The sequence below is a fragment of the Medicago truncatula genome, chromosome 8 (assembly GCF_003473485.1).
Source record: "Medicago truncatula cultivar Jemalong A17 chromosome 8, MtrunA17r5.0-ANR, whole genome shotgun sequence".
Lineage (NCBI taxonomy): Eukaryota > Viridiplantae > Streptophyta > Magnoliopsida > Fabales > Fabaceae > Medicago > Medicago truncatula.
The window spans coordinates 6949415-7093593 of NC_053049.1; the positions used below are offsets into that span (position 1 = coordinate 6949415).

Consider the following 144179-nt stretch of genomic DNA (forward strand, 5'->3'; position numbering starts at 1 on the left):
AACATTTTTGGTTTGAATAAAAATGGGTTAAGTCCACTAGAAACTAAGTTAAGCCCATTAAGGGGAATATACCATACTCCCTCCGGTCTCGAATGTAAGAAACAAAACAAAAAAATTGTTGGTCTCAAATGTAAGCAAAAGTATACAAAAGTCATCATATTAAATGTTACTATTCCAATTTTAACCTCATTTACTTTATCCAATTTGTTTCACATTCCCATGTTTAACGCATTCCAAAGATTTTTCATTGGTGGAGTTCAAAAGTCATGTTTCCAAGACAAGGGCATAACAGGAAAAATGGTCTTTTTTACAATGACTCAATCCACTTTCTTAATATGTGTGATTTTTTTTTTGTTTCTTACATTCAAGACCGGAGGGAGTATGAGTTTGTCTTAGGAAATATCATTCATTTTCATTTCACAAGATATTTCTAGAGAGAGGTAGAGAGAGAAAGTGGTGAAGAGAAGAAAAAGGGTTAGAAGAGGAGAACTTGTAGAATCAAGAATTGGGGTGAGCTTAGGAGCTAAATTGAAGCCTAAGTTTGGGTTAATCCTTATCTAAAGTAAGGGGGTTAGTTTTCATCATAATCACTTTTTTAATTTTCAATTATTTGTATGATAAGTGCTTAATAGGATGAATTGATTAATTGTTCATATGTGATGATTTTTTTTATTTTTTTTGACTTTTTTTTAAATTAAAGTCATTATAAATTGGTACATTATCAAATCAATCTCTAAATTATTCCTTAAAAATCAAGTTGGTCCTTGAATTATGTCACTTAATATCAAATCGATCTCTGAATTATTTATCATATCTATCAATTTGATCTCTGATACCGTCAAATAAATGCTAAAAACTAAAAGAACGTGAAGAACACACAAGAAAGAAGTTAGGAATAACAATTAAACATTATTGTTTCAATACCTTCTAATAAATAATAGTTAAACTTATTGTTTAATCCTTTCGGTAGTTAAAATTGATTCTACATATCGTATCTTTTCAAAGTTTTTGCTATTCCTAATTCAATATCACATGCTTTTAGTGTTTAACATTTATTTGACAATATCAAGGATCAAATTGATAGATATAATAAATAATTTAGGATCCATTTGAAATTGAGTGACATAATTCATGGACCCACTTGATTTTTAAGGAATAATTTCGTGATCGATTTGACAGCGTAACAATTTGTAATGACTTTCATTTTCAAAAAAGTAAAAAAAAAAAAAATTCATCAAATTCATCCTTGTACACGTGGAAGTTGACTTGGAACTCCACATCAGCGCTTAACGTGACACATTAACACTCTTAACGGTGGGACTTGATGAAGAGACTAAATTGATTAACATTTATAAAATTCAGGAACGTATTTGCTAATTCAAAAAATTTAGGGATCAAATTGACTGATGCATACAAATTTGAAGACCAAAATGCCTATTCACTCCAAGAAAATTTGATGTATAAAGAATAAATTTTTAACGATACACATTGTTCTTTTAAATTTTTAACTATCATTTTCACATATAAAAGCTATTCTCATGTGATATACCCCATATATATATAACATGTCTTGCCAATAATTAAATAAGCAATACAGGAGATACATGTGTCATTATTGTAATGATTGCATTTAGTTCGTTTTAAAATTGTTGGATTTCGGATTTCCAAATTGTTATATCTGGATTTTCAAATTATATTTTGAAAAAAGAATTGTCATCTAGCTAAGTTGTTACTAGATAGAGTCACAACCATGTTGTCTTTAAGACATTTTGTGATACTGCTCAAAATTGTGCAAGGTAAAAAATCAATCAATCACGTCATCTGCAGGATAAAACAAGTTAATCAAGTTAATTGTGCAAGCGGCATGCAATCAATCATGTTGTCTCTAATATAGTACAAAGACCACTCTTTTAATACTGAAATCACTCTAATATGATGATGTGACCACTCTATTATAGTTTTGAGACCACTCAAATATGATGATACGACCATTCTGACTTTTAATTTCTTGAAATGTAGGAAATTATTGAATATATATATATATATATATATATATATATATATATATATATATATATATATATATATATATATATATATATATATTGTTAAGATCATTCTTAATTATGGGACATTGTTATTCCAAAAAAAAAAGGACTATGATCTTAAAAATATTTTTTATTCCAAAGGGACATAAATTATCAAAGGGACTATGCCCTTAAGATCATTCTTGATTCCGAAGGAACGTTATATCGAAAAAAGAACTATGGTCTTTAGAACACTATCAATTCTGAAGGTACAGAAAAAGGAGATGAGGAGTAGAATAACACGTTAACATAAGCTGGAGGGAGAACAGAGAAAGAGTTCTCGACAACTCAATAGAACTCTTTTGTATATTTTTTGAACTAGGTGAGCTCTCCTTTTATAGAGATAGTTTGTAAATAATTTGGAGAAACTTAATAATTAAGTAAACTTAAAAATTACGCAACCCACAAATCAGCTCAAGTAACAAACGAATCAGATAAGTTTAAAAAGAAAGAAACCCACAAAAGTGGAATGAATAGATTAATTTGATATGAATGAAGAAAAGATAGAAAACTGAGTTGGATTCAAAATCTTAACACAACCAACACAAACTAAAATTATGGAAAGTGATGTCTATGAATACAATTCATAATTATTATTTTTATCTTTATCGGGTATTTAGAAAATTAAATACCACAATTTAAACACTACTAATGTATGTATTCTATTTTATGTGAGATCCCCACACTCTATTTTTTCAATTCACACAATACTAGATCAAAGTCTAATTACTTGGTGTTTAATCTTTCAATTTTCTTTAAACTTCACACCAATGTTCCAACAATCCCCACTTGAATTTTAAAAATAGTTTCATAAATAATGTGAAAACGTTTCTATAAGGTTGATAATAAACAAGGGTGTCGACAATGTAACGCCCTAGTTGTTATATTTAAATTATTTTGATTTATGTGGAGTCTATATATATATATATATATATATATATATATATATATATATATATATATGATTTTTGGGTGATTTATGTGGTGTATTATTTTATTATATGGTTTATTTAATAATCATTAAAATGAGTATGAAATAATAATTATTTTGGTGTTTGGGGAATAGAAATTATGGGGAGTTAAGTGTAAATAGAAGGAAGTTACAAGTAAGTGGGAAGTTAAGACAGAGAAGTTAGAAAACCAGTTTCACGTAGAACAAGTTTTGGGAGAAAAGCAAGAGAGAACCCAAGGAAGAACCAAGAGTTGATTTTGTTGTGCATTTATTCTGCAAATTTAAGGTAAGGGTGAGGTTTACTTCAATAGTGTAGTCATTGAATTCTGATTTTGAGTTTAACAGGTTTTGGTGAAAATTGGGGATTTTGGATTTTATGTTGAATTGTTGATTTTGGGAGTTGGAAGTGTGAATTTGATGCTAGAAATAGGTTCTAAGTACATACAGAAAGTTGTTTTATATCTGTAAACTGATTTGGGGAGTGATTGGAAGAAAAATGGGATTTTTGGGAAAAACCAGTTTTCTGCCCGTACAGAAGTTCATCGCTCGCCTCGCGAGTAGCTGTGCTTGCCATGGCGAGTGAGCAACTTCATAGCTCACCTCGCGAGCAGATCAACTCGCCGTGGCGAGCAAGCCAGTTCAAAACTTGATTTTTGAAATGTTGTTATAGGCTGTTTTGGGGATGGTTTAAGGTACCTAGATGATATTAATGAAGACTGGAACAAGTTTTAGGTTAAAAAGATGAATAGGGAGCTTAGAATTGAGGTTTGAGTGAGAAAATGTCATTTTTTCCCGAGAGCACCTAATTTTCACTCGCCTCGAGTTCGCCTTGAACTCGCCATGGCGAGCAAGTGTTTTTGTGAACTCGCCATAGCGAGCAGATGTGCTCGCGAGGCGAGCTGTGCATTGTTGAGTGCTGTTTTGCTAACATGAATGGTAGTGATTGAGTGTTGTTGTTTAAGCATAGTTATATTTAATTATGCATAATTCTGGATGGTTGAATCTCTATTGGTTGTTGATTGTTGTTGATGACTGAAATGTATGCTAACTATTGAATAATACATGTTGTTTAAGTGGTGTCACATGGAGTTTGCATTGCATGGTCAGTTGTATGTAGATATACACAAGTAGGTCCATTGCATATGCATAAAACAGCGGAGAGGACTCATGTCCTGGAGTACTAGTTGCTCAACAGCGGTGAGGGCTTCGGTCCTGATGAATGCTTTAACCATTCAAAAGCGGTGAGGGCTTCGGTCCTGTTTGGTACCACATGCATATTTGCATATTTGAGGAGTCTAAGGTGTTGTCTTAGCAGTGTTGTCATGTCATTTGCATGAGTCTTAGTTGTTGATTGTAATTGTTACATTGATGATGATGATGTTGTTGGTAAATATGTACATTGTATACATACTTGATAAGTGGATTCTGATGATGTTGTTGTTGCTTGTGAATTAATTATGTATATTTGCAAGATGATGTATTTGATGTTATAGGGTGTTAGATTCAATTGAAGATTTAATATCTATATTTATTGTTGTGAATCTCACCCCTTCTGCTTGAAAACGTTGCCCTTCCTATGGGTAACTTACAGGTGATCCTGAGTAGTTAGTGGTGGCTCAATGTCGTGTCTAGGGCTCTGATACGTGGGATGTGAATTATTATCTATATTTATTGTTGTTTTTCCTTCCCATGTATCAAATTTTGGAACTTGTTGATATGGCCCTTGTCGGTTGACTTATTGATGATTAGGCTTAATGTCAAGATGTTGTTGGAGACTTAAACTGTTGATGTTTATTAAATGCAAACTTTCCGCTGCATAATTTTTGAGATTATGAATGATGTCGATTTAAATAGTTTTATTTTCTATTTAAGGAATTTTGAATTTGCAATGTAGCATGCCCGTTTGGTGCTTAACTCTGATGAATAATTGTTATTTAATTACTTTTGGGTAACGGGGTGTTACAGACAACAACTTGAACCTTTGCATAGCGAGTAAAATTCCAATTAATAAGAGTTACTCGTGGCATTGAACTCAATCTCAGACATAGAACCTGCACACAACCTTTTTATGGTGTATTCTAAAATCTCGCGTGTTGATGGTCCTGCATGTTTATACTAGTTTTAACGAACGTTCTAGGTATTCTACCTCAAAATCACATAGAAACTGACCTTAGTTCCACATTCGTATAGGTGAATCTATCAAGAATATCTTATAGCTCTATACTCCACTTCATATAGAGTATAAATCTTCATTAAGAGATTTTATCATTTCAACCTCATGTTGCTTTAGGAATCATAACATGTTTTATCACTCCATGACTTGTTATTACTCATTGAACCAATTTCTTGGGATCTCTAGTCATTTAGGTCGGGTTACCATCACTCGTGATCTTTAGGCATTAGTCTTATCCTATTGGATGTGTTTGCTAATTTTTATCAGTATGTACATACTAGATCTACTTTAACCATTCTTTTAGAGTGTTGCTAGCTCTCCAGTTATTATGTGTTCGTGCCTCAGTTATCGTCTTTTATTATTGTAGTAACGATTCTCAATTTTGTAATAGTTGCAGTACTATCACAAAGAATTAACACACATGACAATAGTTTTTCCCACAAGGGGAGCTCGACTAGCAAGAATCTTATCAACTTGTTTCGTCATTAGTTTTCTTTAGCGATCTCTTATCAGATTCCATTTTGGACTGAGTCAATATGTTATGTTTCATATTTTCAAGAAGCAGATCCTCCAGTGATACTCAATGTGTAGCCGCTGTCCGCTTAGGAATCATATGAAAGGATGTTCCATTTTGTGTCATTGTACCATTCAAGTACAATATGATACTTCTCAGAAAGTAATCCTAAAGTCATCATTTTTTTTAAGACACCTCATGACAATAGCATGTCAATGCTTCTCACCTAGTCTATTGATAAACTTGAACAAGAATCTCATGACATAAGCAATGTCAAGTCTAATACATTTAGTGGCATAACCAAGAGTTGCCAATGATGCTCGTATATTCTATTTTGTCTAACATCGTCTCAAGCGTTCTTAAAGAGTTTTACACTTGGATCATAAGGTGTGCCCTTATCCGTTTTTGTAATAGCTCTTTAAGACCTAAATTTTTTTCTACCTTAGAGTAACTCACTTTCCTTCACACTAAATTATTCACAATAAATAGTCATTTTCATCTTTAAATATTAACAGATAGTTACAATAATCTTTTAATGTGTTCAAATTCTAAAATAGTCCTTAATTATACATTTCGTAATAATGTTATTATTTAATTTAATTTAATTTAATTAAAATTAATATAAAGTGACTATTACCTTAGTTTTTCTCTAAAAAAACAAACCTTAGTTTTGATGGTAGAGAAAAAAATAAATTAAAATGGGTAATTTTTAACTTAGGTAGGTAGTTCCTTAAAAAAAAAAAAAACTTAGGTGGTTGATTAATTGTAACCTTAGTTTGGATTATAGTTCATTATTATTTGAGTGAGAAGTAGCATAGAGTTTTTTTATTTTTTTGAGGGAAAGTAGCATAGAGTTATTCCAAACAAAATTGGAATTGCATAGTAGAGCATAGGAGCGAAGCATTCAATATGAGTTTTCTGTTCGGCAGTAGAAAGACTCCCGCAGGTAATTCTTCAAATTTTCACTTTTAATCAATTGGTTTTTTTTTATTTTTTTTATTTTCTCGTTGTGATTATGATTGTGTTGATTGAATTGTGAAAAAAACAATAATTTAATACTGGGTTGTTTTTTATTTGTTTTTCTAGTTTAGAAAAATTGTGACTTTGATTAGGAACTGAGTTTTTTTGGTTAATGGGTAGTTTTGGTTTTTTTGATTTTGTTAACAGAGCTTTTGAGGGAAAATAAAAGGATGCTTGATAAGTCTATTAGAGAAATTGAAAGGGAAAGACAAGGATTGCAGTCTCAAGAAAAGAAATTGATTGGAGAGATTAAGAAGAATGCCAAACAAGGACAAATGGTATTTTCTATTACTAGCAGATTATCCACTTTTCTATTGCATTTAGTTCGGTTAGTTGTATATTTTGATGTAGGTTGAATTATGTTTTATTCCCTGCAATTATTGTGCTTTTTGGTTTTAATCCTTGTAAGTTCTTTTGTTTGAGTTTAGTCCCTGCAAATTCAAAAACTATTATTTTTAGTCTATGATGTCATATGCGGCCCAATATAATACGCCATGTAGGCCGATTAAGTGATGTTAGAGACTAAAAGCAGTTGTTTTTTAATTTGCACGGACTGAAAATAAAAAACACTGATTGTAGGGACTATTTAAACTTTTATTGTATTATATCCGCTTTGGTTTAATTTGAACGTTTTAGTTTCATAATATCAGTGTTATTTGAACTTAATTAAATTTCAGTTTCAATATTCACTAACGGTGTTACTAAGGAGAATTTGTTAGGAACTGTGTTGTTAAGGGTAAATTTGTTAAGAAAAAATGTCTGAACAAAATTGATAATTACTTTTAGGGTTATATTATACAAGTATAGATTATTTGGAATTCTTAAGTAGTCTATGTCTGATGAGAAGTTTATTGCTTTTAAGGATTGTGGTTTTTAATATAGTAGGGTGTTGTTATTTGGACAGGTATGTAATATGTTTGGTCTGGTTTGAGTAGTTTCTGAGTTTGGTTTCAATTTGTTAGGGTGCTGTGAGGGTTATGGCCAAGGATCTTATCAGAACTCGCCATCAGATTGAAAAGTTTTACAAGCTTAAATCGCAACTTCAGGGTGTGGCTTTGAGAATTCAGGTTTGTTTTGCATAGCATGTTGTGTTTTCTTTGTCTGTAGCTCAACTTTGAAAATTTCTTCATGCTTATTGTGCTCCTAGGATTTTAGCAGATAAGTTGAGGTTATGTACTACTTTGATGCATACATATTATGTAGCACTGACACTTATGATCGAAGGCGTTACAAGTGTCTAACATGTGTCGGTATTGGGCACTGACATACGTGATTACATTCAATTAATTCATTTTCTTTAATTATTGTTGTTTCGACGTGCAAGTAACGTGTACGGTATCCATGTCTCTGTCGGTGCCTCATTGCAGATATATAATGAGCCTTGTGTATATACTTTCATTCTCATTCATACTATGGCAGTATCATATACATACTGCAAGAATTCTGTTAATTTATAATTTTTAATCTGTAATCTGTAGGATTGATTGATTTATTATAGCTTTTAAAAATGACTTCCTGAGATTAATTGTAGACACTTAAATCTACTCAAGCGATGGGGGACGCTATGAAAGGAGTTACTAAAGCAATGGGTCAAATGAATAGGCAGATGAATCTACCTTCTTTACAGAAGATAATGCAAGAGTTTGAAAGGCAGAATGAGAAGATGGAACTTGTTTCTGAGGTAATGGGAGATGCAATTGATGATGCTTTAGAAGGTGATGAAGAAGAGGAAGAGACAGAAGATCTTGTGAATCAGGTTCTTGATGAGATCGGAATTGATATCAACTCTGAGGTAAGTTATTATCATTCTTATTATTGTAAGAAAAAAGTTATTAATAATAGACTAGCCCTTTTTTGGATAAACAACTTAATTAAGCGCTTATAGCATAAGCGTTTATCATAAAAGATTTTGTATAATCTATTTCTATAACAATGGATAAAATAAAGTCAAATTTCATATAAGCTGTTTTCGCTTATGAAAATAAGCTAAAAATATCTTAAGGACATGTCATAGGTTGTTTCTATAAGCTCTCTCTAACGTCTCACAAGTGCTTATGCCAGTAGATAAACTCAAATAAGTCAATTCAAACAGGCTCTAAAATGAATGATTGTTCCCCTAGCTTAGAAAGAAGCTGTAACAATAATAACGGAGTGATGATGAATATGTCTTTTGTTCTACGTGCAGCTTTTGAATGCACCTGCATCAACCTCAGCCGCTGCACCAGCGGCAAAGAACAGGATTGCTCAGGCCGAACCAACGGGCAATGATGATGGTGGAATAGATGATGATCTACAGGCTAGGTTAGATAACCTAAGGAAAATGTGATGCGTAGGAATATTTGGAGAAACGTTTCAAAGAAGCATGAAAATAATAATTGTATATGAAATCAGTACGTGTTTTAGTCCGTTTTATTTTCAGGTTTGGAGCTATCTTACTTATGTATAGAGCAAAGCTAAATGTTACACGTTTTCCATGATATATATCAATTTTAAAATTGTGAATCTCTTCTTGATGATTGATATACCTCTTTTATCACATCAAACATTTGATTTTGCATCAATGTTATAGTTTCTATGATCATGTAATTACTAGAAATTCTTTGTGATACATAGATCTTATTAGAATTGGTTACATTTGCTGATCTGACTGGTTTGTTAGAAAAGGAAACGTAGATATATGCAGAGGGTATGGTACGGTAAGGTGAAGGCATTCAGAACGATTTTCTGTTATAATCTAAGTGGTTTGGGTAGAGAGAGAATTATCTCTTCTCTGGAATCACAGAGGGTTTTCTTTTCTATAAAACATTTCCTTTTCAATTAATAATATAAATTTGTTCTTTTCTTTATTTTTGTGTTCCTATCAGATTTATTCATATGTACTTCATAGTAGATAGCTACTGCATGCATCACAGGTTAGTTTTATACGACTTCTATGGTCCAGAAGGAACAAATAGCTAATCATAAATGAGGTTCATTGTAGAAAATTTTAATTAAATTTTTAAATTCAGAAACCATATGTGAGGAACAAGGAGAAAAGTTTTAGTTCAAGAGAAAAAAAACTAGCTATGTCATTGTCACTAGTAGGTTGCTATGAACCAGAATATTCTCAATCCTAGAGTCAACAATTTCCATAGTCCGATGATCATTATTTGTCAATGATCCATTTGGCGAAGTTACTTGATCAATCTGAGAGCGACACAACGGACATCCCAAATGAGAGGCAAGCCACTTATCAATGCAAGATGTATGAAACATGTGCTTGCAAGTGTGAAGCTTCCGAACGCTTTCGTCTTCTTGGAAGATTGTTAAACAGATAACACATTCAGTCTGGTTTATGCCTTTTGCAGCATCAGCTTCATTGTACAGAAATGTGATTGAATGCGACTCTAAACTCATGCAAGCCGAAAATTTGTCATTAGAAGATATGACTGTTGTAGGAAGACGTGATTCATGATTGGTAACCCTGCACCATCCTAACATAGTGAGAATGAAAAATGTAAAAGCAATTACTAGTGCTCCAGTGATTATGATCCCAGGGAGAATATACATTTCCTCATATGCTGAAAAAGCCATGAAAAGGAAAAGGGTATCTATAAATATATTTATAGAACCGTTTCATGATAGAGTTGACAGTTTCTATGAGCATACAGCAACAACCCATTCGGTCACAACAAAGCTGGAGATGATTAAAGGCATAATAATAATCTAATAAAGTGATATATACTTTTGGAATTTATATGTTTTGGAAAGAAAAAGAATGTAACTGGTATTTTGTGATGGATTAGGATAGAGCAATTGTAATTTTGTATTTTTTAGAATTACTTCTGGCTGATGACTACTTCTGGCTGTGTTGGCTGCCGTATAGGAGGTATCATTGTGTGTGAAGGGGATTCTGCCTTTCCTTTTTTGGTGATGATTCCTAAAATTCCATTGATTACATTGGTGGCATCTAATGAATGTTAGAAAGAAAAAATACTTGCATCTTTTCATTTTACTGTCTTTTCACATCTTAGTGCTCTTTTAATAGAGAAATGATATTTGTACAATCATTTTTTGACAATTTTCTCTCTCATACTCACATGTTATTCTTATCGTTTCTCTTCCCTTTTCTCTCTCCATTGTTTTGACCAAAAGAAGAGAGAAAAACATGGTTGTCACCAAAGTTGTCATTTACAAAAATGCTAAACTGCACGGCATTGTCGTGCTACCCACACGACTTTGTTTTCCACTGGGGCGCAATTTCATATTGTTTTCATTTATTTTAGGTTTAATAGCAGTTTTAACCCTCTAAGTTTCAAGAAGTTGCGATTCTGACCCCCTAAGAAAAAAAAAACAACAGAACCGCCCCCTAAGTTTTGCCCTTGTGGCAGTCAAAGCCCCCAAGACCAATTTTGACTTGGTCAACGCACACATGGATGCCACGTGTATTTTTTTTATTTTAATTATTTAAAAAATAATTTTTTATTTTTGTAATTAAAAAAGAATTATTTTTTATTTTTTAATTATTTAAAAAAAATATTTTTTTAAAAAAAATAAATAAATAAATTTAATTTATTTTTTAATTTAAAAAAAAACGTTGACCGAGTCAAAATTGGCCTAGGGGGCCAAAACTGCCACATGGTAAGCCTTTATTTTAATTAAATTTTATATAAATTTCAGGGGCGGATCTCTTTGGAGACCCCAAGTTGCCACTACATCCCTAGTTTTTATATAAATTTCATATTATACTTCCTGGTGGGTTTTGAACCAAAATCCCCATGTATCGGTCAAGCAATATTACCAACACACCCGTTTACAATGTTGCACATTTTTTAAAATTGTTTAAAATATATTCTTCAATATTTAGCATCCAAAAAAAAAATAATTCAAGATCCACCACCGCAAATATCATTTGCTACCTCATTTTAGTAAATGCATAAGGAATACACTTTCAAAACAAATTTATACAAGTGTCAATCAACAAAGTCATTGCCACATCAATTTAAAATTAAAATATCATTTAATTTTAACTATTCATGTCTATACTTACCCCGACCACCTTAACTAAAGACATCATTTTTGTTTCTTGAAACCATGCACGTCTTTCCTTATCCTAGGTGACTTTCCATCTTCTTCTCTGCGATACCGTGTACTCCCTCCGTTTCAAAATATAAGCAAAATAACTTTTTTAGGTTCATTTATTTAATAATGTATGTGGTTCATAATATAGACCACATACATCATTAAATGAATGAACCTAAAAAGTGAATTTTGCTTATATTTTGAAACGGAAGGAGTACTACGAAGATCTTGAAGTATTTTTTTTCAGTCAAACCATGCAATAAGGAACAACTTATTTGATTCACAATGCACATCATGTTTAAATCATTCAATGAAGAGTATTTTGTTTTGAGAGCTTCTTCTTTTTTTGTCAGGTGTTTTGAAAGCTTTATTCGGGCTTTAAATGGAGTTCCGCTAGTGAACAGTGGAATTAGATTGAATATCTGAGTTTGTTTTTTTCTTTTTAAAAGAGTACTACCTCCGGTCCTATTTATAAGAGAAATTTAGATCAACAAAAGTGAATATATTTGGACTGAATTTTTAACTAGATACATCAACTTTTGTTGATCCAAAATTCTCTTATAAATAGGACCGGAGGAAGTATTTTGTTTTCTTCATAGAGAGACCACCATACCATACAGTGGCGGAGCCCTTCATGGGCTGGGGTGGGCCACGGCTCACTCGGAAAAATTAAAAAATCAATGATTATAGGTCTATTTTGCGATATCTTATGCAATTTTGTATCGGTTTTATGTTTTGGTTGATCCAAATTCCTGCAAAGTGGTGTAGTGGTCCACCCGAAAATTTAAATAATTCAATTATAGGTCTATTTTGCGAGATTTTATACAATTTTATGTCGGTTTTAGGTTTCAGTTGATCCAAATTCCCGCAAATTGGAGTAGTGGTCCACCCGAAAAATTTAAATAATTCAATTATAGGTCTAATTTGTGAGACTTTAAACAATTTTTCAATAGTAATTTTAGTGGTCCACCCTCACATTTTTTTCTGGCTCCACCACTGATACCATACAAATCATTAAAAATCGAAATATCTTAACTTTTTTTTCGATGAATAGTGTGCATCACTTGGAAGTTAATATCTTCCGCTTTGTTATTATGACAATGACGAATGAAAAAGGCATGGAGATATGTATTTAAAGAAGAAAGCTCTTTTATCTACTCGGGAACAATATTTAAAAACTGATACACCACATGGATTGCCCTATTTTGTTGAGAGAAGGCTTTGTCGTATGAAGGTTCTTGTTGTTCTTGACGATGTCAATGATCAACAACAACCGGAAATTTTAATTAGAACACTTGAGATAAGCAAGTACTTTTAGATGTAGCACTTTTAGTTGTTATATTTCTAACGACAGAATTACAATTTTTTTTTTTTTTTTTGTAGGAACTAACTTACATTGATGCTTGAAATTTTTTCTTAACTTCATTGGCAAGGGAGTTAGGCCATTAGAAGCTTAGCTACCGACTAGTCGATTGCAGTTAAATCCAAAGGTGTTTGCTAAAATGGATATCTACAATACCTGGAAATTTATAGTGAAGGTTTGAATATTTGCAAAATAAGCTTTTTACTTGTCATATCATCAATATTTGGTCTCAAATATACATGAGAAAAGGTTAGACATTTTAAAAAGGCTTAATTGCACTTTTAGATCCCTATCTTTTCAAAAGTTGCGGTTTTGGACCCCTAACTATTTTAAATACAAAACAGCCCCCTATGTTTTGATTCTTTGGCAGTTTTGGACCCTCAAGGCAAATAAAAAATAAAAAATTTGACATGTGGCACCTCATTTAGGGTGCCACGTCAGCGTTGACCGAGTCAACAATGGACTGAGGGTCCAAAACTGCCAAAGAATCAAAACATAGGGGGCTGTTTTGTATTTAAATTAGTTAGGGGTCTATAACCGCAACTTTTGAAAAGATAGAGATCCAAAAGTGCAATTAAGCCTTTTAAAAACGGAGGTTTGAATGTAGTTCATACTGCATAGTGACATTGTGGGAAGAACATTGGTGGAGTTTCATTTTATGATCAATTCAGGTTCTTGTATTTTATTTGGATTTTGTTAGCTGAAAATAATTATGTACAGAACATTTTACTATATGTTGTTGAATAAAAATTAGAGGACTTTTCAGTTAAAGTAAAGTTGATTTTATACACCAATATAAAAGAATGTACATATGTTTTACATTTTTTTTTTTTTGAGTAAACGTATGGACATTTTACATGAAAGCACATAAGAAAAATTTAAATATTTTGATTCATCCTTCGGTAAAATATATATTTTGACACAAAAACTAAAACAATAAAATGAGAAAGTAAATTATAATTTCTCTTCTAATAAATGCACTTCTCGTTTTCCATGAAAGAACAAAAATATGTCTTGTTGTCGCATAGGGCCACAAAAGTGTTTTTTTTTTTTTTAAATAAATAAATGATATTCATTCATTCAAATTGATAGAGTTATGAATGAAAATTCGCTAAAAATAAAAATGATGAATCTGTGAATAAACTCACAACAACTATGTTAATAACATAAAACAACAAAGTACTAAAACCTACACATATGACTATAATTAAGTATCTGAAATATCCATGTCTCCGAATCTGCAACGTTGACGGCTTCAAAGTCATTGATTTGATATGCACTAGACCAAAGCTGATCTGACAACCTATTCTCATCATGCGTGACGTGCAGGCTCCTCCTGCATGATGTGGTTTCTTCAATTTTCTTCATTTCTTGACCCATTTCTCTTCTCTAAAATGTTTGCAGTGCATATACCTCAAGAGGTCATTTGACACATTTTGTAAAAAAGTAAAGCACGACTAAATGCCACCCGACAAAGTGGTCTAATTTTGGTGATTTAACAAGGTTTCAAAGTCTTTTTCACAGTTTCCGCTTTTTAGAGAGAATTCTTCACTTTGTTACAAAAGTCAACTAAAACAAGCATAAACTTCCCTAAAAGCTCACAAAATGACTAAGAAAATGATTCGTGACAAACTGTCCTCAATTATTAAATTAGATGATCTATGAGTCATATTAGTATTATCATAAGGTGTTGGATCCTATGTCCAAGCTAATTGACTATTCATTAATAAAGATAAATCCTATAATTTTACCATTTTGCCTCTAAGAGGGGCATTTTAGTAATTTCCTATTGATGGGGTGTGGTTAGTGTCACCTCATCATTTTTAGGGTGCATTTCCCATTTTACCCCTCACCATTTTTTTAAATTATTTTACAATTTTTATATTTTTAATAACTTTTAACTATTTTTCAATTTTTATTTTTTTAACTATTTTTCAATTTTTCACCCAAATTTAGTTGCTTCTACATTGCCTTTAAGGGAGATTAAGATATGGTTTGACCCGATTTTTTTTTTACTTCACTACATTATTAAGGAAAAGTAGATCAAACACAATATCAATTAAGTACTTACTAGAAAGAGAATTTTTTTTAATGTATAAAATTGAATGGAATGAGCTTTTGTCAAAAGTTGTTGAATGCTACTTTAAAAAACTATTTCTCGACAATATATTTCACAAGCACCTCTTTTCAACTCACACTGTGAACCTTTTCTTTTATTTTTTAATATTATATTTCAATATGTTTTCTTTTCATTTAACTTTTTTTTTTGTTTGAACCTTCCATTTAATTTTATTATCTTTTTTTCAAAAGAATTTTATTATCTTTTTATCACTTATATATTTAATTTCAATATTGTTTAATCATCACAACCTCACATATTTTTATTCACGCTATCATTTAATGATACAAAATATTTTTATTTACTTTAATCCTAGACTAAATTATCTTCACTCACTGATGCTTCTTTGCTTGATTTCATTTGATGTAAATATGGGTATCAATCATTTTTTGATAACTCTATAACAACAACACTCTTTTTTATAATTTTGGATAATATGTAAATTCACACATCATTGGTTCCAATTGTTTTCATCTTAAATATTATGTCAATTCCTAATCATAGACTGATTATATGCTCACTTAATCAGCTCATACATATTTTATGATGAATCACAATGTTCCGTCGTTTTAACATCTCTTCTTTCGAAGAATTTTTTTTATTGAACCCGTGCGAAGCATGGGTTTGTAACTAATTTTAAAATAAAAAGGTTGTTCACATTATGGTCAAAAATTTAACAATAAAAAAATTAAACAACCTAAACAATCAAGTTGTTGACATTTAACCGAGCCCTAATTTTTTTTATTTTCTTTGGGAGTCTAGCCTGATATGTGCATGTGCGCACACAAATCTATATCATTATATAAACTACTTTATGGTCGATTTTTTTTAGTGGCAAACGCACACATTTTAAATATAGATTGTTTGGAGTTCGAACCTCAACCTTTATATATATTATACATTTGTACTTACCACCTGAGCTAAGTTCAAGGGGATACTCCTTCGGTTTATTTCTCAGGGTCCTCTGAAAATAGTATATTCAAAATAAGTTGGTGGATTTTTGGTGTTTTTTTTTTACTATTATACTTTCATTTTAACGAATCAATAAATTTATATTTTTTTGCACACTCTTTCTATCAAAACAACAATCAAATAGAAATATAAAAGAAGGTGCAGCCCGTCCTGTGTTTGTGTCGCTTGGTGCCTCCTTCTCTGTATATTATTTCAAACTTTTTCTAGTTATCTAATATATATGGATAATGGTTCACTCTATATGGATAATGATTAAGAGCACGACATAATTTTTCGTGCATGTTGCACGACGACATATTTTCTCTTTTATTTTAGAGTTAAATATGTTTTTAATCCCTGTAAATATATCAACTTTTCGTTTTAGTCCCTCTAAAAATTTTCTTCAACTTTTAGTCCCTATAAATTTTTTTAATTTTCACTTTTGGTCCCTCTTTTAAAGTAAACTCATATGTAGAATTCATATTTTTTAATAAAATTTTCCAGAAAAATTCAAAATATTATAAGAATCACTACAATTTTTTTTTAGAATTTTTTAACAAAAAATGAATTTAATATGAATTTATATATTTTTTACGGTTAAAAATTCATATTTAATTTGTACTTTGTTAAAAAATTCTAATTTTTTTTAAAAATGTTTTTTAGAATATTTTACACATTTCTGCACAATTTTATTAAAAAATAAAAAAAATAAATTAAAAATAGGGACCAAAAGTAGTGATTGAAAATTTTATAGGGACTAAAAATTGAAGGAAAATTTTAGAGGGACTAAAACGAAAAACTGACATATTTATAGGGACCAAAAACATATTTAACCCTTAATTTTATGACAGTGTTGTGCTAGTGTTATACCAACATATATATATATATATATATATATATATCTTTGTGAAGTTGTGAAAGTGTTGTGCCAGTCCATGCATATCAATCAATCCTATGATATAATATATGTTTATATAAACTTTCTGCTAGTTTTGACTCAAATGCCAAAAATTCCACTTTTCACTAAGAGGTGAGCCATGTACCTCTATCTAAGGACTAAGTGTTGTTTTATTCATTTAAGATATAAAAAGCAAAAGCACATTTATGATGGAATTGGAAGCAAATTAAGAAAAAAAAACATTGTCGTGCACCTTTCGTGTAATTATAGGGTCGTGCCATATAGCACCACTCAATATATATATTTTGCCATTAAAAAAAAAATAGAAACACAAAATCTATATTCTAACGACATGAAGGAAAAAAAAAACTAAGGGAGTATTAAATTAGATGGTAGCGTTAAAATAACGTGTTGGATCCTTTTTTGACGCAAGCGTGTTGGATCCTAATTTCAAGTTCATGAATATTTTTTTGTACTAAAAGAGTTGTTTACATTATGGTCAGAAATATAACATAAAAAATTAAACACCTTAAACAATCAACGTTTTTTATTGACAACCTAAACAATTAACTTGTTGTCATTGAAGTAAGGAAAATGCTAGATATCAAGAATGATTTATCAAGAAATATTTAAGAATGACATGATATAATAATCACCCTTAGATTTCAGTCTCATTTATTCCTTTCATAAAAAAATAAAAAAATAAATACATAACACCCACCACCCCATGATTTCCGGCCCGACAGAGATTTTATTGGCTAACATTAATTTTAGTACAATTTCTTGATAAAATCTAAGGATGATTATTCTGCCATGTCATTCTTGAATTTTTCTTAAGAAAATCTTTCATGATATATAGCATTGCTCTTAATGTAATATATATTTTTTAGGGGAATATCATATGTAAACTCTGTTGGAACAGAATGTATTTCACAAAAAAAACTTTAATAAATTTTGATGATAACAAGATATTAAAAATTGTCAATTGGTTATTGCTAATAATTGTTCAAGTGTACAGGACCATAGGCAAAGTTAATCAATTTCAATAGGTCTTGGAAGAACAATAGAAAGCAAAAGAATCTAAAGCATCTGAAGAAAACTGCGTCTGAAGCTATGAAGTTTTTCTGAAGTCTCAAGTGCCTCTGAAGTAATGACGTCATCAGAAGCAGAAGTCATCAGAAGCTATATCATCACCAGAATCTACAGTTGATCAGAAGATTCAACCTGAAGACTCTAAGAGTTGTCTCCTGGATTTAAACCCGTCTAAGAGAGCGAAAGAGAAAGAGGGAGGTGCCAACGTTCATTTGAAAAGCACTGGGTGTTTGTCCTTCATTGAAGAGTTGACAAAGTACAAGTGTACAACCACTACCTCCACTACTCTGTTTGTGTCTACGCTACAAGACAAGACAACAGCTTTGCCTGCAGAAATGTTCCTTCAAGATAGGAATGGATTTGAACTTGATCCTTCATAGGACTACACCCAAATCAGGCAAAAGATTATTGGTGGATGATCAAAGGAACTCAACGACTCTTTAGACGTGCTAAAAATCTCAACGTCTCTCTATTCACCTCTATATAAAGGAGTGAAGACTTGAAGATTGGTAGAGACATCAACACAAGTTAAAAGCGCCAAAACTCTGCCAAATTTGATTCTAAAAAGCAATTTGAATTTCTGCTCTGATTTGATGTATCTTAGAAATTCTTAAGTCTAGAGTTTTTATTGCATTGTATTGTAAACACCACTGATTGTATATCAAGTGTTCAAAGTCAAACAATTTTCTGTGTAATTATGTTTGATTAGAAGTCTCTCGATCGCCTGCGTGCTTGAGCATTAGAAGACTCTTGCTTTAGTGCTTGAGCATTGGAAGTCTCTCGCCTGCGTGCTTGAGCATTTGAGAAGTCTCATACTAGAGAGTATTGAGCATTTGTAATCTGTGTGATTATTTCTTAGTGGAAATCTCCTTGGAAGTGCAAGGGGGACTGGACTACTTCCGGTTTGTGGAAGGAACCAGTATAATTGCTTGTGTCTCTCTTTCTTTTCTCTGCTCTGTTTTTATTCCGCTGCATATCTGATGCTGAACATCACATCAGAAGCATTCCTAACCAGCTTCTGAAGTGATACCAGAAGAAGAATTTTTAGAGAAAAAGAAAACACAATTCAACCCCCCTTCTTATGTTTTTCTCACCTTCACACTCCTTAAAAAAACAGAAATGATAATTAAACACATATTTTTAGACACAATACAGACATCATAAGTAATTTGGACTTTTTAATATTAAAGCAGGGGCATTGCCTAAATGCCTAAATTAAGAAACATAAGTAGAATATATTTATTGGAAAAATCTATACTAATTAATCTCTAAAAAAATATGTGTAGATGTTATTGAAACAAATCATGCTTATCTTTTTTAATTACACAACATTATTGCAAATAATATAATAAAATTGGAATAATGAAACCAAAATTTCATATTTCATATTTTTAAGATAATGTTGTTCCTATTGTAGTGGGGTATTTTATGGAGATTTATCTATTTAATTTAATTAATTTATTAAAATTTTGTTATAAAAAATTAAATCTATACTATATATATATATATATATATATATATATATATATATATATATATATATATATATATATAAAGAAAACTATCCTTTCATATCCTTTGGGCTAGATTTTTCTATCAAAAAATGTCCTTGATTTATAAATAACACATGTAACAAATAGATAAAAATAAATTTAAATATATTAAAATAAAAGTGTAACAAACACAAATGTCCAGTTTGTTCTTTTATCATTTAAAAAGTGTAACAAACTAGATGATTGTATCTATATTTACTTTTTCATCATCTCAATTATATCCTTAAACAACAACTTTTTTATAATAAAGATTGTTGTTGGTGTCATTAAAAAAAAAATTAGATTTTTTTTTTTTATATTGTTGGTTTCATTGAAATAGATAATCATGGTTAGTTTGATTTTTTATAATTTGAAAACAAAAAACAATTACATTTTTACTTTTAATCGAAATTAAAATTTCATAAAACAACACCGTTCGTAATTTTCAAACGTTAACGTAATAAAAATAGCGGAAAAATGGGGACAGAGTGCCCGTCTTTTCGCTAGTAGTAAATAAGATACTTTTAAATGAAGGATAAAATTGAAAAGGAAAAAGTTCAGCACAACACGTCTATTTTTTTTTATATGTAGCATATATAATTAAGTATTGAAAAAAAGATTGATTATTGCGAATTGATTAAATGAAGAAAAAATGATTAAAACATAATACACTTTATCCGATCATCCTTTTTCTCACGATTTTTTTTTTGTTAACCCTCCGTTTTTTGGTGGAACAACCACTTGAACTCAATTGCTTCTAAATCTTATTAATCATAACAAAATTGTAAATTTGACCTTAGTGCTAATCGATGTGGTATAATAAACTATTACAAACTTGAACTAATTTTGACAAAAAGAGGGAGTTATAATAAAAGAAAGACTGATTACCATTTACCAAGTCAACGCAAGGCTTAATTTGAAATCATGCTAAATTGCTAATAAAAAGGATCCTATCTGATTGATACTTGAGCTTGATGACTGCAGCTATAATTCAAAGTCAGTTCTGTTTGGTTTTTCTTTAACTTCATAACTCCAAAATGAAAAATTGTGAATCTAGTAGTAGCATAAGTTTATTAGTTTTTCTCACATTTTTGGTTATTTCAGAACCGAGGGGGGTAGGTTCAAGTTCAAGCATAATTCCAAAACCAATTTCAAACAAGTATTACTATCCTACATGTCCTGTGGCATTTTCACATCCTAGTTCTAACTCTATTCCAGAGATAAAACATGATGTCTTTGTTAGCTTCAGGGGTGAGGATACCCGCAGAAATTTCCTTAGCCATGTCCTTGTGGCTTTTTCGCGAAAGCAAATAAATGTATTTTCTGACAAGAAACTTGAAGAAGGAGATGAAATATCACCAAAACTTAATGAAGCAATTGAAAAATCATTCATTCATTTGGTCATATTCTCTCCAAACTTTTCATATTCACATTGGTGTTTGGATGAGCTTGTGAAAATAGTTGATTGCAGAGCAAAATATGATAGGATTCTATTGCCAGTTTTCTACCAAGTAGATCCTACAGAAGTACGACATCAAACTGGTGCTTATAAAGATGCTTTTGTTCAACTTGGACAAAATTTTAGTTCCGACAAGGTGGAAAAGTGGAGACATGCTTTGACAAAATCTGCCAATATTTCTGGATTTCATTCAATACATTTTCCGTAAGTCTTCTTTTTTTAATTCATAACATATAAATTTTTAGATCATTTGGACACTTACACTTTTAATAGCTCTTTTTTTTTTTTACACTTCATTTCATCAAATACTAGAATAGCAACAGGATTGAGACCTTCCCCATTCACTTCTAATGACTCTTTGTAAACGGAAAATTAAACAACAATTGAAAGTTTTCGTTAAGTAGATCAAATCTATATATATTAATAGAATTTCAAAAACTATATGATATTTTATTCCATCATCTTATTTTAACGTACAATATGCTATTTAAAACATATGTAAACATATACCAACAACCATCTAAACTGTTTGAAGTTTTGTATGCGATCAACTATATTCCAATAAATATTTAAATTGTTTGAAGCTTTGTATACATGATCATCAATAGTATAATATAAGTTGATTCAATTGATGGATTGATTTGATTCGCTTTTTGTAAAGAGTTATTGAAAGTTATTGATCTATTACACTATTTGATTCGCCTTTTGTCGAACCTAACGGCGACTGTACATGGCGACTGTACATGTCATATACGTAACGCACGTTATTGTCTTCTTTTGTTTGTTTGAAAAACAAAAAATAGATTTCATTAAATATATCAAGAAAGATTTTCTCAAGAAAAATTCAAGAATGATATGGCAGAATAATCACCCTTAGATTTTATCAAGAAATTGTACCGAAATTAATGTTAGCCAATAAAATCTATGTCGGGCCGGAAATCATGGGGTGGTGGGTGTTATGTATTTTTTTTTTTTTATGAAAGGAATAAATGAGACTGAAATCTAAGGGCGATTATTGTGACTTGTCATTCTTGAATCTTTCTTGATAAATCATTGTTGATATCTAGCATTTTCCTTTCATTAAATATGCAATTTCCTAATTAAACTTTGATTTATTTTATGGATGATTAATACTAAGATTTCAACATTAAAGATGTCATTTTGTCAAAAAAAAATAAAAAAATACTCCCTCTATCCCAAATTATAAGCAAAAAAACAAAAATCACATTTATTAAGAAAACTAAAACATAAAAATTTGGAGTATAGTTTTTTGTGTTTTCTTTGAAAAAAGTTTTATAGGAAGATATAAAAATAATTTTCATTGGCTATTGGTTATGGAAAAAATGAAAGAAAGAGAAAATTGAATGTAATTTGCATTTAATTTTATGAGAATAACAAAAAAAAATCTTGAAAAAGATAAAAGTTTGTCTTTTTTGCTTATATTTTGGGACAAAGAAAATGTGTTTTTTTTTGCTTATATTATGGGACGGAGTGAGTATATATTTAAGATGTCATTATTGCTCAAAACTGAAGTCTTCTGGGACCATAAACGGAAGTCAAAGGTTTGAAGAAGTATGCTCCTTGTAGACTTGGAGGTTCAAATTTAAACTGATCCAAAATTAAAACTGCAAATGGAGCAAAAAAAAAACCGAAAACCACACAAAACTAAATGTTATTGGATGTTTTTAATCTTAATAACAAAGCTAAAGATACTTGAATGGATAAATGCATAAATAATGTTTTTTACAAAATTCTTCTTTATAATTTTACATTCAAAGGATGGTATTGTTTAAATAAATATGAATTTGATTGAAGCTTATACATTTTCTCTTTTCTTTGTTGTGCAGGGATGATGCTAAGCTTGTAGAAAAAACAGTTGAAAGTGTGTTGATGAAGTTGAAACAAGTTGAAGGTAAGTTAAAAGGACTTGTAGGAATTGAAAAGCAAATTTCACTTATAGAATCATCGTTACATTTAGAGTTACAAGATGTTCGTGTTCTTCGAATTTGGGGTAGGGCTGGTATTGGTAAAACAACTCTTGCTGAAGAAGTTTACCGTAGACTACATTCTAAATACGACAGTTTTTGTTTCATGGCTAATGTAAGAGAAGAATCAGAAAGATCTGGCACAAACAATTTGTCATTAAGAAAAAAGCTTTTATCCACTCTGTTAGAGGAAGAAAATACGAAAGATGATCTGATAAATGAATTACAACCTTTATTTAATAAAAGGCTTCGCCGCATGAAGGTTCTTATTGTTCTTGATGATGTCAAAGATGCAGAGCAATTAGAAGTTTTGGTTGGAACACTTGATTGGTTTGGACCAGGAAGTCGAATCATAATAACTACGGGAGTTACGGAAGTACTTGTTGGAAAAACAAATGATACATACAAGGTTCAACCATTGGACTCTGTTGAATCACTTCTGCTTTTCAATTTGCATGCCTTTGCTAAACATAAGCATAATGAAATGGAGTACCGTGAGCTATCGGAGAGGATGGTCGATCTTGCTGAAGGTGTTCCACAAGTTCTTACAACTTTAGGTAAGTATCTTTGTGGGAAAGATAAAGCCATATGGGAAAGCCTAGCAAGGAATATCAAAATAGGGCAGACTAGAACTGTCCATGATGTATCTAGATTGATGTACACTAATCTTGATTATCATGAAAAGAATATATTTTTGGATATTGCTTGCTTTTTTGACGGAATGAAGATGAAACTTGACATCATAAAACTTCTATTGAAAGATCCCCATTATTCGGTGAGCAATAAATTAGACAAGCTAAAAAACGAAGGTCTTGTAACTATTTCTCAACAAAGTATTGTATCAATGGATGACATAACACAAGAAACTGCTTGGGAGATTGTTCGCAATGAATCTTTTGAAGAACCTGGAAATCGAAGCCGGCTCTCGGATCCTAATGACATTTATAATGTATTAAAAGATGACAAGGTAATTATTTTTCATTGAAGATTTGCTTATATTTGTTTTGTTTTGTATTGTTGGAAACGTTGCTTATATTGATCGATGTTTGAAATTGTTTTACTACTGTTTTAGCAGGGAGGTGAGTCCATCAGAAGTATGGCAATCAGATTATCTGAAATTAAGGAGCTGCAGTTAAGCCCTCAAGTATTTGCCAAGACGAGCAAATTGAAATTTTTGGATATTTACACCAAGAGGTCTCAAAATGAAGGGAGTTTGTCTCTTCCTGGAGGGCTTGAGTTCTTGCCTAATGAATTGAGATATCTTCGTTGGGAGTACTACCCTTTGAAATCCTTGCCATCCATGTTTTCTGCTGAAAACCTTATTACATTGTGCTTGCCATATAGCCGATTGAATAAACTTTGGCATGGAGAGAAGGTAAGTAATAAATATATTTTTAGTCTAGGCACTTTTGGTTCCCAAAAAATTTGTCACATTTTGATCCTTAATTAATTTTATTTTTTTTATAGAATATTTTGATCCTTTATATCTAACAATATGTCGTTGGTCAGAGAGCCTGTGTAAAAGCTATTAAATTTTAGTTGCAAGTTTTTTTTTCTTTTTTTGGGACCAAGGTTGTAAGTTAAATGTGGTTGAATGGTTGAAAGAAATGATTTCTACCTCCAAGATTCAGTAGCTTTTTCATATGCTCTCTGACTGGCGTAGTTGGCTATAAACAAAGACTAAAGTTGACTCATATTTAGAAATAAAGGACCAATATGAGACCAAAAATGATATTTCGAACGACTAAAAACATATTTAAACTATATATATTCCAGCATTAGCATGCAATTAAATTTAGATTCAATTGGTTCACATGTTTTGTGTTGGCTAATTCTAAATGGAACAGGATCTTGTGAATTTGAATGACCTTATACTCCATTCATCCACACTTTTAACAGAGCTACCAGATCTTTCAAAGGCCACAAGTCTTGCAGTAATGGACCTCCAATTCTGTGTAGGGTTGACTAGTGTCCATCCATCTGTTTTCTCTCTGAAAAAGCTTAAGAAACTGGATCTGAGTGGATGCATTTCCCTTACAAGCCTTCAAAGCAATACCCAATTAATCTCCCTTAGTGATCTCTCCCTCTACAATTGTACATCACTGAAGGAATTCTCAGTGACCTCAAAGAATATGAAGAAATTGAATTTAGAACGCACGAGTATCAAACAAGTGCCCTCATCAATTGGACTTCAAACCAAACTTGAAAAGTTACATCTAGGACACACTCACATTGAGAGCTTGCCTAAAAGCATCAAGAACCTTACAAGGCTGAGACATCTAGACTTACACCATTGCAGAAAGCTTCAAACATTACCAGAGCTTCCTCCGTCGATTGAAACACTAGATGCTGGTGGTTGTGTGTCACTAGAGAATGTAGAGTTCCGTTCAACTGCTAGTGAACAACTTCAGGAAAAGAGGAAAAGGGTTACCTTCTGGAATTGCCTTAAAATAAACGAGCCTTCTCTCAAGGCTATTGAGTTGAATGCTAAAATCAACATGATGAACTTTTCACACCAACATATATCCACATGCGACCTTGATCATGATCACGATCGCAACCAAGGCATGTACGTGTATCCAGGTAGCGAAATTCCTGAGTGGTTGGAATACAGTGCAAGTGCAACTAGACATGATTACATAGCCATTGATCTTTCTTCTTCTCCTTATTTCTCAAAGTTGGGATTCATTTTTGGCTTCATCATTCCTACCATCTCGTCTGAGGGTTCAATTCTGAAATTTAAAATCAGTGATGGTGAAGATGAAGGTATCAAAGTGTATTTGGACAGACCACATCATGGAATTGAATCAGATCATGTGTATCTACTGTATGACCCAAGATGTTCTCATTACCTGGCTAGGCGAGTCAATAATCAGTTGAAGATTAAAATTCAGGTCAGCGCATTCTCAAGAACACTGACATCACGTTATATGCCAGTGCAGTTAAGAGGTTTTGGAGTTAGCCTAGTAACACCTTCCGATTATGACAAGTTTAAACAGAAATTGGAGTTTGGTGATGGCAGTGTTGTTCCAGAAAATAGTATGTGTTCGGTGGAAGAGAGATCAATGCTTCTATGAATTAAAAACAGTTCAGTTATTTCTGTTGCCTGTTTTACTTGCATGCTTTAAATGTGTTAAGGTAAATTGGAACATGAATTTGATTGAATAATAGCCCTTGTGGCAGCTTGTATTGCTATGAAGTAAGTTTATGTGGCTTTTGTAAACTTTTTTTCCATCCTTATTGTTTTGTCTCAGAATTCAGAAAATTTCTAGAGATGCATGACTCGTTTATCAGTAGTCAGTATACATCAATTTCTAAAAAGTATGAGGCACCGTGTTGTATTAGTGGTTTTTGCAAAAAAATATATACCCACCTACCTCAATATAACTTCCTAACTTAGTTGGTTTATCCTTCAGCAGTAACTTATTTCACAATCAACGACAATACGACCCTGTTTGGATAAACAACTTAATTAAGCATTTACAGCATAAACATTTATCATATAAGTGCTTATGCATAAGCTACTGTTATAACAAAAGATAAAATAAAGTAAAATTGTTTTCATATAAGGTATAAGCTAGTATTTTCATAAACTATCATAGAGAGCTTATTTGAATATATCTACTAGTAGATATATTCAAATAGTAGATATATTCAAATAAGTCAATCTAAATAGAATCATATCTACACGGAGGTTATGAATACACCACAATAGCCTATTATTGAAATTTGGAGGAAATTATTGACAAGGAAGATATGAAAAAAGTTATAACTTAGTGTACGAGACTGTATAGCTTAATATCATACAGTGTAGAAATACCCACCTTCTTTTTTGGCATAACTAAGGTCTTATGTAGGAAATTCATACTATGGCATATGCCAAACCTACTTGATAGTTGGAATTGGTTGTTGGACACCTTTCCTAAGTCCTTGTAGGCTTCCATCAGCGTTTTTTAAGGCCATAAGGTATAAAACTACATCTCTAATGACCATGGCAGTACCATAGGTCAAAGTTCCACGTTTATATGACGGAGTTTTGGCCATCGGCAATTGACAACTTTACATATGATCTTATCTTCACACTGTCAGTTCAGTTAATTTGAGTCAAATATCTCAGTTGCTACGAGATCCTCATGATGATGCATATTTATTAATCAAAGAGAGATTTTACTGTGCCTTATCTTGTTGTTTGTGATCGCCATAGATCCCAAGTTACCTCACCTTCATAGACTTTGACATGTTTGGCGTTCGTGTATAATGTGCAGGCTCAACTTCTACTAGTATAGTTAAATCGTTCTGCAACATATACCATTGAAGCTTCACTCTCTGGAGGCGATATTATCTTTACGGATGATGTTAGCTTTGAGGTCTTTCTGGATCATTTATTTGTACAGAGGACATGATGAAATGAAAACATGACTAAGTTGAGGATACTCCTGCGAAATCTTCCGGAAGACATCGAAGATAGCACATGTTTTGGCTAACTAATGTGCATACTCAATTGTATATAGATATAAACTAATATTATTGCAAGGACTTTTCTTGACAAAATTATTGCAAAGACTTTTTTTTTTTTTTTTTTTTTACGTTAAAGACAATTTCATTAATGAAAATCTGGCAACAAATCAAATGCCAGAAATACAAGGCCTGAGTTTCTTCGATCCATATGCAATCTGAATTCTTAAGAGCATATTTAGCTAAATTATTGCAAAGACTTAGTCCACGCAAATAGTAATTTTTGTTTTTTTCATTGTGGAAAAATAGAAGATAAAAGATGAGAAGTCATCACAGAGTAAGTTTTCCTGACAATTATTGCAAAGACTTCATCCACCAAAGTCTTATTAAATACTTTAATAAAAAAAAAAGTAGTAAACGTTATGGTCAGAAATATAAGATGATTTAAACAACTTCTTAAACAATTACACCTAATATTTGTCCCCATTACATACAGTTCATATGTATACACAGAAAATAATATTAAATTAATCTTGTTAAATATTGACAAAGTAAGTATTCAATTCAATCATGAGACAAAACTAGCTTCAAAACTTCATTATTTATAACAAAAGAGTAGTAAACATTATGGTCACAAGATAGCAACATACCTGTAATATTGACAGTATCAAGTCATTACTCATTAGGCAATTATAATATACAGTCCAATATCAAGTAGTAAACTTCGTTGCCTTTTTCTTCCTACTATTCTTTTCATTTTGCAGATATCTTGAGGCTCCCTCCAAAATGAAAATTTGTGAATCCAGTAGTAGCATAAGTTTGTTTCTTTATCTCACTCTCTTGCTTATTTTAAAACCGAGGGGTGTAGTTCCAAATCCAATTTCAAACAAGATATTTTCTCCTTCTACTTCTATCCCTGCACCTCAGATAAAATATGATGTCTTTGTTAGCTTTAGAGGTAGTGACATTCGCAAAAATTTCCTTAGCCATGTCCTCGACGCTTTGTCGCGAAAGGGAATCATTGTTTTTTCTGACAAAAAGCTAATAACAGGAGACGAATTATCAGCAATTCAAAGAGCAATTGAAAAATCATTGATTTCATTGGTCATATTTTCTCCAAACTTTGCATCTTCACATTGGTGTTTGGACGAGCTTGTGAAAATAGTCGAGTGCAGAGCAAATTATGGTAGGGTTCTAATGCCAGTTTTCTACCAAGTATATCCCTCAGATGTACGGCATCAAAATGGGACTTATAGAGATGCTTTTGCTCAACATGAACAAAAGTATAGTTCCTACAAGGTGCTAAGCTGGAGATCTGCTTTGAAGCAATCTGCTAATATGTCTGGATTTGATTCATCACTTTTTTCGTAAGTGTCCTTTCACAAATAAATTTTCATATGTTATCACTATTTATTTATTTCATATCCACTACATGTATGTTATAGTAAAGTGAGGACAGAGTCCACTAAATATTTTAATTTTGTACTTTGCCCATACAACACGCAGAACAAAACACTAAATTGGATTTATGTGGTAAATGTATTTTACAGATGGATAGTGTGGTCTTAAGTGCCTTATGATGTCGGTGACCAAGTCTATAATGCCGCAATGTATATACAAAGGGACCTAGTGTTGTGGCAGTGTGATTATTGAGAGCAACATTAGATGAAACTGAATTAATATATGGACTATAACTTGTTTTGGGATTAGCAGTTATGAGTAAAAGCAGGTCGATATTTATATGAATAGAATCCCTTTAACTGATTCGTGCTTAGTCTAGCTTGTTAGTTACAATGTAAACAATCTAAATAACAGTTTGAGAACTGTTATTCCATAGGCTATACATAGTAGGGTACAATAGGATATTTATGTACTCTAATAAAACCCTAACTTGAGCCTATAGAAGGGGATAGATATTGATTGTAAACCAAACAAGCAAAGCAAGAAACTAAAGCATTCTCTCAAGCAATAGATGTTACCCTTCTCTCAAATATTCTATCTACCTCAATTCCCCTTAAAAGCTTAACATAACTTTCTCCATTCAACAAAGTGGAACAAGAGCTTAGGTTTCTATAAGAAATCCTTCTACAAAAACAGCGAGCAATGGAATGACATTTTTCCAAGTTCCATTTCTAAAGGAGAGCACCTACGATAATTCGAGTACCAAAATGAAGGCTCTTCTCGAGGAACATGGTGTTTAGGTGATTGTTGTAAAAGGCTATAAGGAATCACAAGATGAAGATTCACCAACTCAAACACAAAAATATTTTGAAGGATTCAAGAAAGAGAGGCAAGAAAGCTCCCTTCCTCTTCTACCAAGCATTGTATGAAGATGAGTTTGAGAAACATAGAAAAACCTCAAATGAGAGATTATTAGTAGTTAATCATATACATAAATTAATATTTAATAGTCAAGTTTGGAGTAACTCTTACTCTAAAGAGTTATTATTCAAGTTGTGAATATTAGTCATGTCGCGGTATCCATGTTGTGTCATGTGTCAAAGTTTGTGCTCCATAGGATTTGAGTATTCCTTTTTTTCTGAAATGTAGGTATAAAAGCAAGTACTATAGTACATGTATCCTACTCATTTTGTTGGAACTCAAATCATACTCATTGTCATCCCTAGTTGTAATAGTAAATCTTAGTAACAAAGTTGAAGACATTTGAAAGGATAAATACATAAATAATATGTTCTAAAAAATTCTTCTTTGTAATTTTACATTCAAATGTATTGTTAAAATAAATAAAATTTGATTGAAATTTACACATTTTCTCTTTACTTTATTGTACAGGGATGATGCTAAGCTTGTTGAAGAAATAGTTCAAAATGTGTTGATCAAGTTGAATCAAGTGGACCAAGGCAAGTCAAAAGGACTTGTAGGAATTGAAAAGAAAATTTCACCTATAGAATCATTGTTACATTTAGAGTCAGAAGATGTTCGTGTCCTTGGAATTTGGGGTATGCCTGGGATTGGTAAAACAACTATTGCTGAAGAAGTATTTCGTAGACTACGTTCTAAGTACGAAAGTTGTTATTTTATGGCTAATGTAAGAGAAGAATCAGAAAGATGTGGAACAAACAGTTTGAGGTTAAGAAAAATTATTTTATCCACCCTATTAAAGGAAGAAAATTTGAAAGATGAACTGATAAATGGGTTACCTCCTTTGGTTAAGAAAAGGCTTCACCGTATGAAGGTTCTTATTGTTCTTGACGATATCAAAGATGCAGAGCAACTAGAAGTTTTGATTGGAACAGTTGATTGGTTAGGACCAAGAAGTAGAATCATCATAACTACTAGAGATAAGCAAGTACTTGCTGGAAAAGTTGATGATATATACGAGGTTGAGCCATTGGACTCTGCTGAATCTTTTCAGCTTTTCAATTTGCACGCCTTTACTAAACATGAGCATCTCGAAATGGAGTACTATGAGCTATCAAAGAAGATGGTCGATTATACCGCAGGTGTTCCACTAGTTCTTAAAGCTTTAGCTAACCTTCTTTGTGGGAAAGATAAGGACATATGGGAAAGCCAGGCAAAGATTCTGAAAATAGAGCAGATTGAAAATGTCCATGTTGTATTTAGATTGATATACACTAATCTTGATTCTCATGAAAAGAATATATTATTGGATATTGCCTGCTTTTTTGATGGATTGAAGTTGAAACTTGACCTCATAAAACTTCTATTGAAAGATCGCCATTATTCGGTAAGCACTAAATTAGACAGGCTAAAAGATAAAGCTCTTGTAACTATTTCTCAACAAAGTATAGTATCAATGCATGACATTATACAAGAAACAGCTTGGGAAATTGTTCGCCAAGAATCTGTTGAAGAACCTGGAAGCCGAAGCCGACTATTGAATCCCGATGATATTTATCATGTGTTGAAAGATGACAAGGTAAATATTTTTCATAGAAGATTTGATTATTTTTGTTTTGTATTGTTGGAACTGTTGCTTATATTGATTGATGTTTGAAATATTTCTACAACTCTTTTAACAGGGAGGTGAGGCCATCAGAAGTATGGCCATCAGATTATCTGAAATTAAGGAGCTGCACTTAAGCCCTCGTGTATTTGCGAAGATGAGCAAATTGAAATTTTTGGATATTTACACCAACGGATCTCAGAATGAAGGAAGGTTGTCTCTTCCTCGAGGGCTTGAATTTTTGCCTAACGAACTGAGATATCTTCGTTGGGAGTATTACCCTTTGGAATCCTTACCATCCAAGTTTTCTGCAGAAAACCTTGTTAGATTGAGCTTGCCTTATAGCCGATTGAAAAAACTTTGGAATGGAGTGAAGGTAAGTAATATATATAGTCTAAAATATATTTTTAGTCTAGTCACTTTTGGTTCCCCAAAAACTTGTCACATTCGGATCCTTTAAATCTAAAAACGTGTAAACTTCAGTCTGTAGCTAACTTGGTGGGTCAAAGAGCCAGTGTAAAACCTATCAAATTTTAGTTCCAAGTTAAATGTGCTTGAATGATTGAAAGCAATTATTTCTATCACCAAAATTCAATTGCTTTTTTATATCCTCTCTGACTCACGTAGTTTGCAGTTCGCTAGAAATAAAGACCAAAGCTTGACACACATTTAGAAATGAAAGACCGATATAGGACTCGAAAAAATTAGGGATTAAAAGCAAAAATGATATTTTTAAGTACCAAAGACATGTTTAAACAATATATATATTCCAGCATAAGCATTCTGTTAATTCAGATTCAATTGGCTCACAAATCTTGTCTTGGTTGGTTCTAAATGTAACAGGATATTGTGAATTTGAATGTCCTTATACTCTCGTCATCCACATTCCTAACAGAACTACCAGACTTTTCAAAGGCCGCAAGTCTTGAAGTTATAAACCTCCGACTCTGTGTAGGGTTGACTAGTGTCCATCCATCTGTTTTGTCTCAAAAAGCTCAAGGAACTGGATCTGAGTGGATGCATTTCCCTTACGAGCCTTCAAAGCAATGACACCCATTTAAGTTCCCTTAGGTATCTCTCCCTCTACAACTGCACATCAGTGAAGGAATTCTCAGTGACCTCAAAACATATGAACATATTGGATTTAGAAGGCACGAGTATCAAAAATCTACCCTCATCAATTGGACTTCAAACCAAACTTGAAAAGTTATATCTAGCGCACACTCACATTCAGAGCTTGCCTAAAAGCATCAGGAATCTTACAAGGCTGAGACATCTGGACTTGCACCTTTGCAGTGAGCTTCAAACTCTACCAGAGCTTGCTCAATCACTAGAAATACTAGATGCTTGTGGTTGTCTATCACTAGAGAATGTAGCGTTCCGTTCAACGGCTAGTGAACAACTTAAGGAAAAGAGGAAAAGGGTTATCTTCTGGAATTGCCTTAAACTAAATGAACCTTCTCTCAAGGCTATTGAGTTGAATGCTCAAATTAACATGATGAGCTTTTCATACCAACATATATCCACATGGGACCGTGACCATGATCACAATCACAATCACAATCACAGCATATATGTATATCCAGGTAGCGAAATTCCAGAGTGGTTGGAATATAGTACAACTACACATGATTACATAACTATTGATCTTTCTTCCGCTCCTTATTTCTCTAAGTTGGGATTCATTTTTGGCTTCATCATTCCAACCAACTCATCAGAGGGTCAGATTGTGAAATTAAAAATAAGTGATGGTCAAGATAAAGGTATCAAAATGTATTTAAGCAGACCACGTCGTGGAATTGAATCAGATCATGTGTATTTAATGTATGACCGAAGATGTTCTCATTACCTAGCTAGCAGAGTGAATGATCAGTCGAAGATTAAAATTCAGGTTAGAGCATCATTAAAAACACCGACATTACAGTATGTGCCAGTGCAGTTAAGAGGGTTTGGGGTTAGCCTAGTAACCCCTTCAAAATATGACAAGTTTAAACAGCAATTGGAATTTCGTGATCGTAGTGTTGTTCCGATTAATATGTGTCCAGTGGAAGAGATATCAAAGTTTCTAGGAATTTAAAATGCTAAATGGTTCAGTTATTTCAATTGCCTGTTTTACTTGTGTTAAGGTAAATTGGAACATGAAATCAGACGTTGGTTGAATAATATCATTTGTGGCAGCTTGTATTGTTATGAAGTAGGCCTATGTGGGTTTTGTTAACTTTTTTACAATCCTTTGCTCCAAAAAAAATAAAAAATAAAATAACTTTTTTACAATCCTTATTGTTTTGTTTCAGAGCTTATAAAAGTTCTAGAGATGCATGCATTCAGTATAAATAAAGCTTTTTTGAAAGGGAGACAACGAATATGTAAATCATTCATTCATGCTTATATAATTATTTGGTTTAATCGGATAAAGGTATTCTTAATATGACATTTAGTACGCAATAAACAACCCTTTGTTTTCAGCATTATCCAAATCCATGTTCAATGGAAATTTGCTCTTTAGCACCAACGCAATTGCTCTTTTATGCAAGTGTCATTGGTTAAGCGGCACTTAAATGTTGTTCACTTAACCAGCAGCAGTTAAGTGCGCTAGCTTCGACACTTTTTAGATTGGTTCAATCACTTTTTTAAATATGTCTAACAAATTTAAAAAATAGCCCGAAAGTCAACTGTCGATCGAAAAAATGGGTGATTCCCTGGTGCAATTTTAGAGGCCTGAAGAGCGATCTTCGTCTTCAATAGTGAGTAAATAGGTGTTACCATGGAAATGAAAACCACAGTGTGATGCCACAGCCCGTACTAGAACCGTCGCTTCTGGTCCTATCATAAGGAGAATCGGAATTTGAATCTTGAAACAATCCTTAGTTAGATTTTAATTATCTCTCCTATCTAACTTTAATTACCATGTTTCTTCTACTGCTTTCATTTTTGTCAGCAAAAGAAGAAGAAAAAAACTAGAAACCTTGAAAAGAAATACAAGTTGAATCTCTCAAAATGGGCAAGATAGGAAATCTGAGACCAAATTAAACATCTTTAAATAAATAGATTGATTAAGACCCTATTTAGCAAAACTACCAATCATTTGTTTAGCTTCACAATAATCATATTGTAAACGAGATGAGTGAGAATTGGGAATTAGTGAGGATAATTAATTCAGTCAAAAAGAAAAAGTGGTGATAAAGTATTGATTCATATATTCAAATAGTAGATACTCACATTGTCATTTTATAATTGTCCCACTACACAATAGTTTTGGGCACACACAAATAATAATAAATTAATGTTGTAAAATGTTGACAAAGTATTGATTCATATATTCAATTCAATCATGAGAAAAATCAGCTTCAAAACCATAAGGTGTTGAATCAAAAGTCCAATGGAATAGTACTATTATAATTATAACAAAAGAGTACAAACATTATGGTCAAGAAGAAGAAGAAGAAGATAGCAACATAACTGTAATATTGACTGGACTAAGTCGGTACTCATTAGTCAAGTCATCAACAGGGCTTAATCTGATATCTAGCTTGTTGAATGCAGCTATAATTTAAAGTCTAGTTTTGTTTGGACTAACTTCATAGCTTTTTTTCTTCTATTTTTTCTTTATGCAGATATCCTGTAGTAGCATAAGTTTATTTGTTTATCTCACTCTCTTTATGCTGATATTTTCTCCTACTAGTTCCAGCCCTGTTCCTCAGATAAAATATGATGTCTTTGTTAGCTTCAGGGGTAGTGATATTCGCAAAAATTTCCTTAGCCATGTTCTTGAGGCTTTTTCGCGAAAGAAAATTGTAGTCTTTTCTGACAAGAAGCTTCGAGGAGGAGACGAAATATCAGAACTTCATACAGCAATTGAAAAATCATTGATTTCATTGGTCATATTTTCACCAAACTTTGCATCTTCACATTGGTGTTTGGATGAGCTTGTGAAAATAGTCGAGTGCAGAGCAAATTATGGCAGGATTCTATTGCCAGTTTTCTACCAAGTAGAGCCCTCAGATGTACGGCATCAAAATGGGAGTTATAGAGATGCTTTTGCTCAACATGAACAAAAGTATAATTTGAATAAGGTGCTAAGTTGGAGATATGCTTTGAAGCAATCTGCCAATATGTCTGGATTTGATTCATCACATTTTCCGTAAGTGTTCTTTCACAAATAAATTTTGATAGGTAACTAGTCTAAAGAAAATTCAAGAGAGGTAGAAGTACTACAGATGTAAATTATTACATGCAAATAGTTGAGAAGTATGTAGAATCATCTCTTGATGTGGATAAAACCTAAGCTATCTTAGAGAAGAAGTGAAGAGAAAATCTAAATATACCAGGTTGGTCAAAAGTTGTGAATAAGAATCTCTCTCTCTCTCTCTCTCTCTCAGACATACACACTCAATATTTTGGGCCGTTCATCATTTAAGCCCACTAGGACTTTGTCCCATATTGCATCCTTTCAGGATAAATAATAAATAATCTGTATTGAAAAATTCTTCAATTTTACATTCAAAGTAAGGTATTGTTAAAATAAATAAAACGTGGTTGAAATTTACACATTTTCTCTCTTCTTTGTTGTACAGGGATGATGCTAAGCTTGTAGAAGAAATAGTTCAAAATGTGTTGACGAAGTTAAATCAAGTCGATCAAGGCAAGTCAAAAGGACTTATAGGAATTGAAAAGCAAATTTTGCCTATAGAATCATTGTTACATTTAGAGTCAGAAGATGTTCGTGTTCTTGGAATTTGGGGTATGCCTGGTATTGGTAAAACAACTATTGCTGAAGAAGTATTTCGTAGACTACGTTCTAAATACGAAAGTTGTTATTTTATGGCTAATGTAAGAGAAGAATCAGAAGGATGTAGAACAAACAGTTTGAGGCTAAGAAAAAATCTTTTATCCACTCTATTAGAGGAAGAAGATTTGAAAGATGACATGATAAATGGATTACCTCCTTTGGTTAAGAAAAGGCTAAGCCGCATGAAGGTTCTTATTGTTCTTGATGATGTTAAAGATGCAGAGCAACTAGAAGTTTTGATTGGAATAGTTGATTGGTTAGGACCAGGAAGTAGAATCATCATAACTACTAGAGATAAACAAGTACTTGCTGGAAAAATTGATGATATATACGAGGTTGAGCCATTGGACTCTGCTGAATCTTTTCAGCTTTTCAATTTAAACGCCTTTACTAAACATGAGCATCTCGAAATGGAGTACTATGAGCTATCAAAGAAAATGGTGGATTATACCGCAGGTGTTCCACTGGTTCTTAAAGCTTTAGCTAACCTTCTTCGTGGGAAAGATAAAGCCATATGGGAAACCCAATCAAGGAATCTTAAAATAGAGCAGATTGAAAATGTCCATGATGTTTTTAGATTGATATACACTAATCTTGATTATTATGAAAAGATTATATTCTTAGACATTGCCTGCTTTTTTGATGGATTGAAGTTGAAACTTGAACTCATAAATCTTCTATTGAAAGATCGCCATTATTCGGTGAGCACTAAATTAGACAGGCTAAAAGATAAAGCTCTTGTAACTATTTCTCAAGAAAATATTGTATCAATGCATGACATTATACAAGAAACGGCTTGGGAGATTGTTCACCAAGAATCTGTGGAAGAACCTGGAAGCCGAAGCCGACTATTGGATCCTGATGATATTTATCATATATTGAATGATGACAAGGTAATTATTTTTCATAGAAGATTTGATTATTTTTGCTTTGTATTGTTGGAAACATTGCTTATATTGATTGATGTTTGAAATTTTTTTACTACTCTTTTAGCAGGGAGGTGAGTCCATCAGAAGTATGGCAATCAGATTATCTGAAATTAAGGAGCTGCAGTTAAGCCCTCGTGTATTTGCCAAGATGAGCAAATTGAAATTTTTGGATATTTACACTAAGGAGTCTAAAAATGAAGGACGTTTGTCTCTTCCTCGAGGGCTTGAATTTTTGCCTAACGAACTGAGATATCTTCGTTGGGAGTATTACCCTTTGGAATCCTTACCATCCAAGTTTTCTGCAGAAAACCTTGTTAGATTGAGCTTGCCTTATAGCCGATTGAAGAAACTTTGGCATGGAGTGAAGGTAAGTAACACTATATATAGTCTAAAGTATATTTTTAGTCTAGTGACTTATGGTTCCCGAAAAACTTGTCGCATTTTGATCCTTTATTATAACTAAAAACGTGTCAACATCATTCTAAAGCCAACTCTGTCGGTCAGAGAGCCTCTGTATGAACTTTTAGTTGCAAGTTAAATGTGCTTCAATAGTTGAAAGCAATTATTCCTACTCCCAAAATTCAAGAGTTTCTTTATATGCTCTCTGACTCGTGTAGTTCGCTACAAATAAAGATCAAAGGTGACACGTATTTAGAAATGAAGGATCAATATAAGACCCATAAAAGGGATTCAAAGCAAAAATGATATTTTGAAGGACCTAAGACATATTTAAACAATATATATTCCAACATAAGCACTTAGTTAAATCCAGATTCAATTGGCTGACAAGTCTTGTCTTGATTGGTTCTAAATGAAACAGGATCTTGTGAATTTGAATGTCCTTATACTCCATTCATCCACACTCCTAACAGAGCTACCAGACTTTTCAAAGGCCACAAGTCTCGCAGTCTTGGACCTCCAATTCTGTGTAGGGTTGACTAGTGTTCATCCATCTGTTTTCTCTCTCAAAAATCTTGAGAAACTGGATTTGAGTGGATGCATTTCCCTTACAAGCCTTCAAAGCAATACTCATTTAAGTTCCCTTAGTTATCTCTCCCTCTACAACTGCACAGCACTGAAGGAATTCTCAGTGACTTCAAAGCATATGAGCGTATTGAATTTAGATGGCACGAGTATCAAAGAACTACCCTCATCAATTGGACTTCAAAGCAAACTTACATTTTTAAATCTTGGACGCACTCACATTGAGAGCTTGCCTAAGAGCATCAAGAATCTTACAAGGCTGAGACAACTAGGTTTCTTTTATTGCAGGGAGCTTAAAACCCTACCAGAGCTTCCTCAATCGCTAGAAATGCTAGCTGTTGTTGGTTGTGTATCACTACAGAATGTAGAGTTCCGTTCAACTGCCAGTGAACAACTTAAGGAAAAGAGGAAAAAGGTTGCCTTCTGGAATTGCCTTAAACTAAATGAGCCTTCTCTCAAGGCTATTGAGTTAAATGCTCAAATTAACATGATAAGCTTTTCATACCGACATATATCAGAATTGGACCATGACAACCGTGATCAAGATCACGACCAAAATCTGAATCATAGCATGTATCTCTATCCAGGTAGCAAAATTCCAGAGTGGTTGGAATATAGTACAACTACACATGATTACATAACTATTGATCTTTTTTCTGCTCCTTATTTCTCTAAATTGGGATTCATTTTGGCCTTCATCATTCCAACCACCACATCAGAGGGTTCGACTTTGAAATTTGAAATCAATGATGGTGAAGATGATGGTGAAGGTATCAAAGTGTACTTGCGTAGACCACGACATGGAATAGAATCAGATCATGTGTATCTAATGTATGACCCAAAATGTTCTCGTTACCTAGCTAGCCGAGTCAATAATCGGTCAAAGATTAAAATTCAGGTTAGAGCATCATCGGGAATATTGACGCCTGATCCAAAAAGAAATATAACACTGCTATCACCGTATGTGCCAGTGCAGTTAAGAGGCTTTGGAGTTAGCCTGGTAACCCCTTCACGGTATGACAAGTTTAAACAGCAATTGGCATTTCGTGATGGTAATGTTGTTCCAAATAATATGTGTTCGGTGAAAGAGAGATCAATATTTCTAGGAGTTTAAAAAGCTAAACAGTTCAATTATTTCTGTTGCCTGTAAATTGGAACATGGAATCAGACCTTGATTGAATAATATCCCTTGTGATAGCTTGTATGTGAAGTAATTTATGTAGGTTTTGTCAACTTTTTTTTTATCCTTATTGTTTTGTTTCAGAGATTACAAAATTTGTAGAGAGGCATGATTCAGTATACATACATTTGGATATAAAATTGTCTGTACTGCCATAGAGGAATGGATTGTCAATTGTATCTCCTGCCAATGACCTGCAAAAGGCATCATGTAGTTAATAACAACTTCAAGATTAGAATTGCGGTGAGTTTGATGGAATCACGGAGACACGCTAACTTGATTTTCCATAATTATAGCACAAGCATTTATCAATATAAGTGCTTCTCATACATAAGTTATCCTATAACAAGGTATAAAAAAATCAAATTATTTTCACATAACGTATAAGCTGAAATTTTCGTAATCTACCATGAAGAGCTTATGGAAATAAGTTGAAAACAACTCATGGACTAAAAAGTAGTGAAATTTAGAGGAAAATTATTGACAACGTAGATAGGAGAAAATTACAAGTTAGTGAAGAAAAATCAAATTCAGCATTGCATTGCTTAGTGTAAAGTACTACTACTAGAGGAGGTTTTCATTGTTCAGTTTGCACCAAACATCAAGCTTCATGAATCTCGATCGGATCCCCTTTATTTGAAGAATGTGAAACTTGTGGATTTTTTTTTTTCTTCCATGTTTCTCTCTAGAAATGCTCATTCAATTGAGAGGATCTTGACTCCATTATTGTTGCGTAACAAATAGCAACACACATAATGCATTATTTTAGATTGGTCACTCCAAATTATGTGTGATCCACGTGAGTTAAACTCAATTAAAAAATGTATGTTAAAATGTCTGTTATTAACATTATCCATAGCAAAACATAAGAAATTGACTTAATTATCCTTTTAACTATACTAACAAATGTTCTAAAGATATTGTTTAAGAAATCTTAATAGAAAATTTTATCTTGAAAGTATAAGTCAAACATTTATCAAAGTTCTTTTTTGAGAAAAAGTCAAATATTTATCAAAGTTATAAATACACATTTTTTAACGCAAAAATTATTACATCTTTTGATTCCTTAATCAATGTTCCGAATGACACTTGTGAAGAATCTTTGTAAAGTTTTTGATTCCTTAATCAATGTTCCTGATTGCAGTTATCACATAATTAAGCTCATAAGGTTGAAGTTTTTGAATCTTTGTGAAGAATGATGAGTAAAAAAGGTTTAAGATGGTGTTGTTACAACAACAACTAGCCAGTAACAAGAGATTAAACACAATTTCAATAAATGTCCAGTATAAAGCTTGTTGAGAACGTTAAAGAGACATATTATGCGTATATAAACATTTTATTAATTCTGAATTGTATGTACATGTCATGCGTTTTTAGACATTTTATTGATTCTGAATTTTATGTATATAATAGATAAGAGATTTGTTATATCGTTAATTTCATTAAAAAGTAAACATTAATTATACCTTTAAATAAAATTTTTAATACTTTTATTCTATATCGTATACAAAGAGAATAAGAGATTTTTAGGATTACTTTTTCAATATTCCATTTATCTTGTTTGGCCAGTTGAAAGTTTGGACAACAAGTTTTATGACTCACACACTATTTTTGGTCTAATACTAATTTTTTTTTATTAATTTGTTCTTAACTAAAACTAATCAATTACTTTTTTTACTAAAAAATCAGTTAATTACTTAAATTCAACCATTTAGTTAAACGTACTATGTATCACTACCAAAAAAAACGTACTATGTATCAAATAAGTTTTATTGCTCGTGCCAAACCATTTAAATGATTTTGATTCGAACCAAGTAGATGTATATTGTTGTTATGGAGTTGAAGTAGTTGCTCGTGGTTGGTTATGGAAATGGTTATACAAATTTTGGTTTCATGCTTCCATTGGATGTTTATTAGTACAATTTTCATCCATTTGTTTTTCCAATTTCCTTTTCAACATTGCTCTGTCCTCGGAGGTTTGTACATTGTACTTGACTTGAACCAAGGGTTGTTAAATTGTTATGTACCTAGAAGGTGTATGCTTGATTGTACTAAGAAGATAGTGTGAAGTGACAAAAATAGAGGTTTCATGTGAGTTGGAAGGAGGAAGAAGAAGAAGAATGAGAATTAAGGGAACCTCGTGCAATTTTTTATTTTATTCTTTAACACCCAAAAAAAGATTCATCCTTTAAATATATTTTAGGTCAAATTGCATTTTTTTTTTCCTCTAACTATTTAGGTAGTATCGCTTTGGTCCCTTAATTAAAATTCGATTTATTTTGGTCCCTTAACTTCTCTCTATTACACATTTTGGTCCTTTTCGAAAGTTTTAATTGAAAAACATTAGGTTTTCTTCATTTTCTTCTGTAATTTTTCTGAGGTTCTTATTGTTGAAGGTTGATGGAGATGATATGAAGATGAAAAAGTGGAGAAGAAGATGAAGAAAACCTAACGTTTTTGAATTAAAATTAACGGAAAGGACCAAAATGTGTAACAAAGAGAAGTTAAGGGACCAAAATAAATCAAATTTAAGGGACCAAAGCGATACTATATAAATAGTTAAGGGACCAAAAATGCAATTTAGCCTATATTTTATTTCTTTTAAATGTTTTATTTTAAATGTTAATTTTTTTTTGGGTCAAATAACCAAATAATTAGATATTCACCTCATAAGATGAACAAATAATGTGTCTAAAGGTTCGAACATATATCTTTGCATATTACATAAAATCTCTTTTACCAATTGAATTATACTAACATTAACATTTAAATGTTAATTTCTACATCGACAAATATACGAAGATGCTACATCAACATCTTATTTCTTAAAATGTGCATGGAATGATGAAACTAGTTAAAGCAATAGAGGATACAAATTGTGATCAAAAACTCATTTTAAACTTGTGGTAAAAAATTATTCGATGCCAAAAATATCATACTTTTTTTTTTTTTAATAAATTACTTTAATTAACGATGCATTTTTGTTGGGTCTTGTTAATGAGTGTTTTTATAACATTCTTTAAACATTATTCTATCCGTTCTATAATAAGTGAATCTTTTATAAAAAAAAATATTATCGTAAAATAACGGTTATATTTTATTTTTCAATACAATATTAAGTATATTTTTTCAATTATAACTTTAAGGGAAATGTTAACTTGTGCCCTCAAGGCACAAGTTTAGAAATTAATTGTAGAAACTTATTTTTGGAAAACGTGCATTAAATGTTTTGAAAAATTAAAAACTTATTTTTTCAATACAAAACTCATGATTTAATTCTTCTTTTAAATCCTTAACTTGTGCCCTAGTGGCACAAGTTAACATGATCCTAACTTTAATTAATACTATTTTCATCACTTCCAATTTTATATATTCCACTTTACATTTATGATAATAGAGAATGCACCAATACTTAAACAAGAGCACTTAAATTCATTTTTCTCTTTTTTTTCATTTATACATTTTTCTTGATATGTGTGAAATGAATAAATGACTCATTTAATTTGGGACGGAGGGAGTATAAAATAAGCAATTATCCTTTTAAAAAAGTCAAATATTTCGATTTCCAAGACATTGAATACATGCTTTATCATAAATATTTACTCCCGCAGTCCCATATTAAGTGACACAATTGACTTTGTTACATATATCAATGCATATTTTTATCTTTTGGAGAAATTGCACTCACCTCCCCTAAGGTTTATTAAAATGGCACTAACACCACCTCTAGTTTTAAAATGAATATTAACCTCCCTTAAGTTTTCAACAAATAGACAACACATCGCTTCTTGGTTAACACCGTTAAATTGTCCATTAAATAATTTTTTTTTTATGATACAATCAACTAGTATCTTACTCCATTTTTTTATACAGTATCGCTTGTTTTTTTGCAAAAAATAATTCTCATTTTTTTAAACATTGAAGGTCTAATGAAATTCACGTGAGAGTCAATGAAATTTGAGCAAATAATTGCATAAACCAACTAACCAAAGGAATATTCGCAAAGGGGATGACAGTTAATTTAGAGGGAAAATTGCGGCTCTGTTGCTGCTATTGGGAGTTTTTTTCTATCTTTTTTTACACTCTCTGTTGTATGGTCTTGGCTACCTATTTTTTCCGGTCCTGCTTAGACCTATTTTTGTAGTTTTACTGCGACGTGATTATGCTGTGTTGGTTTGTATTGGTTTCAGCCATCTCTGACGGGGTGGGGGTTTTGGTTTCCTACTGACCACATACATACGGCTGATGTAGTTCTGTTTGCTTATTTGCACATTTTGTGCATTTAGTTGTTATATATGTATGCTGCTTTCAATAACAACGACAACGATGGAGAGCAAACACGAAACAATGATACGACGACCGATCAACAATGTAAAAAAAGAATGGTGAACGAAAACAACACACCAGAAACTAGACAGAAGGATGCCACAATTACAGCTAAGAGCAACGACAACAACAATAGAGAGAAGGCACATAAACAGTGGTCAGTAGTGAGTGATGAAGTAGGAGGATGATCATAGATACAAGTGACAGTGAAGATGAACAACGTTGGAGAGAAGGAGGATGATCAGTAGTAGAATCGCATAATTTTTGGCGGTTTTGAGAGAGAGGAAACGCAAAGGTCGCATGACCTAATTATGCTGATTTCCAAGGGAGAGAGGGAGAGTTAACAGAATGTAGTGGAGGGGGAGGTATATGATGGTTTTGAAAATAGAGGGGAGGTTTGTTGTATTTAGCCATAACTTGAGGGAGGTTGTTATAATTTGCCCTTATCTTTAATTATCTATTAGAAAAATTATGAAAATTTAATATTTTGAAAATATTCATCGAGAAGAATCCAACTAACATCTGATATGATATTATTTATCTTTAGGAAATGTTAACGGGTGCCCCCGAGACACTCTTTAAGACCTTTATATAATAACTTTGTATGAAAACACGTGTAATCAAAGCCTTAAAAATCGAAATGTTTGACTTTTTAATAAATTAATTTCTTCTTTTAGAATCCTTAAAGAGTGCCCAGGGCACTCGTTAACAAAACCCTTTATCTTTATATATTAGTAAAAAAATATGGTCAAAGTTTGTCAAGTCCAACAGTACACATTGTCAAACAAGTCATCTAATATGAGACGGATGAAGTACTATTTTTTTTTTTTAAGGAAGGAAGTACTACTTATTTATTATCCTTAAAAAGTCTTCAAAATTTGTATTAAATAGATTAATTTTTGCTTATATTTTAGGAATGATGGAGTATATCATTTTATATTACTAATTCATTTAATCATTTAATCGTTAATTTTATTAAATGTAATAAATTACATAGTTTGTTTAAAATAAATAAATTAATAGTTAAATTAAATTTTGAAAAGTGTGCAGAGTGAGTGAGAGGTAAAAGACAGAGAGAGTCCAAAAAACGAAACAAAACCCCGGAATCAAGTCTAAAAAATAAACCACAATTCACTAAAATTTCAAATCCGTTGCTAAAATCTCGCCACAGAGCGTAACCAATAAGCCACTCTCACCTACACTAAACCAAACCCACAATTTTTCATTTTTCATTGCAATATATAATTAAATCAGTTAAAAAATATTTAGATTCATTTTTCAGTAAAAAAAGTTTTCAATTTCATTTTTCTTTTACGTATGTGAGAAGCTTCTTCTCTCTTCAACTCAGCTTCTGAGTCAACTCGTTCTTTCCTCTATGGTTAGTTCAATTTCAAATTGTGCTTTTAACTAACCCCTTTATTGCATTTTCGTTGTTTCAGTAGTTAACATTTGTAAATTGTTTTTATATTTTTTATTTATTTTTATGTTTGTGTTGTGTTTGTGGTTAATTGGTGCTTTTGGGTTGTTGGGTTTGATTCAATTTTTTATAAAGTTTTGATTTTTATAAGTTTCATGATGTGTGCAATGCAAAATTTTTAGTTTTTTTTTTTGGTATTTGGGTTGCATGTGTTGGAATATAGAGGATTTAGTTTGTTAATTTTCAATTTTTGTGTAGTGAAGTTTTTGTGTTTGTGGATAATTGGTGTTTTGGCTTCTTAGGTGTGAGTGTGATTCATTTTTTTTGAAAAAGTTTTAATTTTTTGAATTTTTAGGATGTGTGCAATGTAAATTGAGTTTTTTGCTATTTGGGTTGCATGTGTTGGAATAGAGAGGATTTTTGTTTGAGTAAACCACCAAATTCGTCCCTTACAATCAAATAAGTACCTGCCATTATGAATATTTCGAAAAGGTCTCTGATTTTGTCAAATTTTACTCATATTAGTCATTCTAACAACATGGTAATGACAAAATTGATAGTAAGTGGTTAAATATGGGAATCAAATTGATCGTATGTTGTTAAAATATAAGGATCTATTTGATAGTAAGTGATGAAATTTAAGGACTAACTTAACGGTTTAATAGGGTCAGAGACCTTTCTGAGATGTACATCGTGTCAGGGATTTATTTCAGAGCGTCCTGCAAAGTTAGGAACTAATTTGGTGGTTTATTCATTTTTGTTTGTTAATTTGTTTTTCTTTGTTTTACAGATTGTGTACTTGTGTTGGAATAGAGAGGATTTTTGTTTGTTAATTTGTTTTCTTTGTTTTATAGGTTGTGTACTTGAGGTGCATGAGGTTGATATTCAATGGAAACAGTTGTTGAAATTGAGGATTATGATGATGGGAAGCTTGGAGACAGTGGGATTGATAGAAGCAGTCATGCTTTGTCTTCACCGAAGCGGATTTCCAATCCAGTTGTGTACAAACTTGTTCGGGTATTTATCTAGCTACTCACTGATTCAGTGTTTCAAATTTTTTAATATTGTTTTGTGTGCTCCATGTGTGGGGAAAATTTGTAATTATTTTGTTTGATGATAAGACTAGACATGATAGGATTAGAAATGACAACATTAGAGAGAGAGGCTGGGTAGCACCAATCGTAGAAAAGATGGTGGAACCTCGGCTTAGCTGGTTTGGGCATGTAGAGAGAAAACACGTAGCTTCTGTAGTAAGGAGAGTAGATCAGTGGAGGATAGTCAAATCACTAGCGGCAAAGGAAGACCTACTACACTAAAGCGCTAATCATTGTCCATGAAGTGTTCTAATCATATATTCTTTTTGTTTGTTGGTGTCTTTATTACGTCGATGAAAAAATGTTTAAACTCTAGAGCATCCCGCCCAATCTGTCTTTGTTACTTTGATGACAAAATGTTTAAACTCTAAAACATCCCGCCCAATCTAATAATTAAGAAGCCCAAATAAATAAACTTTATAAAATCATCCACACATTTTTATTAGAATGATTGCTTGTCATTTTGGCAGCATAACTTTTTTTCTTGCCGGTTATTTATGATTGCATTCATGACGCCTTGATACCTTTTTTTTCTTTTCTTTTCCTTTTCTTCCAGAATTGGCCTGCAATCTACTACAAAATATCTGATGGCTCCAGTCTTCCTTTTATAGTCTAGTTATTCAATTGATTACCTTTGATCGTTGTATTGTAGTGTTTGCGGAATCACGAGCATGATCATGTAATCCCATGATCATACAATTTAGAACGGGAATTTCTGTGCTACGATGATGTTAAAATTGCAGCTTTTAGGATCGGTGGTAGGATCATAGAAATCGCGAGTCATATTGCTGCAAAAAATTCCCCAATCTGGGTTTAGTTTTTGGCGAAAGCCGTAATTTTTTAATGTTGACTTTAGAGGAAAAAAATCCCTGTTTTAAATTTAAAATAAAAAAAATACTCAGTTTTCTTCATCTTTACTTGCCTGATACACACCCTGTTTACGGAAAAACACTTCCCTTCTTCCTCGCCTGCTACTGCCACTTAAACAGCGTCGTTGCTTTGTTTTTCCGGTGGCACAACCTCTGTTTCACTGTTTCCTGCGACTGCCACTAAGCGTGTTTCTCTTAGACACCAAAGTTGCTGTGCTGGTTCCTCTGCATAGACTAATATATGGTTTCTAACTTATGGTTATGAACTTAGTTTAATGTTGTGATTTAGAGGTTATTAATTTCATCTATGATAATTTTTATGCAAGTGTATATAACAACATATAAGTATATTTTTACCTTATTAGTACGATCCTCGGGTTACGATCTTTCAAACTTGTGCTGATTCTTGATTTTGAAAACATTGCTGCATTTTTATATTTAAGTGAATTGAATGGTGCACCTTTGTAATTTGGTTGCATTATATTCATGTCTCCAAATTTTCGATAATAAAATGGAATGTTGAAATTTGAAAATGGAATTTATTATGTGGAGAAAAGGAATTATATTTCTAAGGTAATTTGGTTACATTATATTTGTGTTCCCTAATATTTTGTTATATGGTTCTACATTTTTTTTCCGTGATTTGTACTTTTATCTAGGGTTGTTCATAATTCTGTATGATATCTGATATGATGTTCAGGTTGAAGGTGATGGGAGGTTAGTGCCTGCAACAGATGATGAAGTAATGGAGGTCGAGGATTTTCTTGAATATGAAAACAGTGAAATGCGTGTTGTTGCAGACACTGGACAGAGTATGGAATGCATATCAATCGAAAGATCATCTTCTGGGAAGCTTCGATTGGAGTGCTCGGAAGGTGAATGCTCAATCTTTCAGTTGCTGAAATCGTTACTCATTTAGCATGTGCTGTGCTGGTCACATTAGAGTCAACTATTTTTCCAGGGATTTCTTTGCTGCTTGTTACTATAGTTTTATCTCTGAAAAACCAGGGGTTTGAGTGTTGTTTATGTCCTTCTTTTAGTTGTTTTATGACTAAAATTTGTGTATTGGTGTCTTTTGGGTCAATGTTTTCTGTTTGTGAAGCTGTTGAATGCCTGAAGTTTTGTTTCTCTCACTTATCACTTGAGATTTTTGGTTGATGAACTCGTGATATATGCTTAGTTATATGGTTTTGAATTTTGTTAAGTTTTAGGAAAATTCCATGTTAGCTAACTTCTTTCTCTTGCTCATATTTTCTCCTATTTTCTTCCAACTAATACCCAGGCGTTTCACAATTAGGCACTGCAGAGGCAGATTTGGGGAAGCTAAATGCAAAGTTTCAGGTGATTGGCTATTTTTTTTTCCTTATCTCATCTCATCTGCTTTTCTTTGCATTTTGATTCCTTTTTGTTGTTTCTTCTGCATTATAAATTTTAAAATGTGTATCACGATTCTTTTGAATGCTTGGGAAAAGTTGGTAAAACTAACAAAACTCTGCCTTCTATCAGAGATACATAATAAAGGATTGCTATATATGATATTCCTCTTTATGAAATTATGAAATTTAGATCAATTGAGCCAGAGATGAGCCTATTTATTAATAAATAAATGACATAACTGCATCAGGGGGGTCCTTTAACTTAATTCAAATTTTCAAACAAGTCCTTTATCTCTTTTGTGTCATTAGTCTTTTTTGTTTAAAATAGTCAACAATGTTAGACCAAACTTCATTTTTGACAAACTGAGTAATGTTTATCTAATTAAGAATTATAACATTCACTACTTTGTGATGCTATAGTTTGGAAGAACTATGTCAAATATTTGTTACTGGATATAATACATGGTAGTATTGCAACTTTTCCATCTTGGACTCAATAAACATATAATTATAATTAGTATCATGGACATGGAGCATGTATTGTTTCCTTGACCCTAGTACATATGCTTGGTTGGGTTTAAAAAAATTTACGAGTCTCTTAGATTGGTTTTTTTTTTTTTTTATCCTTTACAATGTTATGTGTAGTTTTATTTGGAAAGTGATTAATGATCTCATATTTTCTTAATAGCATAATGTGAATTTTTCTTTTTCTTGGTTAATGGGTGCATAGTTATGGTTTTTGGGTTGCATGTGTTCATATCCTGACATTGGTAGTATTTTGTTTTCTAGGGTCCTTCTTTACCTCTAAAATTTCTTCTAGTATATTGAACAGATGCTGCAAAAGGTTAAACAGGAAGAGAAACTTCGCTTGTCGTCTCGGTCACCTGTTCATTCTCATGTACAAATAGATAGCCAGTGTTCTGCTGATAAGTTTCCTGTCAGAAATGAGAAGGTTCTGTCTGAAACTCCATTCCAGGAAGCACATTCTATAGCATCAAGTTTAAATTATAGTCTTAGTAATCAATCTGGGAGTATCGATCAGTGTTCTAGACCTTCTGGAGGAGTGATAGAAAGTGGTTCATCTGCTTCTGCTGTCAATTCCGCTTTGAAGCATGATTTTTCCATGACAGACGGAGAAATATGTTTGGATAAGTTGTCGATCAAAGAACTTCATGAACTGTTTAAGGTCACTTTTGGTCGGGAAACTACTGTGAAAGACAAACAGTGGTTGAGGAGGAGGATTGCTATGAGTTTAACTAACTCATGCGATGTTTCAGCAACAACATTCACTGTTAAAGATAACAAAATAACTAGAAAATGTGAAGAAGAATGTTCTAGAAATGTGAATGCTGCAGCTGTAATCTCTGTGGAAAATATGGCTGTGCAAAGGGATATCAAGTATAATGATTCAAATGCCGTGGGTGGTTGCGAAGTTGATAATAACCAAGTTGCTTCTGAAACAAGACTGGAAAATCTTAATATTGAACATGAATTAGAAGATGAGGATCAGCTGAGAGAACAAAGAGCTGCGAAAAGAATGCGTAAGCCCACTAAGCGATATATTGAAGAGCTCTCTGAAAATGAATCTAGAGAGCAAATTCCTAGGTCGTCAAGTTCTAATAAAAGTACGGGACACATGCAGGCTTCTCCAACATCTTATGCTGGGCCTGCTAGGAATGCTTATCCAGAGACAAGAACATTTACCACCAGGTTAGACTCTCTTGGAGGTTCTGGTTTCCAAATTCCTTGTGTTACTCGGGTGCGAAGAAGTCGTCCACGGAAAAATATCACTTCTCTTATGGTAAGTAATGCCTTTTCTTGCTTAAATATATGAATGTAACACTTTTATATTTTTATCCTTGCCCTATTGGTGCTTGATGCAAGCTGTTGAAATTACAGAAGTTTAGGTAGAGATGGAGGAAAAGAGCAAACTGATACTGCATAATAGAATAAAAATATTTAGGTTTAAATATGCCTTTAGTCCTTGCACTTTCATCAGATTTTGGCATTGGTCCCTACACTTTTTTTTGTTTGAAATTGGTCCCTGCACTTTGTAAAAATATTGGTATTGGTCCCTCTATTAACTTTCTTTTTAAAAAAAAAAAACACAAAACTATTGGTATTGGTCCCTGCACTTTGTAAAAATATTGATATTGGTGCCACGTGGCGTGAAATGATTGGGCCACGTGGCACTCCATTGGTTGTGTTTTTTTTTTAACAGAAAGTTAACAGAGGGACCAATACCAATATTTTTACAAAGTTCAGGGACCAATGCCAAACAAAAAAAAGTGCAGGGACCAATGCCAAAATCTGATGAAAGTGCAGGGACCAATGACACATTTAAACCAAATATTTATAGTATATGGTGTGTAATGATGTGTTTCAAAATACAAAGCACTAATCTCTATTTGTGTTAGTACAACACTCCTCTTCCATGACACCTAAAAACCATTTTAAGAGATCGTCTAAAATGTTCTTAATTATTCTAAGTTATAATTGACATTATAAGATATTCCAACACTAGACGATCTTGATGTTTTATGAGATAAACTCAATTAGAAAGTTAGGGCATATTTGTTTGTCTTTTTGCGAGTTAGTTACATACGACCTTTGACGCTTTTCTCTGGTTATTTGAAGGCTAAATCTAATGCTTCCTATTGATGTTGTCTTTAGGCCTTGCCATGTTTGATTGCATGACTAGGAAATGCATTGGTTTATTCCTGTTGTGTCTTTCCAGAAGTCTCTTGAATGTTCCAGAAATAACTGATATATGATAGTCCTGGCAATTGTTTTTATTTTCTTACAAACAGAAATAATGATTTTGTTTCAGAAATTCCATCCAACTGGCACAGGCGAGGCTGCAAAGTTAGGCAATAAAGTCGTTAGCAATCATGGTTCTGATGCTGATAGTGAAATTGAGGACAAATTCATAAAGCCAAGTTCAATGCATGTGAAGGTTCATCAGACGGTAAGACCAACTACGCATTTGCTAGTGATAGAATGTATAAGGTTTTTTTTTTTTTTTTTTTTGCGATGAAAGAACGCATGTATGTTTGTCTTTGTGGAAGAAGAAATTCATTAAGATAAAAAGGATGAATATTATTACAAAGGCTAAAACAAAGTACAATTGTAGGATTATAATTTATAACAATGTCTATGTGGTTACAGTGTTAAATAACTCTTAACCTGCCACAGGAATTTGGAAAATATCACATCACCTTTGAGCGATTGCATTAGGAATTGATTTGTTCAACTCTTTTTTACTTGTTTAAGATGTCGTTGGCTTCTAATATGATGTGTAATTTGCTTCTGTATATTTCCTTTATTAAAAACACGAACTCAATGTGGTGGGTAACAGTGTTCTCAAATATTGGCCATGGCGGATTTTTCACAACCGCCGTGGCCAATTCATAAAGAATAGCGGCGCCGTGATGTTTTATGGCAGCTTTCACGTGTTATAACTATTAGAAGTATTGATAGGAAGTGATAACAAGTAATGGAAGTATTAGCTTAATTGACTATGCAATTTATGTTAGTTTTCATATGCATTCTTACTTCAGTGTCAACATGACAGATAGAAGAATTGCCTTAATTGACTCTGACACTTGAAAGAGAGATAACTGACTGCTTTGATATGGCATCATTTCCTCTCCTTTATTTATTTTTTCTTCTAATTAATTCAATTTAGAACCATGATATAATCATTTTGATTTTGTGGGTTGGTGTCTTTCTTAGTCTACTTCTGAGTCTACGAAAGAGAAGAAGCAGTATCCGGTAATGATTGGCACAACTGATCCAAGGCAGGAATTGAGGCCTAAAAAGATAGATTCCTCAAGTCATGCCACAGAGGGCAATATTCCCACTGCTAAAGGTGGAATGAGGAGGAAGCATCATCGAGCATGGACTCTTGTTGAGGTATTGAAACTGGTTGATGGTGTGTCGCGGTGTGGACCAGGGAGGTGGTCTGAGATCAAACGGCTCTCCTTTTCTTCGTACTCACATCGTACCTCTGTTGATCTCAAGGTACTCATTAATAAATCCTTGTCATGTGGATTGTTGATCATGTGAAAACTGGTAGAGAACATATAAGGCTAGATTTTGGTCTTTGTGCATGAGTGCGTTGACTCCATATTTTGCTTTGCAGGACAAGTGGAGGAATTTGCTCAAAGCTAGCTTTGCACCGACATCTGCAGATGAAGGGGTAAGAGTTTATGACACGAAATTTCAGTTTGATCTCACAGAAGTGGGTTAAGTTAGTTTCTAATACACTCTTGTGTCTTCTGGTGCATGCCGTGGAATGTCTTGGGATATTTACATCATGCATACTGAGACTTGATATGTCATTAATGTCTTATCCCATATATTACGAGTGAATCACCGGGTTTTCTCTAAAATTGTGGGTTGGGTCAATGTAGACCTTGAAGATAATGAAATTCCAATATGATCATTGTAATTGAAAATCCTCAATCAAATTAGTTCTCTTGGGATGGTTTCAGGGACTATATTGACATACCCATAAGGACTAATGTGATTGAGGATTTCCAATCTCACTTATTTTTTTATTTTGTTAATATCATGTGACAAATTGCTCGACGCCTACAATTTTTAGCGACTAATATGGTGATTCACTCGTTTATTTATATATCAAAAAATCTGAATCATCCTATAGAGTCTTTTTATCATACTCATGTTTTATCTGAACAATACTTTTCAGTTAGCATGTTTTGTGGGTTGCAGATCCACTGGTTCCTGCTTACTAACATTCCCTGAATTTGTCCTCAAGTTACTTTCTAGAAATGAAAACTCAAATGTTTAAAAACTGTACCAGATATCAACCGGGACGAAACCATGAACCGCTTAAACAACCCAATCATGGTTCAATCAGTTGGAACTGTCTGGTTTAGTTTTTAAAACTTTGAAGTTATTACGAGTCTCAGTTAGAAATTTGTGAAGTTAAAAGTTCATCTTTGATGATTACATTGACAATTTTTTGTGTATGAATGACAGATGAATTCGCGGAAGCATGGTTCCGCCCCAATTCCTGAGCCAATTTTAGTACGTGTGAGAGAGCTAGCAGAGATAAATTCTCAAGTACCTTCAAATTCCAGTTCAAGCAAGTTCACAGCTAATGGGGCAACTAATGGTGCAAGGAGTATGCATGGAGACAGAGTGGGGTACTTGTAGTAGTGTTGTAAATATTACCAAATTGCTTAACACTGCAAAAATTCCCAAAAAAAAAGTATTTAACTTGTGCGCTCCTTTAAACCAGTCCTTTTTTATATGCATAGAGTTTTGCAATGTTGTAGGCAGTTAAGAGATTGATCAGATGTTTAAAGTATTGAGGAAGCGTATAATATAATGTCTTGAGTTCTTCATTATGGCTGTTTTAATGGTTGTAAATTGTGTTTTATAATTAATTATAAACATATTTCAATAAGTATTTTTTTAGGGAAATACTAATATGTAGAGCACAAGACATGTTAAGAGACCAAATATAGGGTGGCATTTAGCATGGGAATGGAGAGTTGTTTCCCACCATGGAAAAGTTTTTTTCAACCATTAGATTAAGGAGGAGTATTAATTTTATCATGGACTGCCTACATCATATTTTTTCCTTTGTCTTTTACATTTTTTTTTGTTCAGATATGTATTTTTTTCTTTCCATGCTTATATACTTAACCATTATTGAATAAAAAAACTCAAGAGTTTCATATTTTTTATCCAAAAAAAATCAGTAATGGAAGCAACATCAACTTGCTTCTTTGTGATAGAATCCCATCAAAATCCAAATTAGCTTCATCATCATCATTTGGATCATTTTGTTTATTAACGCGCAACAATGTTACTACAATCATGTGCAAAACTTCATTAAGAAAAAATGAAGAAGAAGGAGAAGAAAAAATGATGCAGCAATAGAAATTCAACTACCCTTTAAGAATATGAACAAGAATGTATGTCCATGAAAATATTGGTGACTCTATTGCATGAGAATATTTCAGATCTTGAGTTCTTTTGCCTTATACGTAATAAAGCAATAGAAAAAACATATAAACATAATGAAATTAATGTTGAAATTGGATAGAGCGCAAAAGTATGATTACCGGATTATCAAAGAAAAAAATTCCAGATCTGCATAAAAAAAATGTATAAGATAAAAGAAAAAAATATGGTGTAGGCAATCTATGATAAAATTAATACTCCTCTTTAATCTAATGGTTGAAAAAAACTTTTTCATGGTAGGAAACAACTCTCCATTTCTACGCTAAACCCCATCATATAGAAATTATAAATTGAAAATTGTGCCAATTTTTTTCAATAAATACTTGCTTTTAGTGGAAACCTTAACGTGTGTTTTTAAGGTATATGTCATGACTGTTTGTTCAAACAAAATATACTAATCCAATGACCGACCGTTTTCTCAATAAATCAATGCTCCACTACCATCCATCCATAAATCAACATCAGACCTGTCTCCTTAAATAACGGAAAAAAGAGTTGTGAAATGAAAGCGATGGACCATGAGTCCGGTGAGGTGTTAAAGAATTAAATTTAGTCCAAAAATTTAACTTGAAAATATAACTTTTAAAAACTATTTTTTTTTGTTTTTGTACTTTGCAAGTTAACTTCTAAATCATCTACACTTTTTTATGGAAAAAAGTTTTAAGTAAGTTGGGTTCGTGGTTACCATAATTATGATATGTCTTGTTTTTTTTTTCTTTTAAGTAGCTACTAGGTTAGAGCTCACATAATTAAATATGGAGAAGTAGAGTGTCGGGGTTCGAACTCCGATCCCTGTATATGATATGCAATATTCCTATCAAGTATTAACTAGAGAGTCGAGATTTGAACCTCAACCCCTACATATGATATACAATATCTTTACCAACTGAGTTAAGTTCACGGAATTGTCTTATTTTAGTTAAGGTTCAAATGTTAAAAGATTATATTATCCACCAAAAAGTTATCAAATCGGTAAGAAGAGTTGAACTCGCGCTCATGTAGGATATGAAAAGCAGCCTTAATTGCAAGCATTTAGTTCAAATAGAGAGAGAGAGAGAGAATTTGCCCATGCTCGCATATTCGTCCACTACTATCTATTAACCCATTTTTTATTTTATTTTTATCTAATTTTTTTTCATTATTCACCTATGCACACTGCCCACTCAAGTTATCTCCATGACACCAATCTCTTGATCGAAGCCAAAGGGTCTTCCTGGAAATTTGTCTATGTTTGAGGTTGTTGGAAAAGGGTAATTTGTTTTTGAAAAGAAACCATTAAGATTGAAACTAATGTTAGTGGAGGTGGTGAATTATGTTTTATTTTAATAAGAATCATAACTTTTATGTTTAATGTCTTTACAAAAGAGGTTGAAATATTTTTTTTTAATAGGTTGAAATATATCTTTACTCTTTGTAAAGTTTCAAAGTTTTTATTTTAATTTCTATTTAAAAAAATAAAAAAAACGACTCTTAGTTTGTCCAGTGATATTTTTTATCATGAGTTTTATAAATATGATTTTGGTCCTTATAAAATTTTAAATTTGATGTTTAGCTCCTTTAAAAAAATTCCGTCATTGTAACAAAGAGATCATAAATAAGAGAAAAATTGAATGCTTCTTAGAAGAGCACATTCTCCTGCTTTGAATTCGATACATCAACCTCTCTTATTGTTGTAAACAGTAGTAGAGTACTACTCTTTTCGATTTTCCAATTATGATACAACCAAACAACAGAATTATCGGATCATCAAAAACAAATTATTATGAAATATTTATCAGATCCAAATCCTCGACTTTTCGATTTTGATTGTTTATTATGTTACGTTTGGTTTGATGACCGACCGACACCTTCATCAGCATCGTTTGAGTTGTTTTCTGACCTTCATCTAGCAGCAAGGATTACTTGTGATGTTTAGAGGAGTTGAAAGCTAAGATGCTTGGTGGGTTAGGTTGAGCGACATTGTTTCAATCTTCTAACCAGCTTTTTGGTTTCCAAATGTGGCATTGCATTGCATGTTGTTGCATGTTGTGTTTAAATGTGTGTTAAAATGAGTGACGGTATCATTCCTCTTGTGTTTATTAAGTTTTCTAAATTGTGGTTAATTACATAATTGAATGAATTGCTTCTATTTTCATGCTTTACAATAGTACAATGATGATATATTTTTGTACAAATGATGATCCTTTTTATTTTGGCTTTTCAATTTTGAGTATATAATTTGTATTTAAGTTTTTTTTTTTTTTACAATTTCTAAATTATTTGAGTTAATAATTTGTATTTGAGTTTGTTCTTCATTGTTTAATCATATTTTAACCTTTTGGTTTAGATGCTTGTTGTTCAAGCATTGTTTCTCTAAAAAATAATTTAATCTTGTTTTGTCTTCAAATTCTAAATGAAATATTGTTTTGTTTTTTGAACCATAAGTTTGTGTAAGAAACTATGTTGAGTGGTGCCCTAAATATCGTGACCGGCTTAAGGACCAAGCAATCTAAATAGGGAATTTATGCCTCAAAATTTTGGGCAACAAAAATGCATAAAAAATCGATTTTGTTATAAATATCAAATTGTATTACATATTCATAGTCCTTAAAAAAATAGGGTTAAATATGTTTTTAGTCCCTATAAATATTTACAGTTTTGTTTTTAGTCCCAAAAAAATAAAATCACACTTTTTAGTCCCTGTGACATTTTCCTTAAGCATTTTAGGGACTAAAAATGCTTATGAAAAAATTTTATAGGGACTAAAAATGTTGATGGAAAATTTTATAGGGACTAAAAATGTTGATGGAAAATTTTATAGGGACTAAAAAGTGTGATTTTATTTTGTAGGGACTAAAAACAAAACTGTGATTATTTATAGGGACTAAAAACTTAATTAACCCAAAAAAATATAACATAATTATAGATAGGGATAGCAATGGGTACTCTATGGGTAGGGTACTACAGTGCCCTTCTCTATATCTGCATTTGTAAAAAATACCTGTATTCGTGCCCGTATCCTCGTGGACAACAACCTTGGTGCCCTTCCCCATACCCTATGGGTACCTAAGTGCACATACTCGTACCCATTACTCGCACTTTAACTATGAAAAAACAATGAAAACATCATAATTGAAATAGAACTATGACCAAATTTTTTAAAATTAACTCATAAAATAGTATGAATTGTAGTATTTAGTCAAATAAATAACATTTAAAATATCCCTAAAAAATTGTACACCGGCAAGATGCATGGAGATGTTATTCTATTAAGTAGTTTTTTGATTTAGGTTTAAGTTTAGGCTTAAATAGTTAAATAAATTAATTAATTATACACCAAAAATAAATAAATTATCTATGATATTATGTAGAAATATATATATGCGGTGTTGCGGGGCTGGGTAGTATAGTACCCTTACCCGTGCCCAAACCCATGAAAGCGAGATTTTACCCTACCTATTGTGGGTATTTTTTGCGGGTACCCATCGGACCTGGGTCCAATTACCATCCCCAATTATAGAGGATGTTTATCCAACTCAACTGGGCAAAAGTTATGGTGCATAAGGAAATACTTATGCACCGTGCATAAACACTTCACAACCATCCGATCTAGTGTACACGTGTAATAATCCTAGACTTCTCAAACTACACCAAATCAAACTTCATTTGCTTCAAACACTTCTCTCACTAAAACATAAAGCTCTCCCTCTCTCTCTACAATTCAGATGAGTCTTCATCTCTTTCGGCCACACATGATGATTCTGGCGCAGTGGCATCACCGCGCCGGAGTTCAAAACTCCGTCCAAATAAAAAAAAATCACGATTTTAGACATCCTTTTTTGTGTTGATTCCAAATATCGCCTTAGATTTCTCAAAAAAAAAAACTCACACGAGCGTAGATCTACGAGTAAAAAAACGAAACAAAAAGAGAAAATGAAACTACCTCTTGTTCTTCACGAATTCGTTTCGTGTTTTGGTTTTCTTCTCCGATCCGGTTCGGATTTGTTGTTGTGTTGAAATGTTGTTCCGATCCGATTTGAATCTTGTTGTGGTATGCTGTACGAACTCTCCCTCTACCTCTTCTAAACCGATTCTGGATTTATTGATGAATTCGAGAGTGGTAGATGATGTTTATGTGATTTTATGTGGTTTAGTGTTCATGAGGTTCACGGTTTCAGATCTGAAGTTGTTACTGGATTCGAAATCTTTGTGATGTTAGAGGGATTTATGGTTGGGAAACTGCTGGAAACCATTAAGTACATCTAATGGTTTTGGAGTACAACTGTTGGAAACCATTAAGTACATCTAATGGTTTTCCACAGGAAAATGGTTTTGGCATTCCGGTACGGTGATGATGATGAGATAGAAGATTCTGGAAACCATTTCCACAGCAAAATGGGTTTGGAGTACAACTCACAGAAACCATTTCCATAGCAAAATGGTTTTGACATTCCGGTACGGTGATGATGATGAACGACAGTGTTGATGATGAGATTCAAGATTCCAGTGGTGATGATTCAGTTTATTTCCGTGTTTGGTTCGTTTTTTTTGTTTTGTTTGATTTCCTTTGGAAGTGTAGGAAACAATTATGTTGGAATTTATGCACGGTGCATAATGATTTCCTTATGCACCATAACCGATCCCACTCAATTGGTCCAGATGGGAGACATCCCAAAGCCCCATACAGAAAGGAGTAATGAATTTTTTACAATAATATATTTAAATAGTTAGAGAAATACAATCTTTGGTACTCATGTATGCACAAAAGTGTTGTTTCTTTAACATATTGCTGCAAAAAGAAGAAAGAAAAAGAATGTAATACAAAAGAATAGATTGAAACGAATAAGAGACGAAATAAGTAATAAATGTTTTTTTTAGGGAAGTAATAAATGTTGTTGATGTTTCTCATTTAATTTTCCTCTAAAAAAAGGTTTCTTGTTTAATATTAAAGTGTTAATGATGTAATTATAATTTGTCCATAAAATCATTTAACGTTAAAGAAAATTATGCGATTATTTATAAAAATAAAATCAATTATTTAATAGATGATAGATACGTAATACATAAATGTAAAGGAGTTAAAATTTACAACCGGCTTTTTAATTTTAACATAGAAAATATTTATTCTCATATGATATGCATGACTCAAAGATTCATATTTAATACATTGCAGATAAGAGAAATGAGAGAGAGATCAGAGAGAGATGTATTCTTTTCAATTTCATATTGTTTGTGACTGAAATGCATGACTGAAAAGGGATGTTTAATTAACGAGAATGAGAGAAAATTAATTATGTGATTTATCTAATATTTAAAATTGAATTTCATAAATTAAATAAATGATATATTAACTTTGTTTTTATTTTTTCATTAATTATGAAAGCACGTGCATTTACCATAGTTCTCTTTGTTAATTCTTTCAAGTAAGTTGTTAATTAACCAATTCAGAACAATATTAAATGTTATAATGAATAAGTTATTAAATGTTGTTTACTTTTAGGCCATTTCATATCAACAAAAAGAACAAATTTAGTTGTATATTGAGACTAAGACTTGATCAGTTTGAGGGAAAACAATAGTTTAGGTGTTATATTTTGTTTTGATGTTTCTTAGATTTATTTATTTAAGTCATACATTGAAGTATCTTTATTTATTTTATTCGGTTGTGTATGCAGTCATACTAATGTTATTATACATTAATGAATTAAACTTTTTTTTTAAAATTTCTTATCTTGTAAATTGATAATCTACCAAAAAAAAGTAACTATTACCTTTGAGTGAATGTTGCTTACAAAATTCTCCTATCCCATCTGAATATTCCCTATCATCACACTACACTAGTCATGGAATTGGTGAAAATTGAATACTACCTTATGTTAAATATTATTCTTCTTTATAAAAAAAATTATTATTCACCTAAATAAATCATGTTAATACTATATTAATAAGAGTATGTGTTGAGGAGTCCGGGGACTAATCAACTAAATGAGCGCCAAATCTCTATCTAATATCTTAAAACATTTTAATTTAGATTTTCTTGCCTGCAACATTGATAAAATATTGTTTTTCATTGTTTCTAAAATTGCATTATTCCTAACTTCTCTTTCATCTTCTCTATCACAAAATGGATTCTTCCATCTTCTTGTTAACTATTTAAAATAAGCATATACTTTTTTCTTAAAAAAGTTAAATTGATCCACCTAAATTGATATTGGAGAGAATTAGACGACCTTGAGAAGAGCATAATCTCAGGTCTCAAAGTAATATCACAAAGGCAACCCAAATGGGTTAAATAAACATATACCTTTAATGTAAATATATATATATATATATATATATATATATATATATATATATATATATATATTTCATGAAAAAGTAAACAATTTTAATTTTATAAAATAGAATAGAATAAAGAGATAAGATGCAATGAAAGTCCAAGGAAGAATATTATAGTCCATGCAATGAAGAAGAAGTTTTTTTGAGGAAAGGAAAAAGGAGAGCGTGACTTTTTTATCCTTTATTTGATCAGATAGAACTGATTTTCTATTTTCTTTTATGCGATGTAATTTTGTGATTGGTTATTATGCTCACTTTTAGGTGAACTTTCTGCAAAATTCACTCTATGTAGTTTGAGTTGGTCTAGTAGTACAATTTTTTAACATCAACATTTTTAGTAAACTAAGAGAGTATGAGATTTTTTTAAAATCATTGGTATTCGTTAAGAAAAAACGCGTTATTTAACTAGTGTGTGTTTGTGAGAGAATTAGTATTCTTTAAAAATGTTATATTTCATTTTAAATGAGGAAAATAAAGGCTGAAAGTAAACACATACAAAGATAGTCAACAAATTTGAAATTAGTTAGCAAATTGAATAAAGATAAACCAAATAAAGGGATCAAAAAGACCATAATCAAATCAACCAGTCAAACAGACATTTCAAAGCCATAGAAGACATAACAACGTTTAGATTTCAACTAATCAAAGAAATAAATCAAACAACAAACACACTCAAGCAAAATGTGGGGCTAAGTCAAGGGTCTCCACGTGAGAAAGAAAGCCTAGGAAAGAATAAATAAGCTAAAACATATACAATTAATCTTGAGTTTGCCGTGTGTAAAAGATCACAAGAATTATTCAATTCAATATTCTTACATAAGAGACAACGGATGAAAATAAATAAGAAGTGGAGTACCCAACCCAAATCTTCTCTTAAATAGACTATGCAGATAATTTGATTTGATATTTGTGATCGAAAGCAACGGAAAGCAAAAAGTGGGGTAATATTGTCCCCCATTAATCTACCAAAAAAAAAATCAAGGGTAAAATCAAATGCATTCTCAATTGTGAAGGTTTGAACATTCAACCACTTTGAGTGGATGAATCAATCACATAAAAGGGTTATGTGCAATGTGCATGATAACAACACCGACCTCTCTTAGAACGTTGTCCTTTTACCAACTTCATTAAAATAGAAATAATATTTTAATTCTTTTTGTTAAAAATATTTGATAATTAGATAAGTCAAAATTTATACAATTATGCGCGATAAAAATAGAAAAAAAAAATCACACAATCAAAACCCCACAACACAACCAGCTTGAGCTCCATGGCAATAGACAAATGGACCAACCATCCTTTTCTTTAGTTTCTTTTTGTACTAGACGGCATATGATGGAAAAGCTTCTAGTAGACAGTACAACAGCCTCATTTTCTAAAATTCTTTTTTGTAAACAGCCACATCATTTTTAAGATTGGTTGTATATATATTTTGTCGAAAAAAAGATTAGTTGTATATATAACTTTTAATTACTAAATAATTTAACTAAATTTATTGCTCTTCCAAGTAAAAAAGATATTTATTTACTGCTTTAAATATTAAGGAATTTTTTCAAATCTTTATAACTGAATAAATTATCAACTAAACTATTTTGTTGGAAGTCGAGTATTTTAAATATAATAAATTATTTTCTTTTTCTTAGACTTCTCTCTAACTGTTTTTTGTCGTTGAGCCTCTTACTCTACAAATTCAATCTTCCTTTGCTCGGATGTAAACTGATCGTGGAATGGCGCCACGAGGTTCCTCCTCCATGATAGACAAACTAATTTTTAAGCTGATCCTCAAAGGCCACCCAAAGTACACCATCAGAAGAATCCTTAAGGTCGTTGTTGGGGAAAAATTGAGAAATTGTCTTTAAAAAAAGGCCTAGCCTCCTAGTGAACTTTTATAAATTTAAATATTATGAGCACCAACTATATTTTGTACTAAAAATATAGTGACGAGATACTACATTAACTTACCTCTTCGTCAACTTTACTAAGGAGTTTGGACAAAAATTATTAAAAAAACAAATACAATCACGAATAATAATAAAACTAGTGTAAAAATTGTTTTTCATTCATATCTAAACTATCTACCATCGTCATTTTCACTCTTTAGAGGTATTTGGTTGGAGTCATTGAGTCTTAATATGTACTTTTATTAACAAAAATTGTAAATAAGTAATGTGTACAATGCATGTATTCCACTTGTGTTTGTCCGATGATTTGTGTTGAAACATTGGAGTGTTCTCCCTTTAAAATCTCAAGTTTGATTTGATAGTTTAGTCCATACTAAATTTTATTTTGACTTTAAATAAGGTCCTCTACAAATAGATGAAGAGATTTGATCATTTGAACTAGTTAATATATCAAATTTAAAAAATAAAAAAGTGTGCACATAAAATCCATTTAAAAACTCTTTTTAAATTATTATTATTATTATCTTGGATTACTTTTTGGGTTTACGCGTCGTAATGTAATATTGTGATTGGTTGTGCTAAGGACAACGGCGGCTATCGTGTAGTATAAAAACCCTGCAAAACATACTTGCCAAACTCTTCTCTTTTACATCAGCAACTAAAATATCGAATTCTGATCTGAATCCAATAGGGAGAGAGGGAAGAAGGGGTGATAATGATAAAGTCGATATTAGTTTACACAATAATCATAATTAGTGTCCTCTTTCTCCTCTCCCGCACTCATAACAAACAACAACAGATTCACCCTTCTGCCGAGTGGGATGAGGATGAGTTCAATGTCACTAACAGAATCGCCCGCCTCTTCCCTGAAATCGATGTGGACCCCACTGATCAGTTTGTCTCCGTTCAGGAATTGACTCAGTGGAACGTTCATCATGTCCAACGACAGATTTTGCATCACAGCCAGAAGGAGATGGTTGTTTATGATAAGAATCGCGATGGTTTTGTTTCCTTCTCCGAGTTCGGTCTTTTCACTCCCACTACAGGTGATCCTTTTGGTTACGATTTGAGGCTGTTGGAAGAAGAGCATTTTAATGCATCAGATGTAGATGGTGATGGTCTTCTGAACTTAGCTGAATTCAATGAGTGAGTATTTTCTTCACATGCACAACTAGATGCTGTGGTCAATGAATCATCATCCTTTTTATTTAAACTAATTTTTTGTCAGTGTCTTGTAGTTTTCTTCACCCCGCTGACAGCAATAACCCAAGGCTTCAACAATGGTTGTGCAAGGAGGAAGTCCGGTAACTCAAATCTTGCATAGTATTTTTATTTTCTAAGAAAAACCCTTTTAAATTTCACAAGCCTTTGTTGGGCTATCCCCGCTAATTGCTTGTGAGGGATGTATTCGCGACTAATTTGCATTTGAAAATGAATTTTTCTTTGCAATAATATTGGAATACGTTTCTAAGAGACTGGTGCCCTTTTATTTCTTTATAGGGAAAGAGATATGGACAGAGATGGGAAAGTCAGTTTTAGAGAGTTTTTCTATGGGCTCTATGATTTGGTAAGCAACTATGATGAAAAAAGTCACAATGATTCACATCATTCTGATCATTCAATGGATGCTTCAGCTAAGGTTTTGTTTTCTCAGCTTGACAAAGATTTTGACGGGTATTTACCTTTCTTTGTGTCAATATATAGTAGTTTCCTCTATAGCACACTATCCATTTTTTCTTATGGGTTTTGATTTCAATATGTTGCAGGTATTTGTCCGATATTGAACTGTTGCCTATAATTGGGAAAGTTCATCCATCTGGACATTATTATGCAACAAAACAGGCAGAATACTTAATGTCACAGGTATTGATTTTAACATTACCATAATTACACTGTAGTTGTTGACAAAGGTGTCATTCCTTTCTTACAAAGTCGTCTGAACTTGTGAATGATCGTTGTTATCACATTGCAATTCAGATTTTGAATTAGCAAGCAAATATTTTGAATTATAGATAGTATCAGATCACAAGATTCAGAAGCATTGTAAAAACTAATTTGGCGTAGAAATTGACTAAGATGGGTCAACAACGCCAAAAGTATAGCGATAAGATTGCTACGAACGAGTGATCAAGCAACTATGTGAATAGGGCTGTCCGAAAAACAGCGAGTAAGATAGCTTAACAAGCACTACAACATCTGGTGGATGTCACTATGCATAAATTTTATAGTAACCTTTCTATATTGCTATACAGGCAGAGGTTGACAATGATGGGCGCCTTAATTTGACTGAGATGATTGATAATGCATATACATTATTTGTTTCTATTTTCCCGGACGAGTTCTTTTAAGGACATGTTAGGTAAGGGAAGTTCTCTAGTCATCTATCTCAACCTACATTCAGTGAAGGTTTTCAATCTAATATTCTGTAATCATTAATTGCAGGAAATTTTGGCAAATGAGTCTAGATTTGAATCCTATCACTGCAATTTTTTGCAATATCAGTGACAATGAGTCATTTTTGAGTTGAATGGCACAAGTTCATCGTAGCAGCAGGGAGCTGGGACCAGCATTGGTAGTCATACAGTAATGGACAAAAAACTGGATCTTCAATTGGCGTTGCTAATAGGTGTGGAATGCTCATGAAATCAATAAAGTAGCTGGTGCTGTCAGCTATACTCACGTTGGGCAATTATTATGAGCAGGTGCAGCTAGTAGGATTTCAAGTCAGCATATCTTGTAATTTTGATTGCTCTTTTCTTAGCTTTTCTTGTGCTTCGACTAGAGCCTAGTAATGTATTTCTTTGCATCTTAAAAAAACATAACAGTGGGACTATTTTTTATGGATAAAAATATATACGATAATTTCTTGTCTGATAATAAATCTTTATTTTGAAGTATGAATATTGATCACAAGTATTGTGAAGTTCCTTAGTACGGTTGAATCTATCGGTATGGCATAAAAAACACATATACCTTGATCTAAGAAGGCCGTCTACAATACAATTGATGAATGGAATAAATACCTCCTAAAATTATACAGATGATACTGTTCCTAAGGCGTTACTAAAATGACATGCTAACAACTAACATTTTCTTTTTGAACGGGAAAATGATAATTTATTGAAAAAACGAGAGAAGTACAAATAGTACCTGACCCATAACCTGGGAGAAGTACAAGGGGTACTCACCCCAAAAGGAACCAACAACAACCTCCTAAAACAGCATACACAGAAGTAAAAACTCATCAGCAGCACAGAGAATAGTAATATTACAATACTATCTGTAAAAGATGTAAAGCTCTTTGTAGATCTGTGTGTCTATAATGAGATCACACACCTTGTAATTATAATGATTTTACAATTAGTGCATTGAATACTTCATTAGTAAGCACTAGCCTAGGAAGTTGAATACTCTAGGAGTAACAACAATCAATCTAGGAAGTTGTATAATTAAAGGAATATCTAAAGATTCTTAACTTTAACACTATCAAAGTAAAAACTCATTAGCGGCACAGAAAACATTCTTTATGACTAATCCTATGAAAACTGTAAGTATATAAATTTCATTTCCCATTAAAGAAAATGAGATACATGGACCTTCAGCCACAATTTCCATTTGTTGAATGAAATTGAGATATTGTGATATGTTTATTGGGCTGACCCCAAGCCCTCTCAACAACATTACTGGCATGTACCCTAATGTTGGTGTTCCTGATTCTGCTGTAACTTTAATTTTGAACTTCGGCTGATTTTTCACCCGGCTATTTAGATAGCGAGACAAACCTTGGTCACACATCAGATACACATGGTCTGATTTAATTTCTTGACTAGGCTTATTCAAGTATACTTGAATATTTTCAGCTTCACCGCCAACACTAATATTAAATCTCAAAATGAAACCCTCTGATTCAACTTGTGGAACAATAAAGCAAAATATGAAGGCCAATTGATCAGAGGAATGATTCACAAAAGAGAGATCAATAAACATGTAATTACGTGTTGTTCTATACACCAACCATTTTGGAACACTGCTTCCTGGATACACATATGTGCCTTGAGCATCATAATCATGATCACTGGATGTAGATATTTGCTTGTGTGCAAATTTCATCATGTTAATTTGTGCATTCAATTCTATTGCTTTAAGAGAATGCTCAACTAGTTTCACACAATTCCAGAAAGAAACCTTTGTCTTGTTTTCCTTTAACACTTGAAGAGCCCTTGAAGGGAAAGTTACATTCTCTAATGATACACAGCCGGTGGCATCTAGAGTTATCAACGATGAAGGAAGCTTTGGTAGACGTTGAAGCTTCCTACAATGTCGTAATTCTAGATGTCTCAGACTTGAAAGGCGCCTGATGCTTTTAGGCAAGTTCTCAATGAAACTGTGTGAAAGAAGCAACTTTTCAAGTTTGGTTTGAAGTCCTATTGATGATGACAGTTGTTTGATACCTGTGTGCTCTAAATTTAACAATACCATTTCCTTTGAGGTTACTGAGAACTCTTTTAGTTTAATGCAACCAGCAAGTGATAGATAACGAAGGGAGCTTAAATGAATGTTGCTTTTGAGGCTTGTGAGGGAAAAACATCCACCTAGATCCAATTTCTCAAGCTTGTTCAGAGAAAATACAGATGGGTGTATACTAGTCAGCCGTCCACACATGCGAAGATCAACTATTGCAAGATTTTTAGCCTTTGACAAGTTTGGAAGCTCCATCAGTTGTGAGGATAAACTCAATATTAGAAACTTCAAATTCACAACATCCTGGTAAGTACAAAGCATGCATCACCATAGATATCAAATTAAAAGTGGTTAAATTTTGGATATCTTAATTGAATTAGAATTTAGAAAGAAAATCTACTAATTTTACTTTTGATTCTTTTGTCTGTGTAAAAGAGTTTAACAGAGACATTCAATCATATTCTTTTGATTCTTTTGAATTAGAATTTAGAAAGCAAATCTACTAACCTTATCTTCATGCCAAAGTTTTTTGACTTGGCTGTTCTGCAAGTTCAACACAACAAGTTTCTCCCCATTAAACTTAGATGGTAAAGACTCTAAGGGGTAATATGCCCAACGAAGATATCTGAGTTCATCTGGCAAAGATTTAAGCCCTTGAGGAAGATTCAAGCTTCGAGGAATTTGGAAAAACACATAATATCCTTTAGTATAGATATCCAGATATTGTAGTTTGTTCATCTTAGCAAAGACCTTGGAATTTAACTGCAGATCCTTAATTATTGAAAAGTCGGTAGCTATACTTCGAATAGCCTCACTCCCCTACAGCAAGAAAATTAGCAGTAGAAAATTATCAAACATCACTGTGAGCAACTTTTCCTACAAAAATATTTAAATCGTAAAACTAGATTGAAATACAAATATAACTATATATTTAGATTTTTCATATACTATATATACATACCCTGTTATGTTTTAGTACTTGATAAGTGTCATAATCCACTAGTCGACTTTGATTTTCAGGATCATCAATGGATTCTTCGCGAACAAATTCCCAAGCTGTTTCTTGTATAATGGTGTGCATGGATACAACATTATCTGGAGAAATATTTATAAGTGCTTTATTTTTTAGACTTTCTAACTCAACACCCACCGGATAACCTAGATCTTTTGCTAACAATTTTATGTCGTCAACATTGAGATGCAATCCATCTATGAAACACGCAATGTCTAAAAACATCCTCTTCTCATGACGATTGAGATCATTGTAACTCAATCTAATAATTTCATGAAATTTTTTAATTGGAACTTTTTTAACCCTCTCTAATTGGTCTTCCCATTCTTTTTTATCTTTTCCACGCAGCTTACGACCTAAAATTTCAAGAATGAGTGGGATTCCTTTGGCATACTTGACCATCCTCTTGGACAACTCATAGTACTCTATTTGATATGTTTGATTTTGTTCAAAAGCATTCAAATTGAAAAGCCTAAGAGAGTCATCAAAGTTTAATGGCCTAACCTCATATATATCATTGGCAAAAACCCCTTTGCCAAGTACTTGCTTATCTACGGTTGTTATGATGATTCTACTACCTTTTCCAAACCAATCAAGTGTTCCAATTAAAATATCTAGTTGCTCTTGATCACTCACATCGTCAAGAACAACAAGAACCTTCATAGTTCGAAGCCTCACAAAATCGCGATAGGGCAATCTATGTGGCGTGTCAATTTTCAAATCTTGTTCCCCTAATAGAGTAGAAAAAAGCTTTTTCTTTAAATGTATTATTCCATGTCTTCTACATTCTTCTCTTACATTGGCCTTGAAGTAACAACCACTATACTCCGAACATAGCATGCTATATACTTCTTCTGCAATAGTTGTCTTTCCAATACCACTCATACCCCAAATTCCAATAGCACGAACATCTTGCGACTCTACTTGTAACAATGATTCTACACGTGAAATTTGTTTGCCAATTCCAATAAGTCCTTTTGAATTGACAAGATGCACATGATCCAACCTCTTCAAAACAAATTTTACTATTTCTTCAACAAGTTCGGCATCATTCCTATAGAATAAAATAAAAAATGAAGAGAACAATGTATCAAATTGAATTACATTTCTTTGGATGTAAAGCAAATATGAGAAAGGCCACTGTCCATAATTAACATATATTTAGTATTATCATTTAGATGTTTGTTTTTAAAACTTGAAACATGTTCGGTCATATATCAATAAATGTTTTTGGTCTTATACTTTCTCTAATCATGTTCTCAATAAAAACTCCCTATGAAATGATATATCAATCTCTATTTTATTTGAAAGACTCCCCCTACAATATGTATGTTGTCTTAAATACAATTCTCGTGATTCTTCAAAGCTTAAAACACTTCTCTGCAGTAGAGAATATTTCATTTGGAAATATTAAACATGCATTAAAACAAAACTTACAATCTTTTTGATGTATGAAACCCATTGATATTCGCGGATTTCTTCAAAGCAGATCTCCATCGTTGTACGACGGTCCAATTGTACTTTTGTTCATGTTCAACAAATGCATCTGCATAAGTTCCATTTTGATGCCTCACAATTGTGGGATCAACTTTGTAGAAAACAGGCAATAAAATGTTTCCATCTTTCTCTCTACAGTCAACAACTTTGACCAGCTCATCCAAACACCAAGATGAAGAAGCATAGTTTTGAGAGAATATGACTAATGAAATTGAAGATGTTTCAATTGCTTCAAAAAGTGACTGTGATATTTCATTTCCTTTTGTAAGCTTATAGTCTACAAAGTAAACAATTTTCTTTTGAGAAAAAGCTTTAATCAAATGAGGAAGAAAAACTTCACGGATATCTGGACCCCGAAAGCTAACAAAGACATCATACTTGTGAATTTGAGGAACAGAAGATTGAAACTTCAATGTATATGGAAAATTTGTGTCTGGTTTTGTGCTTGCGACTTCACCCTTAAATTTCCAGATAAACAAAAGACAAACAAAAAATGCACGATTAATGTGCATTGTGGATTTTCCTTTGTCTCTCTACTCTACATAAGATGGCCATAACAAAATACAATTAGTTAAAGAGAGAACTTAGAATTATAAAGAAATTAATGAAAATCAAATTACAACCACATTATTGCTTACATCAGTTTCCTTGAATGATTTCACCTATCGGGTGATTTGAATTGTATGCATTATGTATATGGACATAATATATAAAGACAAATATAAGATTTGACTATTATTTGACATTGGAAAATTTAACTACTCTTCGTTGCGTGTTCGTAGGAAATTTACTTAACTAACTAGTACAGATTACTAATGGAAAATATATTTATACAAAAGCAATATACTAATATAATATACTAAAATATAAAATGTTTAAAATCATTTTAAATTAACGGTAATTATGTGTTAATAATTTAGAGATTATATACAAGTTGAATTGCCACCTGGATAATTTTTTCATTTTATAATATTTATATCCCAGTAATTATACGATTATCTTGTTTTTTTTTAAGTAATATACTATTATCTTATTGATCTCAAACACATGATATAATTTAAGATAATACTATTATTTTCTTTTTTTTAACCAAAAATTATAAATCATGACCATCTACAACATATATATCCTAAAAGAATGTTATTCTTTTTTTTTTTAAACAAAAACGAACTTGTGGAGTTTCATTAACAAATTAAAGAGTCTATTAATTCACATATGAGTTGGATAAATTTGGGCTGTTGGATTTTATTAACTTTTTTCATGTTGTTGATTGAATAATATTATTTACATGACTTGACTAATATATCAATCACATACTCATTTCCAATAGTCTATACGCGTCCTTACGGAAAAAAACAAATGTATTAACTACTAACTAATCAAGATATATAGTTGTAAGGAATTGTTCCACTCAAGTATGGACAAAATATAATGAGAAAAGAAGCAACGGATTCACATGGAAGCTGAAATACCCAGAAAGAAAGAGTGAAAGAACAACTTCTAGAAATTATTTTAGGAAATATGGAGGAGCTCGAGAATCAAATTAAATTAATTAATTAACTCAATTATAGTTGAACTAAGAGATTAAAAAAAACCTAGTAACTAGACTTACACAATATAAATTTGAAGAAGTATGTAATTTAAGAATTCGAACCACGACTCCTGCATTGTAATGTCCATAAAACTATAAGTTGAATTACACTTATGCACAAAACACACTCATTTGTTACTTAATTCACATTTATGAGCATATACCACAATTTGGACTCCGAGGGGTATATTGAATAAACTAGAGCGTCTAAAATGATTGATAAATTTAATTTGGATACTTAAATCACATTTATGAAACATATACTAAGTTAAAAAAATCAATTACCATATTTTTATTAAGAAGCTGATCTAACTCACTAAATTAGCATCCGAAGAATCTCAAACATTGAGGATGCGCACACTTCAAGATTTGAAGCCAACATTACCATCAACTATCATAATTTAATACCACAATACTTATAGTAAATAAAAGATAAAAGAGGACATATTAAAGTAAACCAGTTATTACGCCAACTTCCGATAAAAGTTGAGATTGTGATGGTTATTTTAAAAAAGTTGTTATAGTATAGAATTTAATTAGTATTTTTACACGGACAAAGTATATTAATTAAACTCTATCTAAAAAATTTAACGGAATATCTTATGCAATTCAAACGCACAACTATGAGACACAATATGTGTCCGTATAAGTACCATTTATACAGAGACATGTTGTATTTGTGTCAAAAATATGTGTTCCAATAAGTAAAAAAAAGGGTATTTTAAAATATTTTTCCAATCCTAATCGAATACACAGTTTTCTTTTCAAATGTATACTCTGAACAATGCTGCTTTTCATATTTTTTCTTCTCATTATTCCTACATTGATAGTGATATATCTAACCTTATAAGTCAAGCGACACAGAATCCAACAGGATGATCTCATTTAGAATGAAAAGTGCACGTGTATTCTGAATGATTTAGCCCTTTATATAGTATTTTGGTTCGGCAGTTTATTATGGGTCGCACATTTAGTAGATACAAAAAGCTCGATGTATGCCATGGCGCTCTCTCAAACCTAATGTATTAATCTTTTGGGTTGAGCTCTCGTCATGGACATAAGTTGATTAGTCTTGTAACTGCCTGAGCCTAACCATAGGTCCTGAGGCTGATATGTGCGCCGTCTTGTTATCATGGTGCTTGAGGCCTTTTATTTCAGCCATCGTTTGGATTGTGTCTAGCTTATAGAACAATGATGACCAATGCTAACCAAATGACATGTAAAGAATAGCTTTATAGCAGTACAGACAATTATATATTCAAATGTATGTATACTGAATCATGCCTCTCTACAAATTTTGTAATGATGCAATACAAAGTACAAACAGGATCTACTATTCAAAGTATGGTTTCATGTTCCAAAAAACTTCGATCCCTCTTCCACTGAACACGTATTATTTGGAAAAACAGTTGCATCACCAAATTCCAATTGCTGTTTAAACATGTCATACTGTGAAGGGGTTACTAGGCTAACCCCAAACCCTCTTAACTGGACTGGCACATACGGTGATGTCGGTGTTCTTGATGCTACTCTAACCTGAATTTTGATCTTTGACTGATCATTGACTCGGCTAGCTAGGTAATGAGAGCATCTTGGATCATACACTAGATACACATGATCTGATTCAATTCCGTGACGTGGTCTGTCTAAATACATTTTGATACCTTCATCTTCACCATCACTGATTTTGAATTTCAAAGTCGAACCCTCTGATGAGATGGTTGGAATGACGAAGCCAAAAATGAAGCCCAACTTTGAGAAATAAGGAGCAGAAAAAAGATCAATAGTTATGTAATCATGTCTAGTTGTACTATATTCCAACCACTCTGGAATTTTGCTACCTGGATACACATACATGCCTTGATTGTGATCATGATCACGATCACGGTCCCATGTAATATGTTTGTGTGAAAAGTTCATCATGTTAATTTGAGCATTCAACTCAATAGCCTTGAGAGAAGGCTCATTTAATTTAAGGCAATTCCAGAAGGTAACCTTTTTCTTTTTTTCCTTCAGTTGTTCACTAGCAGTTGAACGGAACGCTACATTCTCTAGTGATACACAACCATCAGCATCTAGTGTTTCTAGTGATGGAGGAAGCTCTGGTAGAGTTTGAAGTTCACTGCAATGGTGCAAGTCCAGATGTCTCAGCCTTGTAAGATTCTTGATGCTTTTTGGCAAGCTTTCAATGTGAGTGTGTCCTAGATATAACTTTTCAAGTTTGGTTTGTAGTCCAATTGATGATGGTAATTCTTTGATACTAGTGAGTTCTAAATCTAACTCGTTTATATTCTCCGAGGTCACTGAGAATTCCTTCAGTGCTGTGCAGTTGTAGAGGGAGAGATAACTAAGGGAACTTAAATGAGTATTGCTTTGAAGGCTTTTCAGGGAACTGCATCCACTCAGATCCAATTTCTCAAGATTTTTGAGAGAGAAAACAGATGGATGGACACTAGTCAACCCTACACAAGATTGGAGGTCCAATACTGCAAGATTTGTGGCCTTTGAAAAGTCTGGTAGCTCCGTTAGAAGTGCGGATGAAGAGAGTATAAGGACATTCAAATTCACAATATCCTGTTACATTTATAACCAACCAAGACAAGAATTGTGAGTTGTGAGCCAATTCAATCTCAATTAAACTGATTACTAATGCTGGAATAGACATTGTTTTATTCTTTCAAAATATTATTTTTGCTTTTAATCCCCTTTTTTTGTCTTCCATTTCTAAATATGTATCAACTTTGGTCTTTATTTATAGCAAACTACGCCAGTCAGAGAGCATATAAAAATGCTATTGAATTTTGGTGGTAGAAATAATTGCTTTCAACCCTTCAAGCACATTTAACTTCCAACTAAAATTTGATATCTTTTACAGTCAAAGAGAGCATGTAAAAAAGCTACATGTATTTATATATAAAGGATCAAAATGTGATGATTTTTTAGGACCAAAACCAATTAGATCAAAAATATATTGCTTACCTTCGCTCCATGCCAAAGTTTTTTCAATCGGCTATAAGGCAGGTTCAATATAACAAGGTTTTCTGCAGAAAACTTGGATGGCAAGAATTCCAAAGGGTAATACTCCCAACGAAGATATCTCAGTTCATTAGGCAAGGATTCGAGCCCTTGAGGAAGAGACAAACTCCCTTCATTTTGAGACCCCTTTGTATAAATATCCAAAAATTTCAATTTGCTCATCTTGGCAAATGCTTGAGGGCTCAACTCCAGCTCCTTAATTTCAGATAGTCTGATGGCCATACTTCTGATGGCCTCACTTCCCTGCTAAATAGTAGAAAATTTTCAAACACCAATAATGTAAGAAACATTTCCAACAATAATCAAGTCTTGTACAAAAAGTATTTACCTTGTCATCTTTCAATACATGATAAATGTCATCAGGATCCAATAGTCGGCTTCGGTTTCCAGGTTCTTCAACAGATTCTTGGCGAACAATCTCCCTAGCTGTTTCTTGTATAATGTCATGCATTGATACAATGCTTTGTTGAGAAATAGTTACAAGAGCTTTATCTTTTAGCCTTTCCAATCTAGTGCTTACTGAATAATAACGATCTTTCAATAGAAGATTTATGAGTTCAAGTTTCAACTTCAATCCATCAAAAAAGCAGGCAATGTCTAAGAATATGATCTTTTCATAATAATCAAGATTAGTGTATATCAATCTAAAAACATCGTGGACATTTTCAATCTGCTCTATTTTAAGATTCCTTGATTGGCTTTCCCATATGGCTTTATCTTTCCCACGAAGAAGGTTAGCTAAAGCTTTAAGAACCAGTGGAACACCTGCGGTATAATCCACCATTTTCTTTGATAGCTTATAGTACTCCATTTCAAGATGCTTTTGTTTATTAAAGGCATGCAAGTTGAAAAGCTGAAAAGATTCAGCAGAGTCCAATGGCTCAACTTCATATATATCATCAACTTTTCCAGAAAGTACTTGTTTATCTCTAGCAGTTATGATGATTCTACTTCCTGGTCCTAACCAATCAACTGTTCCAACCAAAACTTCTAGTTGTTCCGCATCTTTGACATCATCAAGAACAATAAGAACCTTCATGCGGCTAAGCCTTTTCTTAACCAAAGGTGGTAATCCATTTATCATGTCATCTTTCAAATCTTCATCCTCTAATAGAGTGGATAAAAGCTTTTTTCTTAACCTCAAACTGTTTGTGCCATATCTTTCTGATTCTTCTCTTACATTAGCCATAAAACAACAAGTTTCATATTCAGAACGTAGTCTTCGAAATACTTCTTCAGCAATAGTTGTTTTACCAATACCTGGCATACCCCAAATTCCAAGAACACGGACATCTTCCGACTCTAAATGTAACATTGATTCTATAGGTGAAATTTGTTTCTCAATTCCTATAAGTCCTTTTGACTTACCTTGGTCCACTTGATTCAACTTCATCAACACACTTTGAAGTATTTCTTCAACAAGCTTAGCATCATCCCTGTACAACAAAGAAAAGATAAAATGTATAAGCTTCAATCAAATTATATTTATTTTAACACCTTACTTTGAATGTAAAATTACAAAGAAGAGTTTTTTAATATATTATTTATGAATTCATCCTTTCAAATATATTTAACTTTATTATTTATGACGAATCCCATTGTGGCACAAACGAAGGTTATAGATTTGATTACTCCTGAAACCAAAGCTTGGAAATCTTCTTCAATTTCTCAATACTTTAACGTGGTTGCTGCGAATAAAATTCTCCAGGTGCCTATGTTTAAGTATGTTTAGGAGGATGGAAGATGTTGGAAGGTTTTTTCATTTTTTAGATAAGCAGAAGACGTTGAAAGGCAGCAGAAAATGATCAATTCGCGGTTAAGAGTGCTTATCAGTTTTGTGTAAACCAGTTGATTAACACTAGCCATCTAAAAATGGAAGGAGATTGAGACAGAATTTGGAAATTCAAGGTGCCTCCTAAAGTTAAAATCTGATTTAGAGGATGTGTAGACTGAAGACACTGTCTACCTCATAGAGTAAGTCTTTGTGGAAGAGGTGTTGATTGCTAACCAAATTGTGTGCTCTATGAAGGTAATGTTGAATACAGTATGCATTTAATTTTCTACTTCCATTCGGCTGAGGATTGCTGGCAAACAGTTAATCTATGGGATACGATCCAGTACTGTGATCAGGCATTTAGAGGATGATGAGCAGAAAGACGTTTTTTATGGTTGTGTATCGTAGAAGATAACATAGTTGCTGGTTTTGTTGTGGAAATGTGGAGCATGCAGAAAAGAAGAAATTGCAAAGTTTGGAATGATGTACATGAATCTGCAGACCTTGTAGCTAGTTGCGGACAGCACCTGCTGCAAGACGGACAGAGTACACGTTATTCCACAGCAACAGATGCAGATTACAGAAGATGGGGTGTGTGATAAGTGGTTCAAGCCTTCGTCCAATCGTTTAAAATGCAATGTTGACGCACTTCTTCATATACTCTTAATTGTGTTGGAATTGTGATGGTTATTCGTGATCACGGGGGAGGTTTCTTGCTATGATGGAGTTGTTTTCACCCATATGTTCGATTGATGATGGTTTTTATGAATCGAATGATAGACTGAATTCGTTGATTGAACTAGAGTTTACATCTCATCTCATTTTTATATATAATTGATCATGTACATGTGCTATAAGCTATGGTGCAGTAACTAACAGCTAATTACTCAAATACATCAACTAAAACTGTTAACTTGCAGTGCAAGTAAAGCCTGTAACTAGTTGGTTAACTGCATTTGTTCATGATGCAATAATGGTGAAGCCCGTGGTCTCATGTCAGCTATGAGTTGAGAGTTTTCCTGTAGTGTTTTTTTTTTGCGGTATCCGGGGTTCGAACCCTAGACTCTACATATATTATTCAATGCCTCTGCTAACTGAGCTAAGCTCACGAGAACTTTCTTATTGTGTTTTAGTCGGTCATTATATATTTTGAAAAGTATTATAGGTCTGAATTAGGTGAGGTGCAACGTAGATTGGACCAAACATTTATACAACTAAAAAATATTTTGTTATTGGTGTTAATTATGTGTAATCTATCGGACATTTCTTTTTTAGGGATACATGACACATTTTTTTATTATAAACAAAAATTTAGATTAAGGAAGACATATATATTATATAACGTTGAAATCGTTATCTGCCAATAAAGTATTACTTGACTTTCAAAACCCATCAACAGATTGCTGCCAACTTCCCTAAAAACAAAATGATTGCTGGCAAGGTGATGCACATGGTAGGGTCAGAGGGAAATATTCTCAGCCGTATGCTATTTCTGTACGGTCAACCTTTTCATTTTTTGTTTAAGAAAGCAACTACTAACTATGGTAAAAAAAAACTATAAAGTATAAACAGAGTTAAGAGTTGAGTAATAAGAATGCAAGAGTTTGATCCCCACCATCACTATAATAAAATACTAAAAGTACTAGTGTAAGAGTTTGATAACTTTGGGTGGATTAGTCCATATAGAATTTTGATTTGACAATAAATAGACCATCAGATTAATCGGTCCTTAGATCAGATACCTGGTTAACAACAAATACTAACAATATTGATATGGATCGGTTAAAAAAATATAAACTCTCAATAAAATAGGTAGAACTTAGACCGGTCAAACAAACTTAGATCTCCATAATATAATCTCTCATAAATCACTAATAAGGTAGTTTAATAACAACTTAGATCGGTCAAACAAACAACATCCTTGTTTAGTTTCGATATTGTAGAACTTTGGAGAAGCAGAAAAAGAGATGAAGAGACACATTAACTTTTTTAATTTGTTCAATCATAAAATATGAATCAAATAGTGGAAAAATATTAAAAAAATATGGTAAAAGAACACTTACGAAAATTGTGATGAATCAAATCCAGAAATATTTGCAGATTGCTTCAAAGCAGATCTCCACCTTAGAACCTTGTAAGAACTATAATTTTGTTCATGTTGAGCAAAAGCATCTCTATAAATCCCATTTTGGTACCTTACAACTGTGGGCTCTACTTGGTAGAAAACTGGCATTAGAATCCTACCATATTTTTCTCTACACTCAACTATTTTCACAAGCTCCTCCATACACCAATATGAAGATGCAAAGTTTGGAGAGAATATAACCAATGAAATGAATGATTTTTCAATTGCTCTTTGAATTGCTGATAATTCATCTCCTGTTTTAAGCTTTTTGTCAGAAAAAACAACGATTCTCTTTCGCGACAAAGCTTCGAGGACATGGCTAAGGAAGTGTTTGCGAATGTCACTGCCTCTAAAGCTAACAAAGACATCATATTTTATCTGAGGAGCAGGGATAGAAGTAGAAGGAGAAAATATGACAGGACATGTAGAATAGTATTGGTTGTTTGGAATTGGAATTATGCTTGCAATTGCAACTACACCTTTTGGTTTTGAAATAAGCAAAAGTGTGACATAAACAAAAAATAAAGTTATGATTCTCATGGATTGAGGAGCACAAGAGTCAAGATATCTCCACAAAAACAAAAATCTTTGTTGATTGAGTATATATGTGGTTGCTATCTTATGACCATAATGTTTATACTCTTTTAATTCAACAAAAAAATAATAATCATACTCTTTTATAAAATATTATTCATTTGGACTTTTGATCCAACACATTATAGTTTTGAAGCTAATTTTGTCTCATTATTGAATTGAATATATGAATCAATGCTTTGGCAATCTTTACAAGATTTACTTTATTATTTGAGTGAATTATTCACACCTATTGTATGTAATGGGACAAAATATAAAATGACATTAGGTGTAACTGTTTAAGTTGTTTAGTTTTTTTTTCTTATATTTCTGACCATAATGTTTACCAGTCTCTTAGATTATATAAACATTCAATTAGTTGGGGATGAGAATGGTGGACTAAGTCTTTGCATTAATTTTGTCAAGAACAAGAAACTTAATTGGTCATTGGTCAATCACACTCTCTAAAAGTGTGTTTGGATGAAGCAATGTTTCGAGAAAATGTAAAGTTTTGAGGTAAATTTCATTGTTTGGATAATAATTTAAAGAATTTTCAAAACGATGAAAATTTAAGAAGTATTTTATTCAAGTTAAATTTAGAGAATTTCAAATGATACCTAAAAGTTAAGAATTTCAAAATTCTTCATTGTTATAAATTTTTAAAATTTTGCATTTTAGTCCTCAAATTTTCCAAAATTATCAAATTGACCTCAAAAATTGTAAATTGACCCCTCAAAATTTACAAAAAAAAATAAAATTTACAAATTGACCCCTAATTTCAATTTTTAAATGTGGCCCAAAAAATAAAATTTATAAAAGTTGCCCAAAAATGATGACAATGAATTTTTTTATTACTCTATCCAAACAAAAGTATTGAGAAATGAAAGCATTTCAATTTAATTACCTAGAATTTTAAATTCTTTAAAATTTCTCAATTACCTCATTTAAGGCTTTGTTTGGGAGGGGAAGAAAAAGCTTTGGGGGATGGGAAATATAGGGGGAAATTGTGAAATCATTTACATTTTTTAATTTTTTTCTAGAGAGTGATAAATTAATGCTTATGATTAATATATTTTTAATTTTAAAAATATTATAACAACATAGACTAAATTTGAAGAATTCATACAAACCATCCCAAATCCACCAAAACCTCTTCCAATACAATTTTTTAGTTCCCAAATAAGGAGGGTTTTATATTTTGGTTAATTAAGTTTTTAGTCCCTATAAATATTCACAACTTTGTTTTTAATCCCTATAAAATAAAATCACACTTTTTAGTCCTTATAAAATTTTCCATCAGCATTTTAGTCCCTATAAAATATTTCCATCAGTATTTTTAGTCCCTATAAAAAAAATCAAAATTTTTTGTCCCTAAAATACTTAAGGAAAATGTCACAGGGGACTAAAAAGTGTGATTTTATTTTGTAAGGACTAAAAACAAAACTGTGAATATCTATAGGGAGTAAAAACTTAATTAACCCTTTATATTTTGAAGCAAAATAAACCCCCCAAAGCCCTCTCCTCCCAATATCAAATATTTCTTCCACTTACTCTTTCCATTTTTTCCAAATCCTCCCCTTCCTTCCCCTTCAAACTCGTAAACAAAGTCTAAGTGTATTGTGCTTTATATATGTTTACTAAACATTATCTTTTTGTAAGCAAATTGTTGTTGTATATCTCTGAATTAAGATTAGGAAGTCTTATAGGTTGAGGCGAGCAAATCTAGGACTAGATTATTTTAGTGGTGTTGTTGTAATCATGATTTAATTATAGTTGAAAAATCATTTAGAAGTACAAGAGAATCGGATAAATATTGTATGTTGTTTCTTTCCCATATTTCTTGACTTTCCGCTACTAATTATCAAAGAGATTCAAAAAGCAACCAAACACAATTCAAAACACCCCTGGGATACCGCCTCTGGTTGCCGATTCTTCATTCATTCCTTGTTTTAAACTTGTCCTTACTCCTCTGTTTCAATAAATATTACTTCATACTCAAATATTTAAATTTTAAAAAATAAGATTAAGATCTAGGATTCAAATTCCAACAAAACAAAAATTGATCCACGACACTTAATTGAACACCACTGCCGGTTAACAATAACAACAATAAATATTGTTAAAAAAAACAACAACAATAATTAAAATTTCCCATCCTTACTTACAAAAGGATTGCATCCACGATAGAACTTCTTCCAACACGTAAAACACATTTTTTACTACAGTTATGAAAATACCAACGCAAAAGTAAATCACGCTAAATATGACTAACATCATGAAAAATTGTACTGCACATACATAAATAAAATCAATCAATGTCTGCCAGAGCCAATTCCATATGTTGAGTAATATAGAATTTGAGATATTTGAACCTTCATGAGCCATTTCCATGCGTTGAGTGATATTGAGACATTGCGAGATGCTTATTGGTCGAAAAGAGTCATCAAAATCTAATGCTTTAACTTCATATATATCATTATCAACAACCATTTTGGCAACTACTTGCTTATCTTTAGTTGTTACAATGATTCTACTACCTGTTCCAAACCAATCAAGTGTTCCAATTAAAATTTCTAATTGTTGTGGATCCTTGACATCGTCAAGAACAACAAGAACCTTCATACGACGAAGCCTCCTCTCAACAAAATAGGGCAATCCATATTGTGCGTCAAATTTCAAATTATGTTCTCCTAATAAAGTAGAAAAAATATCTTTCTTTAAATACATATTTTCATGTCCTCCCCATTCTTCACTTATATTAGCCTTAAAGTAACAACCATCATATTCAGAACATAGCCTCTTATATACGCCTTCGACAATAATTGTCTTTCCAATACCACTCATCCCCCAAATTCCAATAGCACGAACATCTTGTGACTCTACTTGTAACAATGATTCCACATATGATATTTGTTTTTCAATTCCAATAACTCCTTTTGAATTAACTACACGCACATGATCCAACCTCTTCAACACACTTTTAACTATTTCTTCAACGAGTTCAGCATCATACCTATGTAATAGAAAAGAGGAAAATTTATCAAATTGAATTACATTTATTTGGATGTAAATAATATATATATATATATATATATATATATATATATATATATATATATATATATATATATATATATATATATATATATCAAAATAGGCCGAAACTAAGCAATAATATGATGGAAACAACAATGGTTTTAAATCAAAACAACTAAGGAAGATACCTTATTGCAACAAAAACAACTTTCTTTGCGTTGTAAAACAACAGAAACAACTTCCGTTATTGCAAAACACAAAAACTCACCAAACTTACTTCAAACCCATATTCATTCAATTTGTCTCTTCAAAGACGAGCAAGTTATCAAGAATATAACAACTGTACAAATCCCTTGTACTCACATTGGAAGTTCTATATGGTGTTTTTTTTAAATTTGGTAAAATGTTAATGTTTAAGGTTGTATAAATAGTTGATTTTTTGGTTAGTTTGTGATAACATATTTGAATGTTTTGGTTATAAATCTTGTTTGGACTAGGTTTAAGTTCAATGTGATTGTTTAAAAGTTGAAATAACACAATGAATTAAGATTGTACATTTTGTACTCCAAGTGTTTAATGGAATGCTTGATTGAGTTTTTCATTGATTTTTTATATCGTGTAGATATGGTTGACAGACGCAGGCAAAGCAGGGAGACCATGAACCATATGTCTAAACAAGGATTGGGGCATAGGAGCGATGGGGAAGGGACCTCATTAGTGGGTGCGTCCTAGGTTGTTGATCCTTCATAGGATTAGTACCACCTAAGAAGCACTACCACAACCCTACTCAAGAGGAGTACCACCAGGTTGAGGAGCTTGAGCAACTTGACGCACAGGTTGATGCATTCGCACCCCCACTGGCACCTATGTTTTTTCTTGGGTCCTTTTGATATATCTCTAATGTCGTCATCCACTAAGCTTATCGCTTACAAGATTTGGAGTGACGTTGATGCAAGTATTATAGTATTACTTTATCATTCAAATGTTTATTTTGGTTAATATATTTTTACCAGTTTGTTTGTTTTTATTTTTTATTTTTTGTATTTTAGTGTCACTCGTGTGTGCAAGGCCATCAGACATAGGAGGAAGATTGCTACACTTACACACCCAGCAGTGCATTTTGACTGGTTCTGGTTGCCACTTATTTATATTGGTTCTCTACTTTGAGTAGTGTCATGCTTACCACGTTGTCAGAGAGGTGGCATGAGGAGACCAACAACTTTCATCTTCCATTTGGAGAGATAACCGTCACGATGGATGATGTGGCGTGTCTTCTACCATCCCCGTCATAACGAAGATGATGGATCACGAGGAAAAGATCACTAAGGAGATGGGTGTCCTGTTGATGACTGAGTTGCTTGGTGTTATCGAGGCTTGAACGATTGATGAGTGTGATCCCCAGTTTCGCATTTTTATTAATATTCCCTTTTTGACACAATTATTTGAGGAGCACCTCAATATGGTAACTCAGTTGAAGAATGTAGCTGAGCGAGATGAGGAGAGAAATAATTAGATGCAATGGTGTATGAGGGCTTTCTTGCTCTTTCTGGTTAGATATACCATATTCCCCAACAAGAGCAACAAGCACATTAACTTGATATGGCTTAATGTGATATAGGATATGGGCAGGATACATGAGTGATCATGGGGGTAGGATGACGTTGACTTATTTGTACCATTATCTTTATAAGGCTACCGATTTCACAAAAGGCTCCATCGGTGGATACACGACCTTGCTTGAGGTAGTAATTTATTTCATTTTTATCTTTGTTGTATATCCTATTATAATACGCTAATATGTTTGTTTGCATTTTCAGACATGGGCTTTGGAAAATTTCAAACATTTATTTACATGGTCGTCGATCCCATTTATACCCTCAACTTGGCACGCGCTACTCGCTTTGCTTTTAAGAAGGGTCACATTTTATTGGAGTCCCCAACAAAGGCATCCTTAATCGTTTGGTCTTGGAAAACATCATATGGAGCCCCTACAATAAGCATAGGGAAGTGTATCCCTTCTAGAATATAAGTTGGTACTTTAGTTCGATTATTGCCGACAGAGGGAAGAAGTATCAACACTTGGTGGAGTGGGTGAAGAGGTAGTATAGGTTTGTCTAGGACATTCTCAGACATTTGCCGTTATGTTTCCTCTTGGTGAAGCCCAGGTATATCAGGTTTCCATGATTTGATGATTCACATCATACCTAAGGTTGAGGGGATCTGGTGGCTGTGGATCTATGGCAACATGCACCAGGGTACATGGCCTGATTCAATAGGGTTTCTCACTTAGAGTTACTCCCATCTATCGAAGAGGTTCATGAAACACCCCCTAGGCAGACTAATTAGGATGTCATCATTGAGTAGGATTATGCTAGAGATCATCCTGACACATTGGGTATCATAGGGAGCTACATTACAATGGCGGAAGAGGGGTTACATGATGGTCGGGCAGCCGAAGAATTCAATGGTATCTTGACGAAGATTGTGGATGAGATGCGCCCAGCCGCTACATATCAAATTTTGAGAAGGATGAGGCAGATCAGGAGGTAGTAGTTTTATGTTTAGTTGGTTTTGGATCATTGCTTATAAATAATGAATTTGTTTTGGATTTCATTGCATTTGTTTTGTGCAATCGAATGATTTTGATATTAATTTGTTTCTTTTGTCCGATGTAAATGAATGACTTTATCGCATGAATGAATGATTTCAGTTTTACTTTGTTTCTTTTAAAAATGATTTTAATGAATGAAGGCAAAATAAATGAATGATTGAACGATTGAATGAATGTACGTGGTGAAAAAAACACAGGGTACATGGTGAAAATGGTGTTCTGCCTCTGTTGCCAGAGCGCAACGGCAGTTAATTGTCGTTGCAGTTGATATTGTGTGGTTGAGGTTGCACTAATAGTTTATGTGGTCCACGTTGCACATATACTTGCATAAATAGATGTGTTTAGTTCATCTGTTGTAAAACACATCAAAGAACTGTGAATACTTATCTAGTGAATCAGAACACAAAGCAGTTTTTTTGAACTTGGTCATATTGTCCTGCCAATTAGTATATTTCTATTGGAAAGGCAGCATGATCAAGTTCAAAACAAACTCTTAGAACATCTTCCCTTTCATCATCACTCATCTTATAAAGTAACATTTATCGTTTTATATAAGTTTACATGCAATGTTGTATCTAGGTCATTTTATATTATTTGGTGTGCCTTACAGCAAATGATAGAGGTTGTTTTAGGGGAGAAAAGTTTTTTTTTTTTTAAAGAAGTGTGAGATAGGAGTTTCAGTTATGGTATAAACCCAAACACAGCGACTCTTAAGTGTCACTGGTACGATGGAAATTAATTGTGTTGAATAGCGAACATCAGTTAATTGTCATTGGAGGCAATTTGGTCATTTTAAGATGGCTAGGAGAAAATTTGAAACCCTAAAAAGTCGATAACATTGTTTGAAATCATGCGGGAAAACCCCAATTAACCTAATAAGACTTATACAGAATTTGCACGGGTCCCACTTCATGTGTGTTAAAGATAAGTAGTTGTACATCTCCAAAGAAGATTGAGATAGTTGAGTGCACATATAAATCCTAAGTAAGATTATCAATTTATCATGAAGATAAAAAAGAAATTAACTCACTATCGCTCCTAAGTTCCAGATAAATCCGTTGGATGGGGTGTACGAATGACAGGTTAGATCAAGTTATGTGTGTACCTTAGGTCCCAACATTATACTAGGTCAATTTTTCAACGCCTTTTAACACTTAAAACAATACTTTGAAAAACTCCATAAAACAATACCGCTTGATGGGGTGTGTTTTATGTCGCAAGGTATTGTTCTATGGAGTTTTTCACGCATTTTAGGGTTGTAGCATACGCTCGTGCATGACACAGCACGAGAGGTGTCTTTTGCCTATGCTCACTGGTTGCTAGGCGCCTGGCTCGGGATCTGCACCCATCATTCAGCGTTTTCTCATTCTTTTATGGCTAATCTCGTAACACCAAAGAAAGTAACTTTGTTCCTTTTCATCTAATGAGGTATCTTTGTTGTAAAAATAATAATAATATATATCCCTCATGTCACCTTATAAACAACTTTTTTCATATTAATTGAATAACTGATATATCTAATCTTTTTTTTTTTTTTTGAAGAAAATTGATCTATTGTATGCTCAAATATACAACAATTATTTAATGCACTTAAAAATGAATATTTACTTATAATAATAACTTAAGGAAGTATATCTTTGCTGCCTCAAAATAAAAATATTACCTACCCTCATACTTTCTTTTACGGTGAAAAAGGAAATCAGAGAAAAAAATTCAAATCTTTTAAAAATCTATTTAGCTAAATATATCGGACTATCAAGCCAACCTACTAAAAGAAAATTTGAATGATATTTTGTATTATTATATTACTACCATTGTTGTTGTTGTTATTATTATTTTAAATTTGGTAATTTGGATTTAACTATAAATTGATTAATTTTTTAGTAATTTAAGTTACGAGTCTACATTAATTTTTTCCATATTTAAATGTATTAATATAGATCAGAATTGAGATATGATATCATATATAGGTAAATTCAATTAATTTGTTAAATATTAAAACGAAGTTTAATAATCACATTGGTTTATTAGTTCGTTAATCTATTGAAACATGTATCGGATTACTTATTTAACTGCGTTCATATGGAATAGACTTTTAAACGAGCTAATTGATTATATTAGACTTCCAAAAAGTTAGATATAAGCCTAAATATTAAGTTGACGAGTTTGGCATAATTCTTGCAAAGCCTAAATACATGTAGAACCAAAGGAAAATAGGAAGTATTCAAATTTCACTTATTGGAATTAGAAATAAAACTTACAAAAATTGTGATGAATGAAACCCTGAGATATCTGCAGATTTCTTCAAAGAGCTTCTCCACTGTTTCACCTTGTTCAAATTGTACTTTTGTTCATGTTCTGCAAATGCATTTGCATAAGTCCCCTTCTGATGCCTCACAACTGTAGGGTCAACTTTGTAAAAAACAGGCAATAAAATCTGTCCATCTTTCTCTCTACACTCAACAATTTTGACAAGCTCATCCAAACACCATTTTGAAGAAGCATAGTTTTGAGAGAATATGACTAATGAAATTGAAGATGTTTCAATAGCTTCAAAAAGTGATTGTGCTATTTCATCACCTTTTCTAAGCTTATTGTCTACAAAGAAAACAATTTCCTTTCGAGATAAAGCTTCAACCAAATGACTAAGAAAACCTTCACGGATGTCCAGACCTCTAAAGCTAACAAAGACATCATGCTTGTCACTTTGAGGAACTGAACATTGAAATTCCGATGAATATGGACAATTTGTGTCTGATGTTGGGTTTTCCACTTCACCTTTCAATTTCGACATAAACAAGAGACAAACAAAAAATACAAGATTAATATTGTGCATTGTGGATCTTCCTTTGTGTCTCTACTCAAATAAGATAGCCACAACAAAAGATAAGATCATTTAAGAGAGAATTATTAAAAAATTAATTGATGTCAAACAGCCACATTACTACTAATGCTTTGCATAAGCCACATTGCTACAATTGCTTTGCATAATAAACTATTGGATATTTTTTGACTGATTCTTAGTTTCTCGCCAATTTGGACAACTTGTATGTATAATAAAAAGACAAAGATTAGGCCACCAAAAAAAGACAAAGATCATATTTCTAAAAGAATTTAAATAAGGCAAATTGAGTCTACCAATACACCTATATGTTAAATGAATAGTTTAATGAGTTATTTTTTTTAGAAAAAATATATTTTCTATTAGTTACAATTATAATAATTATATTTTATTTCTCAAAAGTGTCGGCAAATCAAAATTCAAATTTTTTAAATTTTTAATACCCATAATAGTGAATATTGATTATTTTTTTGATAAAATGTTAAAAAATTAGTATGATTCTTATAAAGGATGAAATGACGTTTTTTCTTATAAAATAATATTTTTTAAAATATAAAATTTGATAAATATCTCTTTATTACATAAAAATGATCAATAACTTATTGATTTATGAAATAGGTGTACTGATACACTTTAATTTAAGGGTATACCATAGAAACTCCCTTAAGATAAACTAATAATACACACTCATGCGACCTAATCTAAAAATGTTGAATGAGCGTACGCATAAGCTTAGGTGCACAATCATATGTCTTGAAGGCCCAAAATCAAATAATCTCCAAATGGTAAAGAAGAACTCCAACCTTTTTTTACATAATATTAACCAAAAATTGTCTAAATAACAGGTGATAAACACATATTAACCCATTATAAAATACTATTCAATTCAACTTTTGATCCAACACATTATACTTTGAAGCTAATTCTGTCTTTCTTCTTATATTTCTGACCATAATAAAAACTTAATTGGTGTGAATTACACCTATTGTCATTTTAAACATTCAATTAGTTTAAAACAATTACACCTATTTCTTATCACCTAAACAATTACATCTATTTCTCATCACCAAGTAATTGAATGTTTTCATGACTTATGTGAATTCGCACCTATTTCTCATCACCTATTTACTCTCTTAGATTATAAAACATTCAATTAGGTGGTGATGAGAATGAGTGGACTAAGTCTTTGCATTAATTTTGTCAAGAACAAGATGTTAGATATTTTATTTAATAAATTTATTTTAAAGTATTATTGTACATATTATTTTATTAATTATTATAATTAGTTAATTTTCCATTTGATTAAGTGGCATGCACGTTTCTTTTGTTGCTACTTACTTGGTCAAAACTCGTTGCCACTTAATTACTAACCGTTGAGTCAAATCCTAATTAAAATTAAAAGGATTTATGATTTGCAACGTTGAAAACTAAAGGTCTACAATTGGTTTTATATATATATATATATATATATATATATATATATATATATATATATATATATATATATATATATATATATATATATAGGGTGTATCAAGTGAGAGTGGTTTTATTATGAGAGGTGAGAGGAGTAAATCACAGCCCTTGGATCAATCATTACTATGATATTTAATTTTTATTAATGTAGGTAATCTTTCATACCTTCATCCCCTTATTTCTCTCGCGTTCTTATTATTCTTGTTTTCTCATATTTCATCCACGATGCCCCCACTACACATCTATCTTTCTACTTGAAATCGATTGGTTTATCTTCATTTTCATTTGAATTGCTTTGTTCCCCTGTTCTAAATCCTTATTTAATTTTTACATTGAAATTGCTTTGTTCCCATGTGCTCTTCTCCTCATGTGTAATTGACCTAAAATAACAATTCTTCTTTAACCTAAAACACCAAAAATTGGTTATTATTATGATTATTCTTTTGAACAAGAAAAGGGTTATATTTCTGAACAACGAATTGCCTCCTACGAGTGTTGCTGTTCTTACTTCCCCAGAATTATGATTTCCAGTTTTGTACCATTTATGCAGCTATAAGAATCGTTGTTGTTGTTGTCAATCTCTTCCCAAACAAAAATCAAATTAAAACATAAACTTTTTTTTTAAAAATCAACCCCAAAGCTTCGATATTCAACAATGGAGGCTTGCTATTCATGCTTTTCAATCAAACAAATCTCTTCTTTGAAATAATATTGAATTCTCTTATTTCACTTTTTTTTTTAATTTCATAAATTAATTTAATTTCTTATAAAGTAAGTTGAAAAATTAGAATCCAAAGGTAGAATAAAAAAGTTTTCAAATCTGGAAATCTTAAGAAGAAGAAGAAGAAGAAGAGGAAATTTGTAGGAGGCAAAATAAACCAAAACAGTACGAAGAAGAAGAAGGAGAAAAGGAAGCCACGCTTGAGAAGAATGGGAGATTAATCACATGGTTTTAGTATATTTTAAAGCTAAAAGCATCTTAGCCATTGGATTTAATCGGATGGTTGCTAATTACTTCTCTCATCTCTCACTATAACAAGTCCTCTTACTTGATATGGGAGAAGTTAGATTAAAACCGTATTAATGGCTAGGAGTTGTTAACATACACACACTTATTTTTTAAGAAGGTGTGTTTTAGCAACATTCACCTTAAGGTGTATTTAACAACTTTTTAGTTATATCTTCGCTAAAACACACCTTAATAAAAACTAGTAGATGTATCCTAGCAAACCCCAATATATATAAACGTCGTTGGAGCAAGAGAGGCAGAATTACATTGGATTAGGTTGTAAGCTATTCCATATATTATATACAGTACTTATGCAAAAGATGAGTAAAAATTATAAAGAAATTTAGTTTCCTCGAGTATCTAAAAAGTTGCTTCCGAGACTTGTTAATTCACGTACGGTGCTAGTAAGAAGTGGTTGTTATATCTTGGAAAATATTATAAAAGTGATAATATTATTTTATCATATCCGGCAATCGTTGGATCTAAAAAGGGGTCCTGATTAACTTCTAATTTTTAAGTTGCACCACTGATCTCTTTTGTTTCGTTCTCAACTATGCCCCCTTTATACTCCTTTTCTCATTTCCGGTTCTGTAATTATGTTTCGTTTTACATTCTTTATTGAACGCCTCAGTCAATAATGGAGATGTTTTCTTTTTTACTCTGTTTAATTCTAAATCCAAATATTCCAACACAAGAAACTTAATTGGTCATGAAAATTTTCAATTTTTATCTTATGCTATCCCGTTTAAAAACTTGATTACTATTAGAGTGGACTAAAGTCTTCCCAATAATCTTTAAAAAAAGTCATTCCCAATAGTCTTCCTCAAGTTACTTTCTAGAAATGAAAATTCCTCAAATGTTTTAAAAACTGAACCGGACAAAACCATGGTTGAAACACTTAAACAACCCAATCATGGTTCAATCAGTTGAACTGTCCAGTTTAGTTTTTAAAACTTTGAAATTATTACGAGTCTCAGTTAGAAATTTGTGAAGTTAGAAGTTCATCTTTGATGATTACATTGACATTTTTTTGTGTATGAATGACAGATGAATTCGCGGAAGCATGGTTCCGCCCCAATTCCTGAGCCAATTTTAGTACGTGTGAGAGAGCTAGCAGAGATAAATTCTCAAGTACCTTCAAATTCCAGTTCAAGCAAGTTCACAGCTAATGGTGCAAGGAGTATGCATATGGAGACTTGCAGTAGTGTTGTAAATATTGTTTAACGGCTCAAAATTTCCAACAAAAAAAAGAGTATTAACCTATGCTCTTCTTTAAACCAATCCTTTTTTTTAGATGCATATGGTTTAGTAATGTTGTAGGCAGTTGAGAGGTTGATCAGATGCTTAAAGTACGGAGGAAGCGTATAATATAATGTCTTAACTCTTAAGTTATTATTCATTATGGCTGTTTCAATGGTTGTAAATTGTGTTTTATAGAAAGGAAAAAAGTACTAATCCTATGATGATTGTGAGTCTTCTAATAATAGCCTTTTTTATATATGAAAATAGATTTTTCAAGTTTAATTTTGATCATGTTTAACCTCAAGAGAATTGCTCTACAGACCTCTCAGTTTCGCTCAAAAGTTCACTGATTTATAGGATTGTAAGTTTGTAACTTCCGATTGCTTTCTTTTTATTTCCATCACTTCGTGTAGCTCATGATCAACTTATTTCGTAGGTTGAACAATCCAAAAAGTGTATATAGAAATCTTCTAATCTTAAACTTTAAACATATCAAAATTGAACATGAGATTATGGGGTATTGGACGGTGAGATTATAGAAAATTGCTCTTTAGGCATCCATGGTTTGCTCTCAGGCCTTTGACCCACGCCTTTCACGGGTCCGGCAGAAGGCAGCTGTGCAGCCGCTCTCTCAAATTTGGATATGTTAACCTTCAAGTTTAAAGGCCTAGAATTGGTGGCTTTTTTGACCGGTTGACGTGCATCATCCATTGATTTAAACTTGTCCTCACTCCTTTTGTTTCAATAGACGCTCCACTTACATATTACAGTACTCCATGCTCAAATATTTAAATTTGAGAAAATAAACGCTCCACAACACTTAATTGGACAAAAATGTCAGTCAACAACAACAACAATAAATATTGTTCAAAAAACAACAACAATAAATAAAAATATCTCATCCTTAATAAAAAAAAAAAAAAAAAAAGATAGCATCCACAATAATTTACTTTATTATTTGTGTGAATTATTCACACCTATTGTATGTAATGGGACAAAATATAAAATGACGTTAAGTGTAACTGTTTAAGTTTAATTTTTTTTTCTTATATTTCTGACCATAATGTTTACCACTCTCTTGGATTATAAAAACATTCAATTAGTTGGTGATGAGAATGGTGGACTAAGTCTTTGCATTAATTTTGTCAAGAACAAGAAACTTAATTGGTGGTTATGAAATTATTCAATCAGGAATGCACAACAAGGACACGAAAATTACATGTGAAACAACTGAAAATTGAAGAGAAAAAATTGTCATTAATTAAATCAAATTCTACAATAACATACATTAAACATAATTTTCTTATTTTAAGAATAAACCATCTTCAAGATCATCAATAGAACTTGTATGGGCACGTAAACGCACAAGCAAAACACAGTTAAGTTGACTAAAACTGCGAAAAAGTCAACGCAAAAGTAAAACACATTATATGTCACTAAACCTATGAAAATTGTTAATGCAAGTTTATAAATTACATCAATCAATATATTCATAAGCCATTTCCATGTGTCGAGTGATATAGAATTTGATATATTTGAAACTTCACGAGCTATTTCCATGTGTTGAGTGATCTTGAGACATTGTGAGATGCTTATCGATCGAAAGGAGTCATCAAAGTCCAATGCTTTAACTTCATATCTATCATTATCAACAACCATTTTCGCAACAACTTGTTTATCTTTAGTTGTTATAATGATTCTACTATCTGTTCCTAACCAATCAAGTGTTCCAATTAAAGTTTCTACTTGTCGTGAATCATTGACATCGTCAAGAACAATAAGAACCTTCATACGACGAATCCTCCTCTCGACAAAATAGGGCAATCCAAGTAGTGTGTTGAATTTCAAATCTTGTTCCCCTAATAGAGTAGAATAAAGATCTTTCTTTAAATACATATTTACATGTCCTCCCCATTCTTCTCTTATATTCGCATTAAAGTAACAACGTTCATATTCAGAACATAGCCTCTTATATACTTCTTCTGCAATAATTGTCTTTCCTATACCACTCATACTGTAACGACCCAAAAATTTCACATATTAACTTATATAATATTTAGCGAAAAATGGTGCATATTTTATTTATTTTTTTTTAAAAAATAATAATAACAATGACTTAAAACTCACTCGCTTGAAAGTAACAATAAATAATAAATAAAGAAGTTTTTCTTTGAACCTTTTTAAATAATAAATCAGTATTGTTTTACATCAAAATATAAAGTAAGGCCCTTGGCCTTTAACTACCCAAAGACACACCCTAGCTGGTCATAACTTTGGACGCTTGCGAGACTCTCGCTAAGGCGCACCTAAAGTCCACATCACTCGAAGCCTCCAACTGTAAATCATTATCATTATCTGATTTTCAAATACGGAAAAGGGTCAACTCCCAAACAACAACAAACATACAAGTTGTACATATATTAAACATGAATTTCAAGACAAGCAAATTGTACAAAAATTAATATAACTACACAAAGTGTCAACACCAAAAACACATGTGGACTCGACAAATGCACAACACCCTAAAGACCGACCTATATGCGACTCCAAATGATCCGGATATCACCTCTCTTAAAGGACAACAAAAGTTCTTCGTAGATATTTGTGGGCTCCAACCAATTATGAACACTCCACCGTGACTCCAACCAATTATGGACACCACATACCCCACGGGTCCCAACCAATTATGGGCACCAAAGGAAATCAACGAGCCTCAACCAATTATGAGCACTCACAAGGAAACAATAAGCCCCAACCAATTATGGGCACTCAAGACTTCGGGTCCTAACCAATTATGGGCACCACGCAACAATGAATGTATGCATGCGACACCTGCATATTAACTCCACCAAATAGACAACTCACAATGAATATCCGAACCTGCTAGAGACATTGATTACACCGACAGTAACGCTGACTAACAAAATATGCAAGACCTCAATCCAGGCATGAAACAACAATTTATACTCACAACCAAGCAATACAAAATCAAGTTCACCTAGTATGTAAGCATGATACAATACATAAACATGTTAAAAACATCATCCTTTTAAAAAAAACAAGTAAATACATATATAAAATAAAAAAATGGAGCGCCCTTTCCCTTACCTTAACAATAGCAGCTCTTAAGATTTCCACCAACAGTCTTTACTCTATCGAATCTACACTTGTGATAGGTCTAAATGCTAGTTTTAGAGTTGATCTTTGTTCTCATTTCTTTCTCCTGCAAGACTCTCTATGTTTCTATCCCTCTCTCTCTAAATTTCTCTCTATTTTCTTCAGAGTGTAGAATCAGTAAAGTGGTGAATGAATGGAATAAAGAAGGTAACCGATTGTTATTAATTGTGAAATAACCCTCCCACTAACTCCCTTCCTAAAAGAGTGGCACTATGCTTAAGGAGTGTGAAGTGAAATTGACCAATGTAACTAGGAAAGGAGGTTACATTATTGTTTTCTCTGTAAATACACGTCCCCATTTCTTGTTCTATACTATTGGCTGATCATTATACTTAATTAAATTAATACTAACATGAGATAAAGATGAGAAATTCTACATGTGCACACATAAAAATAGTAGGAATAAATAGTTATAGGGTACACTATTTAATAATTAATATAATGAATTTTGGCTATATACTTTGAAAGAAAAAAAACAAAATAATATATTATCACTCAATAAATCACAAAGGTAAATTATTTTAAAGTCAAATTAAGATAAAATAATTTAAAATAAAAATATGATAAAATACCGGGATCTTACATTCTACCCACCTAAAATAATTTCGTCCTCGAAACTGGCACCAGAGAAAGTCTCGACAACGTTCATTTATTTCTTAACTAATAACTCTAATACCTCCAACTCTTATTGAAGTACTTCAAGCAACAGGATAATACAAATTGAAAGTTTCCTTTCCCACAATTGAATACAGGCCTCTAGGTGCATTCAGACGTTCTGCTCTTGCCACGTATACTGGATCCTCCTCTTCTTATGCCTTGCAGTCCCTAGCAAGATGTCCTGGCTCACGACAACGATAACATAGATCGCTCTTTGCGATACATTTGTCAGCATAGTGTCCTGGATCTCCACACTTGAAACAATAAGGCTTTGGCTTAAAGAGGTCTCCTCTGTCTCCCGCACTAGGTTCCAATGAATTATTATAATCCCCTTTAGGTTCTCTAGAGTCCTCGTAGGGCTTCTTCCCATTTCCTCCTCGTCCACGATTTTGATTGCTGGAACGAGTTGGTCCCCCACAGTTATTGTTATTCCCTCGAGCAAGTCTCTTATTCTTCATCGCTTCTATTTCTCTACATTTTTCTACCAAAGGATGGAATTGTTGAATTCCCAATGGCATTACCATGTCTTGAATTTCATCCTTGAGCCCTTCTTGGAATCGGTGGCACATGTAGGCCTAATCCACAGTCTGACGAAAGAACTTGAAGTACCTGGACAATGTCTCAAACCTTGCTGCATATGCTCCTACCGTCATGTTGCCCTGTTGTAACTTCAGAAAATCATCACCCAATTTAGTTCTTGCACTCTGAGGAAAATATCTTTCCAAGAACTTGGTCTGAAAAACCTCCCAACTGATTTCCTCTTGCGCATTTTCTAACATATTTTTAGCATTTTTCCACCAATAATCTGCATCACCAAGCAACAAATATGTGGCATATTTCACCTTTGATTCTTCAGGACAGTTAATCACTTTCAAAATCTTCTCCACTTCTTGTAGCCACAAATCAGCCCTCTCTGGGTCTAATTCTCCATGGAATTGAGGTGGATTGTGACGACGGAAATCTGCCAATCCCCTTGAATCTGCTTCCCTATCTTCTCTCTGTTGTTTCAATTGGTCTCGCTGAATTTTGGCGGCTGTTTGTGCAGCAACAGCAGCAGCCATGTCAGTCATAGCCTGAGCCATCTGGGCGTTAACATCTCCAGAAGTTCCAGTAGTCTCCGGAGTACGTCTTGGAGGCATTGTTTCCTGCAATGCTTAAACAAGTCATTACTCTATCTTCATAAATACTCATAGAACCACTATCCTAACTCACAGAAACTTAGATTTCTACCACTCAAATTTAAATCTTTAAAAAACCTCTCACCCTCAACATTCTTGATTCACATTATCCACCACCTAGATTTACCTGCCTAGGAACTCCTCTCAAGATATCTGTAGCGATCTCTGGCGATGTAGCTAACAATACAAGTCCCACATTTCTTTACCAACACTCAAGATTACTAAAATCAATGAAGTACATAAGTCTCATTCAACTGAAGCAAACATTGCACTCTTCAAAGAAATATTCATTAAGCAATGCGGCAATAGTGCAACATCCTTTAAGTCCACGCAAGGTGATGGTAGCCAACCACTTCAAATGAGGTGACCATCCTTCCCTCCTAACAATTATACCGTTTACTACTACTTGTAGTTAATATCTAATGAGTTTCTTCAATCACTTAAATCCCCATGACGAAAGACAACCCTCCTAAGAAACTTGGGTGTAGACATCACACATTCTTGATACTAGTACCTCACATAATCGTCACTACTTATCATAGATAAGGTCAAGGTCAACGTACATGCGCTTAGAACACACACTAATTCAAGAAAACATTTAATTTTTATTTTTTTTTGAAGTAAGTCAGAAATGCACATCATCTTTTGAGGACTTCAACTGACCTGACCAGCACTAAAATTACTTATACAAACTACCCGGACATCCCCACAGTCCGAACTGGATCGAACTGCTCTGATACCAAATGTAACGACCCAAAAATTTCACACATTAACTTATATAATATTTAGCGAAAAATGGTGCATATTTTATTTATTTTTAAAAAAAAATAATAATAACAATGACTTAAAACTCACTCGCTTGAAAGTAACAATAAATAATAAATAAAGAAGTTTTTCTTTGAACCTTTTTAAATAATAAATCAGTATTGTTTTACATCAAAATATAAAGTAAGGCCCTTGGCTTTTAACTACCCAAAGACACACCCTAGCTGGTCATAACTTTGACGCTTGCGAGACTCTCGCTAAGGTGCACCTAAAGTCCACATCACTCGAAGCCTCCAACTGTAAATCATTATCATTATCTGATTTTCAAATACGGAAAAGGGTCAACTCCCAAACAACAACAAACATACAAGTTGTACATATATTAAACATGAATTTCAAGACAAGCAAATTGTACAAAAATTAATATAACTACACAAAATGTCAACACCCAAAACACATGTGGACTCGACAAATGCACAACACCCTAAAGACCGACCTATATGCGACTCCAAATGATCCGGATATCACCTCTCTTAAAGGACAACAAAAGTTCTTCGTAGATATTTGTGGGCTCCAACCAATTATGAACACTCCACCGTGACTCCAACCAATTATGGACACCACATACCCCACGGGTCCCAACCAATTATGGGCACCAAAAGAAATCAACGAGCCTCAACCAATTATGAGCACTCACAAGGAAACAATAAGCCCCAACCAATTATGGGCACTCAAGACTTCGGGTCCTAACCAATTATGGGCACCACGCAACAATGAATGTATGCATGCGACACCTGCATATTAACTCCACCAAATAGACAACTCACAATGAATATCCGAACCTGCTAGAGACATTGATTACACCGACAGTAACGCTGACTAACAAAATATGCAAGACCTCAATCCAGGCATGAAACAACAATTTATACTCACAACCAAGCAATACAAAATCAAGTTCACCTAGTATGTAAGCATGATACAATGCATAAACATGTTAAAAACATCATCCTTTTAAAAAAAACAAGTAAATACATATATAAAATAAAAAAATGGAGCGCCCTTTCCCTTACCTTAACAATAGCAGCTCTTAAGATTTCCACCAACAGTCTTTACTCTATCGAATCTACACTTGTGATAGGTCTAAATGCTAGTTTTAGAGTTGATCTTTGTTCTCATTTCTTTCTCCTGCAAGACTCTCTATGTTTCTATCCCTCTCTCTCCAAATTTCTCTCTATTTTCTTCAGAGTGTAGTAAAGTGGTGAATGAATGGAATAAAGAAGGTAACCGATTGTTATTAATTGTGAAATAACCCTCCCACTAACTCCCTTCCTAAAAGAGTGGCACTATGCTTAAGGAGTGTGAAGTGAAATTGACCAATGTAACTAGGAAAGGAGGTTACATTATTGTTTTCTCTGTAAATACACGTCCCCATTTCTTGTTCTATACTATTGGCTGATCATTATACTTAATTAAATTAATACTAACATGAGATAAAGATGAGAAATTCTACACGTGCACACATAAAAATAGTAGGAATAAATAGTTATAGGGTACACTATTTAATAATTAATATAATGAATTTTGGCTATATACTTTGAAAGAAAAAAAAACAAAATAATATATTATCACTCAATAAATCACAAAGGTAAATTATTTTAAAGTCAAATTAAGATAAAATAATTTAAAATAAAAATATGATAAAATACCGGGATCTTACACATACCCCAAATTCCAATAGCACGAACATCTTGTGACTCTACTTGTAACAATGATTCTACATGTGCAATTTGTTTTTCAATTCCATCAAGTCCTTTTGAATTAACTATTCGCACATGATCCAACTTCTTCAACACACTTTTAACTATTTCTTCAATAAGTTCAGACTCATACCTATGGAATAAAAAAAGTAAAATTTATCAAGAGGTGTTGGACAATAATTTACAGCAACAGCAAAATCAGTTTAAAAAAATAACCTATTTGAAACCCAAATTAAGAGCACATTTGATGCCAATTATAAGCATAGGAATTTTAAGCATAAATTACAAATGATATCTTCACTGAACTTGTCATTAGAGAAGAATTAGCACAAGACATGACAAGACCAAAGCCAGCAAAAGAGTCAATTACAATAAAAAAAACAAAGTCTATAACTATCAATCAAAGTTGATAACATGGTCAGAAATCATGCGGGAAAACCCCATTTGAGCCCAATAAGACTTATACAAAACTTGCAAATATAAATTCTAAGCAAGATTATCAATTTGTCATGAAAACAAACAAAAAAATAATAACTCACTATTGCCAATAAGTTCCAGGTAAATCCGGTTGATAAGGGTATACGAATGAAGGTTAGATCAAGTTATGCGTGTACCTTAGGTTCCAACATTGCACCAGGTCAATTTTTTAACGCCTTCATTTGATCCTCGATGTAATGAATGATTAAGATGGGTATAATAGTATAATTATTAGGTTCAAGCCCATTGTAGGGCACTCGTTGATCTAAATAGATCTAATATGATGAGTCATTGTTTATGTTGGTTGGTTGTTGGGCGCATGTCTCGGGATATGTACCTATAAAATCAGCCTTTTCTCATTCTTTTGTGGCTAATCTCATGACACTAAAGGAAAGGAAGGAACTCTTATAAAACTTCGAGGCTAAGAGTTGAGTATCTTTAGATAATATTTTTGGATTATGAAACACATTTCAAATACCTTGGTTAGTGAGATCTTATTAGTGGCGGGATCAAAGATTTCTCTCTTGTTTTCTCTTAGGATCTCTACGACGGTTCAATGGCTTGATGAATGGGTAAAATTATTGATTGTTGTTTGTGACCTTTTGGATCTAATTTCGTGTAACCTCATGTATCACTCATTTTATAGAGGACTGCGGAGTTACTCTCTCCCCCCATACATAGGTCATATTAGGTTGAGTTGGGTAAACAATCATCGATGTGTTTTACTTCAATATTTCTTAGGCAACAAACTCAATAAGAGTAATAATATATCCTCATCATCAAAATTTACTTCAATATTTTTATATCATCAATAAATTTGTTCAATTGCGTAGGTTGTTCCACTAAAGATTTTGACTCTACCATCTTAAATGAGTAAAGTTGTTGTTTTAGACATAGCCTATGATCCAATGACTTGGCCAAGTACACTAGTTCTAACTTGGTCCACATTGTCGCTGGAGTCTTCTCCTTCGCGACTTCCCTCAACACCTTATCTCTAAGGCACAGGATAATGACATTTTGTACCTTATCTATCATCTTTGTTTTCTCTATACATTTTAGTTGAATCATTGTTTATCTTCACTTTCAACAACCCAAAATCATAGTTTCTGGAAAATTCCTCAGCTATCTCATTTAGTACTCATGATACACACTTGAAAGATTTGTTTCACATAGATGGGGCCACTTATTATGAATTCAACATGAAAAGTGAAACAAATAATAAGGCAACCAAAACCTATATACATGTAGAGCAATCCAGAGACAATGATAAATAGAGTAAAACAAAACTTACAAAAATTGTGATGAATGAAAACCAGAGATATCTGCAGATTTCTTCAAAGCAGATCTCCACTGTTTCACCCTACTTGAATTGTACTTTTTGTCATGTTCAACAAATTCATTTGCATAAGTTCCCTTCTGATGCCTCACAATTGTAGGATCAACTTTGTAGAAAACAGGCAATAAAATATGTCCATCTTTCTCCCTACACTCAACAATTTTGACTAACTCATCCAAACACCACGACGAAGAAGCATAGTTTTGAGAGAATATGACCAAAGAAATCAACGATGTTTCAATAGTTTCAAGAAGTGATTGTGCTATTTCATCACCTTTTCTAAGCTTATTGTCTACAAAGAAAACAATTTTCTTTCGAGATAAAGCTTCAACCAAATGGCTAAGAAAACCTTCAAGGATATCTAGACCTCTAAAGCTAACAAAGACATCATACTTGTCTCACGTTGAGGAACAAAACATTGAAATTCCGATGTCAAACAGATACACAAGAGATAAACAAAAAATACAAGATTATTATTGTGCATTGTGGTTCTTCCTTTGTCTCTCTACTCTACATAAGATAAGATGATATAGTTAATTCATGTCAAACAGCTATATTTGACTACTATTGCTTCCATAAATTTTCCCACCAATTGGACCACTTTGTATATATATAGAGACAGAATATTATTGGACGACTTGTGTGGATTACGTGTCTTTGCAATCATGTTGTCAAAAAGAGTCATTGTAATAATATTATTTTACGTCTATGAACACATTGTGCTATAAAAGAATAAATACTTTTTTTATAGGTACATTACATAGTATATATGTAGCGACCGAGGTTTGAATCTTGAATTTTCCATTTATTCATCTTAAGAAATGAATTTATAAATTATATTAGACTACTTGACAAAAAAAAAAAATTGAACTGAAAAATATGTGGTGGGGAATATTCTAAAACTTGTGAAAATGGAGACTTTTGGACTTATAAATGGGCTTACTAAAATTGCGACACTATGAAAATATGGAATCATTTTATAGCTTCCTTGATTTAGAAAAGATAAGTCATCTTTTTCATTCCTCTCTAAAATTCTTCATCCAAATACACCATAAAGTAAGGACTTTATAACTAAATTTATAGTTTATGCTTGAGCATGGTGAATGACATGGGAGTGTTTCTTTTACAGAGAATAAGCTTATAGCATGTCATTAGAAATTAAAGTGTAAATAAATGGCGGAACATCACTATAAGTGTGGGAGATAGTTGATAATGCGACTATCCACATTAAAGCATGAGCGGATTCATTTGTTTGTCTCCGACTAAATTTGACATGAGTGTTTTGCAAATGTAAATTACAATATTTTTTTTACATTCTTTCATAATGCTCCCAAATTTCGTGATGTCATGAAAAGCTCTATGGATTTAGTCCACCATCTCCTTCGTACCAAGGTCAAAATAAAAGTTTGCAGCTGTAAATCATGAACTCAAGTAATAGCATAGTTAAGACTCAAAGAGTGAGCCAAAGAGTTTTAGCAAGAAGAAAACTCGTGAGTTCATCTTGAATGCCCATATCCACGTCCTCGCCTTTGAATATCGATGGAAACCCCATATTTCAACTCTCTAAACATGAGGCTTATCCATCAAAATCATAGTAGGTAGTTATGTTTTCATGCCTAATATAAACTGGTTAACTTTTGAAAACTTTTTTTTTATAAACTTTTTTTTACAAACTTTTGATGTCAACTTAAAATGTAGACGATGTGTTCCAATACTTAAATTTAAAAATAAACACCATAATCTTTCAAAAAAAAAAAAAGTAAAAAAATATACATCGTTATGGCCGCAACCCAATTTGTTATAGTTTATTATCCTTCATCCACCAATTTGGTCGCAGATCAATCCCCTCATTTGTATTGTATCAATATAGTCTATTAATTTAAATGAATATCATTTATTTTTAAACGCTATATGCTAACTTTTTTTAGATACCGGAACATTCTGCATCACTTCACTTATTTGTACATTTTAGAACTTAAATTTTACAAAGCATAAACAATAAGAAAAATAGGGGATGCAAATAGTAATTTAATGCACACATATGAAAAGCATAAAAAGCCCAATTGAGAAAGGAATATCAAAGCTGGGCCTTGAAACTGAGTTCATCTTCAATCTCCTCACAGAACAAAAACCTCTCTCTCTCTCTCTCTCTCTCTCTCTCTCTCTCATCGTGTTGTGACTGTATTTTCCGGTGAGTTAGCTTCATTTTGTGAAAATCTCTCACCACTGAGTTCATCTTCCTTGATTCATAATCTCTATCTTGTTGTTGATTTCAGCGACAAAATGGGTATCATTGAAAAGATCAAAGAAATCGAAGCCGAGATGGCTCGGACTCAGAAAAACAAAGCCACTGGTTCGTTCGTACTCATTATATTGAATTTTAGTAAACTTAGAACTCCGAAAAATGTTTTTTTTTTTGTTGGGTGTTTTTTCATTTTTTGAAATAACTTTGGTTTATAAATTCAATTAATTAATTAATTAATTTGGTATGTACTAATTTGTTGCTTAGGTTTGTTATATACGTTTCATTTTGCTTGATATTTTAATTTTAATTTGTTTTTAACTGTGTAGAGTATCATCTTGGGCAGCTCAAAGCTAAGATTGCAAAACTAAGGACACAACTGTTGGAACCTCCAAAGGTATGGAAAATAATCGTTTTTATATATGTTTTATTAATTTACTCTTAAAATCAGCACAGTCAATAAACTGTAGAACCAACACGAAAATAAAGTATAATTTAGATGAAGATGTTTTGTTGGATGTGCTGTAAAACTAGATGAGATAGGATTATAAATGACAACATTAGAGATAGAGTCAGGGTAGACGGTTAGCACCTATAGTAGAAAAGATGGTAGAAACTAGGCTTAGGTGTTTTAGACATAGAGAAAAGACGTGTGGATATAATGAGAATAGATCATATGGAAGATAGTCAAATTATTAGAGACATATAGAAAAATCATACGAGAAACTATTACAAAGATCTAGAGATTAATTAGTTGGATAAAGATGATATATTTAATAGAACATTTTGGTGTCGTGTGATTCCTTTAGTCGACCCCACTTAGCGGGATAAGGCGTGATTTTTGTTCTTGTTATTGTTCTATTCTTAAGTTCAATATTTTGGCAACCTGTATAATGCGAATGCCATGATTGTAACACCCCGTTTTCATAATTCTATACGATGATGCAATTAACGGTGATTAGGAGGTCTGTCTGAACATTTGTAGAGTTAGAACAATGTTGTCAAATGAGAAATGCAGAAAATAGTGGTCCAAATTCCGCTACTCTGCAGCACTATAATGCCATAATGGCTGCTATTTTATAGTACATTGTACTAAATAAGATATCATTGAACAATAGCTGATTTTGAAAGGCTTTAATATTCTTTTTCCCACATTTTGTGTTGACAAGAGAGAACAACATATGCCTATGGAGGGACCATTTGCTTCACGTGTGGTCTTGGTTAAACCTAATCATAATTTTTGAGTAAAGGACCTGTCTTTAATTCTTGTGTCAAGTTTTGTCTACTTGTTTGAAGGCATTACATTGATCTGCTGTTTTTGGTGTGGTCATGGTGTTTATGAATAAGATTATGATGCCAGATTCTTGGATAAAAAAAAAATAAAAAAAAAACTTCTACTTATTTTTGGGTTTTGGGGTGATTCGACTGTCTTCTTGGCTTCTATTTTTATGATTAATAACACATTAGCGAGCTGAAATGCTGTTTCGTTTTGTTCACTTCAGTTTTTATTTGCTTTACGAGGATTTCTTATTATATATTGTGTTTGTAATCCTCGTAGTTGTCCTAATAAATTATCATCCTACTACATTATAATGTAATTATTGATGTTCATGAATTTGGGTAGTAAATATTTCGTGTGTGTTTTTCCTTTGTTTAGCATGCCTTGGTTTCTAAATTATTTGTCAACCACAGCATTTTATCCTTCTCTTCATACTTTTCCTGTTATCAATTGATGCTATAGGGTTCTAGTGGTGGTGGAGACGGATTTGAAGTTACAAAATTTGGCCATGGACGTGTTTCACTGATCGGGTTTCCAAGGTCTGTCTCCCATAATAGTATCTTCCCAATTTATGTATTTTACCTACTATTAATATCTAAATTGTTTAAAGTTGTATTGAGATTCGTTTCCTCAAATGTAGCACTTATGTTTTGCCTTTTCATTTGCCAGTGTGGGAAAGTCCACTCTTTTGACATTATTAACGGGCACTCATTCAGAGGCTGCATCTTATGAGTTCACAACTTTGACCTGCATTCCTGGAATTATACACTACAATGATACTAAAATTCAGTTGCTTGATCTTCCTGGAATTATTGAGGGTGCTTCTGAAGGCAAGGGACGTGGAAGACAGGTAAAACTAAAATTCCTTGTTTATATCATCCCATAAATTGCTTTTACGCTATTTTTGGCGCCTATGAATTGATAATCAGCTTGCAAATAATGCTGTTGTATTTCCTAATACATCAGAGGTAGCACTATCTGGAATATGTTGCTTGGATTTTTTAATATACTGCTTTGGGAAACATGGTTTTGTTATATAAACACTGAAAGGATTTTTGTTGGGTGAATGTTTTCTCAGGTTATTGCTGTTGCTAAATCTTCAGACATAGTATTGATGGTTCTTGATGCCTCCAAAGTAAGTGCAATTTGGCATTTTCTGAAGTAGTCTTTCCACTTTTTTTGTTGTTAGTATTGCTAAGAAATAAAATAATATTTTGGCTGTTGCAGTAAATTACTATTCAGACTATGGATAATATTAATACATATTCTATGATAGTGCTGACTCATTAAACATTATCGTTAAAGACACCCTATCAAACAGACCTTGGAATAAAACTGGTTGTTTTTTCATTGTGTAATATCTTTATGATATCACTTCAGTTTTTCTTTGTAAATATAAACTCACTTTTGTAACTCATCTATCCAATTATATAAGATTTTCATATTACTGGATAATGTTTCTAACTTGATCACAGCAAATTCAGTGAATGTGAGCTCAACATGTTGCTTTTCTTCCGTTCCTTTTATTTTTTAATCTTTTTTATTGTTTCAGACCAGTGAATATATTGTTATACCAAAATGCTCATGAATCTGCTCTTTCTTTGTTGATCTTTTTTTTTTCTTTCCTAAATCCATGTTGCCTGTGGAGTTGGGTGGACTACTTGTGGGATTTATTTTATTTTAAATTGCTAAACTTTCAATTTCCTTGCCATGAATGTTTTTTCTTAATGTGCCAGAGTGAGGGCCATAGGCAAATATTGACTAAGGAGCTGGAAGCTGTCGGCTTGCGGTTGAACAAGAGACCACCTCAGGTAAGTTTGTGTATGAAGGGATATTTTCGGATACATGACATGAAACCTATATTTTATGTGGGTTCTAGTTGGATTTATATGTTGTTTCTCATTAATTTGGAACTTTCTATGCAGATATATTTTAAAAAGAAAAAAACGGGGGCATTTCGTTCAACAGCACTATGCCTTTAACTCATGTGGATGAGAAGCTTTGTTATCAAATTCTACACGAGTACAAAATTCACAATGCAGAGGTATATAGCAAACTTTAACATGATGTCTGTTGTAATTCAGTTCTACATGTAGAACATGGCTGTTTTGTGATGTGAGCATGCTGTGTTTTCCTTTAGGACACCTCTGATAAAACCTTGAGCTGTTAAACTGAAGCCCGATACTGATTTTATATCTATAACACGGCCTTCCACACAATGATCTTGTATTAAAATTTAGTTTTACTAAAAATAACAGCAGCAGCAATTATCATATTCCGAATCACTTTGTCATGGAGGCTTCGGCACGATGTCAAAGTTCCACACCCCAAAATGCTGAAACTAATTGGTAGAGACCGTAGAATGATTGTCTCGCTATCAACTGTGATATCACTGAATCTTTTTCATGGGCAAGTGATTATTTGCTCAGTTATTGCTTTTTTTTTTCTTTCTGAAATGAGTAGAATAATTATTTCTGATAAAGAATAAAAGAACCTTAAGTTGCTTTGCTGCCTGAAAATATTAATGAACTCTTAGCTCTGATTTCGTTTTGTTTATCTGAGACTTCTTTGCTGACTAACAGTTAGTCACTTTTTTTAACGTGTATAACTATTTAACTTATATTACAGTTTAATACTTGATATCAGTTGTTGTTTTTCTTTCACCAATGTCTTTCCAAGTAGACGTAAACTTCCATATCGAATGAAAACTGTGATTATGAATAGCAGACTGACCCCTTTTTGTATAGTGTAGAAGTGTTGGGTTTGACCTGTCTAGGCTAGTCATCATGATATAATTGACTTTTGCCAGTGATAGAACCATACCGTCTTGATGAATTATGTAATTTTCATACTACATTTACCATAGTATATGGGTTTCTTTCTTTCTTCTATTCTACATTACCTACCATATGGGTTTCTTTCTTTCTTCTATTTTATATTACCTACCTACATCAAAAGAGCTAACTGACAACTTCAATTTTCAGATCCTTTTCCGTGAGGATGCGACAGTGGATGATTTCATAGATGTCATTGAAGGAAACCGTAAATACATGAAGTGTGTATATGTCTACAACAAGATAGATGTTGTTGGTATTGATGATGTGGACAGATTATCCCGTCAACCTAACTCTATTGTCATTAGCTGCAATTTGAAGGTAGCTGCGTATTTTCACTTTTCAGTGTCAACAGAATAATACTAGATACAATAAAGTTTTACCTGTTAATTCTTCTTTAATATTCTATAAATTATAGTGCATGAACCAATTTTTTTCCCACCGTTTTTGTATGTCAGTAACACAAGTTTTCTGTTTTAATGCAAACAGCTGAATTTAGACAGACTACTTGCAAGGATGTGGGATGAAATGGGTCTGGTTAGAGTTTATACAAAACCACAAGGGCAGCAGCCTGATTTCGGTGATCCAGTGGTTCTTTCAGCTGTATGTTGCATTATGTTTATTATTTTTAGGGTCATGCTAACTTGTGCCCTTATGGCACATGTTAAGCATTCCACTAATGGTAAAAATCTATTGCAAAAAATTAATATTCAACATTTTGAGCAATAAATTTACACAATTTCCAATACATAATTTCTATTAGTGGAATTCTTAACATGTGCCATAAGGGCACAAGTTAGCTTATGAAAACCTTTGGTTACTTTTTTGTTTTTGGTTGGATCGGCTTATTTGAGCTTATCTACTAACATAACTTATAAGCACTTGTGAGTATGTTTGAGAGAGTTCATGACAACAACTTATAACATGTCCATAAGCGGTTTTCTGTTTATTTCCATAAACTCTCCTGAATAGCTTATGAAAACAGTGTATACACACACACACACACACACACACAAACACTTACATGATATGTGCTTAAGCTATAAGTGTTTAATTAAGTTTATTATTCAAACAGGGCCTTAATCTTCTAATTCATCATTTTCTCTGGCATATTGTTTTAGGATAGAGGTGGCTCCAGTGTAGAAGACTTCTGCAACCATATACATAGAAGTTTGGTGAAGGATGTGAAGTATGTTCTGGTCTGGGGTACAAGTGCTAGGCACTATCCACAACATTGTGGCCTTAGCCATGTTCTTTGTGATGAGGATGTTGTTCAGATTGTTAAGAAAAAGGTTAGAAATCTACCCTTCATCTTGTTTTGTGTTGTCTAACTGGTTGGTGTGCAGTGTTGTTAAATAGTGGCTATATCGTAGCAGAATTTAAACAAATTGTTACGTGATACACTATTTATTACAAAATGCTGTCGAATAGTTGCTATAGTGGCACTATAGCATCGTTGCATAGTAGAATTTGAACAAACTGCTATTTTCCGCTATCCACGATTAACAACACTTGGTGCATCGTTGTTCAAATTCTATGCTCTTTACTTGTTGTGCTTGTTGAACACATGTATATTTGCAATGATGGGAGATTTAATATGAATTATATCATGCAGGAAACAGACGAGGGAGGAAGAGGTCGATTCAAGTCGCATTCCGACGCTCCTGCTCGGATATGTGACAGACAGAAGAAGGCCCCACTTAAACAATAATTATATGACACTGCCAATGATTTCATTGAATTGGCGTGTGGATGCAAAAAAAAAGAGTGGAGGTTGGTGATATATCAAGAAGCAAAAGTTATCTTTTTTTGGTTCCTCTTCCAACATAGGATTGAATGTTCATCCTTTTTGCACTTTACAAAGTGGAGCACCTATGTTTTCATCACCCATGTGTTGTAATTTTTTTCATCCTTTCAACAATAGCTTTTATTATTCTATCTATGAAGTCTGCACAATGAGTTGAGAAATAGAAAGTAAAGGAATCATGAACTGCATCTTGAAATCATTTTAGTCATTATTTGTGATTGCCTTTCACCTTATCTGCTTAGAAGAGTAGCTCTCTGTTTAAATACTCTAACCCTAGTTAAGGATTTTGTTACACATCATAGAAACAAAACAGCAAAAATTCAACCTTGCCGACATTTTCACTTCGCCATCAATTAATATCCAAGAGATCACAAGGTTGTTAAAATCGTGAGTTAACTCGTGGAATTGTACTGTTATGTGTGTTTAGATGGCAAATTTGAGTTAACTTTGTAGTAGACTTAAAATTTGATAAACTCGAAACTTCAACCTAGCTAAATCAGCTAAAATTTAGCATTTTTTTATGTTGCATGTTTCATCGCTGTTACACTATGAACGTTTTTTTTTTTTTTTTTGTACATACACGTTTTGATCCTTTTTATTCATATAGACACTTGTAGATATTGTTTTTTCTTTATTTGGTCAAGTGGCTAGAGCTCATATATTTTAACTGTGGAAAGTGGGGTGTTCGGGTTCGAGCCTCGGCCCCTGCATATAATATGCAATATCTCTACCAACTGAGCTAAGCACATGGAGGTCACATGTAGATATTGTTATTAGCTTTAACAAACACATGAAAAGAGATATTCGGAACACAAATTATGACCAAAAAGATGCGAAGATTAATGACTTTTTCCTAATGAAATGTCATCTTTGGTGTAAAATTTATTTCTTTTTTATTTTTTGGTCAAATTCATTTCATTCTTTAATTCTACAAAACAAGGAATGGTAGGTTAAAAATGGTAAATAAAAATTAGACCGTTCAATAGTTTGGTTATAGAGAGATAGAGACAAAATCATCAATGTCACAAAAACTTAAAGTCACACAACTGAAATCCCCTTAAGTAGTGGTGAATACGCTGGATAAAGAAGACCTTCCGGTGAAGTTTGTGGCATAAGATTCAAAGGTTACTCCAGCTTGGTTACTTCAGCTGGAGTGGAAGGTGAAGGTTCATCATAGCTATTATGAAATAAATGTGTATTGTTGCTCTAGTCAGTTTAGGTTGTGATTTGGATTCTACTTTAATTTTTAATGAGTCATGTCCAACTCAGATTAATCATTTATTTTTAGTCGATGTTGTTGGTGTTAGTGTACTCGGATGATCGTTGTGTAATTTTTTTTCTCTGGACTTGAACCCTCTTTTTAAGAAAAAGAAATGTAAGTAGTGTTATTTTATAACAATTATAAATAACAGAGAGAGAGCAGTAAATAATCATGGATTTAGAGTCTTCCCTTAACCATGGATGCTATTTTTATTTTTTTTGTGTGCGCGTGAACGAACACACCATAATATTGTTCATTATAGTCCTTCCTTTAACCACGTATGTTACTACATTATTCATTAACTACTGCTAAAAGTAGTAACAATCAAATAAAACTAAAACCAAATCGGGCAAAAGTACCAAAACTTATTTAATTAGTGAAACTATACAAAATTGAAATCCTATTTAAACTAAACGTCCTTTTCTATATGAAGCTCAGCAATAGCACACTTTATTTTTCTTTTTAACCTTATGTAAAGCTCTTTATCCTACAAAATGTGTAAGTGGATGGATCCTAGGCTCCAAACAATAATAAAGACTTGACTAAGAATAACAACATATCCCCGTCCTACAAAGTCAATTATTACAACTTTTTCATGGTTAGGCAAAATGCCACCTTCCATTATTGTATTCCATCAATCACTCTCATGTCATTTAAAATTGTTAGATTTTTTATTCTAAATAGATTAGCGATGATACTCATGCAAAATGCTTAAAAGTAAGAAATTGTGAGTATGTATTTGTACCTTAACATATCAAATATTTATGCGGTCTTTTATCATCTGAATTGTACGTAAGTGATCATATCAATTAATTAAGTTATCACACATAAAAGCCGGGTATCGTTCTTGTTAGGTAATTGTCTAACTTTGTAGTAATCTAAAGAGACAGAATTCAATTCCATTATAAATTGTATGTCCATGTCAAACAAACAAATTTATATTTTATGTGATTAGTAATAAAGATTGGTCGTAAAACTATGGTCGCTTTCTTAACACACAAGAATCTAAAAAAAAGTAATATAAACCACTAGTCTTTTTTTTTTCATTGTTTGGATTTTATGAAGTCGTCATACTTGTTTGGTTATGGATTCTTCCTCATCGTAGTTGTGCTTCCCAACAATCTGTTTATGCTCATAGACACTTTTCTATCCAAACAAGTTTTTCTTATTTTCAATGAGATTCTACCCAAACATGCACTAAAACAAATTGTCAGTCATGAATCAAATCTAACTACTGACCACTTAAATCTAGGTCTCTCTAAATAATTTGACATAAAAATTCTTTAATCTCCCTCTACTGAGACCTTGTTTGGATGGACAATTTAATTAAGTATTTTATCATATACTATAAGCTATTTTTATATTAAAAGATAAAATAAAGTCGCATTGATTTTAGATAAACATCGTTTTTATAAACTATCTTGAAAATCTTATGAAAATAAGCTAAAAACAGCTTACGAATATGTCATCAATTGTTTTCATAAGCTCTCTCATGAGTGTTTATGGGATTGATAAACTCGTAAGTCAATCAAACTATTTTATCCACATATATTCACATGACATAAGATGAGGTTCTGCCAAGTTAATGTAACACTTTGCAGAATCTTTTGACATAGATCATCCCAAACAAATAGTACAACAATGAAGAAAAACATCTCAAAAAGACATCAATTAATTTAAACATGTCAGAATGATAAAAGAGCAACATATAGCAGTAAATGTTGGTTAAAGACCACAATCATCAATAAATGATACTAACATTTATTCAAAAGCAAGTGGTAGTTATTGGATCTCAATCTGATACAAAACCAAAAGGAAAAAAAAAAAACAGTAACTCACCAACTGATCAAATCAAATAGGCAAAGAAACTAAATAATCCACAAGTTAAATCTTGGAAATTTGATTAACTGATCCATGAATATGTTTCATTTCATGATATACTAACAGTGTTACAGGAAATCACAACTGTGAAATCCTTAAATTGATGCTACAATAATTAGATTATCAACTAAAACTCTATGCCTTTTTAAACATACAAGAATAAACCATCAATTAGTCTCAAAAGTATCACATTATCTCCAATTTAGTCCTTAATGTATATAAATATAATAAACAATCCTCAAAGTATTTAAAATTCGTCACTTCAGTCCCTACCATTAAGATGGTAGGGACTAAAATGATGTATTTTAATATACTTTATGGACTAAAGTAACGGATTTCATATACTTCATGAACTACTTATGATATTTACATACTTTAGAAACTAAAATTGTGAAAGCCATGCTTTAGAGACTAAATTGATGGTTTAATCATACATAAAACCAATATGAGTGGAATTGGCACAGAAGAAACCTTGAAGAAGTTACACATAATCTCACCAGAAAAATTCATTCCTTTCAGTATCAGAATAAATTTCTTCACTTCACTGCCTCATATGAAACCTCAAATTGAACCTGTTAACTTGATCTAATTCTCTTCTGGTTAACTTTTCCATCAGATTTGAGAGTTCCACTTGAATCTCCTTCAGACGAAGCCTCACGCGATTTGGTAAACGAACTCGAAAGATCAGCATAGAGATCAACCACTCTTCTGATATTACTATTCAGCTCTTTAATCAAACTAACATTTCTGCTCAGATTATCAGGAATCCTAGACTCATGATTTTGGTTTATCTGGTTGATTAAAAGCCGATTTTGATTCAAAATATCTTGTGCTTGCACTAAGCTCTTCTGAAATACATGTAAAACTCTACTATCTACTTGACTTGTATCACCTAATTCTCCAAATATATCACCTTCCATTTCTCAATTACACTTTGAATTTACTCAACAAATAATCCTACAAAAAAATATATAAAATTAACAACAGAACAATAAAAACATGATCAATAACAAAAAGAAAACAAGACAAATATATAAAGAAGAAACTAACTGAATAAGATGCTTGATCTATCAGATTATAGCAGAAAATCAAAAAGTTGAAACAGGATTTTTGGGAAACAAAATCAACACACATGATTTTACCCTATTCTTTCTTCTATCTACCAAGCAACCAAAAAAAGGTACAAAGGGTTTGCATAATTTTTCTCTCCCTGACTTAAAGTAAGATCCTTTTCAACAAGAAAGAACCTTTTTTTTTTTTTTTTTTCCTTTTACTGTTCCCAATGAAATCAAGATTGAATGAAGCAGAAAACAAAACAGTGAAACACAAAAAAACACAAAACAACAATAGTTGGAATCCCAAAAGCCAAGTCAATCAATACCATAAAAAAAATCTTAACTTTCAATAAAAATAAGACAAACCCATTAATAAAAATTGCACCTTTTTATCACCCCAAAAAAATAAAAATAAAACATGGGTCAATTCTGAAATCAAAATTATATAAAATTGAATCATGAATCAAACAAACAAACAAACCCAGAAAACAGAATTGAAAAAACTGTACCTTGATAAAGTGAAGTATCTCAATGGAGTATTTGATGTTATGAGAATTTTATTATTGGAAAAGAAAAAAAAAAAGGTTTTTATGAAGGAAGACCCTGAAATGATGGAGAAAAAAACAAGATTAGATTATGATAGTACATATGATATGTGAAAAGTGAAAACCTCGTTTATATCTATGATTTATGATCCATGAGACGCAGGTTATATGCAGTTGTGTTGTGGGCACAGCACAGACAGATATAATACTTAAGAGGGACAGACAGATTCATTCTCTATTGCAACTTGTCTATATTCAATTTCAACACTAAAATCAACACCATTTATGTCATTTTACAATGTCTTCCTGTCATTTCTTGTTTTTATTGGGATTTGGATTCCACAAATAAATGTGATTTTAGCCGGTGCAGTAAATCGTGATATGTATGTTCCCGTAAACTTAGCTCAGTCGGTAAAAACAATTTATAATATATACAATGTACAGAGTTCAAACATCGGTCACCACAAAAAAAAAAAAAAGTGTTACGTATTTAAATGATAAATTAACTATCAAACATGATTGCGTTAGACATTCGTGTAAAAGTTAGATGAACTATAAATTTAGGTGTAAAAATCCATTTTTGAATCAAGAGTTTAAATTTTAACTTCCAAGTTGATATGGGTCATCTGAGATACCACACCCTCTTACACAAAGCTGGACAATAGCCGTGAGCACACCTCTCTGAATTAAGTTGTCATTTGTTGGAATACGATTACGAAGTAGCCTCCACACAAAGAGACAAACTTTCGGAGGACATTTTTATGTCAAATGAGATGAGAATTGACGTTTATGATTTGTTGATCCACTAAAAATAGAAAGTTGCAATTATACTTTTTTTTGAAGTATGCAAAGACATAGCCAATTGTCATTCACATCTTCTTGCAAAACAATATAATTCAACAAGGAACAATAGTCTCCTAACTGATCCTCCTTCAAAGCCCACAACCTTCTCCGCCATCTTCAAGTCTCACCACCCTCACCCAAACATAACTGATTCATTTCAGCCACTGTTCCCATATTATTAACAGAAAGTTTAAAAATGCGGTTGAATCTATCTTTTAAGAACCCGCTATCTAACCAAAGATCTTACCAAAATAAAGTCGACACCTTAAGTTATCGTCAATCCACCTTCCTACTCCCACGCCTACACCATGTCTAATACTAATTATATTATTCCACCAAACTAAACCTCCTCCACCATCCTCATGAATAGAACCCCATTCATCTCCATATCTAGCTGATAAAACTTTATACCACAAACCCCCACGCTCCTTCTTTAGTCTACAACATTATTTACTTAACAAAGCTATTTTGAACTCCCTTAACTGCTGAACCCCCAACCCCTCATTCTCCTTTTTATAACAAATAGTAACCCAATTTATCCTAGAAATTTTTCTAACATCCTCACTTCCCCTAGAAAAAAAAAAATTAAAAATAGATTTAATAGGGAAAATGATACATGTGGGAGCCTTGAAGATAGAAAGATAGAGACTAGAAGAGAGGACATAACAAACTTTAGAAGAATCAATCAACCACCCATAGATAGGTTTCTACTCTTCCAATCTGACAATCTAGATTTAATACGATCAAGCAAGGGTTGCCAGAAAATCAATTTGCTAGAGTTGCCTCCAATGGGAAGCCCTGAATAAAGGAGAGGTAAATGACTCATTTTGCAATTCAAGACTGAAGTAGCCTCAGTAAACTAAAAATCAGCCACGTTAACACCAACCAACATAATTTTATTGAAATTAACCTTGAGATCCGAAATCAATTCGAATAAAATGAGCAATGCTTTCAGCGATCTGACATTCGTCCAACTCTTGACTTCCAACAAAAGAGTATCATCAGCAAATTATAAATGAGAGACAAAAATATTTTTGGAGTGACCAACCGGATAACCTGAGAAGATCCCTGCCTCCGCGACCGCTTTCATCAAGATATTGAGGTCTTCAACACCTATTAAAAACAGAAAGGGTGAAAGAGGGTATGCTTGGCGTAACCGTCTTTGAAATTTAAACTCATTAGTTAAGCACCCGTTTAAAAGGATGGATGTTGAGGCAGTGCTAACACATTCCATGATCCATTTTTGCCATAAAGTAGGAAAATTCATTTTGAACATTACAGTTTCCAGGTACTTCCAATCGACAGAGTCAAAAGCCTTCTCCAAATTGAATTTAAATAATAACAACTCTTTTTTTATCTTTCGAGCATCATCCACCACTTCGTTGGCTATAAGGACCCCTTCCAGAAACTGTCTACCTTGAATAAAAATTGATTGTGATTCCGATATTACAGTTTGCATCACCCTTCACAATATATTTGCTTATACTTTCGCTAAAACTTTATACAAACTCCCACCAATGAAAGTGACCAAAGATCTGCAAGTTGTTGAGGGTTGTCTGCCTTGGAAATAAAAGCTATGAATGTGTTGTTGATACCTTCCGTCAACTTTCCCTTACGATGGAATTCAGACAAAAAACACATAAAGTCATATTTTAACTCTCTCCATAAGTCAACCAAAATTGATTCCATCTGCCCCTGGACTTTTGAAACTTTCACAATCCCACACCGCCTATTTAACCTCTTCTAAGTTGAAAGGTTTAATTAATTCACCACTTTGCACGATGTTCAAAGAGTTAAAAATGATATTTTCGATCCCTAGACGCTCTGAGGACATTAACTGAAAATGAGAAGCAAAATGATTGAAAATGCTCCCCAGACGCCCTCAACTCCTTCCACTTGCGCCCCCAATAACTGAAATAGTAATAATAGCATTTATTTGACGTCGAGTAGATATAATTCCATGAAAAAACTTAGAGTTAGTGTCTCCCTCTTTCATTGGTTGATATGTTACCTTATAGCACATGGATAATCAATGATAATCTATAGTTGATGGATGATAGTTGATAATTGATAGTTTTTTTTTTTTTTTGAAAGGTGATAATTGATAATTGATGAGTTAATTCAAGTGTTTGGTAAATTTATTAATTCGATTAGCTGATAAATATAAAATCACACAAAATGATATTCTTAAATTGATAATAAAATTTAGGCTAAACTGAACTTTTTGCCCCTTAAGTTTTGAAATGTTGCGATTTTGGCACCCTATTAAAAAAATTAGGCTTAAATGCTCTTTTGGTCCCTTAACTATTTAATTGGTATCGCTTTGGTCCCTTAACTAAAAAAAAAGATTGTTTGAGGATTTTAAGTTTTTTTTTAGTCTCGTTTTGGTCCCTTCTGTTAGGTTTCCGTTAGTTTTAATAAAAAACGTTAAGTGTGGACACGTGTCACATTGTCATTGGCACTGAGATTTTTTTTTTTTATAAAAATTTTTTATATATTTTTTATAAAAAAATTAATTTTTTTTAAATATATATATATATTTTATTTTTTTGTAAAAAATTCCCTGAACCAATGACAAGGTGACACGTGTTAACTCTGGGACACGTGTCACGTTGTCATTGGCTTTGGGATTTTTTTTATAAAAAAATATATATTTTTAAAAAAATAATAATTTTTTTTTGTAAAAAAAAAAAAAAAAAAAACTCAGAGCCAATGACAAGGTGACACGTGTCCAGGAGTTAACTTTTTTTTAAAACCCTAACGGAAACCTAACAGAAGGGACCAAAACGAGATTAAAAAAAAACTTAAAATCCTCAAACAATCTTTTTTTTAGTTAAGGGATCAAAGCGATACCAATTAAATAGTTAAGGGACCAAAAACACATTTAAGCCAAAAAATAACAATTTTGGCCCCTTTCGTCCTAAAACTGCTGAGAAGACGCCACATGTCCCAAAAAAAGGGCCATAATTGCAACTTTTTGTAAAGATAAGGGGTTAAAAGAACACATTCCCCTTCTGTTAGTGGGTCAAAAGAGCATATTTCTCTAAACATGGGGTCACTTTTGCCATTTTTTTTAATAGGTGGTCAAAATCGCAACTTTTTGAAACTTAAGTGGTGATAAGTGCAGTTTAGCCTAAAATTTATATCAATTACTATTTAAGATATTCGTTATGGAGTAATTTAAATTTATTAATTTAATATATTTTTCATCTATTATTATTAAATTAATTTTTATTCACTAAATGTTTATTTTAACTTTACTTTCATTTTTAATATTTTTTGTTGATAATATTAGTTTTTATACTTTTTTGAAAAGTAAAACGTAATGATAAAATATATTGGAGAATGGGGGAAGCATATGGAGTTTTTATACATGTTTTTTTTAGATGTAAAGTTTTTTTTTGGTTACATATGCAAAGTATTTAAAAACGTATCTATTTTATTTTAAATTACAAAGAGTAAAAAAGACTTTTAGTTAAAATAATAAGGGTAAAGGTAGAAGAAAAGGTGATAAGCTATAAGTTAAATGTTATTTTTAATAGTGTTTGATAAATAAGTTGTAGGTTAGTGAAATAAGTTATATTTTATTAGAAATTAGGGGCGGATGCAGGATTAAGTTTTTAGTGTATTTAAAATAATAGTGTAAAAAATATTATCAATAAAATTAAACACTATGTACTATTTCAAGTCCATTTGTAACCTTGACAATTGTTAATTGAAACAAAATAAGTGATCACCTTCCTCTAACATTTCATTTTTAAAGACAAGCTTCACATGTTAAAAAATAAAAAAAATTGCAAAATTGTTGGTGTGGATATAGCCGTACCAAGCCATAGGATAGGTTCGTCCATAGATGAAATGATAGCTATTAAATATGTTTTTTTAGTAAAGTAAACTTATAATTTATAAGTTAGTTTGTGTGTCTTGCCAAAGAAACTCAAACCCAATTTTAGTTGAAAACAATAAAACATGACAAAATTGATTCTAGACCTCAAAAATCAATTTTGTCTTCTCAAAAATTAAAAACCAAACACAAACGTAGTGATTCTAGCCGTTCAATATTAAATCAACAATGAAGATCCTTTTAACTTTTATAAAATATGTTTTTTAAAGATGATTTAGTAAAGATATAACGTGAGTCGGTCAAATCTTAAATCGTTGTTGCAAATGCGAGTTTCTTTTTAGAAATGATATTTGTACAATTATTTTATGATCATTTCTATACAACTTTCTTTCTCATATACTCATTACATTCTTACTATTTCACTTCAATTTTCATTCTTTATTGTTTTTGACCAATAAAAAAAGAAAAGAATATTATCACAAAATATTTATACAAATATCATTATTCTTTTTTAAATGCAAGAAATTCAGGTAATTTTATGATGTAGTCTTTGTCCTGTGTTGTGAGATTTGAAGTAGAAAACGAAATGGCAAGATCTTGTCCGTTGTATGTTTTTTAGCTTAGGAAACAAGCACAAATGTCCAATAAGAAAGTGCGTGGGTTTTTTTCCTAAATATTTTTGGATTGCTTAAAAAATTAAAGGTCAAAGTCTAGAATGTTAGTTTCACCAAAAGTTTTTAAGGTTTGGTCCAATTATTTTTGAAAGTTTGATCTTATAAAAAAAAAAAAAGTTTACATGACTTTATAAATTATAACTAATCGGCTAGAATAATATGTTCATATTTTATCAATGGATTTTGATAACAAGCGTCCTAATTAAGAATACAAAAATGAAAATAATAGTAACGAAGAATGAATTGATCAAAATAGTAAGAAATTTGAGTCCTTAAATAGGGTGGTCATAGATTTGTCATTGTTAAAAGACATCGACACTTTATCATAATTTTAAAAAGGGTTAAATGTTAGTATTGGTTGTTTTTTATGTAGAGGGTGGGTATTAACTTCACAGTCCTTAACTTCAGCTAACCATAAATATAACTTTTTATTATAATTATTGTTTTTATTAATCGTAAAAATTGAAGCCTAAATCAAATTTGAGAGACCTCTTGGCCTCTTCACTGTAGTTGAACTTTACTAAATTATGGATTAAGCATGGAATGATGTGTTTTATTAAATTTTAATACTAAAATTTTATGATATTTTAACAGCAGTGCTATACAAAGCGAATAAATTTTCGCAAAATTACACGATGGCTGATGTGTTGTTCCTGTGACAAATAGAAAACACTTTAGTTGAATACATGGTGGGTCAGTGGTTTAATTAGCCAATAAAAATAATTCGGGAAGCATTCTCTTGCGAGATATACCATTTCCCTTTTTTTAATATTCAAGTACCATAAGTATGTTGAATGAATAACTTTTTTGGAATTTTTTTCTTTTGCATGACTAGCGAACATAACACAACTCAGTGATAACTGTGTTTATTTGATTCTATTTTAGTGTTAAAATATGTGTTGGAGACTTAATCCAAACCAAAAGCAGTTGATTATTTTGTATATTGAGTTTGGTCAAATTCAACCATTCAATCCACGAACATTTCTAGATCCCCTCAAAGATCTCCATCGTGTTTAGAGTTATCAAAATGGGCCGAGCTCACTGGGCCGATCCCTCGACCCACTGTTTTAGTACGGGCTGGGCCGTAAAAAAGCATGAAAAAAGCGACCCTATCTTTTTGGGCCAGCCCAACGAACCTACATTTTCAAAGGCTGGGTCGGGCCGGTCAGTTGGGCTGGCCCATTATAAAATAATTTTGGTTGACGTTGGTAAGAGATATACCAGAAGTAGAAGATAATTGTCTGCAGTACCATATGCTCAAGAGACTTAGCTCTAAAAGTTGTCAATTTTATACTTTATTGTCTTCTATTTTGAGTTGTTGGATTGGTAATTATTTTGTTATGTAAGACATAACTTGTTGTTTTCAATTCCAAAATTTTCTTTGTGAGTTGTGATAAATACTATATTCTTTTGCATGGATGTATTTTGTGGTATTTATCTTTTACGAATATTGATTTAATAGATTTTTATGGTATTTATACTCTCTACTTTTGCATGGATGTTTTTGAAATTGTGGTATTTATCTATTATGAATATTGATTTAATAGATGTTTTATATGCTATTTAACTAAGTATATGAAGACATGTAGTGATTATTTGATTCCTTCAAAAAAATGTAGTGATTATTTGATGGATAATAATATGTGATGTTTCTAAAAAAAAATTATGTGATATGTAGCTTTATTGTTCTTAGCTAAACGTCTAGAAGTTTAAGAGAGACACCACATCTTCACCTAATATATTAAAATATTAAGTATATGTGTCACCTCTTTTATATATCCAACATTTCAACAATTTTAGAAATCATTCAACAAAAGCACTAGACATTAAAAAAAAAAAAAAAACAAGTTTTGATATTTTCGATCTCTCCAAAAAAAGATAAATAGAAATCTTCATTTATTACATAGATAAACACAATCACAGAAATGTCAGATTGGTATATTTATTTTTAAAAAGATGTGGTCTTTCTCCTAACCTAAATAATGCCCTACGTACTAAAGAAAGAGAATTTGTATCCCCAAAAAGCAAGTGGAAAATTGTTATTGACACATTTAGTTTGGCTGAGAAACACGAGTAATTTATCTAAATATCCTTCGGCAGTTAACTGCTGAATTTTAAAGAAACCGGCTGCAGTTAGCTGCCGAGAAAAACTTTGGCAGTTAACTACTGAAGAATTTCAAACCTAAAATTAAATAAGGTAATACACCTAAATTTTCCCTTAATTAAATTTAATTCTTTAATACATGATTCTTTTTATAACGTTGTTGATTTCATTCATATAATTTTGTTGTCATAAATGAAGAAATATGAGATCATAGAATTACATATTCGATCACGTTTCTTGCTAGTAATAGAAAAGAGGTTTTATTTGTACAAAAAAAAAGAGGTTTTATTAATAGAATAATTACAAATATAATTATTTGAAAGAGAGATGGATATTATCTAAAATATTATAAAGTAATAATAGGTTAGTCAAACCTATGAATAATGACATACATCAATGAAATTAATTACAAATATAATTATTCTATCATTTATAATGTTTTTTGTTGTTGCATTTTTTTATTAAATCACCATTTTAGGTCCATTAATTACTGATGGCAAACATTTTTCTTTGTTGTTGCGATTTTATTTTTTGTTGTTGAATTTTTCATGTTAATTAAAGTAATAATATCTGAAATATTACTATAAAGTAATAATTGGTTAGTCAAACCAGACATCAATGAAATTAATTACTAATAATTACAAATATTTGTAACGTTTTTGTTGTTGCATTTTTTTTATTGAATCATCATTTTAGGTCCATTAACTACCGATTGCAGATATTATTCATCTCTCATATTTCTTCATTTATGGCAACAAAATCATATGAATGAAATCATAAAAATAATTATGTTTAATTCCTTAAAAGGATTAAAGAATTAAATTTAATTAAGGAAAATTTAGGTGTATTTCCTTATTTAAGTTCAGGTTTGAAATTCCTCGGCAGTTAACTGCCGAAGTTTTCCTCAGCAGTTAACTGCAGCCGGTTCTTTAAAATTTCGACAGTTAACTGCCGAGAGGCATTTGAGTAATTTACTTGTGTTTTTCAGCCTTAGCAAATGTGTATACAACAATTTTCAAAGCGGTGTACTAAAAAAAGATTATTGTTCACAAGGAAAAAGTTAAGAGAAGAATCTCACTTTCAAAAACAGAGAGTATAAAATGGAAGTACATTACAACGTCAACATGCAAAGTGAGGATTTGTGATTCTAAATCTTGGGAGATTAGCTCATTATCTGCCATAAGTTTGGCAGGTGTGAAGTGGCTTCATGCTTTGAATGTTACCATAAGGTTTTGCATGTACTTTACATCTTTATTTAATTACCCAGAAATTTCTTATATCATGACGTATTAGTGTTATGCATATTTTATTTTATTTATTTGCGAGAGCTTTTGTGTTTCTCTTCTTGTAGGAGTTTGTTGTGCTGGTACAATGACCGAGGTGAGATTGGACGACTTATCACTAAGTGATGATGAAGGACTGAGTTTTGACATTGAGGAGGAAGAAAGTTCTGAACATGATCCTCGTTTATGTTTGGTCGGACGTTTTCTTGTCAACCGTCCTGCTCGGCTTAAGGAGATGATGATACGAATGTCTGAGGTGTGGCGACCAGTGAAGGAGGTGGTTGTGAAGGAAGCGCAACCAGGGTTGTTCTTGTTCCAATTCTTTCACAAACTGGATTTGGAGGAGGTACTAAAGGGCGGTCCGTGGACATATGACAATCACTCTTTGGTTCTGGAAAAGTTGCGAATAGGGGTGCCATTGAAGGATATACAGTTGAACTACATGAATCTCTGGGTTAGGGTTTACAATTTTCCAACTGGTATGATGAAGGAGAAAGTCGGAATGGGGTTAGGGAACTATATTGGAGAGTTTTTGGAGTATGATGGAAATAACAATTCTAGCTTCTGGCGTGAGTATATGAGGTTGAAGGTGAGGTTTGATATCAGACAGTCATTGAAGATAGGGAAGAAGATCAAAGCGAATGGGGGATAATGGTGTTTGGTGAATTTCAAGTATGAGAGGTTAGAAACCTTCTATTTTGTGTGTGGGGTGCTAGGCCACAACGAGAACAAGTGTGAGGTTAAGTTTTCTCAACCGGATGTTACAATTCAGAAACGGTGGTCAAACGCTATTAGGGCATATCCGTGGAAGCCAGGGGGAAGGGCGTCATCACAGTGGTTGCGGGAAGATGGGGTTTCTAAGGATGACGTGGAAAAGGAGGGAGGGAGGAGAGCCGAAACAGATGGACAGTCTGAGTCAAGTACGCAGCAGGCATCTCTGTCTTCTGTGGATAGGGTGACCACGTGTCCGGTAGTGGTGGGTAAGCAGACTAATTCTACGTTTGTGTCAGATTGATCTAGCAAAGGTGTGAATGAGTTAAGGCATGCAAATTCTCCTTTACTGACTTTCACTAAAGATATAGGGTCGAGTACATCATATTCAGCCATCTCATCGACTGTTGATAACCAAAATCAGGTGCAGCGTACTAGTGAGAAGGAAAATAATGCAGACATGGAATATCAGTTTCAAGGAAAACGTATGCGAAAGGATAAACAGCATGTCGAGGATTCCAAAAATCATACAAACCAGCATTTTTTATCGGCACGTCCTGGCAGCCAGGACTGCCGGGATTAATGGTTATTTTGAGTTGGAACTGCCGGAGATTGAGCAGCCCGAGTGCAATTCCAAATCTTCGAAACTTGGCCCGAGGACACAAACCAAACATTCTTTTCCTATCTGAAACGTTGGCTACTACACGAAGCATGGAAAATGTTTGTGTCATGTTGGGATATGATTCATGCTTAGCAGTTGATGTGGAATGCAGGAGCGGTGGGCTGGCAGTGTTTTGGAAAGATGTTTCTAATTGTCGTGTGTTAAATTACTCTTGAAATTTCATTAATCTGATTGTGAATGATAAAGAAGCTGGTGATTGGAGATTGACTTGTTATTATGGCTTTCCTGAACGTGCTCGTCGTCGTGATGCTTGAGATTTACTTCGGGAGCTGTGGGATATGTCATCTATTCTGTGGTGTATCATTGGGGACTTTAATGACTTGTTGTCTCAACAAGACAAAACTGGTATTCATCCTCATCCTAATTTGTTGTGTATGGGTTTTCGTGAAGCGGTTGATGATTGTGCCGTATCTGATATTAAATTGCATGGTCACCCATTTACGTGGATCAAGAGTCCGGGTACTAATTGAGTGCTAGAAGAAATATTGGATATGGCTATGGGAAACTCTGAATGGCTGAAATGCTTTCCAGAAGTCAAACTTACAAACCTGCTTACTTTCCACTCAGATCACACTCCAATATTGCTTGATACTGCCCCTACGGTTCGTCAGAGGTATGTTCATTCTTTTAAATTTGAAAACAGTTGGCTCTTAGAGAAAGATATTGAGGAGGTGGTGGTGGATGGTTGGGGTGGTAATATGGGGTTGGAGCTCGGAGATAGAGTTGTGAATTGTTCTATGAAGTTGCAAAGTTGGGGTAGAAGGAAGAGAGTTCAGTTTAAGGAAGAAATTAATCAATGTGTTCGTATTTTAGAGGATCTCCGTACCCAGCCGAATAGTATGATGCGTACGCAATACGTCGCAACTCGTGAGAATCATGCTCGACTACTTGTACAGGAGGAGGCGTTTTGGAAGCAAAGAGCAAAAATGCACTGGTTGAAGGAAGGGGATATGAATACTAAGTTCTTTCATATCAGTGATAGCCCGTGGCAAATTGAAGAAGGTTAGTAAGCTCCGCACAGATGATGGGAGGACGGCTACATCGCAAAAGGATATGTGTAACGTGGCACAAGTTTATTTTGAGCAATTATTTTCAGCGAATGTAGGAGTCCATGAGCCGGTGCTGGATTTGATGAGCCAGTGTGTTTCGATGGATAACAATATCATGCTTACTTCACCTATTACAAAGGAAGAATTGCGTCAAGCCCTTTTTCAAATGCAACCAGACAAGTCCCTAGGTCCGGATGGTTTTAACCCGACATTTTACCAGAGATTCTGGCATGTGTGTGGTGATGGTATTTTTCAGGCAGTGGTTTCTTGGTTGGATCGTGGTTAATTTCCCTCAAACCTTACAGATTCAAACATTTGTTTGACCTCGAAGTGCGAAGACCCAGATAATATGAAAGATCTTAGGCTTATATCTCTTTGTAATGTTTTGTATAAGATGGTTTCGAAGGTTCTCGCTAATCGACTGAAACGTTGTTTGGATAAATGTGTGTCAGAGGATCAGTCAGCGTTTGTCGAGGGTCGCTCCATATTGGACAACGCGTTAATAGCTACCGAGATAATCCACTCAATGACAATGAAGAGGAAAACAAAGGGATGGAGAGGGGAATTGGCTCTCAAGATTGATATTAGCATGGCTTATGATAGAGTGGATTGGGGGTTTCTTCGTGGCGTGCTTATGCGAATGGGATTCAGTGAGAAATGGATTCAATGGATGATGATGTGTGTTAGTTATGTTACTTATTTAGTGCTTATGAATTTTTATATGGTGGGGCCTATTGTACCCGATCGAGGGTTGCACCAGGGTGACCCATTATCACCATATTTATTCATATTGGTGGCCGAGGGCCTCTCGACTCTAATACATAAGGCAGGTAATAGAGGTGATATTCATGGAGTACAAGTATGTCGCGGCGCACCAGTAGTGTCTCATCTGTTGTTTGCAGACGATTGTTTCTTGTTTTGCAGGGCTAATGTGGTGGAAGCACAAAGTTTACTCACTATTCTTAAAACTTATGAGGCAGCATTTGGGCAAGAAATTAATTTATCAAAGTTCGAGGTGTTTTTCAGTCGCAATATGAGTGAGGCAGCGCAAGTGGATTTGTCAGGCATTATTGGCATCCGACATGTGATGGGTACCGGAAAGTATTTGGGATTACCTTTGATGATTGGTAGAGATAAGAGGTCCGTTTTTTCTTTTATCAAGGATCGCATCTAGAGACGAATAAATGCGTGGAGGGGACGAGATTTATCAAAGGCGGGAAAGGAAGTTATGATCAAATCTGTGTTACAATCTATTCCTTCATATATAATGAGTATTTATCTTTTGACGAATTCAGTAATAGATGATATTGAGAAGATGATCAATGCGTTTTGGTGGGGAGGAAGGAGTAACAATCGAGGGATTAAATGGATAGCTTGGGAACGTGTGGCATGCCCCAAAGAGTTTGGTGGAATGGGGTTTCGAAATTTCAAAGCTTTTAATCTTGCTATGGTAGCTAAGCAAGGATGGAGTTTTCTGTCTAAACCTGATTCTTTGGTTGCTAGAGTTTTTAAATCGATGTATTTTCCACGATCCTCATTTTAGGGTGCTAAACTCGGTAATAACCCGAGCTTTGCTTGGCGAAGTATTTGGAATTCGCGACATTTACTTTTATATGGGTGTAGATGGACGATTGGACGTGGGCAACATGTCAGTGTGATGAATGATCCGTGGGTTCGAGGTGTTCACGGTAGCTGGATTCAATCCCCACAAAGCCAAGATGTACATAGTTTGCGTGGGTCTGATTTGATAGCTGACGATGAACGAGTTTGGAACATTGATAAGATTGAATCTTTGTTTTAAGATGATATGGTGCAAGCTATTCTCGACACACCATTGTTTGCGGAAGTTTAGAATGATAGAATAGCGTGGATGATGGAACGTAACGGGAGGTATAATGTTAAAACTGGTTATAAACTAGCTATGATGGAGTTGTTACACACTGATCGGTTCCATGTTGAGGGATAGTGGCATAAAATCTTGAAGGTGAATTCCCCTCATAAAGCACGTAATTTGTTATGGAGGATTTGCAGGGGGTGTGTTCCTACTCGTCTCCGACTTCGATCACGACATGTACAATGTGGGGTGATCTGCCTCTGATGTGTTACGGATGTTGATGATGATTGGCATGCATTTGTGGGTTGTACGGTGGCACGTGAAAGTTGGTATTGGACAGGACTTTCGACTGTGTTGCAAACGCGAGTTGGAACTTAGAGTAGTTTGGCATATTTTGTTTTTGACATATGTTGCTCAGAAGGCCGAGACATTGATGGTCGGGTGGTTTTACTTCTTTGGCAAATTTGGGCTGCACGTAATGATGTCATTTGGAATGACACTCATCATACTTCAACAAGCATTGGAAGGACAGCTCTGGATGCATGGCAGCAATGGCATGAGGTTCATAAACATCCCTCACTACCGGTTGTGCAACACAGCCAGAATAGGGGGCAAGGTAACAACTTAGTTTGGGAGAAGCCGAGCGAGACATGGTTGAAGTGGAATGTGGATGCCGCGTTCCATGAACGTAACCGTCTTACATCCTCTGCATGTTGTGTTAGAGACTCTCGGGGGAAATTTATTCGTGCACAAATGAAATGGAAACGGGCAAATATGAAAGTTTTGGAGGGGGAGGTAGTAGCCTTACTCGATGCTATTCACTTTGCTGATGTGAACAGATGGGACCGGGTTGCCTTCGAGTCTGACTATGCTACTTTAGTGCAAGCTCTTTCGTCTCCGGGCCATGGTGATTTAGTATTCTATGTTATTGTTTCAAGTATTATTTATCAGTTATCTTTACATTCCAACTTTGATGTGAAGTTTGTTAGGAGACAAGCGAACATGATTGCTCATACTTTAGCTAGGGCGGTCTGTTCTTGGGCTAGTCACCGCATTTTTAATTCTTATCCACATTGGTTGATTAATTATAGTTAACTTTGTTTTGGTCCAAAAAAAAAATTCAGGGAAGTGTTATGCATATTATTATTGCTTTGCAATATGTGAGCTTTTATTTAAAGGTTTAATTGCACTTTTTGCACTTTTCCCCCTATCTTTTGCTAATTGTGCGATTTTGCATCCCCTTTTTTCTTAGCGATTTTGCACCTCATCTTTTGTCAATTGTGTTTTGTTAAAAATCATCATTAAAAGAGGGGAAAATGGGCAAAAGATGGGGTGCAAAATCGCTCATAAAAAAGAAGATGGGGTGCAAAATCACGCAATTAGCAAAAAGATAGGGGGTAAAAGTGCAATTGAACACAAAAATGGGATGCAAAATCAGAAAAGGGGTAAAAAGATAGGGTGCAAAATCGCACAAATTAGCAAAAGATAGGGAAAAAAGTGCAATTAAACCTTATTTAAAAAGACACTATAATATTTTAACGGACAATTCTTACGCTTTTATTTACAAATTATACTTGGCCATTTTTAGTAAAGAAACATATTCATCAACGGGCAATTATAAAAGGGAACTTCTATGGTACACTCACAAAATGAGGTGTACCGATACTCCTGCTTCTTAATTCTATAAATGAACGATAATTTTTTATGTAGTAAATAGCTATTTGTTAATATTTATATTTTATAGAACACCATTTCATAAGAAAAAACATAATTTAATTGTTTATAAGAATCATAGTAATTTTTTTTACATATTATCGTAAAAAATAATGAATGTTTTCAATTATGAGTGATAAAAATTTAAAAAAATAAAAAATTATTTCTTGTTGACACTTTTGATGAATAAGATTTAGTTATTATAATAAATGATAAAAAAAAATATATTTTTCTTTAAAAAACAACTTATTTAACTATGAATTTAAAGAGTGAGTGTACCGGTACACTCACTCTTTGCCATTATAGTGGGTGTACCATAGAATTTGCCATTATAAAAACACTTTCCAAGTGTTTTTTGAGTCATAAAGTTTTCTTGCTTTATTATAAAAAATAAAATAAAAAACTAATGTTTTCCTGCTTTGGATTTGGACATAATTGTATCACCTTTTATTTATCACATAAAAAATCTCCAAATATTGAAAATTATATAAAAGTTGATTTTATTTAATATATATTTTTCATATGCATCGATCAGAAACTAAACCTCTAATAAAAATTAAAAGACTTGACATCTACCTCTCGTGTTACAACATTTATATCCAAGTCTTTGACATTATTACATTTTTCTTCCTAGATTACTTGTTTATTTAGCCTAATAATTAAACAATCCCAATTGGTGAAAGATACTATTTCTAGTAAAAGTTTATTAAAAAAGAAAACTATTTCTAGTAAAAGAGGTTAATCTCACAATAAGACAAAACAACGTTTAAATATTGGATGAGAAAAGTATCGAATATTGAGTGTTCAACACTTCTAACACAACAACTTTTTTTCATATGACAATCCCAAATTAAACTATAACCATGCTCTTCCAAACACAATATATATCACTAAATATTGATTGAATTTAGTCGTATACTTAAAAATGGAGATTTTAATATTAAAAAGTTAAATCAAGACAATAAAAACAATTATATATATAGACACGTATATGCGTGGTTCATTACAGAAATTGTTGTTTATAGTCTACCAACCAAATCCATAACATATTCTGATGAAAATGGTACAATTATTATACTCATTCCGTTTCAAAATGAGTGTCACTTTAACAAAAAAAAATTATTTCAAAATGAATGTCACTTTACATTTTCAATGCAACTTTAATTTTTTTCTTCCAACTTTTCTCTCACACAATTTCCAATGCAACTTTAATTTTGTCTTATTCTTATAAAGTAAAATCAGTTTAGTAAAAGCGTTATATTCAATGATTATACTATTTCATTCCATTTCTTAATCTATATGTCAAAGCCTGCAGCGACACTCATTTTAAAACGGAAGGAGTAATATTTTATTGATAAATAATATTTGTACAACCATTTTGTGACAACTTTTGGACAACTTTCTCTCACATACTCACATGATTTTCTTTTCCTCTCCCTTCCTTTTTCTCTCTCCGTTGTTTTTGACCAATAAGAAGAGAGAAAAACAAAGTTGTCATCAAAGTTGTATGAAATGAATGTACAAATATCACTACTCTATTTTATTTGAGGTGAGGTGATACCATACATTTAAGTTTCAAATATTAAGTTTGAAGTTTGAACCCGCCAATCAAACTTCTTGGTTTGTGACCTTTGTCTGCAAGAGCACGCACGCTCTAAGCCACGTGCATTTGTCACAATAATATTGAACAAATAATAATAATAGAATATTACTTAGTTTTTTTTTTTTGAAGGATATATTACGACCAAGTTATAAGGTTGTATAAACATACATACTGTCCAGTGCATTATTTGAAATTAATCGTAGAACAATCGTAATTAAATTTGAACTATAGGACGAGGTTGTATTATACTGAGAATTCTGCTCTTTACCCTGCATTTTTCGCTCGCGTCCTGCAGTCATGATCAAAATATCTCTGCGCTAGTTAATTAATACAAGTGTAAAAGAAAATTGACTTAGTTTTTATACATGCGTGACTTAAGTCACGCTGCGTGAGTTAACTCACGCTGGAATGAACACTTGCATGAGTTTACTCACGCAAGTATTGTTTTGCCATATTCACAATGTTTTTGCATACTCAAGTGCTGGCTCACCATACTAAAAGCTTCCTGTCTCGTAATATTTCCAATTTCATTTTCTAGCTTTAAGAATTCATGAAACCGATATAATATTTCAACCGTCAAGCATTCTGTCAACATAATAAGAAGCAAAAATTGAAATATTAGTTAGAAGAACAAACTTATGTATATATAATATTTCAACCGACAGACTCAAGCATTCTGATTTTTTTCTTTCTTTCTTTAATTAATTAAATGTGATCCAAATATCCTGCGAGATTAACACGAATTTAAGGTACTGATCAAATGCTAAGAACCACACAACCAACTGTTGCACGTGAATATGCAAAAACATTGTGAATATGACAAAACAATACTTGCGTGAGTTAACTCATGCAGCGTGACTTAAGTCACGCATGCGTAAAAACTAAGTCGTTTATTTTTTACACTTGCGTTAGTTAACTAACACAGGGGTATTTTAGTCATAGTTGTAAGGCGCGAGCGAAAAGTGCAGGGTGAAGAGCAGGATTCTTATATTGATTGCTTTCGTTTCCTTACACAATAATTCATAGCATAGATGAGAGTGATACTTTGGCGTTGCAACTTGCAATGTACACAAAAATGGGTGTACACTATGGAGTATTAAGCATGACATGTCCATTCCAAAAATAAACATGACAAGTGAGTAGGTATTAGTATGACTCTCATTTCTAGTGTCTATAATAAGGTCCTGCAATGCAAATAGAAGTAAATGGTGTACATCACATCAACCACCTAACCTGTAAATTCTTTCCATATTATTTCTCCCAATTCCTATATTTTTACATTAATCTAAATGCTCGTTGGTCTAATCTAATCGTATAACATGAAAGTGTTGCAAAAGGAATCATTTTTTTCCACCAAATAAAGGATTAGATTTTTGCAATCACCAGATTAATAACATTGTTGCCTAAATCACAACCTCGGCATAAGATTGTATGCCAGTGTTGGTGTTGATGTGGTTGCATTGCATCAGAAGTAACCTATCTCAGAGACAAAATAGCTCAACAAATGAAATAAACAAATAAATAAATAATGAAATAAAATAATGAAAATTTCCATACAAACACATTCTGATTATTGTAAGTAATCTAATTCCTTTCTTCTCCTTTGGAAGTGAAACATTTCCCATTGTGTCATAAAATTATGAAAGAAACAATTTGCTACAGCATTGTTGTGAATCCCACGTATGTACAAAAGTCAGTTGACAGCAAACTGCCATCATAGATCCCTAAAATTATGCACTCGTTTCCTTTCATTTTGATACAAAATTGAGTATTTTCTCTCCCCCGCCGCCTTCTTCGTTCAAATGTCTGCGGTCTTTCCCCCCCCCCAACACATCCCAGCAGCTATGGCGACAAAATGGCTAGAACCAAAACAAGCATATGTTGGTTTACCCATGTTACATGCTCTCCTTCATCTTGTTTGTGTATTTGTGGCTCATGCAGCTTCCCCCGAAAGCCCCCCCGGCCAAGAGCTTTCAGCAGCGCGGCCCCGGGGGATGAGATCACAAAATGACAAAATCAGATAGCTCATATGAACTCCCCCACCCCAAGGGTCTCGATGCACAAGAAGAATCTGCAGATAAAGCAATGGCTATACGTCTCTCTTTGCCATGGTTCCAGTTGAACCTTGCCTCTTCTGATTGCCATGCTGCCAAGCATCTCTGGAATCATCCAAGGAGTTCTCGGTTAAATACCTTGATGGACGATGGTTCCCATTTCTGGAGCTTGCTGAAGCGCCATTCATCCTCTCATCATCTTCAGATGGTGCTCCCACCCTGGATTCCGTATGCATCTCCATTGATCTATTATATCTTGGCCCGCCTGATCTTATTCCCCTCATATTTGAGGGTGGTTTACCGGGCAATGGTGTGTAAACAGGTCCCTTGGTCACCAGAAAGTCCTTGGGAATAGAATCCATGTCCATGTAGCAATTTCGGGATCTTGCATCTGCAATCAATGCAGCCCAATCTTCGGATTGTATCAGAGCATTTGCATTTCCCATCACCTGTCAATTATAATGAACTATTAATATCAAGCAAAAGTGTGGTTTTGTGCATTCAGTACAAAAATATGTGGTGACATTAGATTATTAATATCAAGAAATAAGTGTGGCTCTGGGCATTTGGTAAAAAAAAGACATGTAAGAAGAAATTAGGAGATTCATTTCATACCCAAAGGGCCCTTCTTGCACGTGTAAGGGCAACATTCATTCGACGTATATCAGCAACGAAACCAACCCCATGAGTCGATGCACGCACACAAGACATTATGATCACATCACGCTCTTGACCTTGGAAAGCATCTACTGTGTTGATATATATATCCTTCCCTTCTTCTGAATTTAAGACTTCCTCAAACTCACGTTGGAGGCATTTCAACTGCAGCTTGTAAGGAGTAATTATGCCAACAGAAATCTTTGGCAGACCCAAAGATTTCACTGTTTTCTGAATATGCTCATACAATCGGAGACAAAATTGTGCTTCGTGTATGTTTTGGTAGGAGACTGATCCACCTCTGTGAGACTCCCGCCCATGTCTGATGTCATAGAATATATAAGGTCTAAGTAAAGGGTCTTTATAGTATGCTTCGTCAGGCAATTTAATCACACTTTCACTGTCACTAAGGCGCCCCTGATAAAAGTACCTAGAAGGGAAATCCCTAATTTGGGGATGCATTCTATATTGAACAGACAACAACATTGTTGGGCATCCTGCTTGTTGGAACCTTTCAAAAAGACTCCTGCTGTACATCAAGGTTCCTGCAGCCTTGCTGATAACTGTAGCAGGAAGCTGTTGAGGATCTCCAACAAGAACACATCGTGCTGCCCCAAGAGAAAGGGGAGGAAGAACTCCCACCTCACTGGCTTGGGCTGCCTCGTCAATTACTACCATATCAAATCCATGGGAAAGACGAGAAAACAACTTGCGGCCACTGCTAGAAACAGTAGTGAAAACTATTTCAGCTTCATTGGCAAAACTGGCCTCCAGACTAGCACGGGCCTCTTCCAAATTGAAACCACTGCCAGGTCGAAACCTACCTTCCAAAACAGCAAGGCGGGACATCTCGACCAGAACCTTATCCCTGCCTTCGACTACAGAGGCAAGGTTCTGTAGCAAAACATCCCGATTCTGATCACGGGCCATGAGAAGGTCGGGGTCAACGCCGACAGATCCTTGGGAACGAACAGCAGCAGCAGTAGCATTCAGTTCTCTATGAAGACAGTGCAACTGTTGAGTATACTGTGCTTCACGATTCCTCAACTGTTGCATCCATCCCATAACTTCCTCCCGAGTCTTGACTAAAAGTTGTTCAGTTCTCCGCTCCACAGAAACTGCTTGGGCAGCACGTGTCTGAGAATCAACCCCAACCCGTGCTACATCAGGTCGATATACTTTCATCTCTCCATCAATAAATCCACGATCAAGGACACGGGAAAGAAGCTCATCAGTGGCAGCATTAGAAGGAGCACATACCAACATTCTAGGCTTTGGGACTAGTTTAGGCAAAGTTCGTAAGAGATTTTGGTCCATGTTTTGAAGAACTTCATCGATGGACCCTGTAGGGGCATTATCTGAATTGAGCTCATTAGCTTGCTTGTAGCTTTCAGGAGCTACATGCTTAAGCAAAGAGGTGTAGTAGTGTTGATACTGCACAAGGTGAATGACATTCAACATTCCCCATACTGTATGTGTTTTTCCTGTTCCTGGAGGTCCTTGAACAAGAGTAAAAGGCCAAGGTTCTTGCCTCTTTGTTGCCACACTACTTGTACCAGCAGCTGTATGCATAGCTGCCCATTGGATTGCAGCCAACTGGGGTTCGTTAAAGGTCCTGCGCAGATACTCGGTAAAGTTTGGCGTGAAGCATTCAGGCATTGCCGGGGTCTGCTGCTCATATTTCGGGAAGTGTTCAGGACTAGGCTGCAGAATTGCACTTTGCATCTGAAAAGTGAGAAATTAGTCAGAATTGCAAACCATCGACACACTGTTAGATATAAGAATATTTTCATCATATATATTTACCTGCATGTTTAAGCGACGAAATGCATGCAGAGCAACATATTCTCTCTGTGTAGTAGCAAGAGAACCAAGGACTGTGAGATACCAGATGCTTCCAGTTTGAAGTTTCCGTACGATATGATCATCGTCACCCCTGAAGAAAAGACCAATCTCATTTGAATATAACTATGGACCCAGAAAAGTGCATATAATAACAAAACAATTGAATGGGATCTTTAATGCGAAAACTTGAAGGAGTACTTGCCTGCTGGGATCATAAGAATCCCCCACATAGTAATGGAGTATTGCACCAGGAGGATCGCGGGTATCAATGGGTATGTGTCGCCTAACTGTACCAACCACACGTCCAGTGATTTCTGATTCCCCGCTATCGTGACCTAAAGATGAATTGTTCTGCTTGGATCTGACTGCTCAATAAAAATTAATTATCAATAAAGTTGAACTAAGAAAAGAAAAATGGCTCTACTAGATTATTGACAACAAACCTGATCCAGGCCTAGGGGTTGAAAGAATTGCAACATCGCCCTCCTTAAATGACCATTTGAACTCATGTGCTGGAAGTAATTTCACATCATACCAACCTAAGAGAGAGAGGTAAAACAAACCCACAATTAACAAAAACGAAGAGGGGCAATTAACCGATATATCACCAAACTGTAGGATCATGTTTGTTGAACCTTGCACGGAGAAAGCAAGAAACACGTCCTCAAAAGTATGGCTGAGTACCCAAAAAATACAAGCACAATAAAAGAAAATTAAACTCCTTGAAGTTGGCAGAATGAAGCTTCTAGCATACAGATGGAGTTTAGATTAATGTTAAGAACTAGTACCTCTTTCTCTTGACTCATTTGCCTTCACCCGCACCATAATATGAGTATCCCTTGACACTGTTTCTGTTGATTCTTCCCAAGTACTGTAAAGTTGAGCACGGCATTCCTCAAAAAGCAAAGGCTCAAATACTCGAACATACTCTTCCACTGATTCAAACTTTCCAGGAACACACTTTAAATCGGTCTCTCCTGAACCACGGGATCTTCAGTTAGTCACATATAATAATATATAAATAAATAACAATCAAACTTTCGAAGAATTAAAGGATGCATCCAAACATTTAGAGGGACAACAAAATAAGTAATCATTAACTAATATAAAAGCAGCGAATGCATTTTAGCTCAGTGTGTTGGTAATACTACAACATAAAGCTTTAACCAACAAATATTAGGATGACCTGTCTGAAACAGTGATTAATACATATTAAAGTTCTCCAAATGGATTATTTTCATCATACAATTCCATAAACAGATGCACTCTTTTCTTCCCTGTGTATAATCATATATTCTATATTCTACCATTATTCCTACCTGTCTTATTTTCTTCAAGCTCGCAGACAACATTTTTGCTTTTGTTTGCTGCAAATGTTTAGTTGTTTATATTATGTGCTTTCTACATACCTACAATTGAAGTGACCCCCACCCTTTCAGGATAAATCTAAAAGTTTAACCTACCTTGCCTACTCGTGCAAAAAGGGAGGCATCTTAACTTATCACTTCACAAGTCTGAGAAACATCTTCTAAAGATTTATCACAGACAGAATGTCAAATTATTTATCTACAACAACAAACAAGTACCATGATGTCCTATCATAGATCGTGTCGTGTCTATAGATAAATTGTGTCAATTATAACATTTTTAATAGTTTAACCTTTAGTTTTGTTGGTCTCCCTCCCCTCTAACTTTTGGAATATACTCCATCTAGTCTACCCTAATTACCATTCCTGCTAAAAGTCATGGTTCACAGCCAACTAAAAACTTTGCCGGATCTCTATGACGAATTATTTATAAGCAGCCAAAACTTAATATATGACAAGAAATTATGGTTCACTAATCCATGTAGTATCAATATGCAGTTGTGTACATCCACAACCAAATCGTTACATAGTAATTCACTATGCAAACTACCAATATCAAGAGATTTGAATATCCATCAAATGATCTTCTATTGAATAAGCGCAGGTAATTGAATGAACGTGAAACCCTTTCCGACTAAGAATATAGGAGTAGCATGTGTCTGTAGTAACTATGCATTATATTCCTTGAATAACTATGAACTTGGTCTTTTAAACCAACCTTGTCGTAAAAACTTGGCTTAAAAGATTTTGGTGTGACATAAATAGTTTGCATTCAAAACATACATTTGTAAAAGAAAAACCTCAGAAAATCAAATAAAAAAAAGGGTAACCCGGTGCACTAAAGCTCCCGCATATGCGGGGTCCGGGAAGGGGTCCCACCATTATTGGTGTATTGTACGCAGCCTTACCCTGGTTTTTACACAAGAGGTTGTTTCCAGGACTTGAACCCATGACCTTCCAGTCACATGACAACAACTTTACCAGTTGCGCCAAGGTTACCCCTCTCAGAAAATCAAATAACCCCACATATTATTGTATAAATTCAGCAATTAGCATAGAGAACATGGAGACAGGAGATATAATAATTGTTAACATACTGAATTGAAGTAAAGCACCAGGTTGCCCTTCCACTTGTTATCTTTTGTTCTTTCTCAAGAAACATGACAACTTGAGAACCATAACACAGAGAGGCATATGATGGTGACTGGATTACATAAGGAAATCATGTAAACCAGTGAAAGCTATCAAATCAATATCAAATTCCATTCCAAAAACAACTGTCATCACCTTTGCATGTCTCTCCAATGTTATGACTCTCACAGTCTGATAACTGGAGGAAGGGAGCAACAAGATGAGAAATCAGAAACGACTCAAGTGCAAGGAACAAAAAAACAAAAGAGATCATGAGCAAAATTGTATAAAATTGTATTTTTGCACTAATGGATATAATATGAACACTCAGTACCTGGGTGGTGCCAAAACTTTTCACTGGTTACCTCCCGTATGAGGCGTTCAACCGATGAGTCCTGGGACTGAAAACTGACAGGAGCTTGCTTCTTGATAGAAGGATATTTCTTGTTTCCCAGTCTAACATCATTAGAGCTTTGACCACTCTGTCCCGACTTCCTATTAGAAACAAATGCATTCTTCTGCTGCCTCAAATCTGTCTGTTGTTTCCATGACCCCTGCCTTGGTATGGGTGGTAAATTGGCCTCTATAGGAGGTTCTGCCTCACTGTTTATCCTCCTAGACCTACCAAATTGTATAGAATTATCACCATTACAATCAGATTTAGGTTCATGTGTTTCAATTTGACTTACACCTTCACCAGAAGAAGAGTCAACAAGATTCGGATCCTTAGCTATTCCAGCACGTTCAACTTGTGCAGGAATAGTACGAACTTCCTTCACGGTACGACTTATAACTGGCGATGTGAAAGCCTGTCTTCTTGGGGTTGAGGTTTTAATAGGACCTGCTTGCTTGACATCTTCCAAGTTAAGAAACATGGTCTGTCTAGTACGTTTCTTTCCCAACATTTTCTCTTTCTGTTGGTCAATCTTCCTCTTCCCAGGAATATTTGCAGCCCTAATTGCATGACTTGCTTCAATACCCTTCACCTCTTTTTGCTTGGGAACTAAACCAGGTTCCTCCTGTGCATCAATAGAAGCTTCACTTTTTACATTGCTTTCTGAATTTGGGATACCATTGTTTTTTTGTTCACTACTATCTGATTCTAGACCTATAGAAGCACGGCTATTCTTTTCATCATTTAAACTATTAGAATTAGAACTCTTGATATTGCTAGACTTACTGTCAGAAGCCACTGCAGAACTTCCATTCACTGCTACAGATGTTGTTTGTTCTTCTGGAGCATGACTTTGTTGCGGCGGATTATTACCTCCATTTGCATCAGCAAAACCCTCATCGTCAGACCACTCACCCTCTTCCCTTTCTGTAGATTGTGCTTTTGTCAAGCCAGATATGTGTGATTCCTTAACTTTAACATCCTCGTCTTTAATGAACTTAGAGGAGGACTTTGCACCCGAATCTCCTGCATTCTTAAGATCAGAATCCGCGCCAGGGACACTTGCAGATTTAGAACGAATAAAAGGTTGAAATCCCGAGACGGTTGAGGCATGAGAAAATGCGTGATTATTCATTATTCCTTGAGCAGCAGTAGAAGCTACAAGTAAGTCTGAAGAATGGGAATTTGTTGATGGTTGGGTCTTTTGGGGCTGGAAGCAGAAAACACTATCCTTCTCATCATTATCTTCTGTAGGTGGCTCGTTGAGGTCAAAATCAAATAACGGTCTTCCTCCGGAACCCATCTAATATGCATAAGGATGCAGACTAAATTCTGAATAAAACGTTGAACAGATGTGTTGCTAGTATTTTTTTGAAGCAACAATGTACATGTCATGCCCACGATGAAGAAAGACGGTGAATCTGCAAATCAAACACAGGGAAAAAAGGGTCTTATAAATATGAATTTACAGTTCAGATAAAAAAATCATATACTAATTTACAAAACATACGACAACATTGTATCCTACCCCAACGGCATGAACCAAAACAAACAATTACAAGAACAAAAAGAATAAAACCCACAGCATGCCAATAATCACCAATAATGATGACATGTTATATGTTTAATTCTTCACATCCTGTAAAGTTAATAATCTAGAAACACAAACTATCCTCATATCATGTACAATTAATGATCCAAATTAAACAAATGAAAGCATAAAAACACAATATATAATAGATAAAGAGTGAACCCCTTAATAGAAAATCGAAACCTAACAGCTAGATGACACTACTAACCCTAAGCATATCTAAAGATAAACTTCAAGCAACCATCCAAAGCTATTTAACTATGAAGCATGGACAGACACCGACATAGGACACAACACAAACGCTGATAAGTTGATACAGGGTCAGACACACGCCTAATCCAAATTGTATCCGTGCTTCATAGCTAATTAACACCGATGAAAAGAGCTCCCATCAACAATCACAATACAAAGAACAGAAACTAATTCCAATAAAACAAACAAGATACGCATACATATACATATGACAAATTCACAATCACAATACAGTTCTCAACTCCCATCAATCCAGATCAAAAAAGGCACTAAATTTCCCTCAAACTCCGAAAACAAAACACTAAACAAACCATAAAAAACTACACCCGGTGATAATAGTGGGATTGGATACAGAATTTCCAGAAAACTACACCTCAGTAAACACAACAACCAACAAATTTCTAGGGTTCCAACATCCAACAACGAAACAAATCACACACTATCTTCACCAAACACCCATTCTAATTCTAAAAAAATCCATATACCCTTAGATCTTAATACATAGATCAATCCACTAATTAATTCACCCTAATGCACAAATCTAATTAATTAGTCAACCCTATTTTCCTTTATTCACCACCATTTTCATATCTTAACAAATTCAATTCTCTTATCCACACTTCCCAATTTTCCATCACTCAAATTTATCAATTTCACCGACCAATCCTCAAAAATCGAGAAAAAAATAATCAAAAATTAAAATCAGTCTTCTAGAGAGAGAGAGAAGAGAGAGAAAGAGAATTTACCTCTTCTCAGTTCTAACAGAAAAGAGAACAATAGAAGAGAGGGTTGGCTCTATATCTATAGGTACAAGTTGTAGAGAGAGAAAAATTTCTAGAGAGAGAGAGAGATTATTAGAGAGAGAAATAGAATGCGATTTTGATGAGAGAAAGAGGGTGCGGTGTTGGGTTTATATAGGAAAATATCGATCGAATCTCACCGGTCGGAGATTTTTCCGGCCACCGTTAAGTGATTTCCGGTGAAGGGTAATTTCGGGATTTTGTTTGGTTATTATTTAATGATAGGGTATTGTTGTAAAGTTTTGGTGTGTGTAGGGGTAGTTTCGGAAGATAGTAGCGGAGGCTAAAAACGATATGTGTAAACGGTGGAGATTGGATATCACGTAAATTGTGGCGCGTGAGGAGTTGTTTTGTCCGTTGATTTTGGATCAAGTAATAACATTTTTTTTCAAAATACTCGTTTGTGATAAAATCTAATTAGTGGTGCAAATCTTTTGCCCCAAGCTTTACTATTCATGTTATTTATTTACTTTTTGAATAAATTAATTATTATATACAATATTTTTAATGATGGGAATAGGATGGTCATCTCACATTGAATAACTATTTTAATAAAAATTGTTAAAATAGTTAAATTAAAAAGGGTTTTTCTATCATGTGCAAATTTGCACATATTAAGAAGTTTAAAGTAGTAATTTTAACTTGGAACTTGTGTTTTTTATATTAAATATGTAGTTTTTAATCAATAATTGTTGGTTTTCAATAAAAAGTTACTACTTTTAGTTACCTTAACATGTGCAATATTGCACATGTTAGACAAACCCAATTAAAAAATATCAATGGAATTAAATTATCTTAAATAAAAGTTGAAAAAATTTTAAATGACATTAAAATAATATTACTTGGTTATCCTGGTGGTATTGGCTTGGGATCTGGGTGTGTGCTCCTCCTCGAGCTCTCAGATTCGATTCTCTCGGTATCAATTTGGGTGGGCTAATTTACCTTCTTCAAATTAAAATAATATTAAAATAAATTCATCATAAGTGGTTCATAAAATGTGTGTAAGTGTATTTTTTTGAGATATTTTTTGAAATAAAACAAATATGTTAAGAATGAATATAGAAGCTCCACATTTGCATAAAAAAATAGTTTTTTCAACAATTAAAAACCTTAATTTATACGGTACTAGCTTGAAGGCGGACAAATTTTGTCATTTTTTTGTTAAGTAACCTAATGGCTAGAGCTCACACGTTTTAAATGTGGAGAAATTAAGTGACCACGGTTCGAACCCGGCCTGCATATAATATGCAATATTTTTATTCTTGCCAACTGAATTAAACTCACATGGATAAAATTTTGTCATTTAGTATTATTATTTTTATTGTTGTATATTTAAATTCAATTTTAATTATGATTAGTTTAAATTTGATTTATTTTTATTGGATTATTATTTGATTTGTTTGATTTGACTTAAGAATTGGATTAATATTTTTTTTTAAGGAGGATTAATATTTTATTTAAAATTTAAATTATGATTAGATCAGACATTATTTCAACTAAGGGATAAAATTGGAACAAAAAAAATTAACCATTATTTTATTTATGAAAAATTTGAGGAAACTATCAAAAATAATGATAAACGTTTTTTCGAAGGAAAATATAATGATTATCATAGGAAAAATTAATTTGAAATTAATTAAGTTTCTGGTCAAAAATAACTAAATTATAAAATTATAAAATAATTGAGTTCAAACTTCAAACATTTGAAAACAAAAGTCACCATAAATGAAAATTAATTAATTTCCTTATAGAGACTAATAATTAATTAAAATGAATAATAAAATATTTAATTAATCAATTTCAATTGAAAAAATTGAATTTAAAAGCAATTGTATTACGTTGCAATGGATATATTAAAACAAATAAGTCACTATGAAAGGAAATAAATTAATTTCCTTGTAGATAATAATTATGAAAAAAATAATCAAATATTTGACTAATAAATTTCAATTGAAAAAGTTGAATTTAAAAGCAATTATATTACGTTGAAATGGATATATTAAAACAAAATTATAAATTAATAAATAAATAAATAAAAGACAAATGAGGATGTTAAATAAAATTGCATGTTATCATTTGGTTCATCTTTTAATTTTCTTCTCCTGTTTTCATTCTTTATCAACAAGTATGTTGAAGTCGGTTGAAAATATTGATGGTGAACACAGTCACCAAAAACAAAGGATACCAAAATCATACTCTTAGCGCCTATTTCATGCACCCGAGTGAAAATCCACACATTCTTCTTGTTACTCCATTATTACTATATGGTAACAATTACTAATCTTGGTCACTTGTGATGACAATAGCTTTAAGATCAAAGTACATGCATCACTTCATCAATGGAGCTTTACCACGACCATCAAATGAATATCATGATTCCATAGCAGGGGATCACTACGATACAATGATCATGTCATGGACTTTGCAATTCATTTGAACATGCAATCTCACAAAGTATTATGGATTGATGCTACATCAAGAATTTAAAAAGAGCTCAACGATCGATTTAAAAAGAGCTCAATGATCGATTTTATCAAGGAGACATTTTTAGAATCTCTAACGTTCAAGAAGAAATCTATACTTTCTAAACAAGGTGAATGTTCTATCTTTTCTTATTACGATAAAATGGCTTTTGATCGGTGATGACAAATTTGACAAGTGCACCAAACTGTTAAAGTAATATAGTAGTTTATCGTCTCAATATGGATTGTTGTTTTCACTTTACCTTTTGTTGGATTAATGCATGTTTCATTCCAATTATGACCTAAGGACTATATAAACGATGGTTAACCTCGTGGGACGAAGATTCTCGTACCTAGAGATGTCATATTGCTTCATACCATATATAACCTAAGCTATAAAAATCATGAGCTTATTATGACATAGGCAATTGACTCTGGAATGTCACGTTGATCCTCAACTATTAAATGGCCTTAAGCTCACATAGATGCAAGAGGAGTCAGAATGTCATATTGCTCTCAGAGTCGGGACTTAAACTTGCACATGTGTCTTAGAATCTAACAATTGTACCCTAAGAAGTAAGAATCCCTAATTAATTAACAACTCATGAGCAAAATACATAATTAATGATTCTAGTTAAAGCAAGATCCCCATTTTATAAAACCCTAACCTAAGATCAATTTTAAAGTGTTCGGGTGTAAATTCCTAGTTTGAAAGCATTAAGCGTGATAAAAATGTAATGTTGATCCATGGACTTATCCTCCCCCAAGTAATTGACTATGGAATGTCATATTGATCCCCAACTATTTGGAACTTTTACTCACACAAACCCATGAGACGTCAAAATACCATATGACTCCTAAGGTTGAGACTTACATTCGCACAAGTGTCTTAGATCCTAACCGTCATACCTTAAGAATACATAATTAAGGATTTTGGTTAAAGCAAGATCCCAATCTATAAACCCTAACATGTGATCAATCCAAAGTCTTATAATTTGAAAATCACCAAGCACAATAAAAATGCTAGTTAAATATAACTCATATCATACTTGAATAAAGAAATTGCATTGATCTTTTTTTGAAGAGGCTAAAATGGAATATATTACCCAAATCAAAGAGTTCATCAATTGCATTGATAAATTTGAACAAATATAACTTGTGAGTACATCAATTCATTGTTTGATCCGATTATTTAAAGGTACAATATTAGGGCATTAGTCATGAACTATTATAATTTGAAATGAACGAAAAAAAAATCAGTTATTATGAAATAGAAGGATTATTCGATAAGAAACAAGCAAGAACGATAATAGTTGGTAAAAAAAATTGATCCCATTTGGTAAAAGACAATTGTTTGTAGCCCTCATTGTCATTGCCATCAAAGAATAATGGGATTTGGCAATAATGAATGTTTTTTTTTTTTTGAAGGAAGGCAATAATGAATGTTAAAAGCAATCAATTCAAGTTGCATACGATGGGTGCAAGTGATTTTAAGATTTTCACCTAAGAATGTAGACAACACATTATTCGTTAGGTTTTCTTTTGCTATTTTTGGTTTGGTTTCCAGAACGAATTTTTCCCTAAGTTAATGGATCACAATATCCCAGAGGCTAGATGAAATAACTCCACGTCATCATGGAATAAAAAAAAGTTTGACCATCCTATTAAAATGTGCCACGTTACATGTTTAATTTTCTTCCTAAAAAAGAAAAATTCCCCCTAATTACAAGGCACAGTGGTACAGTAAAAAAAGAAAAGAAGGTGCAGTGATATTTAAGAGTTCGATGCAATTAAGAGGCTTAACTAGAGTAATCTAGACTTATTAGCCAAAATAGAAAATTTGATATTCGAATCACTACTTTTAGTCAAAATATCGTGATTTGAGTGAGAATTTAGAAAACTGCACTCATTTAGTAAATTAAAGTGAAACGGCAAATAAAGAATTAAATGGTTTTTAACAAAGTGGAAAAGACAAAAA

The 144179-nt window shown here is 32.9% G+C and overlaps 13 protein-coding genes across 22 annotated transcripts; 7 read left to right on the forward strand and 6 right to left on the reverse strand.

Moving 5' to 3' along the window:
• Positions 1-6506: 6506 nt before the first annotated feature.
• Positions 6507-9248, forward strand: LOC25500541 (vacuolar protein sorting-associated protein 2 homolog 1). The gene is made up of 5 exons (XM_013588981.3): positions 6507-6672; positions 6894-7024; positions 7709-7813; positions 8278-8538; positions 8932-9248. Exons 1-5 carry the CDS (start codon positions 6636-6638, stop codon positions 9070-9072), a joined length of 675 nt encoding a protein of 224 aa, XP_013444435.1. The 5' UTR covers positions 6507-6635; the 3' UTR covers positions 9073-9248.
• Positions 9249-9809: 561 nt separating this feature from the next.
• Positions 9810-10319, reverse strand: LOC25500542 (RING-H2 finger protein ATL52). The gene has a single exon (XM_013588982.2). It carries the CDS (start codon positions 10317-10319, stop codon positions 9810-9812), a length of 510 nt encoding a protein of 169 aa, XP_013444436.2.
• A 10426-nt stretch (positions 10320-20745) lies between these two features.
• LOC25500544 (disease resistance protein RPV1) lies at positions 20746-26429 on the forward strand. 3 transcript variants are annotated; one of them, XM_039828475.1, is made up of 5 exons: positions 20746-21425; positions 23069-23133; positions 23497-24173; positions 24279-24581; positions 25054-26429. In XM_039828475.1, the coding sequence occupies exons 1-5, from the start codon at positions 20800-20802 to the stop codon at positions 26281-26283; spliced, it is 2901 nt and encodes a 966-aa protein (XP_039684409.1). In that variant the 5' UTR covers positions 20746-20799; the 3' UTR covers positions 26284-26429. The 3 variants fall into 3 exon arrangements, with proteins under 3 accessions (XP_039684409.1, XP_024629097.1, XP_013444438.1); XM_024773329.2 differs by having other exon boundaries at positions 20747-21425; positions 23069-24173; XM_013588984.3 differs by having other exon boundaries at positions 20747-21425; positions 23069-24173; positions 24282-24581.
• A 1912-nt stretch (positions 26430-28341) lies between these two features.
• Positions 28342-33779, forward strand: LOC11434512 (disease resistance protein RPV1). The gene is made up of 4 exons (XM_024773819.2): positions 28342-29028; positions 30455-31562; positions 31666-31965; positions 32433-33779. The coding sequence occupies exons 1-4, from the start codon at positions 28448-28450 to the stop codon at positions 32637-32639; spliced, it is 2196 nt and encodes a 731-aa protein (XP_024629587.1). The 5' UTR covers positions 28342-28447; the 3' UTR covers positions 32640-33779.
• Positions 33780-34939: 1160 nt separating this feature from the next.
• LOC11429461 (disease resistance protein RPV1) lies at positions 34940-39535 on the forward strand. Of its 2 annotated transcripts, none has more exons than XM_039828471.1 (4): positions 34940-35730; positions 36164-37271; positions 37372-37674; positions 38128-39535. In XM_039828471.1, exons 1-4 carry the CDS (start codon positions 35198-35200, stop codon positions 39403-39405), a joined length of 3222 nt encoding a protein of 1073 aa, XP_039684405.1. In that variant the 5' UTR covers positions 34940-35197; the 3' UTR covers positions 39406-39535. The 2 variants fall into 2 exon arrangements, with proteins under 2 accessions (XP_039684405.1, XP_039684406.1); XM_039828472.1 differs by having other exon boundaries at positions 37375-37674.
• A 5430-nt stretch (positions 39536-44965) lies between these two features.
• On the forward strand, positions 44966-53931 carry LOC11429459 (uncharacterized). 4 transcript variants are annotated; one of them, XM_003627203.4, is made up of 9 exons: positions 44966-45175; positions 46069-46231; positions 47878-48052; positions 48475-48518; positions 49374-50354; positions 51384-51521; positions 52289-52576; positions 52698-52754; positions 53561-53931. In XM_003627203.4, exons 2-9 carry the CDS (start codon positions 46103-46105, stop codon positions 53735-53737), a joined length of 1989 nt encoding a protein of 662 aa, XP_003627251.2. In that variant the 5' UTR covers positions 44966-45175; positions 46069-46102; the 3' UTR covers positions 53738-53931. The 4 variants fall into 4 exon arrangements, with proteins under 4 accessions (XP_003627251.2, XP_013444440.1, XP_013444441.1 ...); XM_013588986.3 differs by having other exon boundaries at positions 44967-45175; positions 48460-48518; XM_013588987.3 differs by having other exon boundaries at positions 44967-45175; positions 49386-50354.
• A 9455-nt stretch (positions 53932-63386) lies between these two features.
• LOC11419916 (reticulocalbin-2) lies at positions 63387-65666 on the forward strand. The gene is made up of 6 exons (XM_003627201.4): positions 63387-63918; positions 64011-64076; positions 64273-64446; positions 64539-64635; positions 65025-65131; positions 65215-65666. Exons 1-5 carry the CDS (start codon positions 63488-63490, stop codon positions 65118-65120), a joined length of 864 nt encoding a protein of 287 aa, XP_003627249.1. The 5' UTR covers positions 63387-63487; the 3' UTR covers positions 65121-65131; positions 65215-65666.
• Positions 65667-66070: 404 nt separating this feature from the next.
• Positions 66071-78884, reverse strand: LOC11419915 (uncharacterized). Its single transcript, XM_024772837.2, has 9 exons — positions 78207-78884; positions 74698-75805; positions 74313-74615; positions 72687-73907; positions 72427-72537; positions 69683-70275; positions 68195-69299; positions 67741-68052; positions 66071-67536 (listed from the first exon to the last, which is right to left on the reverse strand). Exons 1-9 carry the CDS (start codon positions 78806-78808, stop codon positions 66259-66261), a joined length of 6633 nt encoding a protein of 2210 aa, XP_024628605.1. The 5' UTR covers positions 78809-78884; the 3' UTR covers positions 66071-66258.
• A 2030-nt stretch (positions 78885-80914) lies between these two features.
• LOC11424339 (disease resistance protein RPV1) lies at positions 80915-87444 on the reverse strand. The gene is made up of 2 exons (XM_024773338.2): positions 86750-87444; positions 80915-81854 (listed from the first exon to the last, which is right to left on the reverse strand). The coding sequence occupies exons 1-2, from the start codon at positions 87322-87324 to the stop codon at positions 80999-81001; spliced, it is 1431 nt and encodes a 476-aa protein (XP_024629106.1). The 5' UTR covers positions 87325-87444; the 3' UTR covers positions 80915-80998.
• A 4897-nt stretch (positions 87445-92341) lies between these two features.
• Positions 92342-100796, reverse strand: LOC112417298 (disease resistance protein RPV1). Its single transcript, XM_039829595.1, has 3 exons — positions 100360-100796; positions 98554-98724; positions 92342-93068 (listed from the first exon to the last, which is right to left on the reverse strand). Coding segments are annotated over exons 2-3 (705 nt in total). The 5' UTR covers positions 98556-98724; positions 100360-100796; the 3' UTR covers positions 92342-92365.
• A 1805-nt stretch (positions 100797-102601) lies between these two features.
• LOC11419914 (developmentally-regulated G-protein 2) lies at positions 102602-108777 on the forward strand. Its single transcript, XM_024773340.2, is given in 12 exon segments — positions 102602-102757; positions 102976-103043; positions 104388-104464; positions 104595-104775; positions 105004-105060; positions 105662-105736; positions 105851-105869; positions 105872-105969; positions 106910-107080; positions 107249-107362; positions 107881-108051; positions 108375-108777. Coding segments are annotated over 12 exon segments (1197 nt in total). The 5' UTR covers positions 102602-102687; the 3' UTR covers positions 108471-108777.
• Positions 108778-111696: 2919 nt separating this feature from the next.
• Positions 111697-113576, reverse strand: LOC11424337 (protein ELF4-LIKE 4). 3 transcript variants are annotated; one of them, XM_039829596.1, is made up of 2 exons: positions 113434-113576; positions 111697-112665 (listed from the first exon to the last, which is right to left on the reverse strand). In XM_039829596.1, the coding sequence occupies exon 2, from the start codon at positions 112626-112628 to the stop codon at positions 112284-112286; it is 345 nt and encodes a 114-aa protein (XP_039685530.1). In that variant the 5' UTR covers positions 112629-112665; positions 113434-113576; the 3' UTR covers positions 111697-112283. The 3 variants fall into 3 exon arrangements, with proteins under 3 accessions (XP_039685530.1, XP_024629113.1, XP_039685531.1); XM_024773345.2 differs by having other exon boundaries at positions 113273-113568; XM_039829597.1 differs by lacking the exon at positions 113434-113576 and adding an exon at positions 112851-113171.
• Positions 113577-131177: 17601 nt separating this feature from the next.
• LOC11424341 (helicase sen1) lies at positions 131178-139835 on the reverse strand. Of its 2 annotated transcripts, none has more exons than XM_003627209.3 (8): positions 139686-139835; positions 137037-138517; positions 134993-135181; positions 134648-134743; positions 134407-134569; positions 134166-134295; positions 132318-134084; positions 131178-132151 (listed from the first exon to the last, which is right to left on the reverse strand). In XM_003627209.3, the coding sequence occupies exons 2-8, from the start codon at positions 138397-138399 to the stop codon at positions 131738-131740; spliced, it is 4122 nt and encodes a 1373-aa protein (XP_003627257.2). In that variant the 5' UTR covers positions 138400-138517; positions 139686-139835; the 3' UTR covers positions 131178-131737. The 2 variants fall into 2 exon arrangements, with proteins under 2 accessions (XP_003627257.2, XP_024629105.1); XM_024773337.2 differs by lacking the exon at positions 139686-139835 and having other exon boundaries at positions 137037-137721; positions 137883-138047.
• Between the last annotated feature and the right edge of the window lie 4344 nt (positions 139836-144179).

What these genes read in the sequence shown, in the direction of transcription:
- LOC25500541 (XM_013588981.3), top strand. Translation starts at nt 6,636, where the DNA reads ATGAGTTTTCTGTTCGGCAGTAGAAAGACTCCCGCAG. An exon ending in ATGCCAAACAAGGACAAATG is followed by an intron (nt 7,025 to 7,708) that starts GTATTTTCTATT and finishes TCAATTTGTTAG; the next exon opens with GGTGCTGTGAGGGTTATGGC. An exon ending in GAATTGATATCAACTCTGAG is followed by an intron (nt 8,539 to 8,931) that starts GTAAGTTATTAT and finishes TTCTACGTGCAG; the next exon opens with CTTTTGAATGCACCTGCATC.
- LOC25500542 (XM_013588982.2), bottom strand. Translation starts at nt 10,319, where the DNA reads ATGGCTTTTTCAGCATATGAGGAAATGTATATTCTCCCTGGGATCATA.
- LOC25500544 (XM_024773329.2), top strand. Translation starts at nt 20,800, where the DNA reads ATGAAAAATTGTGAATCTAGTAGTAGCATAAGTTTATTAGTTTTTCTC. An exon ending in TTTCATTCAATACATTTTCC is followed by an intron (nt 21,426 to 23,068) that starts GTAAGTCTTCTT and finishes TTTGTTGTGCAG; the next exon opens with GGATGATGCTAAGCTTGTAG. An exon ending in ATGTATTAAAAGATGACAAG is followed by an intron (nt 24,174 to 24,278) that starts GTAATTATTTTT and finishes CTACTGTTTTAG; the next exon opens with CAGGGAGGTGAGTCCATCAG.
- LOC11434512 (XM_024773819.2), top strand. Translation starts at nt 28,448, where the DNA reads ATGAAAATTTGTGAATCCAGTAGTAGCATAAGTTTGTTTCTTTATCTC. An exon ending in TTTGATTCATCACTTTTTTC is followed by an intron (nt 29,029 to 30,454) that starts GTAAGTGTCCTT and finishes TTTATTGTACAG; the next exon opens with GGATGATGCTAAGCTTGTTG. An exon ending in AACTTTGGAATGGAGTGAAG is followed by an intron (nt 31,966 to 32,432) that starts GTAAGTAATATA and finishes TAAATGTAACAG; the next exon opens with GATATTGTGAATTTGAATGT.
- LOC11429461 (XM_039828471.1), top strand. Translation starts at nt 35,198, where the DNA reads ATGCAGATATCCTGTAGTAGCATAAGTTTATTTGTTTATCTCACTCTC. An exon ending in TTTGATTCATCACATTTTCC is followed by an intron (nt 35,731 to 36,163) that starts GTAAGTGTTCTT and finishes TTTGTTGTACAG; the next exon opens with GGATGATGCTAAGCTTGTAG. An exon ending in ATATATTGAATGATGACAAG is followed by an intron (nt 37,272 to 37,371) that starts GTAATTATTTTT and finishes CTACTCTTTTAG; the next exon opens with CAGGGAGGTGAGTCCATCAG.
- LOC11429459 (XM_013588986.3), top strand. Translation starts at nt 46,103, where the DNA reads ATGGAAACAGTTGTTGAAATTGAGGATTATGATGATGGGAAGCTTGGA. An exon ending in AAAATATCACTTCTCTTATG is followed by an intron (nt 50,355 to 51,383) that starts GTAAGTAATGCC and finishes ATTTTGTTTCAG; the next exon opens with AAATTCCATCCAACTGGCAC. An exon ending in ATGTGAAGGTTCATCAGACG is followed by an intron (nt 51,522 to 52,288) that starts GTAAGACCAACT and finishes TGTCTTTCTTAG; the next exon opens with TCTACTTCTGAGTCTACGAA.
- LOC11419916 (XM_003627201.4), top strand. Translation starts at nt 63,488, where the DNA reads ATGATAAAGTCGATATTAGTTTACACAATAATCATAATTAGTGTCCTC. An exon ending in AACTTAGCTGAATTCAATGA is followed by an intron (nt 63,919 to 64,010) that starts GTGAGTATTTTC and finishes AGTGTCTTGTAG; the next exon opens with TTTTCTTCACCCCGCTGACA. An exon ending in TTGTGCAAGGAGGAAGTCCG is followed by an intron (nt 64,077 to 64,272) that starts GTAACTCAAATC and finishes ATTTCTTTATAG; the next exon opens with GGAAAGAGATATGGACAGAG.
- LOC11419915 (XM_024772837.2), bottom strand. Translation starts at nt 78,808, where the DNA reads ATGAGAATCATAACTTTATTTTTTGTTTATGTCACACTTTTGCTTATT. An exon ending in GATCGAAGTTTTTTGGAACA is followed by an intron (nt 72,538 to 72,686) that starts TGAAACCATACT and finishes TCATTTGGTTAG; the next exon opens with CATTGGTCATCATTGTTCTA. An exon ending in TTTCATACATCAAAAAGATT is followed by an intron (nt 69,300 to 69,682) that starts GTAAGTTTTGTT and finishes TTTATTCTATAG; the next exon opens with GAATGATGCCGAACTTGTTG.
- LOC11424339 (XM_024773338.2), bottom strand. Translation starts at nt 87,324, where the DNA reads ATGCACAATATTAATCTTGTATTTTTTGTTTGTCTCTTGTTTATGTCG. An exon ending in TTTCATTCATCACAATTTTT is followed by an intron (nt 81,855 to 86,749) that starts GTAAGTTTTATT and finishes TCTATTACATAG; the next exon opens with GTATGATGCTGAACTCGTTG.
- LOC11424337 (XM_039829596.1), bottom strand. Translation starts at nt 112,628, where the DNA reads ATGGAAGGTGATATATTTGGAGAATTAGGTGATACAAGTCAAGTAGAT.
- LOC11424341 (XM_003627209.3), bottom strand. Translation starts at nt 138,399, where the DNA reads ATGGGTTCCGGAGGAAGACCGTTATTTGATTTTGACCTCAACGAGCCA. An exon ending in GATTCTTATGATCCCAGCAG is followed by an intron (nt 134,296 to 134,406) that starts GCAAGTACTCCT and finishes TCTTTTCTTCAG; the next exon opens with GGGTGACGATGATCATATCG. An exon ending in GTGCAAGAAGGGCCCTTTGG is followed by an intron (nt 132,152 to 132,317) that starts GTATGAAATGAA and finishes TATAATTGACAG; the next exon opens with GTGATGGGAAATGCAAATGC.